At 41.8% G+C, this 144,179-nt stretch overlaps 2 protein-coding genes and 1 pseudogene across 4 annotated transcripts in view; 2 read left to right on the forward strand and 1 right to left on the reverse strand.

Moving 5' to 3' along the window:
* The first annotated feature begins 703 nt into the window (after nt 1–703).
* Nucleotides 704–121,081, forward strand: MARK1 (microtubule affinity regulating kinase 1). 3 transcript variants are annotated; one of them, XM_058701861.1, is made up of 18 exons: nt 704–932; nt 50,290–50,490; nt 51,674–51,727; nt 69,940–69,988; nt 71,002–71,067; nt 74,790–74,860; nt 79,878–79,934; nt 84,027–84,263; nt 84,350–84,469; nt 94,447–94,546; nt 95,577–95,689; nt 98,217–98,370; nt 98,668–98,861; nt 106,023–106,123; nt 107,414–107,578; nt 108,716–108,967; nt 115,433–115,477; nt 118,982–121,081. In XM_058701861.1, exons 1-18 carry the CDS (start codon nt 882–884, stop codon nt 119,334–119,336), a joined length of 2,385 nt encoding a protein of 794 aa, XP_058557844.1. In that variant the 5' UTR covers nt 704–881; the 3' UTR covers nt 119,337–121,081. The 3 variants fall into 3 exon arrangements, with proteins under 3 accessions (XP_058557844.1, XP_058557845.1, XP_058557846.1); XM_058701862.1 differs by lacking the exon at nt 115,433–115,477; XM_058701863.1 differs by lacking the exons at nt 69,940–69,988; nt 71,002–71,067; nt 74,790–74,860; ... (10 more) ...; nt 115,433–115,477; nt 118,982–121,081 and adding an exon at nt 69,846–69,900.
* On the reverse strand, nt 9,982–12,629 carry LOC131496438 (large ribosomal subunit protein uL29-like; annotated as a pseudogene).
* A 17,147-nt stretch (nt 121,082–138,228) lies between the features above and the next one.
* The window catches only part of C15H1orf115 (chromosome 15 C1orf115 homolog), an 8,922-nt gene continuing 2,971 nt past the window's right edge, over nt 138,229–144,179 (forward strand). The window contains exon 1 of the mRNA XM_058700361.1: nt 138,229–138,626. Within this exon, the coding sequence (XP_058556344.1) occupies nt 138,339–138,626 (288 nt within the window). The 5' untranslated portion in view covers nt 138,229–138,338. The remainder of the gene's footprint in view (nt 138,627–144,179) is intronic.

The following is a 144,179-nucleotide window of genomic DNA, read 5'->3' on the forward strand; positions in this document are numbered from 1 at the left end:
AGAAACAAAAATAAACAGCGGGGCCCGCGGGCGAGAGCGCGCGCGAGGAGGGGGAGGAGCGGCCCCGCATCCCTAATGAGGGAATGAATGGAGAGGCCCCCTCGGCTGGCGCCCGCCCACCCGGCGGCGGCCGCCAAGTGCCTCTGGGCGCTGCGTGCCGCGCCCGCCGCTCCGCGCGCAGCCGGCTCGGGCCGCTCCTCCGGCTGAGGCGCGGCGGCGGCGGCGGCGAGCGCGCCGAGCAGCCGGGACGGACGCGCCGGGCAGCGGGGCGCCGGGAGCCGGGGCGCCGCCGCCGCTGGGCCCCGGGCGCGTGGCTGCGGCTCGGCCGGGCGGCGCCGCACACCTGAGGCGGGGCGCGGAGCGCGGCGCGGGCGGCGCTGTCAGGGCCGCGGCTCCCGGGCCCGAACCGCGCTCGCCGGGACGAGCCGGGCAGTGATTTGCGGGGCGAGCTCACCTTCAGCCATGGCCCGGGGAGCCTAGCGGGGCCCGGCCGCCGCCGCCGCCGCCGCCGCCGCCCCCCCCCCCCACACACCCCGGCCCCCCTTCCCCGCCTCCCCACCCCTCCCCTCGGCGCCGCATCCCGCCGGCCTCGCCGCCCGGCCCGAGCCGGGCAACCGCCCTCGCCCGGAGCCCGCCCTCGCTCCTGCCCGCGTCCCCCCGCCGGCGCCGCCGCGGGAAGCGGCTCCCCCTCCCCTTCCTCCGCGTCTTCCTCCCCCTCGCCCCGCCGGGGCCGCTTGTTGCACCGCCCCGCGGCCTGCGGGAGCCGCTCGGCCCGGCCCCGCGCCCGCACCCCCCCCTTCCGCTCGCCCCCCCCCCCCACCCCGGGCCCGCACCCCAGCCCGGCCGGCGAGACCCCGGCCCGACCCCGCCGCCCGCACAAAATGTCGGCCCGGACGCCATTGCCGACGGTGAACGAGCGGGACACGGAGAACGTGAGTAACCCGAGCCTCTCCCCTCCCCTCACACACCCCCCTCCCCCCCGGGAGCGGCTGGGGCGAGACCCCGGGCCGACCCCCGCCTCGCCCTCCGCCGGGCCGCCCCCGGGTCCCCCGAGCGGCCGCCGCCGCCGCACGGTCTCCACCTGGAGCCGGCGTGCCCCCTCGCCCGCCGCTCTGCCCCCTTTTCATTCCAACCCCATTTCGCTGCTTTTCCCTGCAGGGCGAGGGCGGGGGCTGTACGGGGAGCCCCGTCCTGGGTGGTCCTCCCGGAGAGGACGGGCTGATGGAGGGCAGGGAGGCACGGGCGAGGGCAGAGTGGGCATCCCAGATTGCTGTATTTGTCCCTCGGCATGCTGTATCCCCACCCGAATGTTCGCTCCGCCGCCGCGGGCGAGCCGGCTGACTGCCTCTCCCCCCCCCCGCCCCGCTCTTCTGGCCCTTTCGGTCCCCTGCACCCCCACCCCCCTGCATTGCCCCATGACTTTGCTTTTTGTAACACTGTGTCCCATTTTGGGTCGTGGGCTCCGCAGGCGGAAGGTCGGAAGGGAAGGGGCAGAGCGGTAGTAGAGATCGATGTGTGTGTTTGTGTGGATGAGTTCCTGCTGCTGAGATACTCTTCGGGAGAGATGAGTACAAGAATTTCCCGGACAGCCTCTGTGGCCCTGGGGTTACAGCAAAAACGTTTAAAAGCCGTAGGAAGCCAGCAGCTTTTCATTCCCTTCCTCAAGTCTGGGGCGATAATTCAGGGCAGGTTTTACTTTAAATATCTCTCTTCCTTCTTGGAGTGTCACACGGTGCATTTCTTTGAAGGAAGGATTTGCTGTGTCTTTGATCAAATTGCCCTCAGGAGTTTTTATCTGGATGCAGATGTCCCTGGTGTTTCAACTCTTGAAAACCAAAAGGACCAGATCAGTTAGTTGTATTCCCACCTTCTGAAAAGTACAATTGTGTGTGGGTGTCTGTGTGAGTTTCTTTGTGGAAAAGGGTTTGTTTCCCCCCCCCACCCCACCCCCTCGTTTTTGTTTTGTTTTGTTTTGTTTTGTTTTTAATCCGCATGACTTGTAAATAGGGCCTTGGCTGATTTTCTGACTGGTTTTTAAGGAGCTAGCAGGTACCAAGTTTGGTGGGCCGTCCAGATCTGTCTGGTTGTCTAGTTTAAGTTAGACTCCAGCTCTCAGTGGACCAGTGCCGTCGTATTGTTGGTAAAATAAAAAAATGAAGTGCTTTGGCGTTCTTAGACAAAAGGTTTGCAGGAGAAGACACAAGCTCCCCTCTGAAGTGTTGGCGGCTGGTATAAACAGATTATTTAATCTTGGGAGCTCAGGGGAACACAGAAACTTAATATAATTATATGAAGGGAGAAGAAATTCTAGTAAGAGACTATTGTTAGAAGACCTGGGAAGGTATTTCAGAGTGTGCTTTTGTCCTCCCTAGCTTGTCATGCATTTAAAACGGTCAACACGGTGTAAGGCTGCTGCCAGCATAAATTATAACTTCATTTTGCATCATAAGTGTTGTAAAAAATAAATAATTGATGCACAGTTTTGATTGGGAGATTGAAGGAGGTCGGGGGTGGGGGATGAAAAATTTGGTTAAACTTGATCTTCAAGTCAAGTTTTGGTACAGAATTTTTCTAATAGGAACTCTAAAAAGATGCTTGTCATTCAGCGTGTCATTTCAGTGTGAATGGAAAGTAGGATAGATGATGGATGACCTTTGTGTTTATTAGTAAAACACTGTGTGCTCACCTAGGAAGGGTGGAAAAATACATTGTTTGTATTTTCTTTTGGATTTCCAATAGTAAAGCTCTTTCCATAAGTGTGCGTGAATAAGGTACTTTTTAAGGACATGGGATAGCATTGTAAGAATATGCATCAAGGAATAGCACAAAATGCAGCATCACAAGTAAGACCCCTGCCCCCCCCCCCCCAAAAAAAAGACCCTAGTGGATTTTTAAGCAAAGCAGTAATTGTGTGATAAATTTTGTTGTACCTTCTGAAAATAATCATGCTGTATAAACACATTCGCTCCAGTTCTGAACATGTTATTTCAAAGTCACGTTTATGGTCTTGTCTTCTGTCCTTGTGTTGTAAATGACTGTATCTCCCTGTACCTTACTTTATCTAATTCTGATTTTCTCCTAATTGCCTAATATCTCCCAATTTGTGGAAAGTATTTATTGTTACACTCTGGCTGTTAATTTATCAGTTAATGTACGCCCAGCTTTGTTTTTGAGCTGGAAGGCATACAGAAGTATTACTTAAGATAAGGCCTCTCCCCTCAAGCAGCTTACCCGAAATATAATCCCGAACAAATCATGTACAGTAGAAAATTGTGTAAATAGGGCTAAATTGGTTTGTGCGTGCCATAGGTGTTTATCAAAGGGACTGCCAGAGATGGCTATTAAGTCATTGCTGTTATCTCTCTGTATTCTCTGGCCTGTAGTAAGTGTCCTAATCCGTTTTTACTCACCTCTCATCAATGAAATAAAGAACAAACCTGCTTGTGAGCTAATATGCTAATGCCAATAAGACAATCAAGATGGACGTTGGCAGTCCTTTACAGTTAAAGTGACATATTTAAAAAGATGGTTGTGAAAATTTATTTTCATATGACTGTAAAGGTTTCTAAGTTCTTTGAAATATTAAGGACATAACTAAAAATATTCTTTCACTGCTGGAAATGTTTTAAACAGGGCAGTTTTAAAAACCATCTTGAGGGGAGGGACAGAAAAAAAAAACCATCTTTGTGTGTTATTGTCATTTTCAGCTAATATAAAATTTTGTTTAGTCATGTGAACATATTTGGATTTTGTATTCTTGGGGATATGTAATACCTATCCCATGTGTGTCACTAATAAATGTTGAGGATAAATTAAGGTTTTCAAAAGAGGTGTGTTACACCACTAATCTCCTGTTACTACCACTGTATCTAGTAGAGTCAGCAAGAATTGCTTTTCTTTGAGAACATTCTGTGTGTACTTTTTCAGGAGTTCTTTTCTCATAGGTGAAGGGATTTGTGTGTGCATCGGTGGTAGGCCTGAAGTGGCTAAATACCACAAAATAACCAATGGTGAACTTTCCATGCCATCAACACTTCATAGCCAAGTAGAAAAGGCACGTTACAGATAATAGAATTAATTTATGCAAAATGTGTTTGATTTTAGGTTGGAAAGAATCCAGAAAAAGAATGGGTATTTGAAGTTTTTTTTTTCTTCTCTTAGATTATGCTTGGTTAGTTCCAGCATGACCGTAGGCAATCTATTACCATTACTTGTAGGTGCTTTTAAATGAAGCAAGATAAATTGTTTTTCCGTGTTTCAGAAAAACTCTGATCGTGCTGATTTTTATGAATGCAAAAGGCCCAGACTAGCTTTCTGTGGTGAATTTTAATCAGTATGAAGATAATTGATTTGACCCCTTCTTGGAATGTTTTGGTTAAACTTAACTTTGAATCTTCTAATAATAAAACTTTTGAAGGTGATTCTTTGGATAGACGTGAAACTCACTGTGATGAGTGTAGCAGGTGCTTAGCGTGTACGAGGCGCCATCAGTACTTTGTGCTGTGGGAATCACTGTTAGTAATGTGAAAAGGCAAGAGAGAACATGCCATTGCCACTACCTTTGGGTACCCTGTGCATACCTCACATGTCACAGTACCTATCCTACGACACTCTCATTGTTGGCTTATTTTGTCCCTTTTACTCTGTATCCCCAGCACCCAGCCGAGCATCTAGTAGTAATCTGTAAGACATCAGTGCTGAAACATTCCCCTTTTGAATTTTTTCATTTATCATCAGATTAAGGTAGTGACACTGGGAAGTTATGGTAAATATTGCATAGTACAGACAGAGGCAGAAGCCTTCAGAAAGTCAACTGACCACCCAAGGTTATGATCTCTGACATCTTCCACTGTTGCTGTACTCATGCTGTTGCTTCTTAGAGGTGTTTTTTTTTTTTTTTTTTTTTGGTTTGTTTTGTCTTTGTCTTAGAACTTTTAAAAGAATATATGAAATGATATAAAATGCGTTATTAGAGGAAGAACGGGCTATGCCCTGCTCATCTTTATTTTGAAACTTTGCTATTTTCTCTGTCTCAGGTGCCCTGCTCTTTCCGCCTCATCCCAAACTCACAAATCCCTTAAGGTATGGCTCACGTTTCTAAGAAAAATTCTGATACGGTTGCAGCAAGCAGTGCCCTCTGCTGTAGCTGAATATCGGTCTGTGCACAGTCCACACTCCTGGTCTGACAGTCCGTTGTGAGAAAACATCTCTACCTTCTATTCCTTTCTGTCCAAAGTGCTGTTTTTAACTCTCCTTTTTTTAAGCCCAGATTGTTTAAAATCAGCTACATAGTTTTTAAGTTATTATTTTTTCACCATTTCTTCCTCCTTCTCAGACTTCCCTTTGGATGTCATTTTCCCTTTTCCCAACGAACACCTTTGAAGTTCTTTTGGTGAAGGATTGTTAGCCATAAACTTTGTTTTTTAAATGTGAAATGTATTTTGCCCTTATTATTCAATGATAGTTTTGCTCAGCCTCTAATTCTAAGATGACAGTTATTTTCATTCATTGCTCAGAAGATAGTATTTCATGGTCTGCTGATTTCATTCTGTTCAGAAGTCATCTGCCGGTAGCTAGGTGATCTGTTCCATCCGCCTCTGTAAGAGTCTCTGCTTTTCTTTAGGTGTTGGACTTTACTACGGTGTATTTAGGTGTGGATTTCCTTTTTTCCTTCTTGCTTCCTATGTCTGTGATTTCCTGTTTGTCATTAGTTCTAGATACTTATCAACTTTTATCTTTTTGAAAATAGCCTTGTTTCTGCTCCCTGTGGCAGTTCCTTTGGGGAGTCTGATTACATAACGTGAGGCCATAACTCCTCCGTGTGCCTTAACTTCTTACTCATTTTTCCCACATGTTCACTGCCTGTCTGTACTATAAGCTGCATGATTTGTTTGGATTTATCATCTGTGGATTTGTATCTTTCATCACTTCTGAACTGAATCAAGCATGCTCTCTTTAAATATTAACTTATCTCTGTTCTCTCTAGTGTTTCCAGTGCTCTCATTAGATACGTTAAAATTGCTCATTCTATCCTACATATGTCTTAAACTCTCCTTTCCGCCCCCCCCTCATTTCATTGTTTCCCTATACTATCTGCAACAGTTATGTAATATTTAGATTTATCTTTCAGTTGGCTAAATCCCTTTAGCCGTATTTAAATCAGTTAATCTTTCTGTTAAATTGTGTTCAATTGTGGTAGGCACATAACATGAAATCTACTCTCTTAAACTCCTAAGTACAGTATTGTTAACTGTAGGCTCAATGTTGTATAGCAGGTCTTTAGAACTTTTTCATCTTGCATGACTGAAACTTTATACCATCCAGCAGCAACTCCCCCATTTTCCTCTTTTCCCAGCCCCTGGCAACTACAATTCTACTCTCTGCTTTTATAAGTTTGACTAAGTTAAATGGAATCATGCAGTGTCAATCTTTCTATGATAGGCTAATTTCACTTAGTGTAATGTCCTCGAGATTCATCCATAATGTAGCATGACAGAATTCCCTTCCTTTATGGCAGAAATACTCCATTGAATGTATATCACACATTTCTTTCTCCATTCTTCCATTGATGGACATTTGGGATGTTTTCATAACTTGGCAGTTGTGAATAATGCTGCAATGAACGTGGGACTGCAGATATCTCTTTGAGATCCTGATTTCAATTCTTTTGAATAAATATCTGGAAATGGATTGCCAGATTATAGGTTCTATTTTAAAAATTTTTTGAGGGGCGCCTGGGTGGCGCAGTCGGTTAAGCGTCTGACTTCAGCCAGGTCACGATCTCGCGGTCCGTGAGTTCGAGCCCCGCGTCAGGCTCTGGGCTGATGGCTCGGAGCCTGGAGCCTGTTTCTGATTCTGTGTCTCCCTCTCTCTCTGCCCCACCCCCGTTCATGCTCTGTCTCTCTCTGTCCCAAAAATAAATAAAAAATGTTGAAAAAAAAAATTTTAAATAAAAATTTTTTGAGGAACCTCCATATTCTTTTCCATAATGGCCACACCGTTTTACATTCCCACCAACAACGCACAAGGGTTCCAATCTCTCCATATCTTTGTCTGGTTTTTTGATAATGGCCATCCTAACAGATGTGAAGTGATAATCTCGTTGTGGTTTTGATGTGCATTTCTCTGATGATTAGTGATGTTGAGCATCTTTTCAAATACCTGTTGTCCATTTAGATGTCTTCTTTGAAGAAATGTCTTCTTACGTCCTTTGTTCATTTTTTTAAAAGAATCAGGGTTTTTTGCTTTTTGTTTTTTTTCTTCAGTTGAATTGTAGGAGTTCCTTACATATTTTGGATATTAACCCCTTTCAGATATATGGTGTATAAATACTTTCTTCCACTCTATAGTTTGTCTTTTCACTGTGAGGATTGTTTCCTTTGCTGTGGAGAAGCTTTTTACTTTGACGTAGTTCCCCACCTTTTCACTTTTTGCCTTGATTGCCTGTGATATTTGTGTTATATCCAGGGAATCATTGCCAAGATCATTGTAATGAAGCTTTTCCCCTGTGTTTTCTTTAAGGGATTTTACAGTTTCAGGTGTTATATAAGTCTTTAATGCATTTTGAATTAATTTTTGTGTATGATATAAGAGGTCCAATTTCATTCTTTTGCATGGGGAGATCTGGCTTTTCCAGCACCATTTGTTGAAAAGATTGTCTTTCATTCCTTGTGTATTCGTGGTACTCTTATCAATAAAAGATCATTTAACCATATATACATAGATTTATTCTGTGCTTTCAGTTCTCTTCCATTGGTCTGTATGCCTGTCTTTATACCAGTGTCATACTGTTTTGATTATTAGAACAATGTAATATGCTTTGAAGTCCTAACTGTGAGGCCTTCATCTTTGTTCTTCTTTCTCAAGATTGCTTTGGCTATTCAGGGTCCTTGTGGTTCCTTATGAATGTTAGGATTTTTTTCTTTTTTCGTAAAAAAAATGGCAGTGGGGTTTTGATAGAATTTTGTTGATCTGTAGATCTCTTTGGGTAGTGTGGATATTTTATCAGTGTTACATCTTCCAAATCATAAACACAGATGTCTTTCCATTTATTTGTGTCTCCTTTAATTTCTTTTAGTGATGTTTTGTAGTTTTCAGGGTAGACATTTTTTTGCTTCATTAGTTAAATTTATTACTAAATATTTCATTCTTTTTAATGCTATTGTAAATGAGGTTGTTTTCTTAATTTTCTTTTCACATCACTTGTTGTTAGTGATTTTTATTTGTTGATTTTGTAGCCTGCAATTTTATTGAATTCGTTTTTAGTTCTTTTTTATTATTTTAGAGGGAGAGAGAGAAAGAGAGGGAAAGAGAGCAGGGGTGAGGGGCAGAGGGAGGGAGGGGGAGAGAGAGAGAGAGGGAGAATTCCAAGCAGGCTCCATGCTCAGTGCAGAACCCGAACCCGACACAGGGCTCTGTCCCATGACCCTGGGCTGGGACCATGACCTGAGCCAAAATCAAGAGTCAGCTTCTCAACCAACTAAGCCACCCAGATGCCCTGAATTTGTTTGTAATTCTAACAGTTGTTTGTGTTTCTTGGTGGAGGTCATATGGTTTTCTACATATAAAATCATGTCATTTGCAAACAGAGATACTTTTACTTTTTCCTTTCCAGTGTGTATGGCTTTTATTTCTTTTTCTTGCCAAATTGCTTAGGCAAAATCCTAAGATTTTTCAGTACTATGTTGAATATAAGTGGCAAGAGGAGGCATCCTTGTTTTTGATAGCAGAGAATAAGCTTTTGGTTTTCATCATTGAGTATGATGTTAGCTGTGGGCTTTTCATATATGGTATTGATTATGTTGAAGTAATTACCTTCTACTCCTAGTATGTTGAGAGGTTTTGTTTTTTTTTTATGATGAAAGGGCATTGAATTTTGTCAAATGCCGTGTCTGCATCAACAGAGATGGTCATGTGATTTTCATCATTTGTTCTGTTAATGTTAATTACACTGATTACCTGTGTTGAACCATCCTTGAATCTTAGGGATAGATCCCATTTGGTCAGCATGTATGATTCTTTTAATGTGCTGTTAAATTTGGTTTGCTAATATTTCATCTAGTATTTTTCCATATATATTCATCAAGGTTATTGGCCTGTGGTTTTCTTGTAGCATCTTTTTCTGGTTTTGGTATGAGAGTAATGCTGGCCTCATACAATGACTTAGAAAGCGTTTCCCTCTCCTCAATTTTTGGAAAAGTTTTAGAAAGACTGGTGTTGATTCTTCTTTAAATGTTTTATAGGATTTACCAGAAAGCCATCTGGTCCTGGGCTTTTCTTTGCCGAAAGTTTTTGATTACTGATTCATTCTCCTTACTAGTGTAGATCTGTTCAGATTTTCTTTTTCTTCATAGTTCAGTCTTGGTCAATTTTATGTTCTTGGGGATTTCTCCATTTCTTGTAGGTTATCCAACTTGTTGGTATGTAATTAAGGTAGTTTCTGACCATCCTTTCTAATTCTATGGCATAAGTTGTAATGTTTCCTCTGATTTTGTTAAGTTCTTCTCTCTCTCTCTCTCTCTCTCTCTCTCTCTCTTTCTCTCTTTTTTTTAGTCTGACTAGAGATTCTTTCATTTGTTGATTTTTTTTTTCTTCAAAAAACAAATTCTTTGTTGACTTAAAGATTTTTTTCTATTCTGTATTTCATTTATTACCTCTATAATCTTTATTCTGATTTCCCTCTACTAATTTTGGGCTTAGGTTTTTCTTTTTTCTAGTTCCTTGAGGTGGAATTTGAGAGCATTCTTTTTGTTTTTTAATCTTTTTTGTTCTTTAATTTTAAGGTCTTTATTGCTATGAACTTCCCACTTAGTACTACTCTTGCTATATCCTGTAAGTTTTTGTATATTCTATTCTATCTTTTTCTTTTCTTTTCTTTTCTTTTCTTTTCTTTTCTTTTCTTTTCTTTTCTTTTCTTTTCTTTTCTTTCTTTTCCAATTTGTTACTGTCTTACTGATGCCCATGCTCAGGCCTTGACCCATACTAACCCAGTAGGCATAGCTGCTTCTTCCACTGCTGCTTCTTGGTCCTCAGGTTTTCGTCCTTGTTCAGCAGGGCACGCACGGCATGTGTGTTCTTCAGCCACAGATCCAGGGGCTTGTACTTCTTGTCCTCGTAGAATTTCCTGAGGTTCTCTTTCTGAGTCTGGCTAATGGTGGTGAGAACACGGGTGATGGATTTGCAAACAGCTCAGATCTTGGAGAGCTTGGAAGCCACGCCACCTGTCTCGTCCACGACGCACAACTGGGACAGCTCCACCTTCAGGTCTCCCATCTGTTCAAGCAGCTCCTCCTCCTTGCCGCGAAGGTGTGGAGCCTTAATCTTGGCCGTAGCTGCACAATCTGTCCCTGCTGCCGAAGGAAAGAGGATTGTACGTTGTTTTCATTTGTCTCAAGATATTTTATAATTTCTGTCTTGATTTTTTCCCGACCCAATGATTGCTCAAGAATATGTTGCTTAATTTTCACACATTTTCCAGTTTTCTTCTGTTGCTGATTTCTAGTTGTATACCATTAGTTTGGATAAGATACTCAGTATAATCTTAGTATTATTAAATTTGCGAGACATGTTTTGTACCTCACATGTGCCCTATCCTGGGAAATTTCTATTTACATTTGATAAAAATGAGTTCTGCTGCTATTCAGTGAAATGTTCTGAATATGTGTGTTTGGACCTTTTGGTCTGTAGTGTTGTTCAAGTCCTCAGTTTTCTTCTTGATAGCTGTCTGGATGTTCTATCCATGGTTGGAAACGGGTTGATGAAATTTCCAACTGTTACTGTGTTGCTGTCTATTTCTTCCTTCAATTCTGTCAGTATCTGTTTCATATATTTTAAATGTTCTGATGTTGAGTCTATAAACACTTATAATTGTTGTATCTTTTTGGCTCATTGACCACTTTATCATTGTATAATGTTCCTATTTGTCTTTTCTCTGTTTTGTCATTCTTTTGTCTTTCTTAACCTTTCTTGCTGTCTACCTATGTGTTTCGTTGATATTTTTTTTAATGACATGCTTTGAGTGGTTTTTTTTTTTCCATTTTCTTTTGTATCTTCTCTAGGTATTTTCTGTGTGGTTACCATGGGGCTTACATAAAACATTTTACAGTTATGACAATCTGTTTTAAGCTGATGGCAGCTTAACTTCAATCTCATGCAAAAATTCTGCTCTTATTTCTTCCTTCTTCACACTTTATATTGTTGTTGTCACAATTATATCTTTTTGCATTGTATATCTATTAGCATATTTTATAGTTTTAGTTTTATAAATACTTTTGTGTTTTAATTTATATGCCAGGATAAAAGTGATTTACGTACCATATTACAATATTCTGTGTTTGTGTTTATTTTTCCCATTACCTGTGAAGTTTATATTTTCATATGGTTTCCTGTTACTATTTAGTGTCTTTTTGTTCAACTTGAATGACTCCCTTAAGCATTAGGCAGGTCTAGTGGTGATGAACTCTCTCAGCTTTTTTTTTTTTTTTCTCTGAAAGCTTTTATTAATTTTTGAAGGACAGTTTTGCTGGATATAGCATTGTTGGCTGGCAAGTTTTTTTTCCCCCAGCAGTTTGAATATTTTATTGCACTCTTTCCTGGTCTGCCAGTTTTCTTCTGAGAAATCTGTGAATAAGTTTATGAGGGTTCCTTGGTACATGACAAGGAATTTTTATCTTGCTGCTTTCAAAATTCTCTTTGACCTTTGACTATATTTGATTATAATGTGCTTTGGTGAGGACATTTTTGGGTTCATCCTGTTTTGGATTCATCCTGTTTAAATTCTGTTAGGTTTCTTGCATCTGGAAATCTGTATGTCCATTTTCGTCCTCACATTTGGGAACTTTTTGGTCATTTTTTTAAAAATATAAGCTTTCTGTCTCTTTTTCTCTTTTTTTTCCTGAGACTCCCATAATGCATATATTGCTTTATAATTCCCTTAGACTTTCTTCACTCTTTTTTTTCTTTCTTGCTGCTGCTGCTATTATTGTTGCTGTTCTTGTGGCTGGATAATTTCAAGAAAATGTTCAAATTTGCTCATTCTTTCTTCTGCTTGATCTGTGATTGAACCTCCCTAATGAGTTATTGCATTCTTGAATTGAGTTCCAAAATTTGTTTGGTTATCTTCTATATTTTCAGTTTCTTTGTTGAAATTCTCATTTTGCTCATTTATCATTTCATGACCTCATTGAGCATCTTTTTTTTTTTTTTTTTTTTTTTTTTTCATTGAGCATCTTTATGTCTATCATTTTGAATTCTTTGCCAGGTAATGCATATACCCCTGTTTCTTCAGTGTTGGGTTTTTTTTGGAAGATTTATTTCCTTCCCTTGATTGGGCCGTTTCCCCCTTTATTTGTGTTCTTTATAACTCTGTTAGTATCCACACATTAAAAAAAATGGCTACCTCTCCCAGTCTTTCTGGACTGGCTTAATAACGGAAAGATTTTTTTTTTTAAGTTTTACTTATTTATTTGAGAGAGACAGAATATCAAGCAGACTCCACACCGTCAGCACAGAGCCCAGTGCAGGGCTCGAACTCACAAACCTTGAGATGTGACCTGAGCCGAAATCAGGAGTCGGCTGTCTAACTTACTGAGCCACCCAGGCGGCCCCTTACATTGAAAGATCTTCGCCATTCAGTCCAGCTAGAGATTCTCAAGGCTCTCAAACCTTTCCTGTAGATGTGTCTTTTCTGGATGTGTGCTTGTAGATGCCTGATTAGAGGGATTTCCTGGTTGTATTTTTTAGGAGCTGTAAGCTCTTGCTCCCTCTGGTGTCTGTCTGCTGTACTGTGGTTCTTCTGAAACAGCAGCATCCTGAGCAGCCCAGCCCGTGTTGTTCTCACCATACCCCTACCCCCGGCATCTAGCATATGCTGGTTCCCGTCAGCACCCTGTGTTAAGCTGGACACAAACTAGTGGAGTGTTGGATGCATGTTCCACTCTTCTCTTTCCTCATTGTTAAATTTTTAATTTCATGAATTTTATTTTTCGTTCTCAAAGTTCTAAACTTTTCCCTCAAACCAGTCTGGCCTAGTTTATAGTTTTTTGGTCTTTGCTTGTTTTTGTGATTTCATCTCCATTTCCTTAAACATTTAATATGTATTTACTTCCTGTATCTGGAAATTCCACTATAGGAAGTCCCTGGGGCTTTAGCTTTATGGTTTGTGTCTGCTGATTCTCATTCCCTGTGGCTTGTTTTTTTCTGTATTTGCTGGTCTTTGTGGGTGAACTCGTATTTGCCTGATTTTTATCTGTGTGAAACTTGGGGGTCTGAACTGAGGATGACTTCTAGAGAGGATTTGTTTTGCTCCTACTGGGAGCCCTGCTGACCTGGGACATTTTTTTTTTTTAAGGTTTTATTTTTAAGTAATCTCTACTTCCGACATGGGGCTCAAACTTACAACCCCGAGATCAAGAGTCTCACATGCTTTACTGACTGAGCCAGCCAGGAGCCCCTGACCTGGGACATTTCAGTCTCCTAAAGGTGTCCCAAACTCAATGAAGGAGTTTTAAGTTCAGCTCTCCAATGTTGTAGTAGGTCCCAAGCTTAGTATGTGGACCCCAGGGCAGTGCTGGGTTTTGTAATTGCTTTCAGCTGGAGGTTTTAAATGTTTGTTTATTTTTCCCTTGGATGTTTCTCTTCAAGCTCAGCAGTACACTTTTAAAAAAGTGTGTTTTATCTTGGAGAACCTTTCACAGTATCTTGCCTACTGTACTACAGAAAGACTGGAATAAGCTTTTTGAAAATGGGTGTTCAGAAATGTCCATACTTGTTTGATTTTACTACCCTTAATTATATGTCATTTCTAAAATTCTCATATCTACACACTTAAACATGTAGACAACTTTCTAACCTGTTTATAAATCTTCTAGGTCAAAAATCTTAGTAGATTTTGGAAGCCATTTGTTACAGATATTTAAGTGATTAATTTTGAAAAACTGCTGATTGTCCTCAGGAAGGTGCCCTACTAACATGACTTGTATAAAAAATTGTCACATAGTTGGTGAATGAATTGAAATATGAATACAGTCATTGATGAAGTCAAGTGTCAACATAAACAGAACTTATAATCAGGCCTTCAGATCTCAGTATCACAAATTGGTAAGCCAAGATTTAAAAAATCAAGAAATCTATTAATATTGCATAGTGATGTTTTTACTAATCACTGAAAAGTTGGTCCCATTGAAATTTAATCTATTTTCCCAAATTTTCATCTTTTTGGTATTATGTGTTTTAATGTATATAATCTGTTAGTAGAATAGTACATAATGTGGTGTATGTAACTATTCCTATAGTAGCCCATACTTAAAACTTTTAAAGATGTGGTAATTGATCTAAAGTTTGGAGACCATTCTTTGCCATAGAGTTTAGCATTGTTCTAGAATTCTCTATGTGTATGTAAACTTTTTCTTCCTAACTAAATTGAAAATACTTTGAAGTCAAGAACTGTTTATTTTTTATTAAAAAATTTGTTTTTCAGTGTTTATTTATTTTTGAGAGACAGAGCATGAGTAGGGAAGGGGCAGAGAGAGAGGGAGATACAGAATTCAAAGCAGGCTCCAGGCTCTGAGCTGTCAGCACAGAGCCTGACGCGGGGCTCGAACCCACGAACCGTGAGATCATGACCTGGGCCGAAGTCAGACGCCCAACCGACTGAGTCAGCCAGGCGCCCCGAGAACTACTTTTTTTTTTTTTAATGTTTATTTATTTTGAGAGAGACAGGGAGAGAGCGTGAGTGGGGGAGGGGCGGGGGGGGGGAGAGAGAGAGAGAGATAGAGAGAGAGAGAGAGAGAGAGAGAGAGAGAGTGTCCGTCCGTCCCACATAGGCTCCACGCTGTCAGCACAGAGCCCGACACGGGATTCAACCCACAAACTGTAAGATCATGACCTGAGTCGAAATCAACCCACTGAGCTACTCAGGTACCCTAGGGACTACTACCAATATTACTTCTGTGTATCCTATATTACCTACCATAGTATTTGGTATATTTTTGACACTCAGCAATTTAATAAATCAAGGTCTAGTTTATTGATTCATTGTCAACTATAGTGAGTTTATGAGCCAGCTTGGGAGATCATTTCAAATTCACATTCCCTAACCCCTGCTCTGTCCCACTCTGTATTCTGAGTTAGTTTCTCTAGGAAGAGATCACAGACTTCCTCTTTGTAAACTTCTCAGTGATTCTGATGCTGGTGTTCACTGGCCAGGCTTTGAAAAAACCGTGATTTATGTGATGATGATGAAAATGATTGCATTGTAATAAACCTCACCTTTTGGTTAAAATGAAAAAAGGCATTATGGTTGCTGGTTATGTTCTAGAAAGTGGGGTTGGAGAAGTGATAAATCAGTCCTTCCAGTGGGTGGTGACAGCGGTAGAAAACAACAGGGAATTGTCTGTCTCGGAGGTAATCAGGTACACGTGCGTGGTATTTGTAGGTGTAAGATTGATGAAGGAGGTAATGAGGAACTTCATGTTCCTCCCTTTTCCCAGCATTATGTGCTCAACCGTACTGGGGGAGGCGGTAGCATCAAAATAAAGGGGTTCACGGCGTGGTGCCCTTTCTTTTGAGAAAGTATTATTTAATACTGTTTTGACCACTGTGTTGGTTTATTTAGTTCAGGTTGTAAACAAATCAGAAGCTAAGCAATAGTCCAAGGTTTTAATGAGCTACCTGTAAAGGATATAGTAATAAGTTTATTTCAAATGTTTAAAGCATGACTACCTTTTATTTTGGAATCAACAGCGCTACTTTCACAATTTCAAAGGAGGGTTTGCTTTTATTTCCTTTTCTGTTTGTTTCATGTCAACCGGAGACGATAGGGATACAAAGGCGAATGAAACCTGTTCCTGCTCTGAGGGCCTCAGAGCCTGACGGGGAGATAGACACAGAGACAAACAAGTGCAGTAGAAAGTTACAGTCCTTGTCACCTGAGTGATCAGAACGCGGAATAAAGAAGGCTGGGGGGGTGGTGGGGCGGGGAGCCCAAGAATGGTTCGTAGCCTTTGAACTAAGGCTTGAACCATAAGTGCTCCTTTCCCAGGTGGCTCTGTGGGAAGCAGAGGAGGACACTGGGCTAAAGGAGCATTGTGCACAGAGGCCCTGAGTGTGGGGTTGAGAGGAGGGGGCAGCAGCCCAGGGGGGGGGCATTAGTGAGAGGACCAAGCAGGGCCTTGGCTGTCTCCGCAAGAGCTGGTCCTGGAGACAGTGGTAGCCCTTGGATGATTGAAATAAGGGGCCAACACTAGTAGATTTGTATTCTGTATGCCTGAGTGTTTTAGAAATACACTCGTTTTTAAATCTAGTGACCTGGGCACCTGGCTGGCTCAGTTGGTAGAGCGTGTGACTCTTGATCTTGGGATTGTGAGTTCATGCCCCACGTTGGGTGTAGAGATTACATAAAATCTTTTTTAAAAATTTCCTCTTAAAATGAATTTGAGCCCTCCTTTCTCAAGGTTCACTAAACAGCTTTTAATGTAGTATTTATAAGAACTTGATTTGGCATTATCGGGAGAAGGGTTTAGTAAAGGGGAGGTGCCAATGCCAGTGACAAAGACTCTCCTTGAACCAAACTTCAGGTGGCTCCTCGGGGCCTTTTTCTCAGCTAGGTTTTGACCTTGGCCTTCATGTCTGCCCTGTCTTTGCCAGGCCTGCACAATCTCATCTTGGCAAGAATTCTAAGTCAGTTAAGTGAGAATTCCCCCCACGCTTGATGTCTGACCGCCCTGGGTATCTAATCAAGTTCCTCACCCCCCAACGTTGATGTCCTCAAAGTTGTTGGCCTGCTTCAGCAAGGATTCTCTTAGACCAGGTTAGCAGGAATCCCCTGACCCTGAGGTCTCCTCTTAGTAATTTTCCATCCACTCACCTCCTCTCTTGGTGCCACGACTGAATCCCCAGCTGTCTTTACCATAATCAGAACTGATCTTTCTCCCCTATCATCATACCCCTGCTGTAATAATGTTGAATAAAACCTTCCTTACCACTTAACAAGTGTAAGAATAATTATTTCTTTTTAACACCAGTTCAGGAAAGATTCACATTGCCTAATGAAATGCCATACACACTGCACTGTGGTAGAATGTATTGGGAGTAAGGTGAGCGAAGCCCACAGTAACCATAAAAGTACTGGTGGACCAGAAAGGAGAGCCTGCCCTGACTTAGGGCAGAGGGTAGTATGACCTAACGGGACTAGGACAGGGATTTAGCTAAGGCTACGGTTGGTAATTCATCATTCTTTCATGGTGTCCTGTCTCTGATTTTGACAAGTGGTGACCACAGTTGACCCCAGGGAGATGATTATTTAGCCGGGTTATCTTGGGAAAGTCACTTAAGCTCTCTTTCTTCTTTCTGATGCTTACTGGCACACCTCATTTTCATATTTACCTATAAACCTGGCATGCTCTTCTCTGTAGAGATGACTAATGGAAGGGCAGTACCAAGTCACGGCAGTGATCCTTCTGGCCACTCTCAATTCTGTTTTCTGCTTAAATAACAAAAACTGGAGGGAAATAAGTTACGTACCAGTGGCCACTTGTTTAAACTCGGGGAATTAACTTCTCAGTAAATTCTTAAACACAGATGCCCCGAGGACATTCTAAGTAGGAAAGCCTTGAGTTGAGAAGGTTGATAACCAGCCTGGGTGATTGTCTCTGCCTTTCTCTTTTCCCTTCCTCTCCTGGAAGGGAGAGAAATCAAGGGGAGGGAAGAGTGTGTCGGGAAGGAGACTGTGTTCTCTTTTCTGCCAGAAGTGAATTATTCATCATGCTCCTGGTTCTAGCTCGAATGGGCTTTGTGACAGTACTTTCAAAGTGTACTGACTGTGATCTCCTTAAACCTGTCCCACATATAATGCTGCACACTGCTTGGGACCGAGAGCCCCAGCTCTGAGCCAGCCGCAGTGTCTTGCATGATTGGCTTTCAGAAGTGACTGGAATTTCTTGCTGTGTTGCACAGAGAAGAGCAAGAATATGTCAGTAAAATACATTCCCTCTCTTAAAGTACTTTAGCAAGGTGCTGCGCGCGTAGTAGCTGCTCGATGGGCGTTTAGTAAATAGATACAATTCAGATTCACTCATTCTCTGGCAAATTTTGAAGTACTTCACGAGTCTACTGTGTAGACACGGTACTTACCTTTTACATTCTGGTCATTTTTCAATGAATGACGTGTTTTGCAGACAGATTTCCTTTCACCCCTGGTATTCATGTTCATAACTGAAAGTCATCAATTAAATTTTTATTGTACTTTAAAATTTTTATTCAGAAAATGAATGTATTGACATTTAAGTTGATATGAATATTAGCTTATGTTAGGGGATAATTACTGGATCTTGTTAGATTTACTAAATATATCAGAACCTGAAGGCCTTAGAATAAAGCTTTGACTACTAGAGTGTTAAATCAAATCAAATCTAAAGATTTAAAGAACAAACATCCATTGTAATTTCTGGCACAAGTTTGCTGTTAGGTTTTTGTACTCGTGGGAGTGAAAGAACTAGGAAGTTTCTGAAAGAATTTAATACCGTATTTTTAGATATAATTTAAGCAGATGTTTTCTTTTATCCCCAGGGGACTCAGTCGTGTTGGCTCATAATATCTTCTGGCAAGCCGTAGTGAAAGACCTCCCAAAGGAGTCTTTCGGGGGCAGGGGAGTATCTTAGGAAGGAGTGCCTCTAGAAAGAAAACGCGGGCTCAGCCACCCTCTGTCTGCCCCCTGAAGGGGAGTGATTGCCCTTTGTAACACCCCAGTTCAGATGTAAAGCGGTGTAACTTCTTGGCTCAGGGCACATGCTCCGAAGTCAGACTTGGTGGGTTCAGATCCCAGCTCTGCCACTTATTAGCTGTGTGATCTTGGGAAGCCACTTATTTTCTTTACTCCTCTGGCTCTTCATCTGTAAAATGTAATAACAGCAGTGACTGCTTTTGAGGTTGTCGTGAGGTTTAGACGACTGAATACATCTAATGCCCTCAGAACAATGCCTGGCACCTAGCGGAAGGCACCTGTGTTAACTGCTCCTGCCGTTGCGGTGGTGGTGGTGGTGGTGGTGGTACATTTAGATAAAGGAGGTAAATATGCCAGGGTTTTAAGTGTTTACCTCAGAGCTACTGGATTATACATGATTCTCATTTCTTTTAGTGCCTGTATTTTAAGTCATGGGTTTATATTCCTTTTTGTACCCCAAATTATGAATTTATAATGTGAAGTATAACTTTATGGTTTACTAGAATACTTGTATTAAGTTTAATTTAAGAAAGCCAAGTGGGAAGCCAGATTACCTGCAGGTGGCTTGGTGAACAGGGTATTGGCAGGGTACAGAGGATAGTTGTGTAGTGACATCAATGTTCTCAGTGGGTACAGACATACCTGTAGGGTTGTGTAATGCTTAAGAGCACCGACTTGTAGACAGGACTCCCCGGGGGTTGATTTCTTCCCAGCTTAGTCATTGATAAGGTGTATAACGTTAGGCAGGTTTCCTTATGTCTAAAATGAGAATAATACATACTTGGTTGGGTGGATTGTTGGTTTTCAGTTATTAGGTGTATATTACAAACTTTGCAATAGCAGGTGTTCAGTGACAGTACCAAAGAAACAAAGAATTCAAACGAATGTGTTGAGGAAGTTCACATTGCTCATCGAGATACATTTCTTCTCTTTCCCCACGGTAAAGAAATGCGCAACTCAACTCATGTTCTTTGGGGTTCCCTTTTTCCCATGCTCACCATTTTCTTCTTGTCAGTACCTCCATTCTTCAGGCCAAGTACAAATATAGTTGGATTGATTACTGCTTTAAACATGCTAATGGAATCTCTCTCTCGAGACTGCATTGATTCTATTGAACCCAAATATAAAGACAAGTCTTAAATCAGACATTTGGATGTTGAAGATAAGTTTGATGTCCTTGTGTATGCTGGAATATAGTATCTTCTTTTGTCTTTTCTGAATCGTAGTGCTTAGTAGCGCGTAGTATTTTTTGCCTCTAGAAGTTACAGAAAAAGCTTGATAAGCAAGGTTTTGGTGGAGTTATGAAAAGTTCTTCTAATTTTATTTGGGTGCTGCTTTGGAGTCTGATATTACGAGGCTGAAATCCATAGTGCCATCAGTCAGGAAGGAGCGATGAATGTGATGGGAGAGAACGGGACACAGTGGAGTCGATGAGGACAAAAGGGAACTCGTTTCTCTCTCTCACTGCTTTCCAAGCTCTAAGAGGGTGACCGGCAGGCTGAGCTGTTGGCCTTCATCACAGGGCTGCTTGAGCACCTGGACCGGGATTCACAGCAGCCAAAGCAGGTGCTCCAGCAGGAGTTGAAGAGCTTTGAAGCCCGACGGCTGCTCCCTGCTCGCAAGACGTGCCAACAGATCATCTAAACCAGGCATGAGCTGCCGCTGTGACTGGTGCAGCGCTGACCTTCAGAGCGTATAAACGACCACTGTTTTAGTTCTGCCTTCCAGATCTTCGGCAAGTTTCTTGTGTCCAGTATTACCCAGGACCATAGAGGGAAGAGACTTTGGGGCAGTAGAATTCCAGCTTGGCTAAATTTACATTCTAGACACCATCACAGCCCACCCCATGGCACCTCGGCCATCCCTTAGAAGTATGGGGTTTGGCCACACTTCTCTTAGCCATACCTTCTGAATGAAGGTAGTAGCAAAATTACGCTTTTGCCTGATATGACGCAACTATTCTAGGTATATCAAAAACACGCCAACCCTCTCCTCGAAAGAAGATACGAAGTCCCTTTAGCCATCTTTGGGTGATGTTCGTTTCTCTTCTGAATCCCACTCTTGTTCTTGTACCTTGCAACCTCAGTATTGAAATACAGAGTTAGCTAATGTTAACACTTCAGTGTTGGGTGATAGGCAAATGGGGAAAGGGAATAGAAAGAAAGAAAGAATTGGTTAATTTATACACAAATATGTTCATACCAAAATAAGAGAGACTTATTGCAGTCCTTATTTCTGCAACTGGTCACATGGTCACAGATGGTGTTTATAATTACCTTCTTCTACTAATTCCGTGTTGTATTTGTGCTCAACAAATGCCTCAGCTGCTTATAATTCCTTGCCTGGGGAGGTAACCCCAGACTTGATTCCTGAAAAGTCTGGGCCGTCAGAAATCATGCCTCCATTGGGTTATCGTAATTTTCCATTGACTTGTCTCAGGACAAGGGAGAAATAAGAGGTGCCCTAGAGGATCTCGTGCATTTAAACATACTCCTCCTTAAGCCGTTATGCAATAGCAACCCAATTTCCCCTTTAGAGTCAGGATCAGTCACCTCAGCCGGTATAATAACCCTCTTCTTGGTCTACTTATTCACTGCCATGAAGCGGTCTCAACTTGCAACATAATGGACCATTGCTATGATCCCTGGTGGAAGCATTCCTCCCTTAGGTACTAAGATATCTATGCTAGCAGAACATAAAGTTGTAGGGGCTAGAAAGAAAAAAATTTCTGATGGGTCATTAAGAGTGATAGCGAGAGGGGCGCCTGGGTGGCGCAGTCGGTTAAGCGTCCGACTTCAGCCAGGTCACGATCTCGCGGTCCGTGAGTTCGAGCCCCGCGTCAGGCTCTGGGCTGATGGCTCGGAGCCTGGAGCCTGTTTCCGATTCTGTGTCTCCCTCTCTCTCTGCCCCTCCCCCGTTCATGCTCTGTCTCTCTCTGTCCCAAAAATAAATAAAAAATGTTGAAAAAAAATTAAAAAAAAAAAAGAGTGATAGCGAGAGGAGATATTCCAATTTCTATCTCTTGATTCCTAGACCTATGAATCCTGGCTATGGGAGAAATAGCCCTATGTATTAGTCCCTGACTCAGAGTACATGTCGTATCCTGGAAGATATGTTACCCCAGCCCTGCAAGGTGTTGTCACCTAGCTGGCATCATAACAGTCTTTAAAAGGCCTTTTCGCTGGTTCTCAAGCCAGCTGCTTCAGGGTATTGTGCATATAATAAGAACAGTGTATTCTCCCAGCACGAACCCATTGCCATGCTTCGTTTGCCATAACATTAGTTCCTTGCTTAGAAGCAATGTTGTGTGGAATATCATGATGGTGAACTATGTATGCTGTAAGTCTCCCTGTGGTGGTTTTGCCATAAGTATTAGGATTAGGGAAGGCATCTTCGTATCTGCAGCAAGTGTTTATTCCAGTGAGATTAAAACACTGCCCCTTCTGTGCTGAAAGTAGTCTACTTCAATCAACCTGCCACCAGGTAACTGGCTGACCTCACCCCTTCCTCCTGGCAGTTGTCATTTGGGGAGCTTAGTCTTACTCTCTGCAGTTGGCAGATTAGCCTTGGGGAGTGTTAGTCCATGTTGCTACGCAGATGAGTGGCTGGAGAACGGCTGATAACTTTAGCATGAGTCATCTTCGGTGACCATTCACTTGGGACACATCTATGTCCACATGCTGCACTCATTCAGGGAGACCTATCCCCATACTTCTTCCTCGCCATTAATTTTCAAATCTTGTTCCTTCTGAGTCCTTGATCATTCATCCAAGACGCTAGCGCTAGTCTGTCAGTCTCTGTAGATCCAGACTTTTACACTCTCTTTGTAAGTGAAATAAACAACTGGGTGCACTGCTTAAAGTTCCCCCCGCTTTAACCTTGACGGTTTAACTTTGCCACGTCCCTTCAGTGCCACCCAGAGTGCAGCTGCAGGGCAGCAGTGGTCGAGCCCTGAGCCGTCCTAGCATATTGTGCAGAACCAGCTGTAAACTAGGCTTGAAGGCGTTTATTTCTCTTATCAGCTGGTCTCCCCAGGAGTCCACGGATGTGGATTTAGACAAAATAAGCACTGTGGCAAGAGTGTGGATCAAGGGGCAGCTCTGCCACTTGTATGTGCAACTGGTTTGTGCCTTCAGGACTTGCTCAAGTCCTGTCTCACATGTGCCACTCCCACTGGCTGGTGGAACGTTGCTGTGGGAGCCCAGATGTTTTGGGATTGATGAATCAAACGGCACCCCAGTGATAATGGCAGGCTCACATCGAATGGCAGCTTGGTGGTCTGTGGTCAACTGTTCAGTCTCTTGTGCCTCCCGATGGCAAGCCGGAAGGTGTCCCCTCAAAGAGAATAGTTATCTACAGAGGATGGCGTAGCTTTGCTCCCAAATGTTCCAAGTTCACCCTGTGACTTGCGTGTTAGGGCCCAGTGAAGGCTTGGTGCTTGATTTCTCCGTGCCAGAGTCTGCAAGCCCCAGTGAGGCTTCTGGGTTCCAGTAGCAGACTAGCTTGATGACAGCCCGAGACTTATTACAGAGTCCTGTTTTTCTGGCCCCTATTAAAAATTGGCCAGCTTTCAGGTTACCTATACTGGTAATGAAGTATATTTTACTTTCAAAATTCACACGTATGGTGTCTCCTTTTTAAGGGTAGGAGGGACCAGATGCAGCAATTTATTCTTGACTCTGGAAGAGATATCCCAACATATCCCAGACCATTAGATTCCCAGGAATTTCACTGAGGAAGCAGGCCCCTGAATTTCTGTGGGATTTACTGCCTACCCTTGGTCACACGTGTATCTTAGTCAAGGTATCTAGAGTAGTTGTTACTGCCTGCTTACCTGATCTAATCAGCATAAGATCATCAAAATAATAGACCCGTGTGATTTCCTGTGGAAGGGAAGGCGATTAAGGTCCCTGTGGACTGGGTTAGTGGTTCTCAACTGAGGGCAGTTCTGTCTCCCAGAGGACATCTGGCAATGTCTGGAGACATTTTTGGTATCACAGGTCGGGGACAGGCATCTGGTAGTAGAGGCGTGGGATGCTGATAAACATCCCCTGATGCCCAGAACGGTCCCCTACAACAAGGGATTATCTGGCCCCAAATGTCTGTGGTGCTGAGATTGAGAAACCCTGGGCCACATTATGACATAGGCTGGAGGGTTGAAGTGACCCGTGGTAGCATAGTGAAGAAGCCACAGTCTGTTCTAATGTTCTTTACTAGCACGCATAGAGAAAAACCGGGGGTTTCATTGATATGATCCAGCAAGGAAGCCACATCTAGAGTAGCAGTTGTAATTGGAATTACCAACTGCTTTAAGTTTTGATAATTTCCTGTCATTCCCTGAGATTTATCTGTCTTTTGCACAGGCCAAAGATGAGTTGAATGGAGATGTGGGAATTAGCATCACTTCATCTTTATGGTGGCACTAATCCCTGGGCCCCTCCAGGAGGCAGTATTGCTTTTGGTTTACTATTTTGCTAAGATCATGTAGTTCTGGTCTCTTTCTCCTGCCCAGTCCCGGCATTTTAGCCCTTATAGTCACTCATGGGCTAGGGAACCAGAGTGTAGGTTTGGCAAATGCCAAGTGTGTAAATTTCAACTGTGTATTCCAGAACTGGGAAGGTAAGCACAGGAAGCATTTGGGTGCTTACTGATTCCACTGTGAAATGGGCCCAGTCCAAAAGTTCAATGAACATCTGATTTCTTTATGCTCCTGCTCTGATTGGTTTATCATAGTGGAGTTTGGGTCTTGAGGAATTACTGTTAGTTTGGAGACAGTTTGGATTTTTTCCCCACGTCCTTCAATGCGTAGTCACCCTAGTAAATTGCCACAGTTCTCTTTTGAGGAGAGTTGGGAGGAAGATTTACTGAATGCGTTTTGGGGCAAATAGGATTGTGTTTCCTCAAAGACCCAGCCTTCCCTTCATTCAAGGGTCTCTGGGTCTTTGAACTAACTCGCGTCTGGGAATTGTTTGAGGGACTATGGCTGTATTTTGGTTTGAGTCACAGTGAGAGCTACAAAAGCACCTGACCTAGACCCAGATCATAACATTTTTACATTCTAAGTCTTGCACAAATTTCATATGGCCAGCAACTCAGAACCATGTTGAGAAGGGAATTTCGGGAAAACGCTGCATCTTGGCTAAGCCGACAGTACCAAGCCACCACAGTTGTGTTGAGCACAAAGATGTTGTTATTGTTCACGTTGACCATGGGTAATTGGACTTTCCAAATTGATCTGTGTTGCTTATATATACTCATATCAATTCCTGCTTCAGTTTATTACTCATTTGGAACAGCTGAGATCAGGGCCACTAAGTGTGACTGTCTACAAGTCCAGGAGCACCATTCCCATGGATTGGAACGTATCAGGTGTGCTTCGGAGTTGCACAACACAGCGGCCTTGCCAGGGTTAGCATGTGACTCAGTGTGTGACCGACACACGACGAGGGTATCTCTGGCTTCTGCTGGTTTGAGTTCTTTCTGAGCAAAATGTTAACTGGTGAGTTAGAAGGTTGCAGCTTTAGGGCGCCTGAATTGCTCAGTCGATTAAGCGTCCGACTCTTGATCTCAGCTCAGGTCTTGATTTCAAGGTCATGAGTCAGGTCAAGGTCTATGTTGGGCTCCACACTGGGTGTGAAGCCTACTTAAAAAAAAAAAAGTTTGCAGCCTTTGATAACTACTCTCTCAAGGAAGCGATATTGTACAATTTATTTAGATAGCACATGGGAGATTTTTTTTCTCTAAATATTTGGACGGTGTTCAGAACAGTAACTTTGGCAAATAAAATGATTCCGAACATAGTCTTCCCCCATCCTAAAAAATGGCTAAAAATCTCTATATATTTTATTACATGAATATTTAGAACAACTGGGTGTATATATTTAATATTGAACTTCATGGTGTGGTTTTCACTCTCCTTAGTATGTAAGCATGTAATGGTCACATGAAAATCAGACCTCTAAGTTACAGTTAAGTAAAACGTTGGCGAGTAGTTGTTTCAAATTGAGGTAACTTTGACATACAGAGAAATGCACAGATTGTTTGAGTACAGTTAAGTGAGTTTTGATCAAAGTATATATCACCCCCAATTGAGATAAAGAACCTTTACATAATATCCCAGAACTCACTTCTGCCATCTTTGTAGAGAGTTAATAAATGCAAAAAAAAAAAAAAAAAAAAACAACCCTCCAAACAAACAGAGAAAGAACACCCCAAGAAGTGAAAATAATGGGACAAGTTGGATGTAAGTTCATTTAAAATAATTTTTAAGGCAGGAATAAAAATCATAATCACAAAAGCAAATAAATAAGGGAATTAAAGAGCTATACAGAAATTGTAGAAACGTAATACATAGTCATTGAAATTGAAAATTCAGTAGAATATAGCAGCATTTAATTCTCAGTAGAATTCAAGCAGCAGATTGTACCTACACTGAAGATGGACACGATGGACTGGGATGTAGATCTGAGGAAATGACTTCGAATGAATCATAGAGAAATAGACATTGAGAATATTAAAGAGTGATTAAGAAATATGGAGAATAGAGTGAAAAAGTACTGCTTACATTTAATAGACATTCTAGAAAGAGGTTAAGGAGGAAATCTTTGAGAGGCAGTATTTGAAAAGGTGATGGCTAAGAAATATCCAAAATTGAAGAAATGTTTATCTTCAGAGTGATGCACACTGAATACCCAGCAGAATAAATAAAAAGGAAATCCATTGGAATTGCAAACTCAAAATAGAAAATCTGAATGGCAGTCAAAAAGAAAACATGATTTCCAAAGCGACAACAGTTAGGTGAACAGTAGAGTTCTCATCAGCAATAATAAATATATTAAAAATGGGATAATATTTTTACATAATGTGACAGAAATAGCTATCAACTTCAAATTCTCTTCTTAACTAAAGAATCCTTTAAGAGTAAGGACAAAAAACAGGTATTTTCAGACAAATGAAGACTGGCATTTTCTACCGACATAGCCTTACTTCTTAAACTTCTAAAAAAATGTAGCTCAGGAAGAAAGAAATAGAATCTAGAAGAAGGAAGTTGGGTGGAAGAAATTATAACAAGCAAATAAATTTTAGGTTGATAAATGTAAACACTTTAGAACCAACAGAGAGGAATTGCTTATGTTTCAGGTGTTGGGAGAAAAGTGAACGGAAATTCTACATAAGAATTAATGTGGAAAACAACAGGAGAAACATTGGAGCTTAGGTTGCTAGGGAGAAGGATGGAAAATGGATTGGTTTTTAAATTTAAGGTATATTTTGCATTTTAAAATTTTAAAGAAAGATCCTCTCAATAGATGCAGGGAAAGCATTTGACAAAATACAGCATCCTTTCTTGATACAAACCCTCAAAAAGTGGGGATAGAAGGATCATACCTCAAGATCATGAAAGCCATATATGAAAGACCCACCGCTAATGTCATCCTCAATGGGGAAAAACTGAGAGCTTCCCCTCTAAGGTCGGGAATACGACAAGGATGTCCATTCTCACCCCTGTTATTCAACATAGTGTTGGAAGTCCTAGCCTCAGCAGTCAGACAACACAAATAAAAGGCATCCAAATCGGCAAGGAGGAAGTCAAACTTTCACTCTTCGCAGATGGCATGACACTCTATGTGGAAAACCCAAAAGATTCAACCAAAAAACTGCTAGAACTGATCCATGAATTCAGCAAAGTTGCAGGATATAAAATCAATGCACAGAAATTGGTTGCATTTCTATATACCAATAATGAAGCAGCAGAAAGAGAAATCAGGAATTGATCCCATTTACAATTGTACCAAAACCCATAAAATACCTAGGAATAAACCTAGCCAAAGAGGTGAAAAATCTACACACTGAAAACTATAGAAAGCTTATGAAAGAAATTGAAGAAGACCAAAAAAAAAAAAAAAAAAAAAAAAAGGAAAAACTTTCCATGCTCATGGATTGGAAGAACAAATATTGTTAAAGTGTTGATACTACCCAAAGCAATTTACATATTCATTGCAATCCCTATCAAAATAATACCAACATTCTTCACAGAGCTGGAACAAACAATCCTAAAATTTGTATGGAACTAGAAAAGACCCTAAATAGCCAAAGCAATCCTAAAAAAGAAAACCAAAGCTGGAGGCATCACAATTTTCAGATTTCAAAATGTATCACAAAGCTGTATTCATCAGGACAGTATGGTACTGGCACAAAAACACTTAGATCAATGGAGCGGAATAGAGAACCCAGATATGGACTCACAAAATTAGTATGGCCAAATAAAATAAATTTAATTTATGACAAAATTAATAAAATTAATTTTATATTAATTTTATTGTCATAAGTTAATAATTAATAAATTAATTATTTTATGTCATTAATTAATAAAATTAATTTGTCAAAAATCTTTGACAAAGCAGGAAAGAACATCCAGTGGAATAAAGACAGTCTCTTCAGCGCATGGTGTTGGCAAAACTAGACAGCGACACGCAGAAGAATGAACCTGGACCACTTTCTTACACCAGACACAAAAAGAAACTCAAAATGGAGGAAAGACCTAAACGTTGAGAAAGGAAGCCATTAAAGTCCTAGACGAGAAAGTAGGCAAAAACCTCCTTGACCTCGGTTGCAGCAACTTCTTACTCAGCATGTCTTCAGAGACCAGGAAAACAAAAGTAAAAATGAACTATTGGGACCTCATGAAGATAAAAAGCTTCTGCAAGGTGAAGGAAACAATCAGCAAAACTGAAAGGCAACCAACAGAATGGGAGAAGGTATTTGCAAATGACCTATCAGATAAAGGGTTAGTATCCAAAATCTGTAAAGAACTTATCAAACTCAATACTCCAAAACCAGTCCAGTGAAGAAATGAGCAAAAGATATGAATAGACACTTTTCCAGAGAAGACATCCAGATGGCTAATAGACACATGAAAAAAATGCTCAGCATCACTCATCATCAGGAAAATAAAAATCAAAACCATAATGAGATACCAACTCACACCTGTCAGACTAGCCTTAACAACTCAGGCAACAGCAGATGTTGGTGAGGATGCGGAGAAAGAAAAACCCTTTTGTACTGCAAACTGGTGTAACCACTCTGGAAAACAGTATGGAGGTTCCTCAAAAAATTAAAAATAGAACTGCCCTGTGACATAGCAATTGCACTATGAGGTATTTATCCAAAGGATATAGGAGTGCTTCGAAGGGGCATATGCACCCCAGTGTTTATAGCAGCGCTATTGACAATAGGCAAATTATGGAAAGAGCCCAAATGTCTATTGACTGATGAATGGATAGAGAAGATATGGTGTGTGTATGTATATTTTATATGTGTGTGTGTGTATATATATATATATATGTGTGTGTGTGTGTGTGTGTGTGTGTGTGTGAAGTATTAATATAATATACATACACATATATAATAAGAAGTATTACTCAGCCATCAAGAAGAATGAAATCTTGCCATTGGCAACAATGTGGATGGAACTGGAGTGTGTTATGCTAAGTGAAATTAGAGAAAGATAAATATCCCATGATTTCACTCCTATGGGGAGTTTAAGAAGCAAAACATGAACATAAGGGAAGGGAAACAAAAATAATACAGAAACAGGGAGGAAGACAAGAGACTCTTAAATACAGAGAACAAACTGCGGGTTGCTAGAGGGTTTGGGGTGGGGGGATGGGCAAAATGGGCAAGGGACGTTGAGGAGGGCACTTACTGGGATGAGCACTGGCTGTTATATGTAGGGGATGAATCACTGGATTCTACTCCTGAAATCATTATAGCACTATATGCTAACTAACTTGGAGATCTATATTAAATAAATGGAAGACTTTACACAAATAGAACATATGCCAGCTTGGAGCAGGGAAGAAAATCCAGTAGAAGGAAGAAACGGGGGGGAGGAGGGGGGAGGTAAATAATCACAAAATAAATAAAATTAAACTCTCCTGTGTAAAGAAAGGTTTTCTCAGCTTGTGTAAAAACTAGTAAAACCTCACTACAACTATTTAAAGGTGACTAAAGCTTAATGACAATGAAAGGAAAGGTGATAAAAACCTGGTATATTAATGTTACTGTCAGATCAAAAAAATAAAGAACATTATTAGAGATAAAGAAGGTTAGTAGCCTAGGGGCGCCTGGGTCGCTCTGTCGGTTAAGCGTCCGACTTCGCTCAGGTCATGATCTCACGGTTCCTGGGTTCAGGCCCCGCGTCGGGCTCTGTGCTGACAACTTAGAGCCTGGAGCCTGCTTCAGATTCTGTGTCTCCCTCTCTCTCTGCCCCTACTCCTGCTCGTGCTCTCTCTCTCAAAAATAAATAAACATTAAAAAAAAAAAAAGGTTAGTAGCCTAAATCATCAAAGATATTATTCACAAGGAGCTATATTCAGTAATCTATAAATATATAACAATGCGCCCCCCATATATTAAGCAAAAAAATTTTGATATGTTAAAGAAATTGATAAATAGATGGTCTTTAACAAACATCTGTAATGATAAAATTAGTAAGAATAAACAAAAATTGAACAAACAGAATAGATTTTGTTCATGTGTAAAATTGTGTACTCCAGACAGAATATACTCTTCTCTTTGAACATATATAGAACACTTCAGCTAGAATACAATTAGGATGAAAATGTATTACCCTTATGGCACAAATTAGAAAATAAAGGACTAAGAATTAAGTTGTGACTTTTAGAAAGGAAACTAAATAGGTTCAGGTTATTTTTGAGGCTTAAAGAACAAGTTAAACATAAGGAAAGACATAATGAAAATTAGAGCAGACATTAATGAAATAGAAAAACAAAGGAAGCAGAGAAATCAGTAAAGCTGGCTCTTTGAAAAGATGCAGAACTAGAAAGGGGTGCTCAGGACAGGGCGCTGGTCCATGCCAATGTTCTGCGCTAGAGAGGAGGCGCGAAGGGCACTTAGGAAAACCTGGGGAGTGTTGTGTTGCTTCTCAAGGCCAAGAGAATAAAGAAAAGGGTCAATGGTGTCACAGGCAACTTGTATTTTTTGACCAGAGGTAACCGATAACCTTGACAAGACCGGTCCCAGTGAAATGATGGAGATGAGCCTGGCTGGCGTGGGTGGAAACAAAGATTGAGAAGTGGTGACAGCAACTTACAAACAACTGCAAAGCCTTCTTTGCAGAACTTTTTGTGTGGAGGGAAGCAGAGAAATAGACTCCGAGTTGGTGGGGGTGGGGGAAACTTGTCATCCTGGGAGAATCTTCTCTTAAAACAACAAGGGGATGTTTATATGCTACTCAAGTCCATTTGTGAGGGAGGAATTAGTGAGGCAGGGCAGCAAGAGCAAGTGCAGGAGCAAAGCCCTTGAAAAGGCGAGACTGAATAGGGGCCAGACCAGGGGAGGGGGTTTGGGTCTTTGGTGACAGCAGGGACATTTCACGAAGGCTGTGGGTAGACTGTCGTCGTGATGTGAACACTGAGCACCTCTGCATTTGTTTCTGTATTAGTAAACTATCATTAAGCAAAACATCAGTTGGCAAGTGGGGCTATGAGAGGAAGGAGGAGAAAGGATGACATGAAGGTTGACAGAAGGGGAAGGTGAGCGTCCTCACGGTAGAGAGGATTGTCAGAGGACTGAGTCCTCGTTTGGGGTTTGAGGCCATAAACGTAAGTGAAGTCAAGGAGCCCACTTGTATGTGCGTGTAGCAGTGTTGAGTTGTTGAGGTGCGGGTGCGGGTGCGGGTGCGGAGCACGGCGGGCTCTCACGGCGTGAAGGTTTTCCAAGCACAGGCAAGAGGTTGTGGAAAGCAGGGCAGTTAAGGATGTTTGCAGGGCGGTGTGCTTGTAGTGAAGGATCCTGGCACACCACGTGGGAAGGAGATAAGGGAGGACGTGGTGGGAGTGAGTGGTAGTGAGCACGGGGGAGGACTAGTGGATCAGAGGTTTTAAGGTTGAAGAAAGCTCTGAATATTCCAGTGCGGGGTATTGGGGACAAGAGTTAACTGCATCAAATAAATGCGCTAAATGCTCTGAGCTTCTCTGCGACAAGACTTAATCGGAGAGGATACGTGACAAGTGAAGTCACAAAGAACAAAGTCAGGAGCACTGTTTGATAATAGTATTTATTTCAGTTCGTGACAAGCTTTAAGCATTTTCTGGAAAGGTCCATACCATTCTTAAACACATGGTCAGAAGAAGTTTCTTAATATTGTCTGAGTTACAATTAAGATCTGCTGGATAGTGTAGACAATGGTTACAGACAAGTGGTTAATGAAAATTGGGCTTGGGTGAATGAAGGGACAGTGTGTTAATGAATAAAAGATCAAGTTTTCTGCATTTGGAGTTTGGCCAGGCAGCTGTTCATTGTATTCTGTTTACTTCTAGATATTCTAGATTTCAGAATTTTACTGATAAAATTTGTAAAAACAACCCCCCCACCTCCACACGAAACTAAAAATGGAATGGGGTTGCCATCCTTTTGTAAATGGAATGGGGTTGCCAACTTTTTTGTCAAGTAAGTGGGGAAAACTTACCATGAGCTATTAATATAATTACTTAAAAGAAAGGACCGCACAACACCAAACAAATACAAGGACTTGGCCTTTAAAAAAAGGATGGTTCTTGGGGTGCCTGGGTGACTCAGTTGGTTGGGCATCCTTCATTCAGCTCAGGTCATGATCTCGTGGTTCCTGGGTTCGAGCCCTGAGTTGGGCTCTGTGATGACAGCTTAGAGCCTGGAGCCTGCTTTGGATTCTGTGTCTCCCTCTCTCTGTCTCTGTTCTGCCCCCGATTGTACTGTGTCTCCCTCTCAAAGGTAAATAAAGATTTAAAAAAAAAAATTAAAAGGATGATCCTTTTAAGAGGGACCATTTGGCAATTTTATACTAACATACATTTATACATACACCCAAATATATTTTCCTTAGTTTGCTTAGGACCTGTGTAAATCTCCACCCATGAGGGTACATTTCAGAACCACCTAACTTGGGGTGGGGGACGCCTGAATGGCTTAGTCTGTTAAGTGTCTGATTCATGATTTCGGCTCAGGTTATGATCTCACAGGTGGTGAGTTCGAGCCCCGCGAGAGGCTCTGTACTGACAGCATGGAGCTTGCTTGGGATTCCCTGTCTCTCTCTCTCTCTCTCTCTGCCCCTCCCCTGCTCACGTGTTCTTTTTCTCAAGAATAAATAAATTAATTTTAAAGAAAGAAACACCTGACTTGAGAGAACCTAGGCAGGTGCCTTTTGGTGATAATGTTACCAGCACAAACAGTAGCTAAGGTAGAATCTGAGCCATAATGAGTGAAGGACTTTGAAGAGCCTCACAGAATCATGTGAGGTTTTCCACTAAATGGTCAGGATCCTCTACAAACTCCCGCCCCCCGCCCCAACCCAGTACATTCTGTACATATCCGTATCCCTCCTTACACTGCATTTAAGTAGGTAGCCTGATCAGAGGCAGGCGCTAGGCTTAAGGTACAAACCTCTTGGCTAATTGGGATAGTCTTTCATTGCTATATCTGCAGAATGTGGTTCATAGAGTGGTGCTCAATAAATGTCTGAGATGAGCCTAAATGAAATGAAATAATCTTTATGAATGGCAGCTCCCAACAGTGGAAGGAAAAAATCTTTTGAAGGTAAAGTAATGCAATTTTTGACTTTGGTGAATAGTAAATCTGCAAAGACAATGAGAAAAATTACTTAAGGAGATAACACAAAAGCCTGAATTATTTACCTGAATTAATTACCTGGATAATAACGGGTAACATTTATTGAATGCTTACAGAGTACCTCACTGTATCGTGTATTATTAATCCATTTACTCAACAAATATTTATGGAGTTCCTCCTTGAGTTTTCTGGGCACTGCTTCTAGCTAGGCATGAGGGGTGCAGAGAAAAGTAAGTCAGACACATTTCTGCTGTTACAGGGGAAGTTGTATGAAAACAAGTACTTTCTAAAAAAATAACAATGTTAGATAGCAGTAAGCAATATGAAGAAAGTAAAGGAGAGTTAGAGGGTGGAGAGAAGCCCTCAGGAAGCTGTTTTAGGAACAGTGCTCAGAGAACACCCCTCATGCAGTTGGGTAACAGTTGAACTAGCTCTTTGAAGGAGGTACTATCATCACATCTTTTTCCACTGGTGGTAACCCAGGAATACGCAGGTTCAACAACCTGCTCAAGGTCACACAGCTAATAAATTGCAGGGCCAGGATTTCATTAAGCCAGGCAGCCTAGCCCCAGACCCATTTCTCTTAATCACCATGCCAGAGGCTGTAGAAATGAATAATCAAGTCATGCTTTCAATAGAAATGTTTTGTTTGAACCCAGCCATTTTTTGCTTTCGAAAACTGATAATCCAGCATGCCTGGCTGGCTCCAGTGGAGCATGGGGCTGGTGGTCTCAGGGCTTTGAGTTCAAGACCCATGTGGGGTATAGAGGTTACTTAAAAAGAAATATCTGTAAAAAAAGGAAAAAGAACACTGTTAATCTTACTTAGGTAGACTGAATGCTTTCCATTGTGTGGTTTTCCTTTTGGCCATTTCGTTGTCAATTATCACTTCTATTAGAGCACATCACTAGCAAAGAGAAGGGTCACCAAGTAAAATGGATTACATGCTTCTTTATTAAAAACATTAGCTTGGTGAGGGACAGAGCAGAAACCGTTGCGTAAATGGCTTTTAAATAGCCTTGCAATTTAATTTCTCCCTGTTTTCTCTGATTTTCACTTAATATGGATGTTTTAGAGTTTGTTTCATGATTTTTTTTGTTTTGTTTTTTATTTTGGGTTTTTTTTTCTTTCGTCCAGAAGTTCCATTAGTGGCTCAGAGTGAACCTATATTTAACTAAAGGTTGTGTGTAGTCGCAACAGTATCAGAGACCAGATCAGAGAGCCCAGACACAGACCTATGTATTTTGCGTTCCACACATAAGGGAGCCTGTTGTAGGCCAGGTATCTTATACAAAGTGTTTTGCTTGAGGTGAGACAAATCAGCACTCTCTCTGCCCTCTGGGGATGTACAATTAATTATTTACTTATAGTGGTAATTACTGGAAAGGTGAAAGTCCAGATGTATATGCAAATTGTTTCCCATATATATTCTCCAAATAGGTCCCATATGGTACAAGGTGGGTAAAAGAAGATTTACTGAATTACAGCTCTGGTGGCCTGAGAATAACTGTTTGATGTTGGGAAACAGCTCGCGCTGATGGGAAGACAGAGCCGCGTGTCGTATACCCAGCTTACCGATTGCTATATCATAGCCAAACTGTACTGGTTGTTCCCACTAACCTTGAATGTATAGGGCCGTTTCTTACAATTACATTTATTCCTTCAGCAGTTAATACTTAGCAGTTAACAGATGATCAATTGATATTTGTTAAATTAAACTTAATAATGTGATGATGTTGAAGTGTAGTGGTTTCATTTGATTCCTGAGAAAATACTATTTTTTTCATCTTTAAGGCAGTTTATGCAAATACCGAAGGGGAAACTCTCAAAACAGTTTCCTCTTTATTCTCATTCTCTTCCTTACAAGATTGTGGGGTTTCTTTTTCTCTCATTCTGGTTTTTCTTTTTCTTTTTCTTTTCTTTTTTTTTTAATTTTTTTGTTTTTGTTTTTGTTTGGTTTTGAGGGAGGAAAATTCTATTACAATTTAGGTCAGTACAAAGCTATCTATTTTATGCAAAAGGATGTAAAATCCCAAGTGTGTACCATTCTGCTTTTATATTTCAGTAAGGTATTGTTTGAAACAGCCCTTGCATTAAGAATGGGATAGTAGATGTGAAAAATGGGTATAATTTGGGGGGGGGGGTGCAGAATTACTACATTTTAATCACATCACTCAGATATTTTTCCATTTCTTTCTCCCTGAGCATTTAAGCCATAGTGTGATCACAGATGATCAGTTTTCTTAGCAGTAACCATCGCTTGGAGCCTGTGGATCAGCCAGTAAGTGATTTCAGGTTGATGCCACTACAGCGAGTTCATTCTGGAAGCCCCCAGCACCCTGGTGGTAATATCTGGAGAATATTCCTTTAATACGTGCTATGGTGAACTGGCCCCAGTCTCAACTTGTTGGCCTTGTCCTCAGTGTTTTGCAGAAATAGAAGCAGATACTGAAAGAGGAGAGTGTGCTTGTATTTGCGCTGTTTTGTGAGGGTTGGCTCCTCGGTGAGCCCTTGGTCTTGGGTCTGCTGCGGAGGGGTATTTAGAGCAACAAAGCATAACTGGGAGTGACGGGAGGCAACGGCTTCCCAGTCGAAGTTCTAGCCATGGACTCTGCCATGCCGCACTGGCCAGTGAAAGAGACCGATGTGATTTGTCCTTGTCCCTATCCTAAGGTCTTTCGTCAGGTCTTTGATCTCTTCCTCTCGGCACCTTGCTTTTAGCTATTGGCAAGGCTGACCAACAGCGGGCCTCTGGCATCAGCAGAGTCTGCCTTGTAAGTGATGAGCCGGTAAGGACACACGTTCTCTGTACGCACTCAGCTCCATGAGGGACCCTCTCTCCCTTCACCCTCCAGTGTCTAAGCAGAGATACAGTGTTGGAGTCTTGTACATGCAGTTTGCCTTTGAATAGAGAGTTTTATCTAGACTTTCTACTTGCTTAAGAATAGTGTGGGTGGATTCTCCTTGATTTACCTCTTCATTTAGTGGAAATAGAACTCGAACTGACAGCCAGGTATAAGTGCTCATAGGTTCACAGTCTCTTTTTAGTTCTTCAGCAGCCTGAGGGACGTGGTGAGTGGTAAGGAAAGGGAGACTATGGTGAGGTTGGGGCAGAAGGGAACAGGTGACCTCAGGTAAGGTGTATTTTTTTTTTAAGGTATATTTTCTTGGAATGATTTTATGAGTATTAAGGGTTTTGGCATTACATCTGACCCACAGGGGAATGCTTCTTGGATTTTGGTCTTTTTTAGAATGAGCAGATTTACCATCCTTTTTACTAGTTAGGAAGTTGAGTTGGAGAAAGGTGAACTTACCACGCGATTCTTTTTTCAGGCACCAGATAGTAGCTTTCTTGCCATTTCTCCTGCGGTCTGCCTATGTATCTGGTCATCAACCCTCCTATTTAGGGCTCATTAATAAGATCCCTCTGAAACTGTTCAGTTGCCATTTTTTATTTAATTTGGAGTTGGAAGAGTGAGGGTTGTGGCTGCATGATTATTATGCTGTAACTTGTTTCTTTTCAACTTTATTGTGTGGGTTCTACAGAAGTAATTACGCAAGTGTGCTGTCATTCTGCTATTTACCCTCAAAGCAGCACTTCAAATTTTAATTTTTTAATGAAATTCCCTCTTCTTTAATTTTTTTTTAACGTTTTTCATTTATTTTTGAGAGAGAGAGAGAGAGAGTGCACAAGCGGGGCAGGGGCAGAGAGAGACGAAGATAAGAATCTGAAGCAGACTCCAGGCTCTGAGCCGTCAGCACAGAGCCCAACGTGGGGCTCAAACCCACGAACCATGAAATCATGACCTGAGCTGAAGTTGGACACTTAACCAACTGAGACACCCAGGAGCCCATAAATTTTAATTTTTAGCAGTCCATCACCTTAACCACCTGGCCACCACGTCCCTAAATTTTAATTTTTAAAAACACATCTCCATCTATGTGTATAGTAATAAACATCTGAGTTTGAATCCCAGTAATGCAACTAATTATTAGATTGAATTTTGGGAAGTTATTCAACCTAACACAATGTATAGCCCAGAGTGGGCATTCAGTAAATGCTGGTTCCCCCTTCCCTTTGCCTATTCTCTTAGATAAAAAATTTTAAATTGCTTGTTTCATTACATTGAATGGTTAATATATATGCGTATAGAACAGGACTCCAAACATTAAAAAGTTACGTTAGGAAGAAACAATGTTCTACTTCTGTTTCCACATTTTCACCTTCCTAGAGAGAACTGCTTTTGCTGTGTTTCTTGTGTAATCTTTGGGGCATATTCTATGCTTATGCTTATGGAAACCTGTGATGCTTCTACACGTGCACACACACATTTACAAAGAGCATACCGTACGTACATAACCAGTCCCCTACAGATGGACATTTGTGCTTGCTTTATCTTTTGCTGTTACAGAAGGTAATAAATATCTTTGCATGCATTTCTTTTTTTAAAGCTCATTTGTGATTCTGTAGAATAAATTATTGCAAGTAAGTTTTCTAGTGCAATGGTTATGGAATTTCTTTAATAATAAATACTGCGAAATTCCTTTATGTAGAATTTGTATCAGTTCTCACTCTGAGCTATATAATATACAAGTGTATGTATTTGTACTACAGTTTACTTACGAGTGCTGTCAAATTCTAATCTTTATTAATCTGGTAAATGAAAAATAGTATTTCATTTATGTTTAATTTATGTTTAACTTTTGATTGACTATGCTTTCATATGTTTAAAAATCCTGTATATGTCCTTTTCTGTGAACTATTTATAGCTGTCCTTTGCTTATTTTCATTTTTCTCATGAGTGTTTTTTTTGCTGATTTAACAAAAATTTTACTATTAAAAAATGAAGCATTTGCCTGTCGCATGTTACAAATATTTTTTATCAATTTATTATTTAACTCTTTGATGTAAGGAGAGTTTTTAAAAGAATTCGGTGCATTTTTTTCTTTAATTTTATGACATCAAATTTAACAAAAAAATTGAGGTGAGCACCCGGGTGACTCAGTCAGCTGAGCAGAGTCTGATTCTTGGTTTTAGCTCAGGTCATGAGCCCAGAGTTGAGGCGGGATCGAGCCCTGTGTCAGGCTCCTTGCTGAACATGGACCCTCTTGAGCTGCTTGAGATTCTCTCTCTTTGCTTCTGCCCCTCTGCTTTCTCTCCCTCTGCTTATGCTCGCTCTCTCTCTCTCTAACTTAATCATTCCTGGGGGCGCCTGGGTGGCTCAGTCGGTTAAGCGTCCGACTTCAGCTCAGGTCACGATCTCGCGGTCCGTGAGTTCGAGCCCCGCGTCGGGCTCTGGGTTGATGGCTCAGAGCCTGGAGCCTGCTTCTGAGTCTGTGTCTCCCTCTCTCTCTGGCCCTCCCCCGTTCATGCTCTGTCTCTCTCTGTCTCAAAAATAAATAAACGTTAAAAAAAATAAAAATAAAAAATAAATAAAAAAATAAAAATAAATTAATCACTCCTGGAGATCCAACTTAATTTGTTTCTGGTTGTTACAATACCATTTGTTGAATTCTCTGTTGATTTCCTTATTGACATGAGATACTAACATTGACATTAACATATCAATGATTCTCCTTTGTACTTGTGTATATTCCTTAGAGAAACTTTTGTAAAAATTCTGTCACCTGAAAATTCTGTACAATTTCCTCTTTTATTGTTTTGTCATTCATGGGTCACAGTCCAATTGTAATGATTTTCTGGTTACCAGTAAATCATGATTCTAAACAATTCAGCCTTCTTGAACAAATCTGGAAATAAAGTGGGGAAATGTTCCTTTGTACCTATTCTATATCCAGCTGTTTTACATATAAACCTAAAGAAGCTGCAACAACTCAGAAGGTGTATCCTCTGCCCACCTACCTGAAAAAAATTGAAACTAGAAAAAAGCAAGCAAGTCTGAGAAAGGGAAACATAGGGGTGTAAGAAACTACCGTTGAATAATGTAACCAGTGAAAATCATAGATAATTAAAGGTTCATTCTAGTAATGTGGCTATGAGGTTTAATGCAGTTCTTTAAAGCATTTCAAAAATAGAACAGGCACATGTAAAAATAAATCCTAAAAACAAAAAGAAGAATTCTTGGTGATTTTTAATGAAACGTTCTATACTAGTTGCGCCTGCCATCTGTCCTTCTGGTTCCGCGAATCCAGCCGCCCGTACCTCTGACTGCAAGTACCTGGCTGTTGAGTGGCTGTCTTAGCGAGTCTTGCCTTAATTATTTCCTCATCTCGTTGAGTCCTCCAGTGTATTGGCCTCTACTTCTCTCCCTGTCCATCAGCTCTGTCTCCTCCTCCTTCACTACTCAGGTTAGACTTTAGGATCCATCATTTCAGTAACTCACAAATAGCTGAACTCCTACTTGTTCGTCAAACCCAGACCAGGATGAACTCTTACATCTGCTTCCTCGGTAACCTGTCTATGGGCATCTGAGTATCGATGAAGAAAATGACACAGTGGGACAGGTGAGAGCCAAACCAATTTGTGGTCACCAGACTGTCAGGACTGCGCAGCAGCCCTACTAGGCTTCTTTGGTTCGCGCGTTTTTTTCCTCTTTCTACAGAGATTATTTCAGATCTTTGCCGCTCTCTGCAAACCTGTGCGGCCTCTCTTCACTCTTAGCAGATGAGAGTGACACAAGTCACACAGTGAGAGACGTTGCACTGGAACTCCCTCAGCTTCCTACTCTCCAGTGTTCGCACATTTCCACATCTAGGCCTGATTTCTCTTCCTTTCTGCTCATTACAGGGAAGAAGTGTCTTTCTTCCTGAGTAAGGGCCACATGTGCTCTGGGTCTTTCCGCTTTCTGGGAACTCTTGTCTTTCCCCTCTCTTGCCTCATCAGCTTCCCTCTCTGCTGGATGCTGCCCTTGGGATTTAAGCATGTTCAAGTGTCTCCCGTCTTAAAACAAGCAGATGAACAAGAACCTCCCTCACCGTGCCCCTCTTTCTTCCCCAGCTGCCACACTGTTGCCTTGTCTTCAAAGTCAAACTTGTCAGGGCCCTTACCTGCCCATTTGCCACTTTGCCCCTGGCCCACTGCACCTTGACTTTTACTCCTAACATTTTTTTTTTTTTAATTTTTTTTTTCAACGTTTTTTATTTTTATTTTTGGGACAGAGAGAGACAGAGCATGAACGGGGAGGAGCAGAGAGAGAGGGAGACACAGAATCGGAAACAGGCTCCAGGCTCCGAGCCATCAGCCCAGAGCCTGACGCGGGGCTCGAACTCACAGACTGTGAGATCGTGACCTGGCTGAAGTCGGACGCTTAACCGACTGCGCCACCCAGGCGCCCCACTCCTAACATTTTTTAAATAACTACCAGTAGACTAGACACGGGAGGTGGGGCTTCCGAATCATTAGAAAATAAAGGAAAAAAGAAAATGCAATGAATATAGGAAAAATAAAACACTAAAAATACAAAATAAAATTTTTAAAGCTCCAAATATGTCAGTAATTACAGTGAACTTGAAAGGTTAAACTGTACGGTGTGATCTGTTTTCCTTAACAGTCTAGAAAAGGTAAAAGTATAATATCAGAAGGCAGATTGCTGAGAGGAGGGCATTGTCAGTGCAGGGCACAGGGAACTTTTGGCTGTTATGCAAACATGTAAACATGATCACATGTTTTACATGTTAATTGTTGTGTTTCATGGCTTTATGTTTGCCACAATGCGTATATTTACATTTAGTGATTTTAATTGGGTGTTATCCCACCATGAAGCTGACAAAAAAAATTTAATAGAAACAGAATAACATACTACTTGGCTCCTAGTAGTTTGTATTTACAAGTCCTAATCATGTAAACACAATACTTCGTTAACTGAAAATGTGATTATATTGCATTAGGAGGATGACCAGAGGGGAAGGGCAGCTAAAAGATCTTAGTCCTAATTGACCGTTAATGGGAACTTGAGAGAATGTCTAAGACTGATGAACCAAGAATTAGCAATGAAAGCAGTTTGTTTAGAAACACCTAAGCAAAAATTGGAAGAAAATGCCAAAGGAGAAGCCTCTAGGAGGCAGACTTGGTCTGGAAGGGGCTGTAGGGGGGACTGATAATTTGTTGGCAGCATGTTAGAGTTCCTTTACTTTTTTGACCTTGTGCCTATATCATTTGAATAAAAATTAATTTTAAAACGTGGGACAGTGCATAATTAAAAAAAAAAAAAAAAAAAAAGAGGGCGCCTGGGTGGCTCAGTCAGTTAAGTGTCTGACTTCGACTCAGGTTATGATCTCTCGGTTCACAGGTTCAAGCCCCGCATCGGGCTCTGCGCTGACCACACAGAGCCTGGAGCTTGCTTCAGATTCTGTGTCTCCCTCTTTCTCTGCCCCTCCCCCCATTCATGTTCTGTCTCTCTCAAAAATAAATAAAACATTAAAAAAAATTTTTAGGGGCACCTGGGTAGCTCAGTCGGTTAAGCATCCAACTTTGGCTCAGGTCATGATCTTGCAGTTGGTGAGTTTCAGCCCCACTTCGGGCTCTGTGCTGACAGCTTGGAACCTGGAGCCTCTTCAGATTGTGTGTGTGTGTGTGTGTGTGTGTGTGTGTGTGTCTCCCTCTCTCTCTGCCCCTCCCCCGCTTGCACTGTGTCTCTCTCTCTCTCTCAAAAATAAATATTTTTTTAAAAATTAAAAAAAAATTTTTTTAATGTGGGCCAGTGCACTGCTAGAAATAACTATAGAAAGACCAGAAATGGACGTTGAACCCAGCTTAGCTGAAAGGGAGTGTGGAAGCTCTGATAGGAGGGACGGCTTTTCCCGGGGGGCTGGTGTCCTAGCTGAAGGCAGAAGGGTGAGTTGGGGCACACCAAAGGTCCTGGCAGAACGTCACTGGTCATCAAGGATGTTTCCTTGCAGCCTCTTTCACTCCAGCAGTATTTGCAAAAGAGGCTTACTGATTTATTGCATTTTCTAGCTTTGTATTCATGCCAGTGGTGGAAAGACAACACAGATCTCTCCTCTGTGTATTTTTCTCCTTAAAAAGCATTGCTGTTCTGTCTAGCACCACTATCACATCGAGTGTTTGGTGGGATATTCTTACTTGTTTCTGTTTTTTTAGGGGTTATCATTCAGTGCTACTCCGTGTTTTTCAAATTTGGCGATAAATTGTGATGTTTCTGAGTTACCTTTTCCTTCCTTAATATCTCTCGTTGACTGTGATGAGAATTCATGTTGTTGCATGATACTGGCAAAGATTGTCTTTAGGTTCCTTAGACCTATATTAATAAACTGTGTTGGCCACTGTTTTCCACTGGTATCCTGCTTTTAAGGTTTTAAAATCACTCCCATTTCTGACTCCTAAAAACAATCAGATAAAAGATCACTTAGAACATAAAAGTTCGAAATACTGTGCAGTTCCTTGTTAAGGGCAGGCAGGGTCACCGTACTGTGCACTCATGTGGCACATGTCAGGGGGCTATTAGGAAGTTTTGGAGGCAATTTATTTTATAATGACCATCTTAACAAATTTGTTGGCATCTCATTGAAATAAGCTTTGATATATGAGATAAAATTGATTTTTTTCTATTTGTAATTTAAGTGGGATACCTATAATCAAAAATAACACTTAGTGGGTCCATTCATGCAGCAGCCACTGTTTGAATGACTAAGAATGATAGGTGCTCGACCACTTAGAAGCTCACAGTTTATTTAGTAGGAGGTAGTTTTAAAAAAAAAAAAAGGCAACCACACTGTAAGGTATTAAGGGCTGTGTAAAGAAGCATACCGGGGCGCCTGGGTGGCTCAGTCAGTTAAGCGGCCAACTTTGGCTCAGGTCATGATCTTGTGGTTTGTGAGTTCGAGCCCCACATCGGGCTCTGTGCTGACGGCTGAGAGCCTGGAGCCTGCTTCGGATTCTGTGTTTCTGTCTCTCTCTTTGCCTCCTCTGCTCACACTGTCTCTCTCACTCTCAAAAAGAAAAAAAGAAAAAAAGAAATGTCCCAAGTGCTGTAGGGAACATAGGCAGAGAAGCTACAGGCCTTCCATTTTCAATAAGTATTCTTTTTCTGCTATTTACAAGTTTTTATCACTCATAAAGCTACTGTTTTTTACTGAAGCCATTCACTGTTTTGCCATTTAAAAATGAAAATTCACCTTGAAACACTGACTTGGGGAAGGAAGGAGACATTATTGTATGATAACATAGTATAATTAAGGAAGTATACCATTGGGAGAATTTTTATTGTCTGGCTCCTCACGAAATAAGCGTTAGTCATTATTAGTGATATGTTCAGTCATGTTTTCTTTAAAAAAATTTTTTTTAATTTTAGAGAGAGTGCGGGGGAGGGGCATAGAGAGAAGGAGAGAAAATCTTGAGGAGGCTGCACACCGAGCACAAGGCCCCCCATGGGGCTCGATCTCCCGACTGATCACGACCTGAGCCGAAGTCAAGAGTCGGATGCTTAACCTACTGAGCCACACAGGCACCCCTGTGGTCATGTTTTCTTACAAGAAAGATGTGACTGTTTTTTAACTTGTCCTTTGATAAAAATCCAAAGTGGTCATCCTAAAGAGAACTAAAATCATACCTGTGTACAGTTTTTCAGTAAAGTAACTTGGTACATAGAGCGACAAGGATGTTGAGAAGGGTTCTTGACCTCGAGTATGTGCACTGTGTGCTTCGGGAACTTTTGACTTAAGTTGGCAGCGTTGTTCAGATCGCCTTTACCCGTTGTGTTTTGTGTGTCTGTGTGTGTGTGTGTGTGTGTGCGCGCGCGCGCGTGTGTGGTTTTTCCTTTGAGAGAGTGGTGTTAAAGTCACGTCATGGTCGTGGATTTGTGTATTCTTTTCTTCTGTCATTTTTGCTTATTGAAAAAGTCAGTTATTAGGCACATAGATATTTACATTTAGGATTATTACATCTTCCTGATGACTTGGCCCTTTTAATCACTATATAGTAGGTCTTTTTACTTTGTTGGTTCAGTTCTCCTTGTACTGAAGTCTAATTTGTCGGATATTATTATAGCATCTCTAGCTCTGTTTTGCTTAGTGTTTGCATTGTATATTTTTCCCCATAATTTTACTTTCAGTCTATCTGTGTATTCAGACTTAAAGTGCATCTCTTGGAGACCGCGTACATTTGGGCCTTTTTAAAAAATTAATTTGATAATCTCTTTGAATTGTCAGTTTATGTTAAATATAATTATTGATCTGTTTGGTAAGTGTAATATGCTCTGTTTTGTTTTTGTCCCATCTGTCTGTTGTTATTGTGTTGTTCCTCTCTTCTTCCTTTCTTGCCTCCTTTTGAGTTAATCGGTATTTTTTAGTATTCCATTTGAATTCCTCTGTTAACTTCTTACCTAGGTCTCTGCATTTTTTCAGTGCATTTTTTTCCAGTGGTTGCTCTAGAGATTACAGAATACGTTTACATATTATTACAGTCTACCTAGGACTACTATTGTACCAGATCAGATAAAATGTAAGGATTTTGTAAGAGTATTTTAATTCCCCTGACCTTTGGACTTTTATTTTCACATATACTCACATCTGCTTACACTATAAACTCCATCATATGGTGTCATAATTTTTTTGCTTTAAACACTCATATGTCTTTTAAAGAAATTAAGAAATTAAAAAAATCTGTACCCTTTTTCTACTCACCCACATATTTATTCCTTTCCAGAGCTCTCTATTCCTTTGTGTAGTAGCTTCAGTTTCCATCCTGGCCACTTCTCTTCAGCCAGAAAACCTTTCTTTAGCACTTATAGTATATGTCTTTTGGCAGCAAGTTCTCTCATCTCTTGTTCATCTAAAAATGTCTCTGTCTTCTAGTTTGAAGAATGTTTTCATTGGATGAAGAATTTGGGGGTTCCATTTGGTTTTTTTGCAGCACATCAAAAATCTTTCACTGTCACCTGACCTCCGTTGTTTCTGATGAAAAGTGGGCTGCCATTTGTATTGTCATTCCTTTGGATGTATTGTGTTGTTTCCCCCACCCCCACCGGGGCTGCTTTTAAGGTTCCCCTTCCAGGGCACCTGGGTGGCTCAGGTCATGATCTCATGGTTTGTGAGTTCAAGCCCTACATCAGGCTCTGTGCTGATGGCACAGAGCCTGCTTGGGATTCGCTCCTCTCTCTGCCCCTCACCTGCTTGTGTGCACTCTCTCTGTCTCTCTCTCTCAAAATAAATAAATAAACTTAAAAAAAAAAAAGTTTCCCCTTCCCTCCTAAACATGATTTTTAGCAGCTTGACTGATAAACAGATACATAAAGGTTAAACAGTTTGCCCAAGAATGCATAGCTAGTGAGTAGAAAAATTCATTTCAGTTGATGTTGAAGGCAGGGAAAACTCTGTTATTATTCAAGAATTGGAGTATGGATCCATGGGATGCAGACTTGAAGAGCCAATGAAACTATGGCATTTAAGGACTGTAAATATGCTGCACACTCAGGGCAAGCCTTGGGGTCCCTTTGCCCCTGCTGCAGTAAGAATGAGGGAATTCACGGTCTACTGGGTTGAGTGGACAACTTGAAGAAAGAAAAATGCCAAGACCTAAACTTGTATTTTCAGCTTAAGATGGGGACTAAAACTTGTAGCTATTCTATAATTAAGCTAACACAATTTCTTGTATCTACTAGCCTTAGGGCTAAGATAGTTCTTAAACTCACTGTTTGATCCAGCATGAGCTGAATTCATTTTCTTGCCAGGTTTTCTGTTTGAGAGTTAAGTGTTGATCAGGAAGGAATGAGATCAGTTATTCCAAACTCTCCTTCAAAGAGTTTCTTGGGGAGAGAAGAGAGTATGCTCGTAAGTGGTGCTGTGGCAATCTAAGAAAGAAAAAAGGCGGTTGGGGGGGGGTGGGGTGGTATTTGTTTGAATGGGTGTTTTATAATCAGATTCTATAATATAAAATATTTTCCCTATATTCTATTTTATTTGTAATATAAGACTCATATAAATGTGTTCTGAATAAGTTGGATGGCTCATAAAATGATCATGTTTAATGTTGAAAGTTAAGAGATCTTATTTTTAAAAAGGATTTTGGAGAGTATGCTACCTTTTCCAACTCAGGGGGTGGGATGAGAAGGAATACTATTTCTAGATGAGCCCTCTGTCTTCTCCTCTGCTTTCCAGGTACAGACACAGCCATACCTGTGCTTGTCCACCAGTCTTCTACTCTGTTGGTAGAATCTGCCAGAAATAATTTAATCCAGCATCCAAAAATACATGTTACCCTAGGGGTCACTTGTCATCCAATGGGCCAAATCCAGCCTTTTGCTGTGTTTTTGTATGGCCCTAAAGTAAGAAAGGTTCTTATATTTTTTTCCGATTCTGTGTCTCCCTCTCTCTCTGCCCCTCCCCCGTTCATGCTCTGTCTCTCTCTGTCCCAAAAATAAATAAAAAACATTAAAAAAAAAAAAATTAAAAAAAAAAAAAAAGGGGCGCCTGGGTGGCGCAGTCGGTTAAGCGTCCGACTTCAGCCAGGTCACGATCTCGCGGTCCGTGAGTTCGAGCCCCGCGTCGGGCTCTGGGCTGATGGCTCGGAGCCTGGAGCCTGTTTCCGATTCTGTGTCTCCCTCTCTCTCTGCCCCTCCCCCGTTCATGCTCTGTCTCTCTCTGTCCCAAAAATAAATAAAAAACATTAAAAAAAAAAAAATTTAAAGAAAGGTTCTTATATTTTTAAGAAGCTTGAGGGTGCAGGGAATGAATATGCAACAGAGATAGCATACAGCCTACAAAGCCTAAGATATTTATTATCCAGCTTTTTATAGAAAAAATTTGCTGACCCCTCTTTTTCACTGTCCTTGCTGGAGATACAAAAAAGTAAGGATTCTGCCCACATATAGCTTATTTTATCAAGAATTTCTCATTAGGGAATTGATTATATAACATCCCCTTCTTTTTTTGTTTGTTTTTGAATTTGAACATGTCTGATAAGCATCTCTAAATTATTCATTGTGCTCTCATGTTTACCTCTGAATTTAAAAATAGTGCTAGCTATGTGTATCAGCCGACATTGCTGTGTAACAAACCATCCCAACACTCAGAAGCTTAAACTAACAAGCATATATAATTTCTTAGGAGCCAGTGGATCATCTGGGGAACCAGTTGATTTAATCTGGGCACAGCTGGGAATGGTTCTGCTCTGTGTATTTCTCATCTTCTGGTGTCAGCCCAGGCAAGTCCTTCTGAAGGTGATAGCAGAAGTTTGAGACCAAGCTGAAGCACAACAAAGGCTCTTGATGACTAGTTTGGGACTAGCTATACTGTTACTTCCAACTCATTCTTTTGGCCAAAGCAAATCACGTGAGTGAGCCTCCAAAGAGTGGGGAGCTTTCCCCTGCCTTCACTGGGAGGACATTGGAGAGTTACATGGCAAAGGGCATGGAAATTTGAGGCCAGTAATGCAGTGTGTCATAATATGGGTTAGCGCCAGGATGTGCCTTGCAACTAGCATTGGGAGGTGGGTATCGTACCCAACAGAGATAGGGACAGGAAGGAATCATTCCTCAGAAGTCCTTCTCTGTGGGGCATCAGGAGTACAGGGGCCCTAAATTCCTTCAGTTTAGCTTTTATTTACTGAGTGTCTTCTTTGTGCCTAACACTGTACTAAGTGATGGGACTTAGGGAGCTTCAGGTCTCACAGTGAAAACAGACCATGGACACATACTTAGAAGATGGTGTGACAGTTCCAGTAGTAGAAGTTTTTACTGGGTATAGAAATAGCAACAGAAGAGAGAGGGAGTCAACTCTGCTTGGTGGAAAGACATAGGAAGCGTTATTGAGGAAGAGATAAAATTAACTCTTGAAGGATGGACAGGCCCACAGTGCCTGCAGAACAAGTTCAGGTAGAGAAGTACTATTTATGGGAAACAGTACAGCAAGCTGTTAACGCTTAGAAACTGATTGTAATTAATATCTGTCTGTGCTCGGATAATACAGCGTTCTCTAAGAGCCAGTGAATAACTTTGGACTTACCCCTTTTTTACATTATTTATTGCGGTAGTTTTCACACTTCAGCGTGCATCAGAGTCACCTGGAGGACTTGTGAGAACACAGATTGCTGGGCCCGCCCCTAGACCTTCTTACTCGGTAGGCCTGGAACAGGGCCAGAGAATTTGCGTTTCTGACGAGTTTCCAGATGAGGCTGATGGTGCTGGTCCAGGGACAACCCTTTGAGGACTATCGATTTATTGAGTCTCTCCGCTGTGTCTGGCAGTTTGCACTGTGGTGAGTATGTACGAATGAAAAGAAAACACCCCTGCCCTCGGAGGGCCCGCGGTAGGGTGGCAGAGACGGAGAAGTAAGTGTATAATGATCGTACGGCGGGCTGGACGATGAGCTCCCTGAAAGCGCGGTGTGCGGTGGGAATGTACCGAGGGGGCACTAGTTCCCAGGGAGGCCAGAGGCTGCAGGTGTGTGTGAGGCACCGCGAAACCCACCCAATTCTGAGCCAAGTTTAAAAAGACTTGAAAGTAGAAGGCTCGTAGTTTCACGGAGCCCCTTTGTTTGGTTTTCTCCTTTAAAAAAAAATCCTAAAGTAATAACGAATAGAAAAATGACCCCGAGTCATGCTTTGCACGAGATTGGTAGACGGAGTCATCTTTAATGTTGCCCTTAAGAAATTTTCCGATCGAAATGTTTTAGACAAGCTTTTATTTAATACTTGTTTATTTAAGAAATCTTTCCCTCCAAGGCGGGGCTCAAACTCATGACCCTGAGATCAAGAGTCTGATGCTATTCCTACTGAGCCAGCCAGGTGCCCCTAGACAAACTTTTAGTTGTATGCGGAAGATGGCAAAGGCTGAGTTAGTTACTTTGTAAATGAAAGATGCCCCCTTTCTTTTTTTTTTTTTTTTTTTTTTTTTTTTTTTTTTAATTTTTTTTTTTCAACGTTTATTTATTTTTGGGACAGAGAGAGACAGAGCATGAATGGGGGAGGGACAGAGAGAGAGGGAGACACAGAATCGGAAACAGGCTCCAGGCTCCGAGCCATCAGCCCAGAGCCTGACGCGGGGCTCGAACTCACGGACCGTGAGATCGTGACCTGGCTGAAGTCGGACGCTTAACCGACTGCGCCACCCAGGCGCCCCAAGATGCCCCCTTTCTTTTGTTAATTTGTGCTACTCATCTTCAGCTATTTTAAAGAAGTTTATTGGAGAAAGATATTAACGTTTATTATGTGTGAGTCTGTATTTTCACAACTGCTAGAAATGTGTGTGTTTTAGGATGCAGACAAAACTGAACAAGACCAGAACAATCAGAAGTGATGGCACACAGTTCACTAGGCAGGTGGACCTGGGGCTCCACGTGCTGAGCTCGCATTGGACCAGCTGTTCGGTGCGGTTGTAGGCTAGTGTGACACCGTGGGACAAACTGACGTCCTTCCCTGAAGAGTAGCGCTGAGGAGGAATTCAGGGGACGTTAGGTCATGGACACAGGCATCGCTGTCTCTCTTGGTTGGGCACAGTGGGCTGAGAGAGAAGGTTGGGCAGGAATTGACCAGAAGGACACCTGAAGCAGGCAGCTGGTTGGTCAGCTGACCAAACTATATGCCAGCAAATGAAAGAGTGAACATGGCAAGTAGCCAGGCCAATTCGGAGAAGCCGAAATGTACTCATGGAGTCGTTTGTCTCGGCATTAAAGACATTCTGCCCTCGTAATGACACAGCCCAGACTGTGTTCTCATCTCATCCTAAAGGGATAGTACCCTTAGAGGAGTATTGGTCTATATGGCTTCTATCTATCTCTTTATATTTTTTTGATCAAAAACATATACCTAAAGTTATGCAGAACATTTCATTTTAAATAGTTCTGTTCCCTCTGGCAAACCGAGCTGAAGTCAAGTAGAAATTATAAATAGAATTCTTGCACCTTAAAATTGTGTAGTGTGATGTATTTTTGTTGAAGTTGAATTACTCGTGAAAATTATTTGTAGTCTTTTTAACTGCCCTTTTAAAAATATAACTTCATTAACAATGAAATCTTGTTAACCTCTTTCTTAGCATACATCTGTGGATGGATATACTGAACCACATATCCAGCCCACCAAATCAAGTAGCCGACAGAACATCCCTCGGTGTAGAAACTCCATTACGTCCGCGGACGAACAGCCTCACATTGGAAATTATCGTTTACAAAAAACAATAGGGAAGGGAAATTTTGCCAAAGTGAAATTGGCAAGACATGTTCTAACGGGTAGAGAGGTAAGTTTTCACGATGCTTTCTAATATTTACTTGGACCTCTCCAGAGTCTTTAAAGCTTTCCTATAGTTGATGCTGGGAATGAATGACAGTTGAAATATGGTAAAACACTGGGATGCATGTGAATGGAACATCCGTGGACACAGCCATAGTTGGCCTTTGAACGTTTAGAAAGACTCCTCCCTTCACGTAGCATCTTTTGTAAATCAGGTGTAACTACAGAGGAGCTTTTCTCAGACTTCTGTCTGCATTATACGGTTTCTGTAAACATTTCTGACTACCATTGTTCCCTGGCCCCAGGAAGAGGGCCAGGGAAGTTCACATTAATTATTGCCTCATGTAAATTGGGTATAAATGTATATAAAGTCACCCACTAATTTTTACCTATTTAGAGCCCACATTGCACAACTGTTATTATATTGATGTTTTTCCTCAGGTAGTAAGAGAATTGGGTTTCTAAAATCCCATGTCTTTTAAATTATGTGTATGTATATAGAGAAAAAATTTATGTATTTAGTAATTATTATTGTTACTAATATTTATTTAATACTTTACATAGTAAAGACTAAAAAGCAGTATTACTTCATGTTTCCCTGCTCTAGTGAGGACATTGTGAAGATCTCAGTCATAATTTGTTTTTAATAAGTTTTTCCTTCTCTCTGTCCATAGTATCACTTCTGGTTGATCTTAGTCCACTTCTGGTTGATTTTAGTCCTCTGCCAGGAGCTTTTCAGACCCAGGCTCCATCAGGCAGAGACTTTGAGGACATTCAAATCCATTTGCTTACTTTGCTTCTATAAGTGAGCTTGAGCATTCAATTTGTCTTATATTATTCACGTGATACCTAACCTACTGAATTTACCAGCCCCTCCCCTCTGATAGTTACAAGTTATTAAAATCATAAGTAAATGATTACCGATGATTTTTACTTTAAAAGGGGAGGCTTGGAAAAAAATAAGAAAGGTGTAATTTTATTGACTCGGAATCAGATGTGTTAAAGACTTAAGTCAGTGGGATACACAGTAAGGCTGCAGATTATCACAACTTCACCATCTAGTTATGTGAACTCCAATCATAACTATATTACATGTGGTTGCGAATGAAACAAAAGATTTTTTTCTTTGTAATTTTTTATCCATCAAAATATGTATTCTCAAACACAGTTTAATGATTCTCTTCTTTTAGGTTGCTGTGAAAATAATAGACAAAACTCAGCTAAATCCTACCAGTCTACAAAAGGTATTTAATTATTTTAATAGTAAGTAATTAGAATGTGAGTTTATTAACATGTGATCTTCTGTAAAGTCAGTTATCCTAAATTTCCTGTTAGGTAAGATACTATGTTCATCAGTATGTGAAGAAAAGACGTGATGTAAAGCATTGTATTTAATAACACTTCAATTATGTTTATCAAGTGTTTGCTTGAGAAGTATCTACGACTCAAATGCGTGTACCATATGAGAGGAATTTACGTCTTCTAATTCAGTAGAGTAAAACTTTGTAACAAATGTGTTGAAATACTCAGGATTCTGCTTTGTTAAAAGTGTATTTATAGTTACATTGTCCATAGGTGGGTTTCCTTTTATTGCTTCACTTGCTTTACTTTCTTCTTCTGCAAGAACTAGTCTCTCAGCTAACTTTGAGTGAAAAGTAGGAACATTTCTTTAAACAGTGCCAAAAAAAAAAAAAAAAAAAAAAAAAAAAGGAGGGAGAGGAAAAAAGGTAGTTAGGGTGGAAATTGCCCTGGTAATCCTAGAAAAGCTGTTTCAGGTTGCTTCATTACTCATGTGGGAAAAGTTTCACATACTCATTTTAGTACTTTAAGAATGAAGCAAATACTTTAACACTTACACCATATATGTTGTTTTATGTAGTGAGATAGTAAAATACATTGTAATTTTTATTAGAACGTAATGGGATCACGGTCACATATGTAAATGTGACAAATAACTTTTGAGTTCCTCAAACAGAATCTTTAATATGAGAACTTTTTAGTATGGTGTGTTTAAACTATTCCTGCTGTGATTCTAACATCTAAATAAAAATTCAGGTCTGTGATAGCAAGACTTTCCGCTTGGCTCCATGCCAGATAAGTCAGGGTATTTTTATATACGTACTTCTACTCGGAGATCTGTGTTTGTACTACTTACTGAGATTCCTTTTAAGTTTAACAGTTAATGTGACTTTCCATAGCTTTGCTATTTCTGATCAGGGAGAACAGAAAGGTTTGCTGCATTCTTTTTCCTCTGTGACTGAGATGGTGTACCTTATGCCTGTCTTCGGAGAGAAACTTCTGGCACCAGTCTTTTAGCTAATCGTGATGCAGTTGTATGAGATAATGCATCTAGGCAGATGCATTATCCAAAGGTTGTCTTTTTCCCCGGGGTGGGGCTTCAGTGGGGCAAATTTTGCCACCCTTCTTTCTGCTGGGAATCTTTTAAAAGTGCGCCGTGGCCCCGCCCGTCACGCATCTGGCTTTCCCACCTCTCCTGGATTAATCTGTGAGTGACTCTGGTAAACTGAGTGATTTTAAATGACCTTTAGAGACACTTGAGGCCTGTTTTGCTAGCTGGATGCACAGTAATATGACCGCCACTCTGTTCTTCCCAAAGGGGCCCGGAGAAGTGTGTAGAACCGCAGTCATGCTTGTTGAAACATGCAGACGTGAAGCCGAATGTTGCTTTATTTATGTGAATAACTAAAAAAATGTACTTGGTGACAAGTAATTTCTGTTGTTATTCTGCTCATCTTGCTGATGAAGTGTTTGCTTTTCCAAACAGGCATATAAAGAATGATGGCAATTTTGTTTTCTTTAATCTATGAAAATAGAATCCAAGGAAAGATGAGCATTCACTTAATGTAGCCTTTACACGTGTATATGTCATTGTTTTTGAAATAATTTTCATTTATGTTCATAGATTTGCTCTCGGTTAAGAGTTTTGGAAAAAAACAAAAAAACAATCCAACAGATCAAGGCTTGGTTAGTTCCCATGCATTGTAGAATATTCAGCATTTGGCCAGTCATATCCCCCGGTCAGTTATATCTAAAAAAGAAATAATGGAACGAGAAGTAATCCATTTGTTTTCCTTAGCATTGACAGTCAGGACCTATAGATAAAAAATAGCAAAATATATTCTCCGTGTAATAGGTGTGCTTATTAAAAGGCAGATAATGGTAACACATGTATTTGGAATAAGGGTTCATTTTAATCTCATCTCCAGAAGGGTTTGGTTAAATCTTGTTCTGGACTTGATCTGAATTTAAGCTGATTCCCATCCTTTATATTCTCTGCTGTGTGTAACATATTTTTAGGAAATAATACTTTCCATTGCCAACATCAGTGATAGACAAAGTAACCCAAATTCGATACCCCAACTGTTCAAAATTTCTAACATACAAAGTTCTCAGAAACAGTTTGGTCTTTGGAATTGTTAAGCATCTTTGGCATCAACGTTGTTCACATAAGATGCTCGTGTGATTTGTATCACATATCTTGAATTAGTGGGATCCAATTTAATGAGCTGTCATAGTTTAAAAATTATTTGAGTTTGATGCTATATTTACCTCTTCCACTTTGGACCATGAGTCTCACCTTATATTTTAATCGGTGTCTTTGGGGGTAGGGTTTATGAACTGTACTGGTGATTCCTGGGGATCTTTTAAGCAGCCTAATAATGTTGGAGGAGCAGCAAAATAGTGAAACAGTTCTGTTCATAGTTCACGTACTTGAAATGTAAGATTGTCATTTTCTCAGAAATTCCACTAGGTTTTTAAACTTGGACACACTAGTTTATACATGGATGACAAAGTTTGTCTTAGCTTTCTAGTTCATAGCCACCAGGGTACAGTTTATCTGCCTTCTATGTGTTGTTTATTAATTTACATTTTCTATTGTTTTACTGTGTTGCATTATATTCCCAATTCACAAAAATGGCTCAGTGGTTCAGAATTGATTAGCTGAGTAGTAAAGCCTGTAATGAGAATAGAAATAAGACTGTCATAACTCAGCATTATGTCCTTAATAAAGAGGGCTGTTGCATTGCAGTGACATAAACCGTGTATCTCTGCGTGAGGACATTGGTTTTGTACAAGCAGGGAAATTACAGACAATCTCCAGTAACTGATATCTGAAAATTAGACTTATTAAATGAATAATCTGCTTACTCCTAGTGTCTGGTGTGTTACCTGTTGTATAAAATGTTATCAAATGGTGACCTAAGCCATTTAAACTTTGGTGAGTTTTCAGATAAAGCCACCAACCTCTCTGGTAAGCTAGTTACGTTTTCCAGAGCATCTGCAAAATAATTTGTATCACTGTCACTACAGGCAGAGAGGAGGACAGAACCACAGAAACAATATTCAGAATTAAGTTTCTTTTAGCAAATTATCAAGAAACCAAACTTGTAAAAGCAGTCATAAAATTATTGCTGAATAGTTTTATCAAGGAGAAAGCAGAAACTCTTTGGCAATATTCCTTAACAAACACCTCTGTTGGACATATGTTGAAATGCCAGTTACTGTCACATACGTATGCTTTATAGCATATTTCGCTTTATTGTTCTTTTCACACATGCGGATCATTTGAAGGAAGAGTCTGAACCAATCCTTTTGTGGGTCAGTGAAAATCTAAGTGATAAGAGAAGAGTTAGCAGGATTAACTGGGTTGTGGACTGCAAAAATTGGCTTAGAATTAATAATGGTGACACACCGGGAGGGCCTTTTTTTGGCGAGTGTGTGTGGGGGAGGGGTGTGTGGTAATTCTGCAAGGAATGATACTGCCGTGTGAATAAATAAGATTATACCTAATGCCCAGTAACTCATTATTTCATCCTCCATGAAATCAGTGCTGAGCAACATACCTCTGATCTTGATTGGGCTTTGAAGGAAAGGCTGAAAGCAGGTTATCGTGAAATCGTGGCTCTTTTCGTGTAGAGTGTGAAGAATTGGTGGGAAGCATATTCACACTGAAATATGATAGATTTTGAGGGAAAAGGCATTCAAACAAGTTTCCTTTAAAAGGTGATACCAATAATGTTAATATCTAGCTAAAATGTTGAAGATAAGGTAACCAAATTTTCTGAAAAAACCAAACTGTTTCCAGTGGGCCACTGACCAAATATTTGACTTTTCTAAATCTTGTTGGCCCTCTTTAGCGACTAGCCAGAGGGCTCAGTAATGTATTATTGGGCATATTTAACGCACAAATGCTACATCCAAATATGAAGGACACCTTCTGGAGCAAGCGTATCCAAAGAGTGGATCGAGAATCCATTGCTATTAGCCTTCTCGCCGGGACTTACAGTCTTCCAGCTTTTGAGTGGATACGATTAGCAGCCTAGACTGGAGTCCGTCTGAGAGCTGTACATAATCTTCAGGGAGAAATATCTTTGTAAGCTAATCAGTCTGAATGTCGCTGACACATCATCTGATGCTGGTTCCTTTGTACAATCAGTCTGTGATCGTGACTTAGGATGTTTTTAATTCAATAGAAAAAAACCCTAGAAATGGAGACTGTCTTATGATTCAAACTACGTGTCAGTCACATGTGTTCATTACTAATTCTTAACTTAGCAAGAATTTCTTGAAAGAAAATTGTATTTCTCCATATATTGTCTTCTTCTTCTTTTTTTTTTTTCCTTTGGCTGCTCCTTTTGTGTGTCCTTTATGTAGAGTCATTGTCTTTTTGGTTGGCCTCAGTGTTTCAACCCCACCAAGTTCGGTCCTCTTTTCTTTCTGTATTCCCTTCCTGGGCTGTCTCAACTACAGGCAGGGTCACAAATATATGCCTTCAACTCAGACCTCCCCTAAATTTGCTCGTAACCTTTCAAAGACAGCCCAAACCTATTATGTCCAAAACTGAACTCATGATCTCTGCCCCACCTCCTCAGTACCTCGCCACCTGGTTTTCTTCCGAGCATCCTCTCTCAGCGAATGACAACTGCCCCTGAGTTGTGCAAGCCAAAAGCCCCAGAGCTGTCCTCCACTCCTCACTCTACCTATTTTCACCATCTAATCCGTCCATGAGTTGTGCTAATTTTATGTCTTACATCTTTTGAGAAGGTCTGCTTTTATCTTTTTCTATCACTACCACTCTAGACAAAGCTGCCATTGTCTCTCCCAAGGACTACCCCAGTAGCCTTCCCGCTGTTCTTCCTGCATCCGCTTGCATCCCTCCACACACACACACACACACACACACAAACACACGCGCACACACACGCCCGCACACACACACACAGTTTAAAAAGTCATCAGAGATACAGAATACCTCTCTGACTATGCCATCCTTTATTTAAACTTTTTGATGGCATTCCGTTCTTGGAGGTCTGGAAATCAAATTCGTTAACAGTGTGTACCTGGCCCTACCTTCCTCTTCCACCTCATGACCCACCAGCTCCCCCCAGCATCTCCCTACCCCGCCTCCTACGCCTCTGGCTTCAGCACTTTCTTACATCTGCTCCTAGTTAGTCTTCCTTCCAGTCACCAACCTCTGCACCTCTTCACCTCACCCTCCACATAAGGCTTCTCCCCTTCATTAATGAAACCTTTATTCATTCATTCCTCACATTTCAGCCTTGGAGTTGTTTCTTCAGGACGACCTTTGCTGCCGCCTCAACAATGTTAAATCTCTCCACCTTCTTTAAAATTAAGTACCTATAACCAAGGATTATTCATAAAAATTGCTGTAGTTCTTATTTGTTTTAGTTTGGGTAGTAGTTCTGTTTGTTTTTTGGGTTTGATGTTTGTATTCTACCTCTGACTCTTAACACCTCTATTTTGATTGCTGGGGCTTTATTGGCTGTAAAGCTTCTTTCTGTCTCTTTCTACATTCTCAGGAAACTACATAAGATTTGCTGAAGAGTAGACGTGGAAGGGTTTTCTCTTGGAACTGGAGGAGGCTAGGAATCTAAATCACCCATGAGTTGTAGACTAAACCATCTGATTGTTTTATTTATTTATTCATTCATTCATTCATTTACTTATTTATTTATTTATTTATTTATTTATTTATTTATTTATTTATTTAAAGTGTATTTATTTTAGGGAGAGAGAACGAGCAGGGAAGGGGCAGAGAGAGAGTGAGAGAGAGAGAATCCCCAAGCAGGTTTCATGCTGTCAGCACAGAGCCCAGCGCGGGGCTTGATCCCACAAACTGTGAGATCATGACCCGAGATGAAATCAAACACTTAACCGACTGAACCACCCAGGCTCCCTTAAACCATCTGGTTGTTTTAAAAGTCATAGTGTCATTTTGTTATTTGAAGAGTCATACTCTTATTTTTTTCTAATTTGGGCAGTTTGTTGAAATAGTAAACTGGTCTATTTTTGATTCTTGGATAGGAACTTCAAAATGTCCTTCCCATTTTAAAAATAGTTACTTTTTTATGACATTTGTTAGACTAAACTATTTCATTTCTAGTATTTTTTAAGAAATAAGATAGTGCAGCTACAACTAAAGCCTTATGTTTTATTTCTGGGTTCTATTCCTATATTTTCTTTCCTACCTGGAAATAACTACTGTTCTGAACTTGATCTTTCTTATTCCCATTCAAATTTAAAATGGTTTTTCCCATGTGTGTTTCCATACGTAAAAGACTACATATTATTTTTTAAACTTCTTGATTTTGTACAGCTTGCTTCTTCCACATACCATTACCTCACAGTTTTAGTCATGTTAGTGTATATAGTCTAGTTCATTTAATTTCACTACTGCTGTTGGCATGCGTGAATATGCTGCGGTTTGCCCATTGTCTTGTTAATAGATATACTACAGTTGGTGTATTTTTTGTTAGTTGACATGTAGATTGTTGCTGGTGTTTTTGTGTTTCGCTTTTTCTTTTTAAGTTAGTTAGCTTTTTGTTTTTGCTGCAGAAGCAGTGAGGCAACGATCATTATTGTGTACGTCTATTTGTGAAGGTGTGTAAAAGGATGTATCTGTCCAAGCAGAATTGCTAGGTTGAAGGTCATGCATATCCTCAGCTTTACCAGCTAATGTCAAATTGCTCTTCAGAGTGATTGCGCCAGTTTATACTTCTGCTAACACTGTATGATACTTACTATTGGTCTTCATTTTTGTCAGCACTTTATATTATCAGATTTCTTCATTTTTTTCCGACGTTATGAATGCATTATGGTATCTCATTTTAATTTCCGTCATTTGTAATTTAAACTGTTTTCAAATTTGATCCGTTTTATGTTTAATATCTTTCCTCTGAAATTATTTGATCTGTTATCTCAGTACATTTACTTAACATCAACTTGAGCTCAGAGACGTATAAGACCTTGGGAAGGACTCAAGCAATATAAAATTAGAACCAGTTTATAAGAAATAAGAATCTTACAATCTGGTAATCTATCTAGATGAAACTTGGAAAGTGGCCCAGCCTGTCATTTAAAGAGCATTTTCTTCTCTTAACTTTGCAACAAACAATTGACTTACAAGTTGTCAAGGTTGGAAAGCAATACTGAACAATTGTCCTATTTTTTTTAGTGAGATGTCATCTAACATATATTCATTTGATTGTATTCAGATCTTTTTTGAACTGCCATTTCATGGGAAGAACTTAAGAAATTAGCCTGTTGTTAAACTGCTACTAGCAATAACTATATAAAATACGTGGTGTACCAGTAACGTGTCTGGAGACTTAAAAAGGAGTAAAAAGATGATCCTGGAAATTTAAAAGCTGAAAGCTTAATCTATAGGGTTCTGTTAATACAGGCATTTCATCTACAAAACCCCTCAATGGCGGGAGCCTCTGAGCGAGACTAAACGAGAACCCGGCAGTCTCTTGGACCTGAATATCACTTGCACTTGTCACCACACCTCACTTTAATAGACCAGTAAACTGTTGGGACGCCTGGGTGGCTCAGTCAGTTAAGCGTCCAACTTTGGCTCAGGTCTTGATCTCATGGTTAGTAGATTCGAGCTCCGCATGGGGTTCTGTGCTGACAGCTCGGAGCCTGGAGCCTGCTTCAGATTCTGTGTGTGTGTGTGTGTGTGTGTGTGTGTGTCTGTCTGTCTCTCTCTGTCCCTCTCCTGCTCATGCTCTGTCCCTCAAAAATAAAGAAACTTAAAAAAAAGGTTTAAAAAAATAGACCACTAAACTGCTATCAAAGATAGAGATAGGATTTTTACAAAGGTTACAGTGAAGGCAAAGAAGGGCTTCCTGCCCCTCGCCAAACCGCAATCAGGCCAAAATGCTGGAAAGGCCAAGAAGGCTGTGTCGACAGGTGTAAGAACATCTGAATGTCGCCGTCCTCCTATGAGCCCAGTCCCCCAAGACTGATGACAGCCTGGAAGATCTCGCCCAGTGGGAACAAGCTTGACCACTGTGCCTTTGTCAAGTTCCCTGGGACCACAGGGTTGTTCTCCATGTGCCTCGAGACCAAAGGAGCAGTGCAGGAATCCTGTGACAAGGGCACACGGTGAGCGGGTCTGGTGGAAGGAAGATGATGTGCATTTGACTGACCCCTGACTATGATACTTCGGGTGTAAATAGAACGAGGATTGTCTAAGCCATATCCACGTGGCTACTTCTAAATATAACCGATTTTTCCCACCACCAAAAAAAAAAAAAAAAAAGAGGCAGGAAGGAAGAGAACAGTTGAGAGGAGAAAAAGAAAATGCTCATAATTGAGGCAAATACTGATTAACACTGATGGAGTTTGATCCTGACCTTAAGCCCTAACAAAAAGGACTGAATTGAAAAGTAAATATCTCTCTTGTTTACTAACTTCAGTTACCTGGAACAACACCAGGGACCAAGAAGGAAACAAAGGCCTCTGAACAGCGAGAATAGCTGTCACAAAGTCCAAACACTGAGGTCCCTCCCTGCCTTTTAGTTAGAGAAAACCCATCGCAAGCCTTCACTCAGCACTCATTTCTCTAATTCGGCGCACAGAATTTGAACAAACCCTAGCCTCAATTTCCAGCCCACAGCAAAGTTGAAATAGTAAGTTTGGAGGGTATTAGCGAATTCGGAGCTTTCCTGCTAAGTTTGAGAATGCTAGGAACATCGTGATGTCACAGTTTGAAAGCGAGCAAGGGAAATGAACTACAAATTAGAATCAGAAACTCAACTAGTGCTGTGGGACTATTTAATATGTTTGCAAACCTTTGTGTTCCTGACTTGTACCTGGGCGTATGATACATGTGATAATTGACTTTTTTTTAACGATAATTGTCTATCTCAAGGTAAACTTATCATGGTCTAAATTTTCAGCTCTCCTTCTCCCCTCAGCCCTGTCCACCTTTCTTAGAATAGTCCGGAATAGCAGGCACTGGTAAGATTGGCACCCTCACTGATAAAGGTCTTCTCTGAGCTAAAAGATCACAGACATGTGGCTCACTGTCTCTCCCTGCTCCCTTTGACTCGGGCAGCTGAGGTGGTTAATTAGTCCCGTCTCTTTCCTGTGTGCAGCCAGCTGGAATATTGCAGTTTAGGGAAGGGCACGAGGGGAGTCGCGAAGAGGAAGAGACATCTTAGACCTTTACTCAAGCCATGTGCTACTGTGCAGTTGGTCCCAGCTCTCTGGATTTGGAGTGTTAATGACCCATATCTAGCTGACAACTGAAGTGTTTCTTTGGGAGGAAGGGTGATTGGTAGGTCAGGCCACTGGCGTTTGATCATCCTGAGTCGGGATGCCCCTTAACACACACTGATCGCTCTTCCAACAGCAGCCACTCTTGGTCTTTCCACTGTTGCCTGTCATTTTTAGCCTTCACACACCCGACCCACACAGACATTCGTGCTCTTGCTTATTACGGTTTTTTCCTCGCTTCTTGTCAACAATTACTGAAGGAGAGGAAACTAAGGATAGAACAGTACATTGAAGACATCTTTGAGATACAGGAATCCAATGACTAGGTCTTAATTTTTTAACTGGAATAAGAAATTACCTTATGAGAACTTTGGCCCTTCCTGTAACTGTTTCTCCTGCTTCATCTCCAGATGGCGGTGGCGTGGTACTTCTGTTCAGGTATGCCCTAATGTTCACAAGATCATTGTAATCCTCTCCCCAGCTCATCTCACTTCTTGGTAGAACACAAGGGCTAAATTCTAGGTTCTTGTCAGGGACCGCGTTCGTGAATTCAGTGCCAGTCCAAAACCCAGCTTAGGGAACGAACAAACCAACAAGCAAACCCCAGTATCTGTGGAGAAGTGCTTGAAGCATGTACAGCTAAGCCATTCCTTTAGAATGGCAGACGTGGAGCATGTTGTCAGACGTGGAGCTGCCGGGAGGCATCGGCATGTTTTCATTAGTTCTAGGGTATGTCTCAACCAGTTTGCTTCCAAGAGTAAACCACCACATTTGCCGGTAATTTCATAAAAATTAATGAGAAATAACCTCAAGATTATCCTTGTGACGACATTGTCTACACACCTGGAATCCTATGTGCTTCCTTGAGGCAGAAGAGAAGGAAGAGGAGCTGGAATCAGAGCTCGTATGGCATGACACGCTACACTCCCTGGGCCACTTTCTGGAGAAAATAAGGTGGAAACCCTCTTTTGCCTGCCGTAAGGAGCGGTTAATTGAAAAAGTATGGTAAAGGGAGGAATTATGAAAACTTATATAGATATTTAACATTTAAATTGAACACATCAGTGTATACCGTTGAACAATTTAAGGCCATTTAAGGCCAAGGTTTCTCCCCCACCCCACCCCCCCTTCTTAGTTTGGGCCTGTTGATTGGCATTTAGCTTTGTTCATCTTGCACAAATCTCACCCCTAAACTCACACTTGCTGCTATTTCCAGGTTTATTTTATTTTTTTAATTAATTATTTTTTTTATTTTAATTAATTAATAAAATAATTTTTTTAATTAATTTATTTTTTAATTAATGATAATTTAAAGATACCCAGGAATGATCTGAGAGCAGCCCCAAGATTTTATTTTAATCTTTGATATTTATTCTGCCCACACTTAAGTGGGCAGCAATTTCTCTAGCAGCTTTTATCTAGAATTTACAGATTTTTTTTGTGTTTTTTTGTGTGTGTTGTTTTGTTTTGGTTTTTGTTAAACAACAAACTTGAATTCATTGGTTTGTGTAACATTTAATTGTATTGGACAAACTTTAAGGCAACTGCCTGTGATCCCCACTTCTGGTGTTCACACCTTTGTATAATCCCTTCCCCTTGAATGTGGGCGGGACCATTGACTTGTTTCTAACCAACAGAATATGGAAAAGGTGATGGGATTTCACTCCCATGATTACATTATGTTATATAAAACTGCCTTTCTAGCCAAAATGCCCTAAAGATTATCCATGCTGGCTTGAATATAGTAAACAGCCATGTTGGAGAAGCCTAACTTGGCAAGGACATGTAAGCAGTCTCTAAGAGGTAAGGGTGGCCTCTGCTCGAGAGCAAGTAAGAAACCAGCATCCTCAGTCCTAAAGCTGCAGCCTGGGTTAGCTTGGAAATGGATTCCTCCCCAGTCAGACCCCTAGATGAGACTGCAGCACCTCGATGGGAGCCAGAGGACCCAATGAAGCCCTACTGATGCACAGAAACCGTGAGATGATAAATGTGTGTCGTTACAAGTTGCTAGAGTGTGGTAATTTCTTATTCAGCGATAGAAAGCGAATATACGGACTTCAAGCTGTATTACAAAGCTGTAATCATCAACACAGTATGGTGCTGGCATAAGAACAGACACTCAGATCGATGGAACAGAATAGAGAACCCAGAAATGGACCCACAAACGTAGGGCCAACTAATCTTTGATAAAGCAGGAAAAGAATATCCAATGGAATAAAGACAGTCTCTTCAGCAAGTGGTGCTGGGAAAACTGGACAGCGATATGCAGAAAAATGAACCTGGACCACTTTCTTACACCATACACAAAAATAAACCCCAAATGGAGGAAAGACCTCAATGTAAGACAGGAAGCCATCAAAATCCTGGAGGAGAAAGCAGGCAAAAACCTCTTTGACCTTGGCCGCAGCAACTTCTTACTCAACACGTCTCCAGAGGCAAGGGAAACAAAAGCAGAAATGAACTATTTGGACCTCATCAAAATAAAGAGCTGCACAGCAAAGGAAACAATCAGGAAAACTAAAAGGCAACTGATGGAATGGGAGAAGATAGTTGCAAATGACCTATCAGATAAAGGGTTAGTATCCAAAATCTATAAATAACTTCTCAAACTCAACACCCAAAAAACAAATAATCCAGCAAAGAAATGGGCAAAAGACATGAATAGACACTTCTCCAAAGAAGACATCCAGGTGGCTAACCGACACATGAAAAAATGCTCAACATCACTCATCATCAGGGAAATACAAGTCAAAACCACAGTGAGATACCACCTCACGCCTGTCAGAATCGCTAACATTGACAACTCAGGCAATAACAGATGTTGGCGAGGATGTTGAGAGAGAGGATCTTTTTTGCACTGCTGGTGGGAATGCAAACTGGTGCAGCCACTCTGAAAAACGGTATGGAGGTTCCTCAAAAAAACTAAAAATAGAACTACCCTACAACCTAGCAATTGCGCTATGGGGTATTTATCCAAGGGATACTGGTATGCTGTTTCACAGGGGCACATGCACTCCAATGTTTATAGCAGCACTACCAACAATAGCCAAAGTATGGAAAGAGCCCAAATGTCCATCAGCAGATGAATGGATAAAGAAGATGTGATAGGGGCACCTGGGTGGCTCAGTTGGTTAAGCGTCCGACTTCAGCTCAGGTCATGATCTCGCAGTTCGTGGGTTCGAGCCCCGCATCAGGCTCTGTGCTGACAGCTCAGAGCCTGGAAGCTGTTTCATATTCTGTGTCTCCCTCTCTGTCTCTGACCCATCCCTGTTCATGCTCTGTCTCTCTCTGTCTCAAAAATCAATAAACGTTAAAAAAAATTGAAAAAAAAAAGAAGATGTGAAATAGATATACAATGGAGTATTACTTGGCAATCAAAAAGAATGAAATCTTGCCATTTGCAACTACGTGGATAGAACTAGAGGGTGTTAACGCTAAGCGAAATTAGAGAAGACAAATCTCATATGACTTCACTCATATGAGTACTTTAAGACACAGAACAGATGAACATAAGGGAAGGGAAGCAAAAATAATATAAAAACAGAGAGGGGGACAAAAATATAAGAGACTTAAATATGCAGAACAAACAGAGGGTTCCTGGGGAGGTTGTGGGAGGGGGGTGGGCTAAATGGGTAAGGGGCATTAAGCAATCTACTCCTGAAATCGTCTTTGCTCTATATGCTAACCAACTTGGATATACATTTAAAAAATAAATAGAAATTAAGAACAAAAGAAGAAAACAGATATACTAGTTAAATTATCTATTTACAGTAACACGTATACCCGACAAATATGTTTGGGACCTAGATCACCTCTGGCAAGCATTCTGTTCAACTTAAGGAGTGCAAGGATGCGGGGCGCACCGTGGACTGAATGTTGAGGGTGCTCGGATGGTGCACGTTAGATTTGCAGAGGGGATGTGGGGGCCAGTTACAGGCTTCTGTACTGCAGTGCTGGTGAGTTGTGCTTTTATAGTCAGATACAACAAGTTAACAGGTGAAGTCTTAATAAGAAAGCAAGACTAAGTAAAGAAAACAGGCAGTTTATTTATATGTAAGCGTAGAGAACAAGATTGGTATTGGGCACTTTCCTGTTGCAAAGACACGATAGTGATAATACTGAAGAATGCAAATGAAACTTACAGTATTGCTGCTCATATTGATAGCCAGTCCAGCTACTTTAAAACCTGTATCGTATAGCAAAACCAAAACAGGGACTATTTGTGTTTATTCTTTATAATATGCTCACATGTAAATTTTATCTACTAGTGTGTGAATTTTATCTGCTAATGTGCTGTAGCAAGAGAAAAAAAAAGTTTGAAACCAAAAGTACACGTTTTCTGAAAATCTAACCCACGGAGTCCTGCACGTGCCGTCAGCCCAGTGAGTCCCTGGGCAAAGGTGACGTGATGATGGGCCCCTTACTTCCTCTTTGGGAGGTACTTCCTCTTTTACTTCTTTGGGACTCTCAGGGAGGTAAGGGTCTTGTTCAGAGGAGGGGGGCATTAGGTAAGTAGACAGGGGAGGCCTAGATGGTGTCAGCAGCTAAGGTAAGAACGCTGTGGGGGCACCTGGGTGGCTCAGTCGGTTAAGCGTCCGACTTCGGCTCAGGTCATGATCTCACGGTTCATGGGTTCGAGCCCTGCATTGGGCTCTGTGCTGACAGCCTGGAGCCTGCTTTGGATTCTGTGTCTCCTTCTCTCTCTGCCCCTCCCCCACTTGTGCTCTGTCTCTCTCTGTCTCCCCCCCCCCCGAAAAAAAAAAAAAAGAACCCTGTGTGTGTTCTGAGGGGACTCCTCACCCAGAACACAGGAGATCCCTCGGGACTCTACCTCTGCCATCAGTCCTCACAAGTCTGGGCAGGGGTGGCATCTCCTCAGTCCTATGTCTGGTACCCCCTGGACATGGTTCCCTCTGCTGACCTGAGCACCCCACTCAGACCAACCACTCAGACCACCAGTCTCCCTGAGAGCCTCAAGGAGGAAGTGAGGGTATGTGATTTCTGGTCCCCTCTGCCCAGGGCCTCCAGGACTGCTCATGAGAATGACCCAGTTCTCTGATGGTGCAAAGTAGAAACAAAAAGGTGTTTGATGAACAATCCATGTTCACTACTATCCACAGGCATCTGGTATTGTTGGAAATGCAGGCGCGAAAATTGGCTTGAAAAGACTCAGGAAAACAAACAACCAATTAAAAAGTGGTCGAATGATCTGAACAGACATCTCATCAAAGAAAACATATAGATGGCAAATAAGCATATGGAAAGATGATCAACACCGTCTGTTATTAGGAATTGGAAATTTGAACAACAGTGAGATGCCACCACACACCTATTAGAATGTGAAAATACAAAACACTAACAACGCCAAATACTGCTAAGGATGTAGAGTAATGAGAACTCCCATTGCTGGTGGGAATATAAAATGGCATGGCCACTTTGGAAGACAGTCTGGTGGTTTCTTACAGAACTAAACATACCTAACCGTAAAATCCACCAGTCATCCCGCTTGCCATTTACCCAAATGAGTTACAAACTTACATCCACACAAAAACCTGCACACGGTTTACAGCAGCTTTATTCGTAATTGTCAAAACTTGGACGCAATCAAGATGTAGGTTAACGGATAAATACACTGGTACATCCATACAATGAAATATCATTCGGTGCTAAAAATAAATGCTCTGTCAAGTCATGGAAGGACACGGAGGAACATTGAATGTGTATTAACTAAGTGAAAGAAGTCAATCTGAAAAGGTCACATATTCCATGATTCCAGCCGTATGATCGTCTCAAGAGGTAAAACTATGGAAAAAGTAAAAAAAGATTAGTGGTTGTCAGGGATTTATGGGAGGGAAGGGTGAGTAGGTGGAGCATGGGGGATATCTAGGGCAGTGAAACTAGTCTGTGTGATACTGTAGTGTTGGATACGTGTCATTATACATTTGTTGAACCCCCTGGAATGTACAACACCGAGAGTGAACCCTAATGTAAACGATGGACTTCCCGTGAACGTGTCAAGAATTTTCGTTATAGCACTGACTGCAGTAGGGAAAATACATCAGTAAGTTAAGCATCCTCAATAGAACAGTGTATAAACTGTAGTTTCCTCATGTACTGTAATGGAACATGGCAATTAAAGTAAATGGACCAGATCAATACATACCAGGGGTAGAACAAAGAAACATAATGTTGAAGAAAAAATAAGTTTAGAGAGATATATTCAATATGACTCCACTTATATAAAGTTTAAAACAAAAAAGTTAATATTGCTATTTATATATGCACTATCGAAAATTAATAAAAGCTTATAGCTTGTTATATACCAGCATTAGGGTAGTGGTTTTACCTAGGATGGGGAGGAAGAAAAAGAGAGAGAGGGATACCCTAGCTATGACTAGAATGATTAATGTCTTCATATTTTATTAAATAATTAAAATTCATAATTTTTCTTAAAAATAAAATCTCATGAAAATATTGCAGAACATTAACATAAGTTGTTTAATCTTAGTGAATACGGAGGTAAGTGCTATATTTGTTTCTGTACTTTTTAACAAATTTGAAATATTTCATAATTCAAAAAGTGAAGGAAGAGCATTCATTCCAGGCAGAGGGGGGAAGAGCGTGTGCAAAGGCCCTGAGTAGTGAGGGATCTTAGCAAGTTCAGCTGAGAAAGATGGCTGGTTGCCTTAAGTGAAGTCCATCTAGGAGACGTCCATGTCGATGGTACATAGTGTCATGAGATAAGCATGGCAAGGTAGGCAAGATACTGATTTTCAAGGCCTGGTAGCCCATGTTGAAGATCTTGTTCTAATGGCATTGGAAAATCAGCAGTGGTGATCAGCAGTGTAGTGCTGCATGGTTAATGGGTTGGAGGATGGGAGGACAGAAAAGAGAATGCAGAATGGACGTATAGAGACCTATGGGATCCAGTGTGACAGTGTTGCCTGTATGGATAGATAGAAGTTGACAGATGTGAGATGAATTTTGGAGGTCGGGTCAGTAGGTCTTGGTGATAGATCTGATGTGCAGACTTCGGGGAGGCATGTAGTTAAGGATGACTCCCAAGTTTCTGTAGATGTGGAGGAGAGCTAGGATGAGATTTTAGTGGTAGATAAGCCTTATGTAGGTTTATCATTGGTGTGAAATTTTTTGAGGCATATCAACACATTATATTCTGTTTTTAACTTGTGTTAAAGTACACCAAAGATTTACCATTTTAACCATTTTTAAACACAGTTCAGTGGTGTCAAATACATTCATATTATTGTGCACACATCACCACCAGCCATCTCCAGAACTTTTTTCATCTTCCAAACTGAGAACTCTATACCCATTAGACAGTGAAACTCTTTGCCTCAGTCACTCCAGGCCTTGGCTGACTTCTGTGTCTATTAGTTTGACCTTATTCTACATACCTAATATACACGGGAAATCATATGGTATTTCTCCTCCTGCAACTGGTTTATTGCATTTAGCCTAATGTCCTCAAGGTTTGTCCATCTTAGTGTATGTCAGAGTGTCTTTCCTTTTTAAGACTGAATGTTATCCCGGGTGCCTGGGTGGCTCAGTTGAGTGAGCGTCTGACTCTTGGTTTCGGCTCAGGTCGTGATCTCACAGTTTATGGGATCAAGCCCTGCATCAGGCTCTGTGCTGATAGCACAGAGCCTGCTTGGGATTCTCCCTCTCCTTCTCTCTTTCTGCCCCTCCCTCACTCTGCCCCTCCCTCACTCGTGCATGCTCTCTCTCAAAATTAAAAAAATTGTTTTATTAATTTAAAAAAAAAGACATTATTATTCTATTGTATGTATATACGACATTTTGTTCATTTATTCATCAGTTGAAACTCGGGCTGCTTCTTCCTTTTAGCTGTTGTGAACGTAGGTGTACAACAAATGCTTGTTTGAGTCCCTGCTTTTAGGTGTATACACTTTAACCACATCCTTGCCAAGACTTGTTATTTTGTTTTGTTTAATAGTAGCCATCCTGAGTCTGAAGGGTTACCTCATATTGTGGTTTTGATTTGCATTTCCCTAATGATTAATGATGTTGAGCTTCTTTTCACATTCTTTCTGGCCATTTGTATGTCTTCCTTGGAGAAATGTCCCCTCTGAAAGCATTAACCTTAGATCATATGTCATAATATAGACTTTTTTCGAATATTATCAGTTATTGGCCCTTCTGTTTTCCTGAACTAGATGCTTGATTCTGAACTTAACATGTACTCAAAAGACGGCATAGAGCAAAAAAATGCCAGATCACACTTTTGAAAAATGGGCCCTATATTGAAAAATAAAAGGCATGAATTTTTAACATCCGTGTTTCAAGTGACTTATTTTCAGTATGTTTTGGCTTTATATAATGTGGTAAATAAATTTTTATTGTCCTTTACTATTATACAAGTCTCCTTAAAAATGCTACTGAAAATAGTCTTGTTTCCTTTTCAAATTTTACTTAGTGTAGGTTTATATCATTTAATCTTTCATAAAGTGCCTGATCAACCAGTAGAGGTGACCAAAGTATCAGAACCACCACCCCCTTCCCCTCCCCACAACCCCAGCCTCCAAGGAAGCTTGGTTTTGGATAAAAATCATGTGAGAGATCATTTAGTTTCATTTCCACAGTATTTTTCTTTTATTGCCAGTAATGAAGAGTAGTCAAATAAAAGTGCAAGTTTTATTGTATGTGGTGTATTCACACACATGTACACATGCAAACAGAACCATCTGAGTTCATCTCATTATAATTGTCCTGGAAATCGAGTCTCAGCAAAGGTAGAGGTCAATCTGAGAAACAAATCTCTTGTTTCTTTCTTAGCTCATTACCAGGATCTTCTAGTGTCTTGTACGAAGATGAATTTCTTCAAGCGAATGGTTTTAACAGAAATATGTCTACCTGTTTTCTTTAACAGTTGTTTCGAGAAGTACGAATAATGAAGATATTAAATCATCCTAACATAGGTATGAAATTTATGTATACAATTAATGATGAAGTATATTCCTTAATTTGAGACTATTTGAAAAGGTAGAATTTTATAGAAATTGAAGGCTGCAAATGGCTATTTTCTACTGCGTTGCTGTCTTAAGCTCTCCATTAAAATAATATATTTGACTTGGAGTTAATGCATATGAATATTTTTTGTATCTCCTTTCTAAATTGCCCTAAATAGAGATTGCTTGCCATTGCAGTGTTTATAAGAAATGAATTCCAGATAATTTGATAATATGCATTTAGGTTTGATCATAGGGCAAAATAACTAATTTGAATTTTAAAGAAAATAGGGTTGATTTCAATTTTAGTGAATTTATTCCTATAAGTTCTGGTTTTCCCCTACATTTACAAATAAATAGATTGATTACATACATGTAACATATCAAGTCAATGGATGATAAGAAGGAAAAAGTAATTCTTCTTTTAACCTGCCCATTTTCTAAACACTTGTTTCTTTCACATTTAAAAATATTATATTTACTAGAGATATTAATGTGATTCTTTGTGGTATATCATTTCAACTATGTAAGTCTGATAATTTGGTGTTTTTTTTAACCAAAAACTTTTATAATACCAAATAATTATAGAATATTTATGTTTCTGTACCAAAGATTGGTCGTTTTATGATAGTACAACATATGTGTTGTTATAATACAGTCTCTTTTAAGCTTTAGTTAAAATTTTATCCTGATTTTAAGCTTCTCCTTTTTATTATATTCTTCTCATTAGAAAAAGTAATGGTTTTTAATCCCAGAAACTTAACTCTTTTGACCCAACAGATTTGGTTCCAAATCACTTTGTGGTAAGTGGTTTTCTTCCACAGTAGCAATTACCTTTGAGAGAATTTTTCAGTTTAAAATTGTCATTAATAATTTTTAGTAAATACTCAGATTTTCCACCGGCTTAGGATTACCTTAAGTTTTCTTAAAGCATATCCCATATATGCTAACAATTACAGTTATATCTCTAATTTTTTTTTCAGTAAAATTGTTTGAAGTTATTGAAACGGAGAAGACCCTCTATTTAGTCATGGAGTATGCGAGTGGGGGTAAGGATGGGGGGGGTGGAAAAGTTATCTTTGATGAGACATACAGAACTATCAACACCCAAAGGTTTATTATAACACTTATGTGTTCACTGTTACTAATGAATCGGCAGTTTTATTTAAAATGCTTTTAAGTGGTATATCTTAAGGAAAATTCAGTGTTTGCTCTCAAGACCTATTGATCCTACATTTAAAAGTTGGATTTTTGGCTTACCTAAAATTGCCTAAAGACATTTTTCAAAACCCTAAATTTACATTGTTGTGAATGTTTTGATTCTCTTCTCTACATATTATAGTATGTCATAATATTGTGATTAGAAGCACTTGGCTATAAGGAAATTTCACATTCACAGTGTATCTGATAAAGTTTATAGTAAGAGTGTGTTCTGGGCCAGAGGTTGGTCACATATGACAGAGTCTCAATATACATGGATTTTCAAGATAATCCATAAAATGTCTCGATTTAAACAAGTATCGATTTATACACGTTATAAGTTAGAGGACTGAGTTGACAGAGAAATACAGATGCATGTGTCGAATGTAATGGATACTTTGACTACGTAGTGTCGAAAATGGGAAGGATTCAAACACTGGTATATAACAAAGGCAGCTTCATCTTCCACACTTGCCCTCAAAGGAGACAGATGTTGGCTCAAAGGTACTGTTGTGACTTTGAGGCACAGAACTTTCTTAGAAACACATTTAAAAATTTCTGAAGCTAAATCATTGAACCAGTAAAACAGAATGCTTGCAGGTGTTAAGCAATTGAAAAAGAGGAGAGCAGCTGAAATTATGTAAACCACTGTGGCTAATTAACTTTTTTGCTAATCAGTAGAAAAACTTAGGGTTGAATTTAGTGTTGATCCTTTTAGCTAATGTGTAGATTTGTATGTAAGAATAAAGAGGATTTATTCTAGTCTATTATACCTAAACTATGTATTTTTGTACTGTTTCTTAGATTTCTAAAAATGTTTACTATAAATGTTACATCTATTTTAATAGCTTTTTCAGTTTTTAATGCAAACTGAAAGTTTCAGTAGGTTTGGTTTTTTGCAAAGCCTTTTCTCATCCTGAAAGTATTTTAATGTAGGTTTTTTGACTTAACGTGAAAACCTATGTCATTAAGGCTTATTATTATAGGATTTTTAAAAATATTAATACAGCCATGCAAATTTGTATGAGATGTAGGTCTGTAATAAAATTAGTGAATGTATGGATACCACATAATGGATTATTTCTCTTTCTATCCTTTAGTTAGATTTTATAGAACAATTTGTCAGCGTGGGAACCCTGGGTGTTATTTTTAGTTCACTCAGACTCTTTTTTTTCCCCCGTTTGGTGATCTAAAGTGTAGAGAAAGGGGCTAGATAAGCTTTGATATGAGAAATTACAGACTGCTAAAAATCGGTGGACACTTCTGTTTTTATGAAGGGGCACCACCGCCAGGCTGTGTTAATATTAATATGTATGCTGTTTAACGATAAACGGGAAGTGCAGTCAGCTCTGTATTGGCGCTGATGAAGGGGAGCAGTGGCTGGAGGAACAGAGAGCGCGTGGGATCCTCACCGCTCTCCTTCAGTAGCACAGTGAGGAAGGGCCGTGGGGTACAGTGTGCAGAGGTGTTTACCGGAGTTCAGCCCATACCAGGTGCTCTCTCATTCAGTTCTGATTTCTAGTGGTAGGTTTTCGCCGAGTCTTGCCCGTTAGTGATCCTCTAACAAAACCGTCATGGTTCTGTGGTGCTAAACCTGGAATCATTTTCTTGCCTTTTTAATCTATAACTGGCAAGGTAACTTTTATAATCAACACTTAATATTTTTCCTCTGAAATTTCTAGATATTTTAGGATTGAATCTGTCATGAGAAAAAGAGTTGAGTCAGACAGCTGCTTCTTTGTCAGGGGTATTTAGATCAGTTTTGATTCTGGTTCACTAATGGAGCAGATTTTCTGTGATTAGGTAGGCAGGGAACTCCTTTATGATTCTGAACCACATTTAATCCCAAAGAACCTATTAAAAGTATGTGTTCGGCTGCTCTGGAATGGTGTGTTTTATTTCTTCTTTTGTTCACGCAAACATTATTAGATGTTTGTTATGTACCACGTGTTATTCTAGCTGCTGGGAACACATGGGTGAGCAAACACAAAGTCCCTGCCCTCAAGAAGATTACATTCTTTGGGGGAAGCAAATCATAAACAAGCAATATATAATTAGTGAAGGACTAAGTCTTGTAAACATCTGGGCTATGGATGTCCTAGGCAGAACTTAAGAGCAGTCCATATTTTTGAATTCTCGCATATGTCTTTCCCAGCCCAAACTCACATATCTGGAATTAATTACTGTGATGGGTCAACTAGAGCATCCACTCACGTCTATTTTCATCATCCCATTCAGTCATTTAAGTATGCCTGGTATCATATGTTGTCTGACACTGTAGGTGTATTAGTTTCATCTGACATACATCATTACGTATTTGGTTTTTAATGTTTTATTGATATCCTAGGATTGATCTTGCATACACACACACACACACACACACACACATACATACAATTTACTGTATACTGAGATACAAATGTATAATTTATTGAGTGCTTACTGTATGCCAGTCACTGTGCTAAGCACATGCATTATTTCATTTAATCCTTATAACAGCCATGTGAGATAGGCAGTAAATAGAAGCAGGATCTTAAAGTTGAGAAATCTTCCTCATGTCTCCCAGTAGCTACTTAGGGCTAAACAGTGATTCATAACAAAATTGGTCTGATTCTAAATCCTGAGTTTTTAACCACTCTGCTGTATTTACAAGAATGCCTTAAGCCATCTTAGGAGTTTTAAATAGACATGTATATCTATCTGGTGTAAATTATAAGGACATTAAAAGTAAATTTCTCCCTTATACTGAAATATTTTATTTTTAATATTGTAACTAGTAATTTAGGTTTTTTTTTTTTACAAGTATTAACTAGAGAAAAATGAAAAAAAACTTATATACATGTAAAGTAATGGGTCTAATAGGAAATTTCCACAGTTTCTCATTTGAATTATTTCAACAAGTATGTATTATCTACCCACTTTGTGTTCTGTCCTGGGGATAGGGCAGATATGATTGTTGAAGTTGGTTCAGAGTAATAGGAGACACACACCGGATGATTTAATTCTGCATAAGTAGTTAAGAACCAAAATAGATGAAATGAGTATAGTGAGACTAGCATAATCAGAGTATAGGAAGGAAAAGCACGAAATCAGTGGGAATGGAAGCAGTCAGAAGGAATTTGACCCAGACTCCATGACAAGTAGAATTTAAAAGAGAGAGATCCAACGTAACATGACTTTTGTTACTTTGTTTGACACGTAGCCCCCAAATACAACGCCAGGTATAATTTTTGATTGCTCATGCTGTGGCTTCCCTTTATTTGAATGCACAATAAAGAGTTGACTGTATTTTTATGTAATACTTGAAATCAGAAAGCAAGTTTTCTCAGTTATGTTTTCATGACTTATTTTTTAAAAGAGTTTTGCTAAATCATAAGCTGCTTACAGACACTCAATTCTGTGTGTAATTTTTCCCTCTTTTTTCTATTCATGTAGTAGTTTGTGATTTACATAAAACTGTCAGAAAATTGTGGGTCAAAAGCTGCTCTAAAAACAAGGCAAGAACTTGACATTGCTTGTACTGTTAATTGGAGATTTGTGTATATTTTATTGCTTTACCTTTCTGATTCAGGTGAAGTATTTGATTACTTAGTTGCCCATGGAAGAATGAAAGAAAAAGAAGCCCGTGCAAAATTTAGGCAGGTATGGAAAGTAGTTTTCAACTTTGTTGTTAAAACTTTGTTTTAGTGTTGTACAACGCACAGTATCACAAACTGGACTTCAGAGTACATGGTATTTTAAAGAGGAAAAGTCCTGCTATCTTATACTTTTTAAAGAATGGGAAACTGAAAAAGAAGTTTGTTCTTCCTGAATTCAAATTTAAAATAGTTGCATATGGTTATTTTTAGATGGTGATAAATAGTGAAATGTCTTATAGGTAAGACAATTCATTGATAGTTCTGGAAATATAGACTAAACTAAGAAAAGAAATATTTAATCCTTTATCCAATAATTATCAAGTATTATTAGCTTCATGTATGAAGTATATATGCATTGTGCTTAAAGACATTATTCTCTTTTCTTTTGTCATTAAAGATGTCTTGGTATTAGAACTCATGTTTTTGTAGATTTACAAACTGTGGTCAATTTTATTTAGTTAAGTAGGCAAGAAGCCTTACAAATGTGGAAGAAGAATATGGTAAGATGTTTATATTTCCAGTTCAAATTGAATATGACTTTTTATAGAAAATATAAGAGAAAGTAATTTAAGTTCATCTAGGGTATTTACTTCTAATTTTTAGGAATGAAGTGATTAAAATTAACATACTTTATAAATGATGATGGAAATGACAATTAATGAATTATAAATTGTTCATAAAATTTATGGAAGTAAAATTTCATCAGGCAACTTGCTGTGTCCCAAACTTTACCTTAGTGAATTTAAAATAGTTCAGTTAAAACTAGCTCAGTACTTCTGCACGGATACCCATTCTCCAGTTAAAAGTTTGGGATCCACTGAATACCTATACAGAGGCCTCCTCTAAGAGATGTTACATGTATGTTAACATATAAACAATTTGAAGAAGTTAAAAGTTCTGGAGGAGAGAGAGAGAGAAAAAAAAAACTGTTTCACCTGTTTTTGACATAGTATTCTCCAAATTGATCATGAAGTGAGTTTGTGTTATAAAACTCTGTTGTTGCTATCCCACAGAGTCATTACTTTTTGGAGCATAATATGTGAAATGCTTTATATCAAAGATAGGTATGGCCCTTTTATTCAGGATGGATTCCTACAAACATTCATCCTAAAATGTCTGAAATCTAAAGACAACTGATAATGAGGACGCAACATGAAAGAATTGGACATACCATTCAGGGCTCTCTTGTCCTGGGCCAGAGGCTCACCTTAAGTAAAGCTCTAGTCATCACTTTAAAAGCCATTGTTCTCTCAGTATCAGTCATGAAGTTATAGTTAGTGGCCAATCAGCAAGAAAATGACAGTTGACATTAAATGTTTCCGCTGGGATCTTGCTGTATATTTTATAGACTGCTGCTACTCACTCTTGTTCCTTTTAGTCAGCTGGCTGTATTTATTTACTGAAATCATACTGTGTGGACAAAACTGTGTCGGGTAGTCTGTGAAATTAGAGAAGGTGACAGTGCCTGCTATTATAAAGAACTTGCCCATCTTTACTGATGGGTTGGAACAGGGTAGAAGGCTGGAACGTAGATAGTGTCATAAAATCCACATAATTACTCATTGGCTCATTTTAAAAATAGAGTCTGAATTATTTTTTGAAATCAGTTTCATATTCTTCATGTTGCTATTTAAAATGTAATGCAATAGGAAATATTTCCTTTATAATTATTTATTATACATATTAAATGTATTTACTATTTATATGTCTTCCTTCAGAATTAAAAAGGTAACTCATGTTTTTTAAAATGAGGGATACACTTACACACAGTTTTGTAGTCATTTTGACAAAAGGTTATATGTTATATTTGTTTTTCAGTTTCCTTTCGAGGTGCGTATTTTTCTTTATAAATTTAGTTAAGACAAAGAATAAATGTACATTTATTTTTATTTGCTCTGTATCATGAAATTACTTTAAAATTTTTAACAGTTTAGGAATGTACTATATTAGCAAGTATTTACATATCTATGTCCTTGACTCTGCTGTTAGAATCATCCAGAGACAATTTAAGAGAACTTTAGCAGTCATTGACCATACAGTGCTCCTCTATTCCTAAAGTTTTGAGGGCCTACAAGAAAATCATAGTATTGATTCCACTCTTCCAATAACAGTAAACTTAAAACTTGGGAGTTCCTGACTCACTTACAAGTTAATTGCAAAGCAACGCAACATTTGCACCTCATAGCAAAACACTGACATGTCTGGTTTTTAGCGTCAGTTCAGGCCTGATTGTAAATCGTGTTTTCAAGATCCAAAAAAGAACAATCACAAGGAAGTCCCTACATCCTACTTAAGGGGGTACAGAATGTTTTGGGATGGAAGGATCTGGCCATAGAATAATGCAGTAAAATTTAGGCTTGTGAATGGGGGATTCTTGCAGTGAGTCAGACAGAAGGCAGAACGTCTCTTTCATGGCAGAAATTGTACCTGCTAGGTAAGTTTCATAATACTATAAGCCACCATATTTAACTGATAGAAGTCAGAGGTCATAGAGTTTGGGGAGAATGAAATGCTTAATACAGAGCATTCTCTTTAATTATCTTTCCATTCTTAAGACTTTAAGGCTCAGGAGATTTTTATTGCAGAAATGCCTTTAGAACCGCTTTCATAGAGATCATTCTGTCTAATGTGAAATGCATGTTTGATAGCCGAATCATTACCTATAACATGCCTTCTTCACTGTTACTAAGACAGAGTGTCTTGAAAACCAGTATTATCAGCAAATTTCTGTCATCCATGATACAAAAATAGCCTTATAATATATTCATTAAGATGTATTAATACTGGGTGCCTGGGAGGCGCCTAGGTGGCTCAGTCGGTTAAAGTCTCCGACTTCAGCTCAGGTCATGGTCTCATGGTTTGTGAGTTCGAGCCCTGCATCAGTCTCTCTGCTATCAGCACAGAACCTGCTTTGGATCCTCTGTCTCCCCCTCTCTCTCTGCATCTCTCTTTCTCTCAAAAATAAATATTTTCTAAAAGGTGTATCGATATTTACATATAAGTGTATCTCTTGCCTAATAAATGTGTTTTAATGAAAATTGGATATTAGAAATTTAAAGCATATTTAAGAAAATTAATACTGGGGCACCTGGGTGGCTCAGTCGGTTGGGCGTCCGACTTCGGCTCAGGTCATGATCTCACGGTCCGTGGGTTCGAGCCCCGCGTCGGGCTCTGTGCTGACAGCTCAGAGCCTGGAGCCCATTTCAGATTCTGTGTCTCCCTCTCTCTCTCTGCCCCTCCCCTGTTCATACTCTGTCTCTCTCTGTCTCAAAAATAAATAAATGTTAAAAAAAAAAAGAAAGAAAATTAATACTTACAACTATTCATTGCAAGATTCTGCTGTATTTTAGGGATTTACACTTCAAATTGATCATACTCGTTCACAGTTGCTCTGCCTAAAAACATTTAGTGGTTCTGTGGTACCTGTGTAGTTTGGAATTTGGAGGTTTTTACCAACCTGTCAACATTTACTGCCACTATTACCATTTTCCCACCTACTTTTCAAATACATTGTGTTGTCTCAACATCAGTACATTTCACCACCTTGCCCCTGCCTCCCCATCACCAAATCTCATCCTGAAATACTTAGTACTGTCATTCAAGGATGGCTTAGATCAAATATCACCTACTCCGGGCAGCATTTCTAACTGAAATTGTTCTTTATGTAATTTGATTCCCCTCACTTCTTTGTACCTCTGCTTCTATGACTCTGCCTTGTATTATGGTTGCTCATAGACATGTAAGATATGTACATATTTTCTCCTAATCATACTTTCAGCTCCTTAAGGGCAGGGTCCATGTCGTGTTCATTCTGTGTTCCCCTAGCAGCCAGCACATTTTCTTGCACGTAGCAGGTACTCAGTAAACTGTTGAATCAAAAAGAACTTAATCGAATTACATATTGCTCATTGTGTGTTGATTTTGTTTTGAATTCATGTTTCTGTCTGAACCATTTTAATATACATTAGAATAGTTTTATAGTACTGAACTATCAATCTCACTTCTACTTTGAACGTTTTTTAACCCATATTTCTATTAGCGTGGTCATACTTCACATCATCTTTAGACTTTTAAAAATCTCATTTCTATCTCCACTTGTAAATGCCTTACCAGTATTCAGCATTCATAGCGTGTTTCCATTTAACTGAATCCACAGAAGTGAATGTTCTGTGAATTAAAATGGCCGTCCTGTACATCAGAGGGGATTACATGTACAAAACAGTTCTTAACTTGATTACTATCTGATTCTTTGAATGTCTTTATTTTATGGAGTAAAATAACTATAATAGAATTGTTTATAACCTATTTCTCATTTGTATCTTTGGCTCTTACCATTGGGTTCCTCCTTGTTCAGTCTTTGTTCCCAAAGAACCCTGTGTAATGGTTAAAAATGATGATTGCATACAATATCTAGTTACAGGGGTAGAATAATCTGCCTGACCGACCTACTAACAGCTTTAAGATCAAATTTCATTTTTCCCTCTTTTTTTTTGATACTTGGGTTTCGTTTTAAGGCCGAACAATTTTCCCATTTCTTTATATTTCTTTATGTATGAATAAGTACAGGACAATGCCAGATACCCCTTTGATTGGCCTCGCTTGAAAAAACATGCCTTGAACACATTTGATAATGATTCCTAAAATAGACTGATTCATGTGTGCCAAAGCTGTTATCCCAACATTAGAATAAGCCATTTGATCAGAACTACAAATTGCACACATTTGATCATGTCAGCAGAGAAATATAACAGCCCACAGAAATCTTCACGGACTCTGACAAAGAAATATTTTAGTGTCTTTTAGTGAGAGAATGCTGTGTGTCTACACTGGAAAAAAGTGACCTTTTCCATTTTAAGTGTAACATACATAGTTTTCAGAGCTGAGAGAACAGGGAAATGGTGAAATATTACTTTGAAATCTAAGTTGGTAATTTATCTTAGTTGGAGGTGATCATTGGAGGAAAATTGCGGTGTTTTTACCATAAAATAATTACACATCTTTTATCCAAATATTTATTTTAGATTGTATCTGCTGTACAGTATTGCCATCAAAAGTGCATTGTTCACCGTGATCTTAAGGTAAGCCACTGATTCTATGACAAAAAGTCTAAATCGTTAACAGCTGCTTTGTAGTATGAGCGCCATCTTTTTGGTTGCTTAATTGTGCCGGGCTCTGTCTGAGGAAAGTGGTTTCTATTTGCCTCCTAGCAACTTCATGAAGGCAGTATTTCCACTGAGAAAATGAAGAAAATACGAAGGAGAAGTTATCTGGCATTAAAGGCTAGAGGATTTGATTCACCATTAGTGAGCTGGTTGTAATAGATCAGTGTGGAGCTTTGTCCCCATCTAAAAATGCCTGAGATCCCATTCCGCCAGAAGGAAGGTAGCGAGCACAGGACCAGGTTTATGTGACGTGCTGCCAGTGTCCACTCTCCACAGTAAAGCTCGAGGAACGGGAAGTCTTTAAGTGTTTTTGTGAACGTCCAACGCATGTGATGACTGTAAACTAGCATATACTTCAGAACAAAAAGTTGTGACAGTCATGAAAGGTTTGTGTCCTTGAATGTGGGAGCACAGATATCTCTTCAAGGTACCCTTTCATTTCCTTTGGATACATACCCAGGAGAAGGACTGCTTTCAGTGTTCTGAGGAATCTCTGTCCTCTTTTCCATAATGGCTCCACCAGTTTATGTTCCCACCAACGGTGTGCAGGGGTCCCTTGGCTCCACATTTTTGCCAACACACCTTATCTTTTATACTTTTGATGATAGCCACCCTAACGGGTGGAAAGTGTTATCTCATTGTGGTTGTGATTCACAATTCCCTGGAGGTTAGTGACGTCCCGTACCTTTTCATATACCTGTTGCCCATTTGTGTATCGTCTTTGGGAAAATGTCTGTTGAGGGACTTTTGTTCATTTTTTCATTGTGGTGTTTGGTTTTTTGCTACAGAGTTGTATGCGTTCCTTATATATTTTAGATATTAATCCTTTATTAGATGTAGGGTTTGCAAATATTTTCTCCCAGTCCATAGGATACCTTTTGTTGATCCTTTCCTTTGCTATGCAGAAGCTTTTCCGTTTGAATGAAGTCTTGTTTAGTTCTGCTTTGGCTGCCTGAGCTTTCAGTGTTCTATTCAAAAAGTTAACGATATTGTATTGAATACTGGGAAATTTGCTAAGAGAGTAGATTTCGGATGCTGTCATCACACATACAAAAATGGTAACTAAATGAGGAGGCGCTATGTTAATTAGCTTGGCTGTTGTAATCATTTCACTGTGTATATATATCAAATCATCGTGTTGCACGCCTTAAGTACATATACCGTTTTTATTTAAAAATATAAAATAATTTCAGGAGCGCCTGGTAGCTCAGTCAGTTAAGCGTCCCACTCCTGATTTCGGCTCAGGTCCTGATCTCACAGTTTCATGGGTTCGATCCCCATATCAGGCTCTGCACTGGCAGCGTGGAGCCTGCTTGGGATTCTCTCTGTCTCCCTCTCTCTCTCTCTGCCCCTTCCCCACTCGTTCTGTCTCTGTCTCTCTCAAATAAATAAAGAGAAATTTAAAAATATAAAATAATTTTTAAAAAGAAAGAAACGGTGTGGCCAAACAGGTGTCCTCTTTTTTTTTTTTTTTTTTTTTTTAATGGAAGTAGAAGGTCCTGGGGCTAAAATATTTGTCTTTTTTCCCCCCTTTTTCTCTCTTCTTCCAAACTGAACTTTCATTGTACCTTACCTAGGAGTCTATTTTTCTTTTTTACATTTTTTTCCCAGGTTGTCTGTCAGCTACTAGCCCTGGTTCATATTATACTTAAAAATACTGTCTTGGGGCGCCTGGGTGGCTCAGTCGGTTGAGTGTCCGACTTCGGCTCAGGTCATGATCTCGCAGTCCGTGGGTTCAAGCCCCACGTAGGGCTCTGTGCTGACTGCTCAGAGCCTGGAGCCTGTTTCAGATTCTGTGTCTCCCTCTCTCTCTGCCCCTCCCCTGGTCATGCTCTGTCTCTCTCTGTCTCAAAAATAAATAAACATTAAAAAAAAAAAATTAAGGGGCGCCTGGGTGGCACAGTCGGTTAAGCGTCCGACTTCAGCCAGGTCACGATCTCGCAGTCCGTGAGTTCGAGCCCCGCGTCAGGCTCTGGGCTGATGGCTCAGAGCCTGGAGCCTGTTTCCGATTCTGTGTCTCCCTCTCTCTCTGCCCCTCCCCCATTCATGCTCTGTCTCTCTCTGTCCCAAAAATAAATAAAAAACGTTGGAAAAAAAAAATTTTTTTAATAAAAAAAAAAAAAAAAATTAAAAAAAAAAATACTGTCTTAAGCAGTTGTCAAGAGTCTAATCCCATATTCTGGCCCCATTTTTCTGAGGTTGCAGATCTTCTACTGCTCCCAAATTTTCCTTCTCCATTTCCTCCCACAGCTATTTTAGGGAGAAATCACTTCCACAGAGAAAGAGAAAGTAGAGGAGTGTTCCCCTGACTGTATGTTTGACGCCCAGCTTATCTCATTTCTTACATGGAAAGAAATCTGAGAAACTAAAATCATGTGCAGCACCCTGAGTTTCCCTGCAGTGTGGGGGATGGGCTCTCCCTCATGCTCCTGGAGCAGATCTCAGACCCCCTCCAGCTCTGCCCTTCCGACGCAGCCTGCGTACTTTCACATCCATCCAGACATCTTCACGGAGACCCAAAAAGCCCCACTTGCTCACGCATGGCCCCAGAAATTTACAGTGACCAGGCTTTTACGTCAGAACATCACATGGTTTTGTCACACCGGTCTGTAAATGTTAGGTTTTAATAGAAATGTCCCAAATGTATGTGCTGTTGCAATATTCATGTCATAAGTGGCGCCACATTATTGTCGTATTTTTGGGTGCTAAACATACCTCCCTTTTTTAGAATAGCTATCCCAAGCTAGCACACCTTTGAAAGGAAAAAGAAGGAAGGTGAGGGAGGGAAATGCTGCAAGGTGGACACAGTGCCTGGCTCTCCGGCGAGGCAGAGAAGTCTGCCTTTCATTTTAGCCAAATTGTACTCCCTTTGGTGACCTCATAAAACACATCTACAATGTAATAAATAATTTCCTTAGTCTATCAGTTATAAAAGAGTTTGAAACGAGACAGGTACAAAAAAAAGGTTTAAATGTTCCTTTTGTAAACACAGGCAATTCAGCTTGTGTTTACAAAAGGCACATTTAAACCTTTTTTTTTTTTTTTTTTTTTTAATGATTCTGTTTTAGGATTTTGGAAAAACAGCATCTGAAAACACGAGGGTGGAAATCACTGCTTTCTACCAAAATATACCTCCAGAAGAGGAGAATCTAGTTTTAGAACAGCAGAAAGAAACTTAAACAAGATCTAGTGGAGGCTGTGTTGTATTGTTTTGTTTTACTAAAAGAACAGAACTTTGTTGAGGAAGCATTCTATCAGAGAAGACGAAAGATTTAATTCAATAGCACAGAACCCCTGACTGGCAGTTATTTTAGGTATACTCTTGAGCTTTGCATTAATCAATGACGGTCTATTAAAAATAGAGCACTTTTGAGTAAACTTGTTGGGTTTTTTTTTTTAATATTTATTTTTTAGAGAGAGACAGAGTGTAAGCAGGGGAGGGGCGGAGGGAGAGGGAGACACAGAATCCGAAGCAAGCTCCAGGCTCCGAGCTGTCAGCACAGAGCCCGACGCGGGGCTCGAACTCACAAACTGTGAGATCATGACCTGAGCCGAAGGCAGACACTGAACCAACTGAGTCACCCAGGCACCCCTAACCTTGTTGGTTTAAGCCCAAGAAGGGTTAGTGTTATGTCAACTTACATTTCTTGAAATAGGTCATATTAAGGTACGGTTCCAGGATGTTTCTTACAGTGAAGAAAAAAAATGGGTTTAAAGTAACTTGGAAGAAAAAGCGTTCTCAGTAACTTTTCTTAAACAGCTGCAGATACTTCTATAGACGAGAGCTTCACTTACATAGTGTTAACATTCAGTCTTACATGGATGCGATTCTGAACAGTTATACATTGAAACACCGTGCTGGGCTTCTAAATCTGATATTATGCATAAAAATGAGAAGGAAGAAATACATGTTTGAGATCTGAAACAGTTATAGTGAATATTTTATTTTGTGTAGGCATTTACATTGTCCTTTTTCTTTTTCTTTTTTTTTTTTAATTTTCCTCGCAGGCTGAAAATCTTCTCCTTGATGCTGATATGAATATTAAAATTGCTGACTTTGGTTTCAGTAATGAATTTACAGTCGGGAACAAATTAGACACATTTTGTGGAAGCCCACCCTACGCTGCCCCCGAGCTTTTCCAAGGAAAGAAGTACGACGGGCCTGAAGTGGATGTGTGGAGCCTCGGCGTCATTCTCTATACATTAGTCAGCGGCTCGTTGCCTTTTGACGGCCAGAATTTGAAGGTATCGGTGGAAGTCGGTACTAATGTTTTATCTCAGGCATGATCATTTCAGGAGCCAGTTAGGAGTACTTTCTTTGCCTTCTTAAGGAACTACGGGAGCGAGTCTTACGAGGAAAGTACCGTATTCCCTTCTATATGTCCACCGACTGTGAAAATCTTCTGAAGAAATTATTGGTGCTGAATCCAATAAAGAGAGGCAGCTTAGAAGTAAGTTATTGTTTGTACTCCGCGTTTAAAGTTTAACAATTAAAATATTCCAAGAGCATTCTAAATAATTTTTCCCCTGTGGCTTTTGTTGTGTTTTTTTTGTTTGTTTGTTTTTGTGTTTTTTTGGTTTTTTGGCTTTTTGTTTCTTAGAAAATGGGCAAATCATGTAAATTCAGGGCTAGGGAAGGTGGCATGATTCTTTCCCTGCTCAGAAGTTGTCATGTTCGGCTTCTTTAAAGACTGTTATTTCTTCTTTGTCCTGCAGTGAAGTATTAAATTAAAACAACATAAAAATAGGAATGAAATGGACTTTTTGTTGGAGAAGGAGGAAAACCTGGCCCATCAGAAATTGCTCCAAAGTGGGAGCCTTGTGTGCAGCAGGAAATACTGCTATTTCAAGGATAAAAGAAAAGATAGTCGAAGTTCTAATCCAGTGAATATTTCATGACCGTATCTGAAATTAGTAGCTGACATTAAAAAATTTTACAGAAGGTCCCTGGGTGGCTCAGTTAGTTGAGCGTCTGACTTCGGCTCGGGTCATGATCTCGCTACTCTGTGGGTTCGAGCCCCAGGTCGGGCTCTGTGCTGACAGCTCAGAGCCTGGAGCCTACTTCGGATTCTGTGTCTCCTTCCCTCTCTGCCCCTTCCCTGTTCGTATTCTCTCTCTCTCTCTCTGGAAAATAAATAAACATTAAAAAAACTTAAATTTTTTTAAAGAAAACACTCAATATCAGTACAGAAAATTTACAGTTTAAGTCGAACGTACTGGAAACAGGGATTTCATTTCTTAACACACTATTGTGTTGCATACATACGTTCCACACGCGAGGTTATTTGTAATAGACGCTATTGTGCGGTTATAAATATACTCAGTACGTTATAGCCACGTAACATCAGAGGTTCACAAAACCAAAATGTCTAACCTTTTTTCCTTCTGACACTGCCGTTAAACCACTTTCTAAGGATTTCGCCCATCTGTTTTGAAGAATGATATTTTAACCTGTGCTAAGACGATTTCACAGATCCCGCATGTATTATCCACTGGTACTTTCTTGTCTTCATTTATTTGCCTTAATAGATGGGGTAGAGAATTCAGGGAGTTAACCTTACTTGAACTGGACTTTTTAGTGTAGCAGTGGGGCTTTCTGGCACAGACTTCACGCTGGGTAGGAGACAGCTTTATGGTGAGTCAGAGCTCTCAGGTTACTTTGGGCTTTGTAACTTTATTTCCACAAATATTTTCCACCAAAAGGTACAGTATGTTTTGATGGAAGTTAAAAGATGGTGACTTCCATTGGGAAATTATTTTATAAATGCTTTATACCGGTGAATCAAATATCAGATATTTTTTACTGACTTACTTGTTTAAACGTGATTACTTCCTTCCTATAATTTTTGTGGGTTTTTGTTTTCCTTTGAGGGTAAAAGAGTATGTTATGAGTGTTTTCGTACAGAGGCCTGCCTTCTTTAATATTATTACTTTTCTAAAATTGTTTTTGGGGGCGCCTGGGTGGCTCCATCGGTTAAGCGTCCGACTTCAGCTCAGGTCATGATCTCACAGTATGTGAGTTCGAGCCCCGCGTCAGGCTCTGGGCTGACAGCTCGGAGCCTGGAGCCTGCTGCCGATTCTGTGTCTGCCCCTCCCCTGCTCATGCTCTGTCTCTGTCTCAAAAATAAATTAAAAAAAAAAAACATTAAGATTATTTTTAACCATTATTCATAGAAAGTTACGTGAAATAGTGAAAAAAGTTAAAATTGTTGACTCTCATATCAGTTCTAAAATTTTATGGCAACAGGGGGCTCAGTCAGAGGAACATGACGACTCTTGATCTTGGGGTCATGAGTTTAAGCCCCACGTTGGGTGTAGAGCTTACTTCACAAAGATAAAGACTATTTTAAAAATAAGTAAAATTTTATGGCAACTTGAATCTTTCTTAATCCTGCTTTATGATCCACTTTTATCATAGGAACCCAGTTTACCTGAATGTCACTTAATAAAATGTTCACAGTTGAGGCATCCGCTTAACTAATGAGAAGAGCAAAAAGAACATACAAAAATGATTATGGATGTTACGAATCCCTTAGACGGTTGATATGATGTACTTAGTCACTTGAAGATGATTACTGTACAGTAGCCACGTGCTTGAGTCATTCGTCCTTCTTAGCGTTAAGATGCAAACGATGAAAGTATTGGAATTCTGGGCTGAATTTTGAAGCCAAATTGCTGCCTTAAAACATCTGCTCATCAGAGTCTCAACACTATGTGTTTGAGTATAGACTGGAACCTTCTGTTCCAGCTTATAAAAACTAAGTTTTCCGGCCACGGAACCATGAGTCTGCATTGGAAATCATAATGTTGCAGATCTCACTGTACAAAGGCTAGTCCGCCTTTGTAGGCTAGTTCCCGGAAATAACTTTCCAAAGAAACCTGACACCGTTTAAAAAAAAGAAAGAAAGAAGAGAAAGGAAAAGAAAAGAAAAGAAAAGAAAAGAAAAGAAAAGATTGCTAATACCAAACCTCGAGAAACTCCCCTTGAAATAGCAATAATGTCAAAAATCATTTGAGTCTTCACTTTCATTTTTCGTACCAACTTTACTAGCCACTGTACAGCAAAAAAATCCTTAAGCTCTAAAAAAAAAAAAACCCCACAGTTTGCAAAACCCTAACCTTGAGTGTAGAAACATAAATTTTTGGACGGTATTAATGCTTCCATGTTGTGTTGCATTCTCTTTTTTTTTTTCTTTTAACTTAAAAAGTTTTGGGGCAGGTACTTCTCTTCTTTATCGTAAACATGAGCTCCTTCCTTGCCAGTAGCAGTGTTGTTCTCTTTGGGTTAGTTGTTTCCATGGTCTTTACTAATAACAACGTGATATGCTTTTTTTCCCTTTGGGATATATGCTTAGATATATTCTCCAGAGTGTAATTAGTACGTCAGAGGGTGTAAACAGTCTGACAGGTCTTCTGTATCATTTGCTACAAGATTGAATGTGACCTAAGGCATTTGAAGGTATGTTCTCCACCTGGATTCAGTATTCGATATAATAATTTCCCACATTTGATGCCTTTATGGTAGTTATATGGCTTGTCATAATTGCCTTAATTTATCTTTATTTCATCTGAGATAATGCTTAGTATTTTTAATGACTAGGTTAACTGTGCTTTTTTACATAGAAGCTCTCTGTGTCTTTGAACCGCTAGTCTAATGGAGTCTGGTTAATCAGCCTTACCGGATTTGTAACAGCTTTGTACATCTTAATATGAAATATTTCCTCTGTTAATTCTTATATGTAAAAACAAATGAAACTTTATGAATTTTTTTCAGTGCTACTTGAATGTCAAGAGTTACCTATTAGAGCAAACACTAGTCTTTCTTCACTATATAATTTGTTAATATTGAAGTTCAATTTAAGAATCTTATTATCTTGTTATCTTACTAAACTTCTAATTTAACTCTGATATCTTCCTCTTCTCAAATATAATTGCTACTTCATTAAAGTATTTCTTAAAGCCTTATATATTAAGTACCTAATTTATCGCCCATGATAATAAAATGCATGAAATTACTGCTTGACCTCTAGTTGTTTCTAGATCTAAATGGCTGCATAATTTTTCCAAGTTGTGTATGAATGCTGTCAGAGCTTGCTCACTGCACTAATAATGGGAGGGATAGTATCACACAGGATTTTTAAAGGATTTGTGTTTTATATTATACACTATGATACTTTTTTCCCTATTTATTGGAATATTGGTGTGTCTAGATATTTTTATTAGAAAGAAACTGATCACGTTTTTCTGCTATCCCCTCTATGTAGGTCCTTAATTTTCCCAGTTCTTAACCAGAATGGACTGTGTTACCTCTCAAAATAATGCAAAAAATTTGAGCCTAAGGCAAAGCTCCTCTTTCTGGTGCTTTCTCTGTCATCTATGTTTCTCCTCAAAAAAAGTATTTATTTTTGCTTTAACACCTTTTCAGCTGCTGCTAAGGTAGTCTTGCAAATCTTGCTTGCATCTGCCCAATACAAGAGGCAATAAAGCAAAAAAATAGTAATAATAACAGCCTTTTTTAAAAAAATGAAAGAGGGGCGCCTGGGTGGCTCAGTCGGTTAAGCGGACGACTTCGGCTCAGGTCATGATCTCGCAGTCTGTTGAGTTCGAGCCCCGCGTTGGGCTCTGTGCTGACAGCTCGGAGCCTGGAGCCCATTTCGGATTCTGTGTCTCCCTCTCTCTCTGCCCCTCCCCTGTTCATGCTCTGTCTCTCTCTGTCTCAAAAATATTAAAAAAAATTTTTTTTAAATAAATAGATGAAAGATTTCTACATACAGATTCAGAAGTATATGGTGAACTTTTACAGGGGTTAAAACCATTTAAGAAAAATTTCCATCTGGCAATCCTGAAGTCCATAAATTTTTAATGTGAACCTAAGGTTTAAGTTGTGTATTTCCACTGTTAATTTCTTTCTTGATAATTCATCTGAATCAGTTATTTTGGTAGAATTTCTAGCAAATAGTCATCTGTGTCCATTGGCAGTGGTGGCTGGAGCGAGCTCTCTCTTGTTCGGTTTGGAATCTTGTTTGACCTCTTGTTTCTCATTTTGAGATATCTCAGGGGGGGCCTGGCTGGCTCAGTTGGTAGAGCATGTGGATGTGACTCTTGATCTTGGAGTCATGAGTTCAAGCCCCACGTTGGGCTTAGAGATTACTTCGAGGGGAGAGAGAGGAGAGAGAGAGATGCCCAGGTGGCCCAGTCAGTTGGGCGTCCAACTCTTGCTTTTGACTCAGGCCCTGATCTCCTGGTTCCTGGGATCGAGCCCCATGCCAGGCTCTGTGCTAGTGGTGCAGAGCCTGCTTAGGATTTTCTCTCTTCCTCTCTCTCCCCCTCCCTCGCTTGAGCTCTCTCTCTCTCTCAAAATAAATGAGCATTTTTTTAAAGAGAGAAACCAAGATCTCAAATGAAATCTGAAGTGGATTCATTTATTCGGCGGGTCTAGCGTGCTGTGCGGCCTTGTACTGTGCCTGTAGCCACACAGCGAGGGCTACGTGACCACTCGCCTGGCCCGCAGCACCTCCGTTTCCGGGGGCCTTTCTGCTTTGGCCTCAGGGCAAACCCTGGTTCCCACAGAAGAAGTGTTTAGGGCATGAGGTTCACACAGCTAAGAACAGCTTCTTGCACATGGGTCTTCCCTCTTCTACATCCATAGTTTGCTGTTCCCTGTGCCTTATTCTTGGAAAAGACCTTCACATTTAGAATTAAGAGTTTATGCCTCTACACGTTCCTTTAAGCAGATTTTCTTTCCCACCTTTATCTTCCATTCCTTTTGCCAAAGGAAAATTTTCTTCAGACGATTTTTATTTTGCTTTGAAATCCAACTACCTTTGTGAGACAGACTGCGCTGGGTGGACCCTTGGCAATCCCCAGTGACGACAGTAAGAAAAAAAGGACGGCAAAACCGCGTTCCTTCTCTCCTCGCTGCCCTGATGTCTCCATATCCCTGGGATTTCCCCCACTTTCCCTGGATGAGCCTTGCCTCAGATCTAACTTTGCGTGAGGACCAGCGGGGTTCCTGCTCCTGCTACGTCTCCTCAGATTGTTCCTCTCACAGCGCCTGGGTGGCTTGGTCGGTTAAGCGTCCGACTTGTTTCAGCTCAAGTCATGATCTCATGGTTCCTGAGTTCAAGCCCCTCATCAGGCTCTGTGCTGACAGCGTGGAACCTGCTTGGGATTCATTCATTCATTCATTCATTCTCTCTCTCTCTCTCTCTCTCTCTCTCTCTCAAAATAAATAAACATTAAAAAAAATGTTTTGTAACATCCATGTTGGTGAAATGTAGCATTTCTCCATCGCCCATCACATCATGTTTAAATCCAGTCATCTGAAGATACTAACTTTATCTCCCATTCTTCTGTATTTTTCCACGTTACCTTGGTTCCGGGTCAGAGAAGGGAGCTTCCTCACTGTTTCCTCCTGAATTCTTCTGCCTTGACTCTTCCACGAACCCAGATTCTCCCGGTGTTTCCAGAGTCAGTTCACATTCACTCTCCTTATGATTCCTACCCTGAAAACCCCAGCCCACACCACAAGTCGCCCCTTTGCCCTTTGTTAATAAGCACAATATGCACTGCTAATAACACAGTTTTGAGTAATTAATTCTGTCGTGTGTTCAGATCCTTTCAGGTTTCAGGAGCAAATCTTATTTCCCCAGGTAAAAGACAAGTTGCCTGCGGGTTGTGGCCCGCACACATTTTTCTCCTTGATGACGACAGACACACAATGGTTATGAAATGAACACCAAGCAAGCACAGTGTAATTGAGAAATACCCGGAAATTTGCAGTATCTTCATTTTGCTTTTCATTGCCCATCTTCCACTAGCAAATCTGTTACTGCTCCTGCGTTTCTCACTTAATTCACGGATACCCTGTTGCTTATTCCACCAGGCGCCTGACTTAGAATCCGCAGAACCCTTTGGCATTCCAGCCTTTCTTTCCCTCGTTCCCAGAACAAATTCTGTCATCCGGTGCTTCGAATGATACGTCTGTAGCTCTTCCTTCTTCAGTGTCCTCAGGCCCAGCGCAGCCCTCGGTTGTCTGTGTCCCGGAAGTTCTAGCGGCTTCCTCAGCCGTCTTCATTGCTAAGCTCCTCTCAACATGTCATTGTACCCGGGGCTTCTGTAGCAGCCTTATTTTAAAATATTGCCCAGGGCCGCCTGGGTGGCTCAGTCGGTTAAGTGTCTGACTTCAGCTCAGGTCATGACCTCATGGTTTGTGAGGTCGAGCCCCGCGTCGGGCTCTCTGCTGTCAGCACAGAGCCCACTTCGGTCCCTGTCTCCTTCTCTCTCTGCCCAGCTCGTGCTTTCTGCTCGTGCTTTCTGTCTCAAAAATAAATAAAAACATCAAAAAGAAAACAAAATATTGCCCAGTTCAAACGCAGCACCAAGCGTGTGTGCTGAGAAAGGTAGTGAAGGCCCAGTCTTGATCCTCAAGGGCTCTAACTTCAGTGAAGCAGATCCCTGTGTGCCTCTCGTAGCTCTCTCCTTCGGAAAAGCTCCCTCTTCTGTCCCATCCAGCCTCCTCTCTGCTGACACCTTTGTCTCACAGCCTTTGTACGTGTGTCTCCCATTTTAGAAAAAGGCACCCTTCAAGCCCACAGTCCCTGCCTGGAATCCCTCGTGTTCCTCCCTTTCTGGCCCGACTTTGTAAAAAGTAGCTCCGCTTACGCTGCACGTGTCCTCGCCTGTGCCTTATTTCTCAGTGGCCCCTCTGCTCCCCTGAAACCTCCCTCAGGGACGCCACTCGTGTTTGCTCCTAAACACAGCAGGTTACTTTTTAATATCACCTACTTAGGACACCATCGTGTCCTCCTCGATAAACTCGCCTTTGGGACGCCTGGGTGGCTCGGTCAGTTGAGTGTCCGGCTCTTGATTTCAGCTCGGGTCACGATCACGCGATTGGTTCATGGCATCGAGCCCCTGGTCAGACTCTGTGATGACAGTGCAGAGTCTGCTTGGGATTCTCTAACCCTCTCCTCTCTCTCTCTGTCCGTCCCCTGCTCATGTGCTCACTCGCTCTCAAAATAAATAAGTGAAACATTTTTAAAAACTAAAAACTCTTGCCTTCCCTTCCGTGTCACACTGTGCAGATTTCCCTCCTCCACTCACTTCTCGGGTCACTTTTCTTTCTAACCCTTAAATGCCAGTGTTCCGTGGGGCTGTGCCGTGGGCCCCCGTCTACTCCTTCCGACTCTGGGATTCCTGGAGAATCCACAGCTTCTGACGTCGTGTGTCAGCTGCTTCCTGAATCTCCGTCCTCAGCCCAGATTTCTCTTGAGCTTCTCTGGAGCTCACGGAACATTACAGAACATGTCTATTTGGATATCTATCCGCCAGCACCTCAAACTCCTCTGCTCCAACGCTCAGCCGCCTCTTTCCCCATCCAGTCTCCTCCTCTTTCTGAATTTGCTCTCCCAGTAGGTGGTGTCCACCTCTACTCCGTCGTCTACACCAGGAACCTGGGCATCATCTTCTCTTCCTCTGAACGGTCCCACATCCTCATTCCCCCTCGTATCTAGTCACAAAACTTTCTTGATTTTTACCAGCCCAGTATTGAAAATCCGTCCTTTCCCCTCGCCACTGCCTCCGTTTAATTCAGACGGGCATCACCTCTCTCCTAGATTCTTGCTAAGCCTCTTAGCTGATTTCTGGGCCTCCAGTCATGAACCCCTCTGGTTCACTCTCCACACACTGGCCAGAGAGACTTCAAAATCACACCCTCCAGACGTGCCCCTTAGGTGAGTGAAAGAAACCCTATTAATATTCTACCCTCGTCTTGCCTCCCCACCCATCTCACCCCGTGCTCTCTGGTCGTTCTGAACTCGCTGTCCTCCAGACACGCACCCCTGCCGTTTGCCCTTGGGCGTCTGCCCGTGTGGCCCGCGTTCTCCCTTCCAGTCCCTTGTCATGTGATGGACTCTTACTCTTCCAGAATCTTTCACTTGCTGCAGATCTGACTGTGACAAGTCTCATCCCAGTCGTTATTATCTTCAGTCTGTTAACATTGTCATCTTAAACTTGAGAACATCACCAAGGATGTAATTTGAGTTTCTGTGAGTTCGGTTACTCTAGATCCCTCATGTAATGGTTATCTGTCCTTTTGTGGTTGGCCTGTTTCACTTAGAAATGTCCTCAAGTTTCATCTGTGCTACAGCATATGGATTTCCTTCTGTTTCAAGGCTAAGTAACATTCCGTTGTGTGTATAGACGACATCTTCTTTACGCATTCATCCATCAGACGCCTGGGTTGCTTCACACCTTGGCTGTTGTGAGGAAAGCTGTGGTGAACACGGGGGTGCAGATACCCCTCAAGATTCCATTCTCAGTTCTTGTGGGCATAAACCCAGAGGTGGGATTACCAGATCATATTTATAGGTCTGGTGGTACCTTTTGAGGAGCCACCACACTGTTCGCCGAAGGAGCAACACCGTCGTGCAGGCACAGTGGCAGCACCCACGGGCTCCTGTTCTCCACGTCCTCGCCAACACTTGTTATTTTCACTTTTTTCTATAGTAGCCATCCTGACAGAAGTGAGGTGATACCTCGTTGTGGTTTTTATTTCCCTGATGTTTAGTGATGTTAGATTAGTGACCTTTTCATAGGCTTATTGGCTCTTGGTGTATATTCTTTTGGAGAAATACCTATCCAAGTCCTTTGCCCATTTTTGAATTGGGCAGTTTTGTTGTTACTGAATTGTCAGATTTCCCGTATGTATTCTGCATATTAACCCCTTCTCCAGTATATGTTTGTGAACATTTTCCCCATTCCGTAGGATGCCCCCAATTAGGTTGCCTTTTAACAAACCGGGACTGCTCGAATTCACACCTCTCCTGGTTTTGACTCTAATTCACACCAGTCCGTGTTTTCACCCCCATCCTTGCTCATCCCTGAGTCTGGCTTCCATTCTGACATTCTGACCACTCTCCCCTTCCACATTCTCTGAGCCGTCTTTACTTACTAACCCTGTCTTCCATTCCCCATGGTGTCTGCTTTCCAAACGCTTTTATAAGTGGTGACTTTAAAATGCAGGTGTGTAAGTATACATTGGGTAGAGAAGACCAGGAAAAATGAATACTGTCTTCACTAATCTTAAATGCAATAGTATGAAGCAAAGGTTGAAATCACTGGGTTCTGAGATTAAAACTTGCAAATGAGATAATATTCCTTTTAGAGGAATATGGGCAGCAGGTTACTTTGAATCCATACAGTCAGTGAGTGTGCGTGACGATAGTTGTCACTGTCACAAGGTATGTAAGTGCGTCCCAAAGCCTCACCCCTCTTCTGGCCTGGTAATCAAACTGCAAACTGACTTTAGATTGAAAACATCGTGATTCTTGCTGAGTGAACCCAAAAATTTCACACTAAAAATAGAGCTAAAATAAGTGGTGGAATGTTCTGATTGGCCAAACATAATGTAAAGTTTATTTCCTAGCAAATAATGAAAGATCGGTGGATGAATGTCGGTCACGAAGAAGAAGAACTAAAGCCATATTCTGAGCCTGAACCAGATTTCAATGACACGAAACGGATAGGTGAGTATTTAAATACTGGGAGACGTGCTGTCCCTACACTGTAAGAGACCCGCACTCTACCAAAATAGTGTTTAAAAACATAAATAGGAAATCATTTTTATTTGGAAAACACTTGCATTGTCATCTTTTCTTTCCCTGAATTTTCACCAAACGTTACAATTTCAAGTTTGTCCTCACGTATTTTAAAATCCATTTCAGTTGACAACAGTGATACAGAAGTTAAAATAATGTAGATAAACCTCATTCTTTTCTTTCAGCAAATCCCTAACAGGAGGAATGGTTTAAGTATCAGCACTGATCAGACCGATAAGTATCCGCAAAACGTAGCGTGTGTTTTAACCAAAAATGTGGAGGCACTTGAGCTGAGGGGATGAACACTTTGGCTCTCCCTTTCTATTTTCCGGCGTCTCGGCGGGGTGCATCCTCCCACACCCAGCCGCGCTCTGCTTCCAACCTGTTCTCTGCAACTCTGTCTCCGTTACCAAAGCCAGCAGAAACTCACAGCTGACTCATCTCAACCGTGCTCCTCTCTGTCTTGAGAGCAGAGGGGCAAGGGAGGCGTGTTCTAGGGTGTTAGGAATCGGCTCAGAACAACTGCGGGATTCAAGCCTCCCAAAGAAGAATCAGCCTGCCTTCAGATCAGAAAGTAGGAGTTGTTAGGAGATGAGAGAAACCGCTCCATGGGTGGTGGACGGTGTGTTAACAGAGAAAAAGGAAGAAGGGGTTTTGTGTGTGTCACAGATGGATAGTGTGTCTCTGGCTGAACAGAGGAGCTCAGGAATGTGTTAGGTGGTGAGAAGCGGGCTAGGCACGTGAATGTGGATCCCATGGTATAGTTTCTGTATGAAAAATTGTGACTGTATAGCATCTGAATATGCAGTATCGGTGTGTTAATGATACAGAAGTTTTTGTAGTTAACGTTACTCTTTAAAATTCCAGAATTTTTCATATCTTGTGTTGGCAAACTTACATTTGTTGGTTTGTTTACTAAAATAAACCCATTTTCAGAAAATTTGCATTTTTTTTCTAGACATCATGGTCACCATGGGTTTTGCGCGAGATGAGATAAATGACGCCTTAATAAATCAGAAATATGATGAAGTTATGGCTACGTATATTCTACTAGGTAGAAAACCACCTGAAGTAAGTTCTTTACCTTTTCAGATTAATGTCAACTGTTTCTTGAGACAAGTGACAGCTAAGATATAATGTTAGCACATCTGTTCTGTATGGTATGGAAAATAATATAAAGGCCCTAACATTCTTATTTTTCGAGTTCAAACTCAAGATGCTAAGTTATGAGCTGATTTCATTTCCAAGTACCAGGGGGGATCTGCTATGCAAGAGCAGACCAAGTACCTTTTTTAGCTCCGAGGGGCACACACAGTCTAGTCTTTGAGAATGAGAGCCCCCCAGGGTTGTGCTCCAGAAACAACAGCCCTGCACAAAGGAACATGGTTATTCTGGGTATGCAGGAAGACGAGACGGAAGGAAGGGATGGCATTTAAAACAAAACATGTATCTGAAGTGATTTGAGTAGGTGGGAACCCAAGAAAATGTTGTTTGGTGGTATTTTGCCTTCTAGAACATCCAGTGGCTCTGATCCTTGCAATGGGGAATTCTCAGGGCCAGGAGAGATCTGTATAATAAGGAGATAGATTCAGGTCAGGAATAACTGTGTACAGATGGTGGTTGAACCATAAAAGCAGACAGTCCTTTGGCACAGCAAAAATAAAGGTATGAATTGAGAGTCAAGAACAGAGCCGAGAACATTGACAGCTTGTTAATGATTAGATAGCTGTGGGAGGCACTTGGTGGAATAGGCTGAAATTCTCTTTAATTAGACGGTAGCTGTTGGCGAAGCAGCACATTCAGCTGACGTTTACGGACTCTGCCGTGTTCTGCTCGCAAGGAGCCCTCGTTCTAGAGGGGAACGCAGTTAGCGGTGCGCTTACAGCGTGCCGCTGCTCTGGTCGGGGGCAGGTGCGGGGCGCTCCGGGACAGACAGGACGACAGACACCCACAGCAGGCCGACACGTCAGAGGTAGAATTAGCAGTACTTGGCAGCCTGTTGGAAATGAGGCCGAGGGACCCTCAGATTTGTAGCACAGGTGACTGGTTTTGTGAGACGTATTTGCCGGGATACGAAAGGAGTGGATTTCAGGGGGAAGATGGAGGTTTGTTCAATTTGAGGTGGGTGAATTTGAGATTCCTCTTGGGTGGAGCTCTTCAGTAGACACTTGGGTGTAAAGGTCTGGGTTGGAGGGAGTGTTAGAAGCAGCAGTAATAGATTTGCGAGCTGTCGTCAGAGGAGCACGGCACTAACGTGCCAGCCGCTGTTCTGAGGACTTCGCACGTGGTAACTCATCTGTCCCTCTCTGGCCCTGCCAGCTGGGCACTGCCATTCCAGTGGGGGGGAGGAGCTCAGTGGAGAGACGAACAGCTGGAGAAGCGGTATCAAAGAAGGCAAATCAAGAGAAGTTTAAGAAGTGGGAAATAGTAAAATGGTTGTTTCTAACGTCTTTGACTTATTTCTACTTATGTGTTGAGATTTCACTCCTGAGATCTTTAATTTTCCTCTTAAGCAAGCACTGGCGTCGTAAGTATAGAGCCCAGCCCGTGCATGAATTAAAATGAAGTTTGAATTGTATCGAATACAAACAAATGAGGCTACTCTAAGTAGTAAGAGCCTGAACTCTGGAGCCAGGTTCACTGGGTTTGAATCCCCACCCCTCCTGCACCCCAGCACAGCCGCTAACTATCAACTTGGGCACTTTCCTTAATTTCTCTGTGCTTCCGATCCCTGCTCCGTGAAATGAGGATAACAGTACCTACTTCTGAGGGTCATTGAGAGGGTTAAATGAGCGAATAACTTGCACAGTTCCTAAAACAGTTTCTGGCACATTACTGTGTGTTCCGTGTCATCTGTTATCACTTTCGTCAGTATAACTCTGCTATTTGTCGTTAGTAACTTTACATATCAATTTAGATTTTCCCTTGGGATGCCAGTGACTCAGTCAGAAGTTTGCGGGCAACAAACCTCTTGTGGTTACAAGGAGAGGGCTAGTGTATCGACGCCCTATTTATTGTGCTTATCTAAATAGATGTAGTCTCTTAATCAGAGTCAATAAGCCAAATTTTGTTCTGTAAGTGTGGTGGGAAAAAAAAAAAGCGGATGTTTGAAGTTAAAATTTTAGATTTCATCCTAAGTTTGAATTCCAACTATGCCTGAGTTTGAATCCCAAAGATTGCCCTTGGTCCGCCTAACCTCAGTTTTTCCATCTGTAAAGTTCAGGTTAGTAAACAATTGAATTTATTGTAATGATTACACAAAGTAACATAGAAAGAGCCTGCCTAACAAGGCACCTACTATATGATAACCATTCAATGAGTGGTAACTGTTCTTTGGTGTTTTGACTAAACTAAGGATCCCAAACCACTTGTACAAGATAACAGAAGGGCTCACGGACTCGTGGAGACCCACTATACCCGGTTCTCTCCCTTCCTGGTTGCCAACTCACAGTTCTGTGTCCAAACTGATTTTTCTTTTCGGTTCTGATTACTCTTGGGATAGAGTAAGTATGGCTTGGGATAGATTAGAAAATCAGGAGTGCATATTTGCATAAGCATTTTTCTTTTAAAATCCTTGCGGTCTGTCTTCTCCTTATAGTTTGAAGGCGGCGAGTCGTTATCTAGCGGAAGCTTGTGTCAGAGGTCACGGCCCAGCAGTGACCTGAACAACAGCAGCCTCCAGTCCCCTGCCCACCTGAAGGTCCAGCGAAGCATCTCAGCAAACCAGAAGCAACGGCGTTTCAGTGATCATGGTGGGGAGAAGTCAAACCAGTGAAAAGACACCAGTCCTGCCCAAACTTGTGTTTATCGAGAACTCCGCACTCATGTGTTTATGTGCTCGTATCATCTGTTATCACAGATTTCTATTATTGCATGATTAATAGAATCCCCCTTTTAGGGACTGACCTAACTTTTATAATCAAACAGTTTAATGTTAGTTCCAAGTGTAAAATATATAAGGAAGGATATTTTTAACTTAGAGGTTTTGTTCACCAGGAGAAACTGTCCGAGGATTTTCGGCTAACGGTGCTTTCTTAATGTGTTTACAGCTGGGCCCTCCATTCCCCCTGCCGTGTCATACACCAAGAGGCCTCAGGCTAACAGCGTGGAGAGTGAACAGAAAGACGAGTGGGACAAGGACTTAGCTCGGAAACTTGGCAGCACTACGGTTGGGTCAAAAAGTGAGGTGACTGCAAGCCCTCTTGTGGGGCCAGAAAGGAAAAAGTCTTCAACTATCCCGAGTGTGAGTGAACATTCTGGCACGTTGCAATTTGTTGTCAGATTGCGTTTGAAAAAAATAATCTTGGAAACCATCCTTTTAAAAAACATGTTTCAGGGCGCCTGGGTGACTCAGTCAGTTAGGCGTCTGACTCTTGATTTCGGCTCAAGTCATGATCTCATGGTCATGGGATTGAGCCCCACATCGGGCTCTGTGTGAACAATGTGGAGCCTGCTTGGGATTCTCTCTCTCTCTTCCTCTCTGTCTGCCCCTCCTCCCTCCCTCCCTCTCTCCCTCCCTCTCTCTCTCTGTCTCTCTCAAATAAAAAATAAAAATAAATTGAAAGATTCAGAAAGACAGAAGCCAGAAGGAAAACCTACTCCTGGACTCACTAAAGTGGAACACATACACCAAAACCAAGTGAAAACTTCTGGAAAGTTTCCAGGATAAGGTAGAAGATGACCTTAACAGGAACAAAATTCAAACTGACATCAGATTTCTCAACAGTAGCATGAATGCAGGAAGACAAGTAGAGTGATATGTTTTAAGAACTAAAAGAGACTCACACTGAACCCAGAGTTTTGTATGTAGCCAAATTGTCATTTCAGTGTGAAAGGCCGATAAGGACGTTCTTAGGCAGCAGATATCTCAGCGGCCTCGTTACATAGTGACCTGTTTGGAAACACTGTGGTGTGAGGAGAACCGTACTCTGATAGGAAGAGAAATGAATCTGCGGTGTCGCTGGAAAATATATGCAGTTGAACGTGATGCAATAACTGGTTCAGGTGTGTATGTGGTGACAGACACACACAGACACACACACAAAATGAAAATCCAGAACTGACATTGTGGACAACACCCAGGAAGTAAGAATGGGGTGGAGATTAAAAGAAAAGGAGCCCACGCCTTTCAGCAAAAGATAAGATCGGAATAAGTTTTAAAAAAAGTCGTGGGAGGGGGCGCATCTGGGTGGCTCAGTCGGTTGGGCGCCCGGCTTTCGATTTCAGCTCCGGTCGTGATCCCAGGATCGAGCCCCGTGTCCGGCTCCACACTGAGCATGGGGCCTAAGATTCTCTCTCTCCTTCTTCCCCTCTCCCCAGCTTGTGCGCGCTCTCTCTCTTGCTCTCTCTCTCGAAAAAAAAGAAAAAAGAGGAACAGTAGCATTGAGCAAACATGAGTTCAGGAACTTAGGGACAAACAACGTAAAAACAGAAATAGAACTTACAGCTTTTAAACCAACAGAGGGGGAAAAAATTGGTTTAGCCTAGGGAAAGTAGGAAAAGAGAAGAAAAGGGAAGAAAGTACTTTAAATAGAAACATGAAGTAGAATACCAGAAAACCCAGCACAACCCTAATTGCAAAGGGGTTAAAACTCCCTAGCACCAACTGTCTCATGTCGTTCGTTGAAACCATATCTTTTTAAAACATGTGATTTGATTGTCGCTGCCTAAACTCTGAAATAGGTGTGCATAACCATTTTCAGAACAGATAAATATAACCACTTTACCTGCCCACTGATCTGTTTGGAGATGCTTTTTAACTCCAATAGAGTTTAAGACGTCATTAAGAAAAGTAGTTTTCCCAGGCAGGCCGTCATTTTCCCTTACCTAAACATCCGCTACAGGACACTTTCTGGAGCATCATCACCCCCACAGCACAGGAACAAAGAATCTGGTCTCTTATTTTCTGCCACCACCCTACAGCGATCTGTCATTCCACTGGGGTGGATCTTACTTTCCCGTCGATATACTCAGCTGCCTCTTTCCTCTCGTTTCCATGTGGTGCTCTTGTCTGAAGTTCCCCCCTCACGTTATGAAAATGCCATTCGTACAGGTCATTTCCAGCCCCACCTCCTGGATCGAGTGTCCTGGGACTGAGCACTCCGGATCTCGTCAGTCTTTCTGATTGTCGTATCGTGTTGTCCAGCTCTCAGCTGGATGCTGTCTTGTATTGTTGGCTGTCACTTCCCCATGTAAACCTTCTCTCCCCTTGTTTATAATCTCCTCCTGTGTGTCGACATGCTGATTCCTCAGAATCGTTGGTGCTGAGGCATGTGTGGCTTTTCAAAGCATGTTTAGTAAAGAGGGCGTAACAACTCTGATGCTGGTTTAAATTCAAGGTACTTATGCCACACTTCTTTATCATCTTGAAGGAAAAAAACAGCACAAGCCAAGATTCTCATAGAGAAACTTTGTTCTGAGCCCCTTGGTTCTAAATTTATCTTCATTTACTGTATTAATTTTGGCAATGCAAGAAACCAAAATAATACATTTTGTTTGATTTTAACAGTTCAGAAATGTCTCAAGAAAAACTAACAGTTTACCCTACCTTCCATTCTCCACTTCCAATGTGACTAGTGTTCTCATTTGGGAGAAATTCCTTTATAGGTTTTCCTTTTTAAAGAACACATAAATGAATATACGTGTACGTAGGGGATTTATTTTTTTATAAAAATGAGATCGTACTATATCCGTTACATTTTAATTTTCTCACTTAAAATATCATCGGGTCCTTGTACATCCGAACACCTGGAGCCACTGCGGTCTCTTGAGGGCCTGCATGTCTCTCCTCGGTACCGACAGACGCGCGTGTCACAGTTTATTCCCCTGTCCGTGCGGTGTTTAGAGTTTTCAGCTTTTCAGAGGATTTGTCCTTGGATACATAACGTTATTACTGTATTTCTCTTAAATACCTTCTCAGAAGTTTGGTTTCTGGGTGACCGGGTTTTTTTAACCTCAGGTGGCTCACCCCACTCTCCAGTGTCCCTGACTGCACAAGCCGCCCCCCTCACTCCCACCCCCCTCATCCAGGGCCCCGGTGCTAATGCTGGGCGCTAATGCACGCTCCTGGCTATGTGCGTACCCTTGGAACATGCACAGTTAAATTTTTAATAGACACTACCAGCGTAATTTCGATGGCTGGAGTAATTAGAGTAATTCTATCTCCACAAGCTCATCAACAACTGGGTATTATCGACCTTTAAGATCGTTGCCTGAGGGCCAAAAAACAAAAAAGTATACCCTTTTTGTCATTAATTTGCATTTTCCAGACTACAGTGACATTGATGGCATGGCCCGCAAAGCATAAAATGTTTGTCATCTGACTCCTCACACAAAGTTTCCCGATCCTAAAATACAAAAGCCAGATACACAGCTCTGATCCCTTTCCTTTGAGGTAATGTCCAGGAGGAAGGAACTGAGCATTTACAATCCAGGTGCTGTCACATTATGAAATATTGGTTGAAAAAATAAACACTTTTACCCTTGATTCTATTAATTTGTCTGTAAAATGGAGCATAATAGGGGCGGGCACCTGGGTGGCTGAGTCAGTTGAATGTCCGACTTCAGCTCAGGTCAGGATCTCCCGATTCATGGGTTCAAGCCCCGCATCAGGCTCTGTGCTGACAGCTAAGAGCCTGGCCCCTGTTTCGGATTCTGTGTCTCCCTCTCTGTCTGCCCCTCCCCTGCTCACACGCACGCACGTACGCGCTCTTTCTCTCTCTGTCTCTGTCTCTCAAAAATAAAAAATGTTTAAAAAAATTTTTTAAACAAAAAATGAAATATAACAGAAAATATTGGGGCGCCTGGGTGGCGCAGTCGGTTAAGCGTCCGACTTCAGCCAGGTCACGATCTCGCGGTCCGTGAGTTCGAGCCCCGCGTCAGGCTCTGGGCTGATGGCTCGGAGCCTGGAGCCTGTTTCCGATTCTGTGTCTCCCTCTCTCTCTGCCCCTCCCCCGTTCATGCTCTGTCTCTCTCTGTCCCAAAAATAAATAAAAAAAAAAAAAAAAGAAAATAATGCACTCAAATGGCATGACATGGCTTTTCACTTTCTTTTTTCTTAAGTTTTTATTTAAATTCCAGTTAGTTAACGTACAGTGCAATATTAACTTCAGGTGAACAATACAGTGATTCCGTATTGCCATACAACACCTGGTGCTGATCACAAGTGCCCTTAATCCCCACCCCCTGTTTTCCCTATCCCCCCTCCCACCTCCCTTCCGATGGCTTTTGCTTTCTGATGGAAAAATAAATCATGAGATGAATAGATAATTTAGTAAGTCATGTAGTTTAGCAGTACTTTTTTAAGTTTTTTTTTTTTTTTTCCTTGAGAGAGAGACACAGAGACTCCCAAGCAGGCTCCACACTGTCAGTGCAGTCTGATGCAGGGCTCGATCTCACGAACTGTGAGACCGTGACCTGAGCCAAAACCAAGAGTTGGACGCTTAACCGACTGAGCCACCCACACACCCCAACAGCACTTTTAATGTTTATGAATTAGAAACCTTTTTAAACCAGTAGTAAAATTTCTTACTTGTCAGTCTGCATTACTTAACATTGGTCTACTATATGACTTAAGGGTGATACTGACAGGCTATAGAGAGCAGTGGGGGCAGGTCTGAGGTAAAGAGTTAAATAGATGTAATGGTTGGTGAAATTTGTTGGTTATCTGTATCATCTCTTTTATTTTTCGTCACCCACAACATCACAGACTCTAAACGATGGGAGTGTTTCTCTTTGTGAAAGACCTTAGGACTCTTTCTGCAGTAATAGGCAGGAAAAACAAACAATATTCTTCCCTTCCAGAAACTCCCATCCAAAAATTTTGCACATAGCAGTTAATGGTAAGCTCTTGGCTAGTCTAGAAACGTGGAAGCCAGATGTTGAGTTTTGAAGATGCAAATATGTTACGCTGTTTTTTGGTTTTTTTTTTTTTAACGTTTTATTTATTTTTGAGCCAGGGAGAGACAGCATGAATGGGGGAGGGGTAGAGAGAGAGGGAGACACAGAATCTGAAACCGGCTCCAGGATCTGAGCAGTCAGCACAGAGCCCGATGCGGGGCTTGAACTCACGGACAGTGAGATCGTGACGTGAGCCGAAGTCGGACGCTTAACCGACTGAGCCACCCAGGCGCCCCAGTTATGCTGTTTTTTAATCAAAAGACAATAAAACTTGAAAATGTGTTTTTCAATGATATTCGTCACATATGCTAAGTAATACAAAATAGAAAATTTTGTGTCTTGTAAAAAATACTATTAATCACCATCTTTAAAAGAACAAGGGAGAGGCGCCTGGGTGGCACAGTCGGTTAAGCGTCCGACTTCAACCAGGTCACGATCCCGCGGTCCGTGAGTTCGAGCCCCGCGTCAGGCTCTGGGCCGATGGCTCGGAGCCTGGAGCCCGTTTCCGATTCTGTGTCTCCCTCTCTCTCTGCCCCTCCCCCGTTCATGCTCTGTCTCTCTCTGTCCCAAAAATAAATAAAAAACGTTGAAAAAAAAAAATTTAAAAGAACAAGGGAAAGGAGAAACTACTTTCAGGGAGACTCAGAAAGGTTAAGATAATGATTATAAAATAAAACGTTTTACATAAAAATTATAGCGTGATTATATAACATGCAGTCTAGTATAAAATAAGCCCAGGGGGTTGTCTACAGGGGTTGGTTTCTTAGGAAATGCAGAAAAATTTGTATATCCCCTTTAGGGAAGTTGCCAAGCTGAGAGTTAAGGGGTCTGCAAGGGTAGTTTCTCTCTAGATCCCAAATCCTAAACAAAAAGAGCCTTACTTGTTCATCAGCCATCAGAGCTTTGTTATGTGAACTGGGAAAGTCATTTCTAAAAGTTAGTTTTACAGATGAACCTGTATCACATGGAGTCAGTGAACCTGTGTTTCTATAACTTGTGCATGATCCTCAGCTGTTTGCCTGGCGGCGGGGGTGGGGGGGTGGGGGGGGGCTGCTACCCCCAGTGTCACTGGCATCCAGGGGCAAAGAGAAGGGAGGTGGCGTGGGAAGATCCCGAATCCAGAAGGCACAGTTTTGAAGGAGAAACTGTTCACCCATCACACTTGGAGAAGCAAAATAGTGTTACTGAAAATGACCAGAGACAATTGGCCAGGAATTTGTGCACAATTAGGTTGCTCCTGTGACAATACAGCCCAAATGATGAAATCATCAAAAGTAAAGGTTTTTTTTTTGAGAAATGTAATGCAAGCTAGTTTCATAATGCATCTCTCCATGGTGAAACCTGACTTCTCTGCCCTCACTTAATGTGGACAGTGTCTTACCTAAAAACATATTCTTCATAATCTTAGTCTGTTTTGCTGCCGTACTTGTATAGCTTTTAATTTTTGTTTTTTATGTAAATGGTGACAAAATTCCTTCCACCCAGGAACCTGCACTTTTGAAGAGTTTGAAATCTGCACTTTAACAGTTTTGTTTACATGAGGCTTTTTTGTTCCTCCAAACTTAGTTGAAGCATATATCTATTAACTTTCTTGCCCTTATGATTAAACACATTTTAAGTTGGTTATGTATTTTAGAGAATAGTGAAAGTTCGATTAGCCAGAAATAGGGTATTTTTTTCTGTTGGAATAAGGATTCAACAGAAGATTATGTATCCCTTTTGGAAGTCATTCCTGTACAGTTTAGTACTAACTAGTAACTATTTGGGATTTGGGCAGGCACGACAGCAGGGGTTATAGATCAGTGCTTGTGTGCATGACAAGGAGATTCTGTCCCTTTTTGCCTATTCCCTCTCATTTCTCCAGAACTTCTCAGACTCGGCTTGCCTCCTGGCTAAGACCTGCAATGAGGGAATGTCCTGAGGCCCTGCACACGCACACTGTTGGTGGCCGCAGCAGGGCATGTCTCTGACCCTGGAGATTTAGTCCCCTTAACATTGATTGGGGTGGGGTGGGGTGGGTCCCCTGAGCAGGTGAAGAATGGCAGCCTGCAGGTTTCCAGGGGGCCGCCATTGTCACCGCCACAGGTTTCCGGTTTGTGGTGATGTTTCTCGTGGAGTCCTCTCTTGCCCCTGGTTCCATAGCGCTGCCTGTACCCCTGCCCCTACCCTTCTCCGGACCACCAGCTTAAAGGGAAGAATAAAAATCCAACTTCCTTGTTGCTCCCAAACACCTGCTCACTGCTGCTCTAGAGGACGAGCTAAAATCATACGAGCTCGTTAGGCTTTGCCTTTCACTCCTACAATCTGAGAGGGAGGGGGTGGGGGGGTGTGGGGGGAGGGAGGGAGGAGTGGGTGAGATCGAGCTTATTAATGTAAGGTTCTGATAAATGAAAATGCTGCCATGGATTTTTTTTCTTCAAAGTCCTTTGCACCTTAAATTCATTTCTTTGACTTTCCACAGCTACAGCCACAATTTTAAGATGGCTTTTTTTTTTCCTTCTTAAAGAGCAATGTCTATCCTGGAGGTAGCATGGCAAGAAGGAACACGTATGTGTGTGAAAGGAGTGCAGATCGATACGTGGCGTTGCAGAACGGAAAAGACAGCAGGTACCTGTCACAGCGCCACACGGTGCTGTCTTTGTCATCCTCGTGCAGGACTGCTCTTGCCCAAAGAGGAGCCGAACGGGTCAAGAGGAAAAGGGAGTCCTAGAGAGGATGGTTGCAAGCAGGCACTCGGACGAAGGCGTCTCCCCTCCTGTACCAGAATGGGAGGATGGGAACCTACTCTGGGGAAAGAGGAGATAAATGCTCTTACCCCGAGCTTTGCTAGATAAAATCTGGTAGTAAGTGTTCCCCTGTAACAAAGCACATCCTACTAGTCATCCTAATCTGATCTTAATTTCAGTCTTGTTCTCTTATCTACGTGCTGCTTCCTTTTTATCTTTGACTTCACTTTCTTTTAACCTTTGTTTCTTACCCATCCCCCTCCCATCAGGCCATTGTTGTATCCAAATAATGAAGGTCTGCTTTTTCTTCCTCTAAAGAAATGTGGCCATCTTAACTGATGATTGAGAACCATAGAATTCTCAACATGTTTTATTTTCAAGAATGATAAATCATATTATTTTTATTATTTAAAAAATGTAGCTTCTTTTCATCGTGAGTTGTAAGGACTATTCGCCAATATAGTACCAAAGTGCAGGGAGCCTGTTCAAATAAAATTCTGTTCTTAGCCCCATTCCTCATCATTTCAGTGGACTGGACAGGGCATGCTTACCACTGGTTTCCTCTCCATTAACGGACATGTAAAGTGTTATTATAAGGCGTGCAAAGTAAATGTATTATCCTCAGATAGAAGATCCTTCAGGCTAGAAAAGGAGTTGAGGATTGATTTCTGACGTATTACTTTTCCTATACCAAGTCCTAATCTGTAGCTCCTTTGACCTACGACAGTTAACCTATTGATTAATAATATGAGCTGAAAGCATTTTGATGATGTTTCTGGAGACTGTATTTTTGCTGTAATTACGAATTCTTACTGGATGAGGGACAATAAACCACAGCAGCATGTTACATCAAACTCTTGAGTGTTGGGAAGTGGAAAAGGTCTCCGATCATAAGAGGAACTTCATACCTTCTCAGATTCGCATTTGTAGACCAAGCGTGTGTGAGCTCTTTTCAGTGGAAGGTGGTGGTAAATTCATTCTGTACCTTTTTGGCAAGAATACGGTTTTGTTATTCACGAATGACACCACTAATGTAATCTTTTAAGTGTCTCAGTCATGAAAGGTACAGTCGATTTAGATTTTTAAAGGTCTATTTCTTAAATTTTAGTAAACTGCAGTTTCTCTTCTTTTTTACATTTCCATGGTCTTCTCCACTGTTTTCTGTCGAAAGCCTTACGGAGATGTCCGCAAGTAGCATATCTTCTGCAGGCTCGGCTGTGGCTTCTGCTGTCCCCTCGGCTCGACCACGCCACCAGAAGTCTATGTCCACTTCCGGCCACCCTGTTAAAGTTACACTGCCAACCATCAAAGACGGCTCTGAAGCTTACCGGCCCGGGTAACGCGCTGGGTGCACCTCATTTCAAAACATAGCACCAGGGGCGCCTGGGTGGCTCAGTCGGTTAAGCATCCGACTCTGGATTTTGGTCATCATAATCTCATGGTTCGTGAGTTCGAGCCCTGCGTCGGGCTCTGCACTGACAGCGTGGAACCTGCTTGGGATTCTCTCTCCCTCTCTCTGTGTCTGTGTGTGTGTGTGTGTATGTCTCAAAAATAAATAAGTAAATATTAAAACAAAAATACATGATAGGCACCATCGCATTAAGAACTTTCTGAGAAGATTCGGTATCTGCAGCAAAGGGAAAAGTTGAATCGTAACATAAACATACCACATTCCTACCTGTTTTCAAAAATGTTGCTTATGACTTAAATCATTTTCTAGAGGAATTTTCTGTAAGGATCTTGTTTTAAATCCATCCCTGAAGTATTGCTGCCTGATTTGTCATTCAGGTAAATTGAATTTTTTATGATCTAACAACAAAAATACTTGAGACTGAGAATGAAGACTTCTGGCTAACCCTGGCTGCTGCCCAGTACCTTTTTGAAGTAAAACCAGACTTTTTGTTTCTCTGTCAGGGAAACAGATGATCTCAAAGAGCCCTTTTAGGAACAAAATGATATGCCTGTTTTTCTAGTATTTGTCTATGCTAGGATTTCTCCAATTCAGGAACATCTTTAGTTCGGTTCGTTATTCGTATTGGTGATGTCCTGTAGCATCGTGCTGTCCCTGAGGCCTAGCTTGTAAATAGGAAATGACTCCATTCAGATGCTTTCTGATAAATAATAAAATCCATGTTCCACGTTGCTGAATGGTTGAAATTAAGAGAATAGTAAAAAAATATACATGCAGCAGCCCCAGTCTGCCATTCCTGATACTGAAGGGTATTTGTATCCTTGTTTCAATAACTTCTCAGTCCTTAATAACTGTATTTTTATAAAAGGCGTTTAGTTGCAAACTGAAATGTTACCCCTCTCCGTGCAGTGATACCCTAAATGCAGCTAACGCGTGGATGTCTAACATGAGCAGAGAAAATGGGGCCTAACGAAAGTAGCCATGGCAAGGTTCGGGTAGTTTTTAGCATGAGAGCTCTGTCTGCCATTATTCTGAATAATAGATCTTCATTTGTCCCCACAGGGCGACCCAGCGAGCGCCTGCTGCTTCCCCATCTGCTCACAGTATTAGTGCCAGCACCCCAGACCGAACCCGCTTCCCCCGGGGGAGCTCCAGCCGCAGTACTTTCCACGGCGAACAGCTCCGGGAGCGACGCAGCGCGGCACACAACGGGCCACCCGCTTCCCCTTCCCACGAGACGGGCGCCTTCGCGCACGCCAGGAGGGGAACGTCAACGGGTATAATAAGCAAAATAACATCCAAATTCGTGCGCAGGTCAGTACCGAGGTGCTGTGGTGTTTTGCTTCCTCTAGGAATTAGAAAGGAGACTTGTTTTTGTTTTGTCTTTTTTTCTTTAATCTTTGCGGTGATTTTCCAGAGTGGTTTCATGGTATTTCACCAGAGCCCCTCTTTTACAGAAGTTTGAAGAAGAAAATCAAAGCAGATGTAAAGTATTTTTTTCTCCTAAGAGACAGAGAAAAAAATGCGCAAGATAAGAATTTTTAAGTTGTATAAAACAGATTGGAAAGAGCAAAAATTTGACATCAAAAAAAAAAAAGTGTGTGTTTTAACAAAAAGATTATCCCCAACTCAAAACCCTGGATTTAAAAAGAGGAAATCAGAGTTTCCATTTATCCTTCAAATAATATGTCTTGGGAATACTTCTAAATCACTCAGTAATAATATCTAGTTCGCTTTTTTTTCCCTTCCCTGTGAAAAGCCTGTGTACTGGAGTCACATAGATGACTTAAATAATTTTACATCCCAAAAGCCTAACGTGAAAATACAGCAGACACACAGTGAATACAAGCATAGCAAACTTCTGATCAGATAGCGGAATCGTGCTCTCTTCTAAAGCGTAAGCATGATCGCACAGCACATACTGATTGTGGAGGTTGCTGAACACAGCGCGGTGGCTGTCCATTTGATCTATTATTAGGTCCTCCTAAAAGCCTGCTAGAATCCTGTATGTACAAAGCCCTGTGCTAGGAGCAAGACGCAAAGGTGAACAAGACCGCGTCTGTGCACAGTCCTGAAAGGGGCAGGCCTGTAAGCAGCTAGCCGTGATGGGAAGCAATACGGCAGTGGCCTGGGGTGGCCTGGGGACGGCACAGGCAGTGACGAGGGGGAAGGGTAAAGCTCTGTACTATATAGACATTTGAGCAGGGAGAGTTGTTACGCTTGCTTTAAAACGGGAGGAGTTATTATGCTTGCTGTGAAAGATATTAATTAAATACTTAATTGTCCAGGTTATTAGTGTTTTAAGATTTCAAAGAGTGTGAGTAGAAAAGAGAAGAACAGCTTTAGTTTCCTGTCTTCTCATGGACCAGTTTGCCCAAGATCACGGCTGAATTTAAAACTTAATTTTTTTTTTTTTTAATTTTTTTTTTCAACGTTTTTTATTTATTTTTGGGACAGAGAGAGACAGAGCGTGAACGAGGGAGGGGCAGAGAGAGAGGGAGACACAGAATCGGAAACAGGCTCCAGGCTCCGAGCCATCAGCCCAGAGCCCGACGCGGGGCTCGAACTCACGGACCGCGAGATCGTGACCTGGCTGAAGTCGGACGCTTAACCGACTGCGCCACCCAGGCGCCCCAAAACTTAATTTTTTTTTTATGTTTATTCATTTTTGAGAGAGAGAGAGAGACACAGAGCATGAGCGGGGGAGGGGCAGAGAGAGAGGGAGACACAGAATCCGAAGCAGGCTCCAGGCTCTGAGCTGTCACTACAGAGCCTGATGCAGGGCTTGAACTCATGAACCGATCATGACCTGAGTCGAAGTCGGACGATCAATTGACTGAGCCACCCAGGCATCCCTGAATTTAAAACTTTAAATACTCAAACACAACATCAATTTCTAACCGTATCAACAATGATGTACCATTTGGGCACAGACCATGCAGCCTGACACCTTGAGAGAGAAAGACCCACAAGCTCAGACTCTGCATGACAGACTATAATGCTGGCTGTCCACCTGCAGGGTCCTAGTTAGATTAGCAGTGGTTTCTGCTGTTGGAATGTGGCTCACTATTTAAAGCCCTTTTTAAAAGCCAGTACTTTCTCCTGATTAAGCCAGGATTCATTTCAAAGTGAAGGAAAATGGTTTTGAGTTGCAAAGCCTGATCACTAATTGTACATGAAGACTTGTGTAAAATATTTCCCTTTACTTTGCAATGAAAATTTTGATTCTAGAGAGAACATAGTAAAAGGGCCCTTGACAGGAGGTCAGGACAGAATGCAAGAAAGTGGCCTGGAGACGGTCTGTTGGGTGGTTGGATGAAGGGTTGCCACAGAGCCATCAGTTTAAGAGATGTGAGGCCCTGCCCGTGCTGGGCACCGTACTGGGTGCTGTTGGTACGGCCGTGAGCGAGACCGACGCGGCCCCCACTCCAGGAGCAGCTCGCGCAGTTCTGCTGCCTTGCACGCAGTTGAAATGTTTTCCCGCTCGCTTTTAGGTTTCCTCCTCCCTCTCAAACTAGCTATTCCTTCTCGAGCTGTTTGCTGGTTCTTTTCAGGTCCCCTTGCCTTTCCCCCTGACCTCTGTCAGATCGCCCCAGCATTCAGGCTTCGGACACGTTCTCTTCTCTGGCTGGCCTCACTGTTGCGGTGATCGCATTCAGGCCCGTGACCCTGCATTCCGTCCCACGTTAACAACTCCCACACTTCTGCCTTTAGCCCAGCTCTCTCCTCTGAACTACAGACTCACATATCCAGTGTCTACCCAGCCTCTGCACGCCGACATGTGATGGTCTCCCAGACTGAGCGTGTCCAAAATCCAGCTCTCTCTCCTCTTCCCAGAAGCATCCTCCCTCATTCTTCGCCACATTGGGTACCGACAGCACCGTCCCTCTGGTTCTCGGACCACAAGCCTTGAGTTATTTCTGAGAGCACACGCCGGGCCTGCTGGCCTGTGGCCGTGGCTCTCTGCCGTCCCAGCATCTCCTGGACGTAGCTTCTCGGTCGCCGAACCCACCGCTCGTCTTCCCCCCTGCGAACAGGTCTCTTCGCTCCCGCCCTTGGCCCCCTCTTCTGTGTTCAGCATTGTCTGTCCCCTTGCTTTTACCCTGCTCAGAATACAATTTGAAGCCCGCAGTGGCCTCCGAGGCCCTACACGGTCTGGCCGTGCATTTCTGCTCTGACCCCTCTTCTGCCCCTTCCCCTCGCTGGTCCCACACCGGCCACACGGGGCACCTGAATGTCCTCGCACATGCCAGGCCCGGGCGGGATCTCGTACCCGCTGTTCCTTCTGCCCCGAGTCCTCGTCCCCCACGCCGTGGCCAGCTTCTTCCACATCACCTTTGGGTCTTTGCTGCAGTGTCCCTTCCTCGGTGAGACCTTCCTCAGTCCCCTCTTTACAATCACAGCCTCCTCCTCCCGACATGCCCTCTCCCAGCTCTGTATTCCTCCACAGCGCTCCACACTACCTGCCCGAACACCCCGCTCGGCGTGGCGTTCACCGTCTCTCTCTTCCAGCTCTGAGATGAGCCCCTTGAGAACCTGGATGTGCTTGTTTGCTTTGTTTTCTGCTAAATCTTCTGCTGAGTATCGAGTGCCTACTATGACACAGAAGATGACATTCGATAAACATTTCCTTATTTGGTCAAATAGTGTGGAAGACAAATTTTTAAAGTGAGCAAATAAAGTTGTCATGAATCCTGGTAAGTGCCGGGCAGGAAGCGGGTCCCAAAATAGAGAATAAGGCTGGGGGCTAAGGGCGTTCAGAGGTAGCCTCAGAGGGGAGCCAGCATGAACATTTCTGAAGTTCCATGATGTTCTTCTCAGCTTCCGAACACGTCACATAGCAGAGGGACCTGGGAGGCTGCCGGGGCGGGGGAGAGGGCAGGAAGGAGGTTGTTTGTCTGCTGACCTCTGTCAGCAGTTTGGTAGCAGATTTTAACATCTTTTGATTTTTGACATGTTTTAATTAATCCTGGGTCTGGTTAGAGAAGAGGAAAAATCCGCGCTTCTCCCGTAAGGTGACCTGTCACCACGTGGACAGCTTTGGCTTTGCGGACGTGTTTGCGTTCGCTGCCGTGCGTACAGGATTCCCTCACGTCCCACCGTGTAGCTTGAGAGCGGGCTGTGCAGACACCGCCCACGATCTGATGCAGGAGACGGGCAAAGCATCGGTCTCGGGACCAGGAGTGAACCTGCCGGCTTCTGCAGCCGCGGGCAGGCTGGAAGGGCACTGGGTCTTCTGTACGTGCAGCATGTTGCACTTTGGGGAGGGTTGGAGCCTCGGACGTAAACTGGAGAGTTTCTCGATGTTCCGGAGCTGTTCCGGCCTTATTCTTTGTTACTCTCACCTCAGCTCCCACATTGTCAGTCCTTCCCACTCGCGTCTTCCTGAGTCCATCCTGGGTTCAATTCCCGCCCTTCTCTCTGTTCCCTTTGCCCTCCTCACTCCGCTGTGCCTAAGGCCGGAAGAAATGGAACCCGCACGCGGGCAGCCCACGTGGCCAGCAGCACAACTGGGAACGCTCAGGGGCAGGGCTGATCCGGGCCCAACCTGGCCCCACGACGCCTCACGTACTTCGGGACCAACTACATCGTGTGCCACCAACTGCTTAAAAAGATGGAAAGACAGGATGTTGCAGGGGAAATAGGAAAGGGATCTGGGTTGCTAAACTTTAAGAAGGGAAGGATAGAGACTAGTTCAGAGTTAATCATTCATGTATTTGAAAACCGTGATGGCAAAGAAGAAGCCAGTGAGTAAGTTCTTCCCGGCCGGTGAGGAGGCTGTAGGCTGAAACGACCACGTGAGAGAGTGGCTTTCTGGTCTTAGGAAAGAACTTGCCAGTTAGGAAGGTGATTTTCCACTAGAGTCCTCCTCAGTCAAGGGAGGATGTAGACGCACTATTTCAAAAGCCTTTTAAATAGCATTTAGAACCATTTGTTTTGCACAGGTTCTATAGAGCTGCTGTGTAAACTGGAGATTAGATCAAACCTTAAGAGTTTTTAACCATAGCTCTCTCTTAATAGGGAATAACCAAATTCGTTGAGTTGAGTATGTCTTGCTATGTGTAAGATATTTGGCTTCTTTTTTTAAGTCTTAAATGTTGGAGAGCCCTGCCACGCCGCATATGGTGTTAGAGCCAGCTGGCTTTCTGTACCCCCAGCTGCCTCCCTCCGTGGCGACTGGACGAGTTGAAACCTTCACCAGGTAGCAGACATGCTTGAAGCCAGGGTTTCTGTTGGCATCCAGGAGGCAGGAGCAGGGTGCGGGAACGACGTGACCCGTCGTTGAGAGTTTCAACAATTGCAGCAGGGGAAGTAGTGTCAGAGGAGGGTGTCGTCCCTAGTGCTTACAGTTCAGCAGCAGTGGAATAGGTGTTTGCTAACAATGACTTACAAGGCAAAATACAAAGAGAACAGAAGCCCCATGAGACGTGTATTCCTTTGTATGAAAGCGGTGGCATCACTGTCTTTCCCAGCTGCTGGGCTGCCCTCCAGTCTATACCAGCACACCAACATGTGACTGAAAATGTACATGTCAGTGCTTTATTTATGTGTGTGTGCTGTAATAAAGATAAATTTTACATAGAGGTCCTTGAAGCATTACACTTCCTGTTGAAAACGCCAGTCATTAAACATAGAAATTTAAGAAACCACAATGCGAATGCAAAAATACGTCTTCTTTGTCCTTTTTGATTCAGAGAGCGAGATGGTTTTTACACAGTATGTTTGTCAAGAAAGGCGATGCATAAGGCATTCGTATTTTTAACCTCCAGTTCGAGTTTTAGAGCTTAGTGTATGGATATGATTTGGTAATTTAGGGAATGAGGAAAGTGGCCCTGATTTTATTCCTATTGCATTCACTTTACATAAATAGTATAAATGTTTCCAGAATGGTTAAAACATTAAGAAAACATGAACTTAAGGGTTTGAGTTGGTTATTTTTTTTTCCCCAGCGATGTGGTATTTCGCTATCCCAAGTCAGCTCCGCACATTTAAACTGGTGTGTAGCTCGATGCTCCTGTGTCGATTCTTAATTGCATTTGACAATGACAGAGTAGTTAAAATTTTGGTAGACTTAAAAACCATTCATGATGTTCAACAAAAGGACAAGTAGTGGAGTTTTCCTGGTTTTATTTCACAGGTGGATGTCCAGGTAAGATCAATGTTTCTGTTTAAGACTGATTTCATGTTTTAGACTCACCTGCTTGGATAGGCTGTTGGTTTGCTGTAACATTTCATCATGTGCATGAATCATGAGTGTCACATCTGAAGTTAAGTTAATTGCTTATGCAAAAATCAGTACTTGTTTTTAGAAACACTTCTGTATGTTGAACTTTAACCACAAGGCTAATTTCTGTATTTTCTAAATTGAGCGACTACTAGAATTACGTTTAATAACCAATACGAAGTTGGATCTTGCTGTTGAAAATTATTAAATGGTTTTAACTGTAGATTGAACGGAACGCAACCAAACGATAAATTCTGACTTTAAAATTGTGACTGGGAATTGGAAGATCCTGCTTAAAGAAAACGAAAACAAAAGCAGTCCTAAACTGTCAAGCTGGCATCTCCTCTCTGACAATACCCAGTAGACGCTCAATAAGATGACCGTTAAGCTGGTGCCGTGAAAGCGTGCAAAGCGGTGTCCGACTGCCTAGTAACCGAGAAGTGTTGCGCTGGAAGTTTGCTTAACGAGTTAACTTTAAAATCATGTTAGATGCAGGTTTTCTTGATCTATTTTTCACTCTTATCATTAAATCTCCACCTTCACTTTGTTTTGAGGGATCCAAGTGAAGGCGAAGCCAGTGGCAGAACAGACACCTCAAGGTGAGGAGCCACTATTATACTTCGCTGCTAGGCCCCCGTGTGTGAAGCCGCGCCCTCGAAATACCCACGGCACCTCATAAAGCTGAATAGAGCCAATAGCCAGATAGTATGTGTGTTTTCAATTGTTCTATCGGGACGGGTCTTCCTGACGTCGCCTGGCGTTTAATGAGGTTTAAGTTAATTCGAGTGTGTGTTCTCTAAACATTACTTTGACGGGTAGGCCTTGTAGAGAAGTAGCCTTCCTGTCCTACAAAATACACCCTAGCAGGAGAGAATTCTTAGAGGGATATGGATCGATTTTTTTTCTCACCAAAAGGATGTAACTAAAATTAGATAATACAGAACACTGGGCTAACCAGATGTGTAGGAAGGTTTAGCGTGAGAAGGACATGTTAGGTTGAGCATTCAGTGGTAGGCCACATTTTAGGACTGTCACCCAGCCTCCCTGGTGGCTTTTGACGTCCAGCGCTGGCTGTGTGATCCTGCTGACACCGGGTTTCAAACGTGAGCCCCATCCGAATTCCGGGGGGTGGGGGGACTTGGGCGGGAGGTACCGATGCTGCTGGTTTGGGGAGCACCTTAGTGACGTGTTTGTACCTGTGTCCATGTTTTCAAACGGGAAGTTGAAGAAAAGAAGGCATGAAGTCATTTTGAGTGTATCCCAGCATTAAAGGATCCCATACGCATCGCAGAACCTCGACAGGCAGTTCCTCAGTATGACAGATGCCCCAGCTTCATTCAGGAGCTATTTTGGGCCCAGCTGAGCACAAGCCCCAATTTAACTTCTACTTCTTAAAATTAATAGAAATATAAAACACAACGAGCTTTGGAAAAACTTTATCAGGCATTCCTACGCAATCTTTTTTTGCCACCTGTGCTCTATTTGCTTAGTCACAATAGTGGGAATGTTTCTTTATTGAGTTAGGTGCCCGAGTCACCCCGGTAGGCAGCCAGAGGGAGGCAGGACAGATATCCTGGACTTTTCTTCTGCCTGTGAAAGAGACATGAAGGACATTTGTTTTCAGCTCGTCCCTCACTCAGTCATCACTTTTGAGCCTCTTGTGTCTCTTCCTGCCTTTCCACTAAATTCCCCTGCCCGGAGACACCTGATAGTGTAGGGAGAGTCACAGGTGGCCGCTGATGGTCTGCATGCATTTTATCCTCGCGATGTGACTACATGTCCCTTTGGTTGTTGGGTTTGGGCGGAGGGGTGGTTTTTTGCTTTTCAACAAACTTCTTGAATCCCTACTATCTACAGGGTCCTAGCTGGCCATTTAATTCTCATAGCGGCCATTTTACATGGAAGGAACAGCATGAGGTCCTGTCACTGCAGAGCTGTGGCCGGGCGCGACCGTGAACGGCGCAGGCTCCGGGCCAGACCCCGTGGGTCTGAGCTGTGTCTTCCCCCTTACCTAGCCATGTGACTTTAGGAGGTCACTCTAACTCTCCTGCCCCCGCTTCCTCATCCCAGCTGCCTTCTAGGGTTGTTAGGCTAAATGAGTAAATAATGCGTGTTAGGCGCTTGGCACAGTTCCTGGCACCTAGTAAGTGCCCGATAAATGTTAGCAATTCTAATTAGAATTAGCATTTTCTGGATCTTTCTACAGTTAATGTCACTAGTGGCGATGCCTGTGAGATACACATAGAGAAACATCTTGTGTGTACCTGTCGTCCCAAGGTCACCAGGTTTCCCTGGTGGAACGGAAGGAAAACTTGGTTGCTGGTCTGTGCGTTTCAGCTCATTAGCTCTGTGACCTTAGAAAAGTAATGTACATTCCCTAGCCATCAGTTCTGTTTTTAAAATGAGTGTTCAGTCACGTGTTCTCTTGGGTCCCTTCCAGCCTAGCATGCTGATTCCATAACCGGACTCGTGCATACGGTCCTCACGAGATCCGCACGCCCAGGGAGGCTTACGATGCAGTGACTTAGACTCAGTGAGCACAAAGAACATGGTAGAGAAGACGCTGAAATAAATACTGTCCATATTTACCTAACAGTCTTTAGAAATTCATTTTCTCTACTTACTCCTCTCCTTATTTTCTCAAGCTTGTATAGTTTGCAGAGCGGTGGGCTCAGGTACCAGGAATGAGGAGGAAAGCACGTATGCAAATGTACACATAAGAATTCACATACACAGATGTGCACATGAATATATATTAGAGGATAATGTTGATATAAAGTATGTATAAATACAAAATATGTATGTAGTAGGTTATAAATCCCTCTCAAAGTATATCCTTTCTTCTTGAAATCACATATAAGTGAGACAGGTTAGCAAGTAAGAATTGCAACATCTGTCTTTAGAAAATGGCTCCACAAATTTAACTATAGGTCTTCTGAATCATAAATAATCTAGTCTAGCTTTCTACGATTATTTGAAATTGGTTCTCTGGTTCTGTGTTATTTATGGGAGGCCTACAGTAAGGACAATTCACTAAGGTTGATTGATTTAACAAATATGTGTCAATCAGCCACTGTGGGCCTGGCACAGTCCCAGAGGCCCGAGCAGTATCAGTGAACAAAACAGGCAGGACTCCTTGCTGTCCTGGAATTTCAGTCTAGTGGTAGAGTCAGTAAGTATGAAGGTAATAAATGAATTAAATAGTATATTAGAATGTGGTAAGTGCTACAGAAGTGGAAATAGAACAAAGTTGGGGGTTGGCCATGCCATGGTAGGAGCTGAGGTGGTCAAGGTAGACTGCCTGGAGAAAGTGAGCAGAGATTTGAAAGCAGTAAGGAAGCCATGCAGCCACTGAGGGAAAAGCATTCCTGGCAGAGGGAGCAGCCTGTGCACAAGCCTTAAGGCAAGAACATACCCCGTATGTTCAGGGACTAGTGTGGAGGCCAGTGTGTCTTGATAAGAGTGAGCAGGGAAGAAGATAATACGGGGCAGGGAGGTGGAGCGTGGGTCATGTGGAGCCTTGTAGACTACTTTTTAAGAATGTCTTTAGCAAAATGTTGAAACCCTCAGAGGGCCTGACGTCTACACTTCTGCGTGTCGTGTGGGACCTGACGTCTTTACCGCATTGCAATACAACATTCTCTATCAGTGTCGTTAGGTATAAATAACCCCTCTGTGGCCATTACTAGCATGTTTGTCCCCAGTCTTTTTCCTACCCAAAAGTAGAAAAAAAGGATATTTACATTTTTAAAAATGTATTTATAAGCAGAATGCTAGTGGTTTCTATCTGTGTAAATGTGCAGAAAATGGAGAATCTGCTTTTGCAACTTAGAGAAATATGGAAGGAACTGACAGAGTATCAAGTTCTTCACTTTCAGCTGTAAAGTTGTTTCCCACAAACAAAGTCAAAGCAGATGGCGTCCCGGGTTCTGGTTTTACGACGTCAGGATGACACAAACGTTCGTATCTACCTGAAGGTAGTCTGTAACTTGGGTGGTTTCGTTAGGCACTGAATCATGACCACTTAGACTTTATGTGTGCTTTGATTTCTTTGCTGAATGGAATTTCTGTTTCCATTCTCTCCCTTTGCCCTCTTCTTCTAGAAGCACGTCAGGGGAACCGAAAGAAAGAGACAAGGAAGAGGGTAAAGATTCTAAGCCACGTTCTCTGCGGTTCACGTGGAGTATGAAGACCACTAGTTCCATGGACCCCAATGACATGATGAGAGAGATCCGGAAAGTGTTAGATGCAAATAACTGTGATTATGAACAAAAAGAGAGGTTTTTGCTTTTCTGTGTCCACGGAGACGCGAGGCAGGACAGCCTCGTGCAGTGGGAGATGGAAGTCTGCAAGTTGCCACGCCTGTCCCTCAACGGGGTCCGCTTCAAGCGGATATCTGGGACATCGATTGCCTTCAAGAACATTGCATCTAAAATAGCAAACGAGCTTAAGCTGTAAAGAAACTCAAATTTACAGGATCAGGGAAGATAACGTTCACATATGAGGTACAGTTTTTGAATGTATTGGTAATGCCCAACGTGATTGGCCTGTGAATCTCCCCATGTAGAATTTGCCCTTAACGCAATAAGGTTATACATAGTCATGAACTGTACAATTAAAGTCAGTATGAAGTATAATATCTGTAGCTAAAAAAGTAGGTTCACATGTACAGGTAAGTATATTGTGTATTTCTGTTCATTTTCTGTTCATAGAGTTGTATAATAAAACAGATGATTGCTTAAAAACTTGTATAGTTGTCTAGATTTCTGCACATAAATGTATGTTCGACGTTTTCAGTTGGAAGTGTTCTTCCCTGTTATTTACATTCTGGTGGGTTTTTTAAATTCTTACCTCCATCATGCAATTTTGAAAATTGTGTCCAGAATTAAAAGTGCACAGAAATAGTCTTTAAAATTGTAGCATGGACTTTTAAAAATTATTTTTAAATCATATTTAAATGTAAACCACGAGCTGATAGATAGATCAGCTTTACTATACACAGAATTATTCCTGCTTATCTTTGCTCTTACCCTTGTTCTCAGACAAGGTTTAGTTGAGAAAATACAAAATGTTTACAGTGTTGGCACTTAGAGTTTTTCAGATAAATTACACGAAAATAATAATAGCTTTGCCTTGAGCTAGCTAAGAAATACTGGGGAAAAAAGTGAAACCTGTATCCAATTCCTTTTAAACTTTAAAGTGTTTTCTGGCCCACTGCTAAATGTAGCAGCAAAATTAAAAAGAATCAGTACTTCATCTGGCTCTTGTAACGTAAACTGTCGCTGAATACCGCAACGTGATGGCAGAAATCTAAGAACATCGGGACTGTCTCATAGCACAAACTCATCTTCACAGTGTTGATCGATGCATCAGTTAAGAAATAATGCCACCTCAGGAAATAACTGGCATTGGGAACATTTGCCTCTTCTCCTTTCCTCTCCATCCACCCCCGACCCAGTAGTATCTGTAAGTACTTAAGAGACTTTTGAGCAAATCATGCTATTTATAACAGTGTGTTATTGATTTACGCTTATGTGGCTGTTCAGTTTGTTCCCACGTAACCTGTTTGTTTTTCATATTTTGCCAGATTTCTTGTATTTATTCCACATCGTTATGCCTAGAACGTGCAGCTTTGTAATTGGGCGTTTGCCTAGTTTTCTTTCATGATCAGTGATACATGCGATGTAAAACCACTAGTAAAGGTACATTTTAATACTTGTTATTTTATACTGAATTAGCCTTGGAGGTTGACTGTGCAATGTTATTTAATGTTGTAATTACTGTAATATCGACATATGGGCCCCATCTGCGCACTCCTGAGAAACAGAAAGTGTATCCAAGCTTCATCGGTTTAGGAGAGAATAAAGGTGTGGTAAATACTGTAATTCTGCAGTAGAGCGCTCCACGTGTGGGAGACGAGACGTGCCGTCCCGTGGTGGCTTCCCGACTGGGGTGGACTTTACGTTCTGTACTGTACTGTGACGTAGCTTTCTTCTGTAACAGTTCTGTTCTAAAATGAAGTGTATTTTTGCCTTAGCAAAGGATGGTGTTTGGAAAAAAACAAAAAACAAAACTGTGTAGCCCCTTTTTAACCTAGTGTTCATTCAGAAAAATTGATGCAAATCTCCATTCACTCTCACTGGTGCACACTGAAGTTTTACTTGAACGGTTCTCCTAATAAAGCACTTGTCTTCTGCTCTTTACCAGAATGTGAATTACCTGTTTTCTAGCACAAACGTGTTCTGCATGGGGAGTGTATTCCTTGTGTCCTAAATTTAGTTGACAGGGGGTAAAGCTATGTAGGTTTTCAAAATGTCATTATGACAAGAAAAATTTACTCTTTTTATAGGAATTCCTATCATCAGAACACTTTTTAAAAAAAAAAAATAGCCATCATGCCTTTTCCAAGGTAGAAACTGATGGGTTGGATTGTTGTTTTGTTTTGTTTTTTACATTTTCTCACTCTGGTTAACTCTGGTGTGTTTGTGGCAAGGAATTTCACTATATTTTTTATGAACTGAAAATGAAATCTTGATATTCACTTTAGATTTTCCCATTTTATGTGACAACAAAATTTTTTTTTTTAAGATTTAGAAGAATTTTACAATATGTTTCCATAAATAATACCAGTTATATTCACTGGCTGTGTGATGTCAGGGCTTCCTTGGTTTCTGTTTAAATATTATTGGATACAACATCCCTAATATTAAGTTAATTATTTTGTAGAGACTGGGGCACAGTACTTAACTTGATAAGTAAATACTCGGCATATAATAAGATGAAATATACTCTAGAGCCTTAACCCAGTAATATTGTTCAAGGAAAGAGTTCACTTAAAATCTGGGGGCACCTGAGTGGCTCAGTCGGTTAAGCATCCGATTCGGCTCAGGTCATGAGCTTGCGGTTTGAGTTCGAGCCCCGCGTCAGGCTCTGTGCTGACAGCCTGGAGCCTGCTTCGGATTCTGTGTCTCCCTCGCTCTCTGCCCCTCCCCTGCTTGTGCGCTCACTCTCTCTCTCTCTCTCTCTCTCTCTCTCTCTCTCTCTCTCTCTCAAAAATAAATATTTAAAAACAATTTTTTTTAATAAAATCTGAACACCCTTGGGGCACCTGGCTGGCGCAGTCGGTGGAGCAAATGACCTTTGATCCTGGTGTTTATAAGTTCAAGCCCCACATTGGGAACAGAGTTTACTTTAAAAAAAATTTAAAAACATGAAAGACCTTTTGTGAAGTGATCTTCACCAACAGTAACATTGCACAACATGGGCAACAAAAATAACAGTGATGAATGAGACACCGATTTACTGTAAATAAATGATTCCATCAGAATGTATCCATTGAGCACAATGACCTCTGCCTTCATTTTTAACTCTGTTGAGGTACCTACTGTGTCTTAAGACATGTAAAGGAATTGTAAAAGATGGTTTCTACTTTGAGATTTGGGTCCATTTTGGAAAGACAAAATGTAAAACACAAAACCAAAAACCACACCCAAATAGGAACAATGAAAGGGCCCAAACAAGCACAGACGATAGATGCTATAGAAATTCAAAGAAAGGTGAGTTTTGCATACCTAGGAGAAAGGATTTTAAGGATGGATAAAATTTCAGGAAGAATGGAGAAGATCCTTTAGGAAGGAACATGTCAGAAAAGGCTTCTCATTAGTAGCGGCTGTAAGACACATGTTAGAGACAAACCACTTAGAGGGGCACCTGGCTGGCTCAGTCCGTAGAGCATCGCACTCTTGATCTCAGGGTCATGAGTTCAAGCCCCACATTAGCGATAGAGTGGACTGGTGGGGTTTAGATTACACAAAGCACTGATCAACAGCCTCAGCTTGGACCTGACCTGTGGTTAGAAGGGAGCAATTAAGAGGCTTTTCAAGCCAAGGAAATATTAGTAAATTGTGTCTGAGCAATTAATTAGCAACTTTGCTGAGGGCCCGTGTACATCAGATTCTAGGTTCTGAGAAAACAGCAGTAAAAATAAAAGAAAATCTAGATCTGATAGAAACTTGTGGGCTGATTGAAGGCTAGAGCCACGAAGATCTTTTCAGAGATTTTTTTTCAGGATCAAAAAGGGTGAATGGGGGTATATTTGAGAGTCCTTTCAAAGGATGTATCAACGAGGTATCACGAGTAGGATGTGGACTATAAAAGGATGAGTGGGTGGCAGGGAGAGCTTCCTGGCTTGTGATTCAAGTTTCAGCTTACATATCAAGACTTCCACTTTCATCTAACATGGATAACAAGTACCATAGTTATCCTTTCACCTCCAACAAGGAAAAAATTAAGACAAAATCTATGAAACAACAGGTGCAAGCGATGTTTTCATTTTGGCGAAATGTTCTCAGGACACTGGCTACCAGTCAGTGAAGGACAGTGATCCCCGAGAGGAAACGAAATGACCCCTGTGGTTGTTGCCCCAGCTACTTCCCTCGAGAGTGTTTCCAGGCTGTGGCACAGGGAAGGGGGAGCCCAAGTAGAACCTAGCGTTCACCCTCGTTAAGGAGCCAGAGCTGAGACACCAGGGAGGTCAAGGTAGCTAGAGTCTGGAAGGGAGCTTTACAAAAACCTCAAAGGTCTGCGGAGATCAAACATGGGAGGAAACGTGAGGCCAGTGGAAGAGCCACCTGGAAGGATTAGCAGAACCGGACCTTGTACAGAAGTCGTGCCCTTTCCGACCAGCCTTAGTGAAAAACCTCATGGTTCATAGGTCAGTGCCTATTCAGAAGTTTCGCCTCAGCTGTGGAAACTAACTGTTTTGGTCCTGTTTAACCAAACTTAAGCACTATTCAGAAGGATAACTATTTGAGTAACTCAACTGTGTCCCAGAACAAAGTTTAAGAATTTTTTTTTAAGTTTATTTCTTTATTTGGAGAGAGCGTGAGCAAGGGAGGGCAGAGAGAGAAGGAAAGAGAGAATCCCAAGCTCTGACAGCACAGAGCCCAGTGCAGCGATCTCACAACCACGAGATCATGACCCGAGCCAAAGTAAGAGTCAGATGTGTACCCGACTGAGCCACCCAGACACCCAACAAAGTTTAAGAATATTAATAGGAGTACAAAATGTGCACTCACCAACATAGTATTGTTCACAGTATCTAGCATCCATTCAAAAGTTTTCCTGTATGCAAATATGCGGGGGGGGGGGGGGGGAATCAGTGGACACCAGAAGTGGCAGAGGTGAGATCATTAGTAGACAGAGACATTGAAACAGAGTAACTATATTTTGCATGTTCAGAAAGCCGGAGAAAAGGTTAAATATGTTAAGTACAGACATGAGTGGTATAAAATAGCACAACTCCGACATCTCAAAATGAAAATTATAATTTCTGAGGAGAAAAATGTACTGGTTGGAACTAGATGTTCACCCACTAGACATTGTAGAAGAAAAGATGGTGAACTTGAAGACGTAGAAACTATCCAAACTTGGGAATGCAAGCTGGCGCAGCCACTCTGGAAAACAGTATGGAGGTTCCTCAAAAAATCAAAAATAGAACTACCCTATGACCCAGCAATTGCACTACTAGGCACTTATCCACAGGATACAGGGGTGCTGTTTCGAAGGGACACATGCACCCCAATGTTTATAGCAGAACTATCAACAATAGCCAAAGTACGGAAGGAGCCCAAAAGTCCATTGATAAATGAACGGATAAAGACGTGGTATATACATATACGATGGAGTATTACTTGGCAATCAAAAAGAATGAAATCTTGCCGTTTGCAACTATGTGGATGGAACTGGAGGGTATTAAGCTAAGTGAAATTACAGAAAGACAAATATCATCTGACTTCACTCATATGTGGACTTTAAGAGACAAAACAGATGAACACAAAGGAAGGGGAACAAAAATAAAAACAGGGAGGGGGACAAAGCATAAGAGACTCATAAGTATGGAGAACAAACAGGGTTACTGGAGGGGTGTAGGAAGGGAGGATGGGCTAAATGGGTAAGGGACATTAAGGAATCTACTCCTGAAATCATTGTGGCACTATATGCTAACTCATTTGGATGTAAATTAAAAAAATAAAATAAAAAAAAAAAAGCAAGTCTCCAAGGCCAGCCCACATTCATGGGAGTGGCATACCTTAAACACACATACACACACACACACACACACACACACACACACACAGAAAGAAAAGAAACTATCCAAACTGAAACAACAAAAAAAAAAAAAAAGGCTGAGAAAAGATGGGCAATGCATCAAATGAGCTGAAGGACAATGTCAAGCAGTCCAATGTTTGTGCACGAGCGCCCGAGGAAGTTGAGGCAAGGGGACGCAGTTGAAGTTACGATAGCTAGAATGTTCCTAAATTTGCTAGAAACCATGAACTAATGGGCCCAAAATGTGTAACAAATTCCAGGGTCAAGAAACATGAAGGAAATGATACCAAGGCATATGAAATTTAATTGCTTTAAAATCAATAAAAAATAAAATCGGTGATGAAACAACTTAAAATCAGCCACAGAGAAAACACATATTACAGAAAGAAGAACAAAGAGATGAACAGACTTCCTGTCAAAAACAATATAAGATGGAAAAAAAAAAAAAAAAAACCAGCACTGGAGGGGCACCTGAGTGGCTCAGTCAGTTAAGCGTCTGACTTCGGCTCTGGCCATGACCTCACCGTTCATGAGTTTGAGCCCTGCATCGGACTCTGCTGACGGCTCAGAGCCTGGAGCCTGCTTTGGATTCTGTGTCTCCCCCTCTCTCTGCCCCTCCCCCACTCGTTTTCTCTCTCTCTCTCTCTCTCTCTCTCTCTCTCTCTCTCAAAAATAGATTTTAAAAAATTTTTGGAAAAAAAGTACTAGAAAAAATAAAACTCAAACTAGAATTCTATACTCAGATATGATATTTTTCAAAAACAAAGGTGAAATAAAGATTTTCAGACATAACAAAAGCTAAAAGAATCTATCACCAACAGACTTGATACTCTAAAAAATGTTAAAGGAAGTCCTTCAGGCAGATGGAAAAGTATGCCAGATGGGAATCTGCATCTACACAAAGGAATAAAGAGAGCCAAATTAACAACTATGTTTAATGCAAAAATAGTAACAATGTTCTTATAGGATTTATAACATGTAGAAATAAAACTTGTGAAAATGTAGCACAAAGATCTGAAGATTTTTGCAAGGTTCTTATATCTTATGCATAGTGGCATAATGCATAGATGTTAATAAGTTAAAAATGTATACTATAAATATTAAAGAAACCACTGAAAAGACACAGTAGACTTATAGTTAATGAAAAACAAAGGAGATAAACTAGAATTAAAAAAAAAGGAACAAATGAACAAAAGAACAGGTGGGGAAATAGAAAACAAACAGCAAATGGAAGGTTTAAACCCGACCATGTCAATAATTACGTTAAATATCAATGGCCAAAAGCCCCAACTAAAAGGCCGCAATTGTCAAATTTTATTAAAATATTAAAAATCTACATGCTACCTGAAAAAAAAAAAAAACCACTTTAAATATAAAGACACATGGGGCAACTGGGTGGCTCAGTCGGTTAAGCGTCCAGGTCATGATCAGCTCAGGTCATGATCTCACAGTTTGTGAGTTCAAGCCCCACATCGGGCTCTGTGCCGACAGCTCAGAGCCTGGAGCCTGCTTCGAATTCTGTGTCTCCCTCTCTCTCTGCCCCTCCCCTGCTCATTGTACAATAACATCAGTACATTAACAATAGATGCCAGCTCAGGTGACAGACTCTGGATGGAGATGTCCTGTAGACAGGAGATAATGAACTGTAACCTGGGTAAGAAGCTGGTCAAGGCTTATCTGGACGTTACCAGCGGAGATCAGTAAATGAAATAAAGCATATGTAATCATAGTACAATGATGTACTGTGCTCGGGGGAGTAGTAAGTAAATCTGTAGATGTTTTCAAATGTGAAAGTCATAAATCCTGTGTCTGTAGGTTTGGGAACATGAAAAATGAATTCTCTTTCTTGTGTAGATAATTTAATATTTTTCTTTCTCTAAATTTATATTCTGAATTGTTTTCCTTTTTTTAGGCTTGTGTATTTTGAGAGACAGAGAGCGCAAACAGGGGAGGGGCAGAGAGAGGGAGACAGAATCCCAAGCAAGCTCTGCACTGTCTGCAGAACTGTGACATCATGACCTGAGCCGAAATCAATAGTCAAGCTTAACCGACTGAGCCACCCAGGGCCCTCTCTAGATAAGTCATATTTTAACTTAGATGGTGCCATGGAAATAGTAAAGCAAGTAAAACAGTAGAAAAACCCACCTGTTTAATGTCTGTGAGAAATCAAATGTTCCTAAAACATTTTGTACACTGTCCAACTTATGTCTTTTTATATATAAACAAAGCCACGCTCATTATGGATTCTCAAAATGCTGATATTGTCAAAATGGGACCTGTGTTATGTTGAGCTGATTATTTTTTGCTTATGCCATCAATAAGTTATTCTCTCAATAAAGAAGATGTGGTGTATATATACAATGGAGTATTACTCGGCAATCAAAAAGAATGAAATCTTGCCATTTGCAACTACGTGGATGGAACTGGAGGGTATTATGCTAAGCGAAACTAGAGAAAGACAAATGTCATATGACTTCACTCACATGAGGACTTTAAGACACAGAACAGATGAACATAAGGGAAGGGAAGCAAAAACAATATAAAAACAGGGAGGGGGACAAAACAGAAGAGACTCTTAAATATGGAGAAAAAACACAGGGTTGCTGGAGGGGTTGTGGGAGGGGGGATGGGCTAAATGGGCAAGGGGCATTAAGGAATCTACTCCTGACATCGTTGTTGCACCCTGTGCTAACTAATTTGGATGTAAATTTAAAAAATAAAATTTTAAATCAATCAATCAATCAATCAATCAATCTCTGTGAGGTATTCTGAAGTTTGGTATCATCGTACCCACTTGGGATAAACTTTTCAGCCCTAGTTGTAATTTGTACAACTATTGTGAGCCATGCCTAGAGTAATTGGTAATCGACCCAGTCCAAGAGTCAAAATACCGATGGATCGAAAGGGCTCTCATGACGCTGAATCTCCTATAGGCTGGCTGCTTCCACAGCACCGGGGACGAGGCCAGGCTGCCCTAAATATTCACAGGCCCGGACACGAGAGCACAAAGAGAATGATTGTTCCAGAGCACACCCTCTTCCCTACCCCCTCCTCCCCCCCAGCTCCATCCTGTATCGGGAGGTGCTTGAAGCACAAGTGTGTGGACAGTTTATGAATCTCCGTGTATTTCAGTTAACCGGTCGTGAGTCTGTTACGTCTATTATCGAGCTCACTCCCCCATGTTTTGATTTTGCCAAATGTTTAGCTTAATTCAGATACACTTTCCATGATACTCATTAATAATGATATTTAAAAGGGAAGGAGGAGGAGGGAAAGGTTATCTACTATAATGTTTTTCTCAGTGAACCCATGCTTATTGTTCATAATTATCTTTTGGTTTCCTTCCTAAGTCACTCTGAAAATTTTCTAGAAATCCGTGTTTACCTGTTCTGTCTCTTGGTGCCTTTTCTGTTTGGCTCAGTTTTGCAAAGGACACTTACAGCAATTCAGAAATTTCACCCTTGGAGCTGTTCCTGTGCCCTTGACTTATTTTTCTATCCAGGAGTCATAACATAATTCAGAAGAGTAATAAGGGTCACCTGGGTGGCTCAATCAGTTAAGCGACCAACTCTTGATTTCGGCTCAGGTCATGGGATCAAGCCCCATGTCAGGCTGTGTGCCGAGTGTGGGGCCTGCTTGAGATTCTCTCTCCTCTCCCCCTGCCCCTCTCCCCCACTTCTGTGCTCTCTCTCTCCACAATAAAATAAAATGGCTCAGTTGGTTAGGCATCCAACTTCAGCTCAGGTCATGATCTCACAGTTTATGGGTTTGAGCCCCATGTCGGGCTCTGTGCTGACAGCTCGGAACCTGGAGCCTGCTTTAGATCCTGTGTCTCCTTCTCTCTCTGACCCTCCCTCGCTTGCACCCTGTCTCTCTCCGTCTCTCAAAAATAAATAAATGTTACAAAATAAACTAAACAAATAAATTTTTTAAAATAATTTTTTAAAATAATCTTATACCTCTCCTGTTTAAAGAAATAACAAAACGTTTTCTTCCTTTTCTTACAAAAGTGACCTGTTCAATGAAAATTTAGAAAATAAAGCTGGTTCTGGTTCAAGATAGTAAGGGAGAAGGATCCTGAACCTGCCTGCTCCCGTCAACACACTGAATCTACATGTACATACCAAACAATTCCCTCTGAAAGAAAACCAGAAACCAGCCAGGCAACTCCTATGCATTGGGCAAAAAACCCCTCACATCATGATGGGGAGGAGATACTGAGGCACAACGATGCTGTAATGCCACCCCCTGCTCTGCAGCCCACAGTCAGGGGGAAACTCTTCCTACAGCTTCTCCCTAAGAGGCAAAGAGTTTGAAAACCACATCTGACAACCCAGATGCTTTTAAGAGCTGAAACCATAAAACTCCTAGAAGAAAACAAACTGTAAGCTCCTTGATATCGCTCTTGGTGATGACACTTTGGATTTGACACCAAAAGCAAAGACAACAAAAGCAAAAATAGACAAGCGGGGCCGCATCAAACTAAAAAGCTTCTGCACAGCACAGGAAATCCGTCAACAAAATGAAACAAAATCCAACAGAATTGGAGAAAACCTTTGGAAATCATCTCTAATAGGGGGCTAATATCCAAAATATATAAAGAACTTATACAACTCAGTGGCAAAAAAAAAAAAAAAAAGAGAGAAAAAAATCCAATTAAAAAAATGGGCAAAAGATCTGAATAGGCATTTTTCCAAAGAAGGCATACGAATGGGCAACAGGTACATGAAAATCGGTGTTTAACATCACTAATCATCAGAGAAATGCAAATCTGCAATGAGATGTCAGCTCACACCTGTTTGGAATGGCTGTTATCAAAGCCAACAAATGCCAAGGAAGTGGAGAAAGAGGAACCCTTGTGCACTGATGGTGGGAATGTAAATGGTGCAGCCACTATGGGAAACAGTACGGAGGTTCCTCAAACAATACAAACCAACACTACCATAGGATCCAGCAATTGAATTTCTGGGTATTTATCCAAAGGAAAAAGAAAAGCACTAAGTCGAAAAGATATCTGCACCCCCATGTTCATTGTGGCTTTAGTCACAATAGCCAAGACATGGAAACAACCAAAGTGTCCATCGGTGGATTAACGGATAAAGAAAATGTGGCATATATACTGTGAAATAAGTCAGAAAACATAAATGCCATATGATCTCACATGTGGAATCTAAAAAAGAAGAAAATTGAAAAACAGAGCTCATAGGTACAGAGAAGACATTGGTGGTTACCAGATGTGGGGGTGGGCAAAATGGGTGAAGAGAGTCCTAGGCACAAACTTCCAGTTATAAAATACATAAGTCAGGGGCGCCTGGGTGGCTCAGTTGGTTGAGCGTCCGATTTCGGCTCAGGTCATGATCTCACGGCTCGTGAGTTCGAGCCCCACGTCGGGCTCTGTGCTGACAGCTCGGAGCCTAGAGCCTGCTTCTGCTTCTGTGTCTCCTAATCTCTCTCTGCCCTAAACCACTCACAGTCTGTCTCTGTCAAAAATAAATAAACATTAAAAAAAAATTTTTTTTTTAAATAAAATAAAATACATAAGTCATAGGGATATGATGTACAGCCTGGTGACTATCATTAACATACTGTCTTATGTATCTGAAAGTTCCTAAGGGAGCAGATCTTAAAGTTCTCATCACGAGAAAAAAAGGGTAACTCTGTGTGGTGATGGATTCTAACTAGACTTATGATGGTGATCATCTCACAATATACATAAATAGCAAATCATGTTGTACATCTGAAAGTAATACTATGTGTCAATTATATCTCCATTTTTTTAAAAAGATACTATGGATAAGCCAAAAGAAAAAAAAATTAAATGCCTCACCATCCATAAAGTACTGCTAATAATTTGCTGTATATCCTCCAGACTCTTTCTATGGGAAGTTCTACATATAATTACAGTGAGCTTGAGGATTGGGGCGAGATCAAGGCAAAGGCATGACCGCCAGATGGCGATAGCACACAGTCAGCTTTACTTGGACTGTGTTTTGACCTGCAGCGTGGGAAGGGAAGTCCCTTGCAGCAGGAGACTTTCCAGTGACAGCATCCTGGGGCCTCCACCCAGAAGGAGAAAAGGACAAGAAAGTCCCAGAGGAGAGAGGAATTGGTGGGGGGAGGGGTTCCTGCCTAGGTGATACCTCTCAGCAGCACGATGGGGGAATCTCTGAGTCAGAGAGTTTGGAAGGGCAGAGGCAGCTTGGGGTCTTCAATAGCATAGCATTAGTTACATGTGAAACCTAAAAAAAAAAAAAAAGGCAAACTCAAAGAAACAGAGACTATACATATATTAAATCATCATGTTGTGCGCTCTAAATATGTTATAATTGGGTTTGTGAATTATATCTTAATATAGCTGGCCAGGTGGAAAAAAGATGAAAAATAGGATTACCATGTGGTCCTGCGATTCCATTCCTAGGTGTACACTCAGAAGAAAGACAGCAGATGCTTGCACACCCATGATCATAGCCGCCAACTTTCTTCAGAATAGCCCAAAGGCGGACGTGTTCGTCGGCAGGTGAATGGATAAACAAAATTTGGTATGTCCATACATTGGAATGGTAGCCTTAAAGAGGAAGAAACATGGATGACGCTTGAAGGACATTATGTGAACTGAAACAAGCCAGTCACAAAAAGAAAAAGAATGGAATCACTGGATGATTCCATTTAATGATGTAGCTAGTCAACTGTGTAGAGACAGAAGAACGTAGAATGGGTGGCTGCCAGGGACTGGGGGAGAGGGAAATTGAGAGTCAGACGTTTAAATCGGTACAGAGTTTCAGTTTTGTAAGATGAAAAGAGTTGTGGAGATAGGTCGCACACAATGTGAATAGACCTATTCGTAAATCACTGTTGTTTTCTCCCATCAGAATGTATAATTCAATGCCTGCGCCTTCATTTAGTGGACCTCTTTCGATGCTCTTCTTTCAAGACAGGTGACCCCAAATTTGTATACTTTTTGGTAACATCTTAATCTCCCTTTGTTCTCCCTTGAGAGTGGAATGGTTTGGGGGAAAAATATACCTGATACATACTAGAAAACAAGATGCTGGTAATTCTCCCCTGATGGCGTCTCTGCTTTGCTGACATCAAAATGGCGTCCCTTCTCTCTCTAAAAGAAACAGTCCTCTTTGGCACTTTTCCTGCAGCTTTCTCACGGTCCTCCTCACCAGCAAGGGAAAAATGCATTCTTACTATTATTATTATTGGAGAATTAAATGGCCTCAAGATAGGCAGACAGCCTATTTTCCTGAGCCATTTCCTTTACAAACAGTCCCTTTAGGCTGGAAGGGGTGACCTAACCCCAGCACTTTTTGTCTTCAGCTGTTAAGTACAAAATGGGATCTAAAATTTGAGCAGTGACGTTTTCTTTAACCTGCTTCATTTAAAAGTATGATCCTGGGGGTGCCTGGGTGGCTCAGTCAGTTAAGCGTCCAACTGTTGGTTTCAGCCCAGGTCATGATCTCCCAGTTCGTGAGTTCGAGCCCCACATCGGGCTTCGCACTGGCAGTGAGGAGCCTGCTTGGGATTCTCTCTCTCCTTCTCTCTCGGCCCCTCCTGTGCTCCTGCTCGCTCTCTCTCTCAAAATAAATAAACTATTAAAAAAAATTAAAAACAAATAAATGAAAGTATGATCCCATTTGTTAAAGGGATTTTCCTTACCTGTGGAAAGACATGAATCCATGAAATGAAGCCATGTAGAATTTGTAGGCTACGTCGGGCACTTTGTAAGCCCCTAATAAATGTGAGCTATCTAAAACAGGGCAAAGGTTTAAAAATAAATAAATAAATAAATAAATAAAAGTTTGCTATTATTGTTTTTCTTATTTGTTGCCAACATTTCTCACTGGCTGCCTTTTGTCTTTTTGTTTGTTTGTTTGTTTAAGGTTTTTTATTTATTTATTCATTTCAAGAGAGAGAGAGAGACAGCGCGAGCAGGGGAGGGGCAGAGAGAGAAAGGGGGAGAGCAAGAGAGCATCCCAAGCAGTTTCCGAACTGTCAACGCAGAGCCAGACATGGGACTCAATCCCCTGAACCGCAAGATCATGACCTGAGCCAAAACCAAGAGTCGGATGCCTAACTGACTGAGCCACCCAGGTGCCCCTGTCTTTTATTTTTCTTAATGGTGGCTTCTGAATTATTGGTCTTTCCTATATCAGTTCTTTCATTACTCATAACCACCCTTCGATCCCGAGACTTAATAAGTATTTATTCTCTTGCAGCTAAAAAAAAAAAAAAAAAGGAGAAATGAATCCAGACTGAAGGACTGGTTTGGATACTTAAATTCGTGTCCACTTTGCGTTCTCAAAATATCAGGGACAGATGTGTCCTGACAAATCATTTCTTTTACGCCCCCATTCTCTGACGAGGAAGTTGGCTTCAGAGGTGTCATAAGTGATTCGGTTCAAAGTCTGACCCCGCAAGTTTTCACACTTGGGCTTCTGGAATCCCAGCTTGCTGTGCCACTAATGTTGCCAACATTTTCATCAACAGCAACCCCTTCTGCATGTTTCCTTGTGGACCTAATTTTAGAAAAGTGTGGTCCGTCAAGCTGCATTTAGGTCATGACACATTTATCAATCAAAGGCTCTGCTCCGTGTATGAGCTGATCCCGCTTGCCGTGCTGAATGGATAGAATCCCAGCCCAAAGCCCCCAAATGCCACGCCATTTCTTTTAAAATGTTGACAACTTGAAACTGTTGTTAGTTCCAGTTATTACCAGAGGGAACCACTAGAGGTCAGAGAAAACCGTGTCCGGGATGCGGTGCTTCTGTCCTACTACCCACCACAGGGGGGAACCCCAGAGACCTGTCTCTACAGCGGACACCTCATTGCCCCCTGAAGAGTGCTTGGTCCCATGGCCGACATTATCTAGACTTAACCAAGAGCAAGTTTATCTCTTCTGCCTACTCACGGAATCTGAGGTAACGTACTTCACTGCTTCAGTGGGATTTTGCACTTTTTAAAATTCTTCAGTTATTTAAATCTTTCCATCTGGCGACAAAGGCACCTTAATTTCATGCCATCGGATCCCTCATATCCAAATAAGTTTTGGAACTTTATGGAATACTGCAGGTTTTTTTTTTATATTGTATGCATCTACCAGGGCCAAAAACCATAAAGATATTAAAATGGCCTCCAAAAATAACATAATCTTTTATAACCCACTTTTTATACCATATGATTTTTTTAATGTTTATTTTTTTATTTAAAGTTTTTGCTAATGTTTATTTTTTATTTTTATTTTTGAAAGAGAGAGAGGGAGAGAGTGCAAGGGAGACCAAGAATCCAAAGCGGGCTCTGCTCTGACAGCAGTGAGCCCGACGTAGGGGTCAAACTCACGAACCATGAGATCATGACCTGAGCCGAAGTTGGACACTTAACCGACTGAGCCACCCAGGAGCCCCTACTTTTTTTCTCCTAGAAAATGTGATGAACTGATGGCTTTTCACTGACTTGATTTGTTTCGATTATTTGTAGTAATTAGTTATGTTTTGGTGATTGGAAGGTCACAAGTTAGCCAAAGCAATCCTTAAGCTGCCCATGTAGCCTTTGGACAAAAGTGGACAAATTCTTTTAAGTGTCTTTGCTTTCTGGTAACAAGACATCCCGTACCCATCTTATACTTGCCCTGTCCCAGACGTGCAATCAGCTAGTTTCCTAAGCCCCAGTTCCCTTCAGTGGAAATTGATATTAGAGACCAAACTGAAAAGTCTTAATCCTATATTCAAACTATAATTAGGCCTCATTATTTTTATCATAGATGACTCATGTAATTGTCAGTCTGAAACTCTTGATTCATAACAAAGCTAACAGAATGACTGATTTATTTTACTTGCCAATAAAAGAAATAGATCCACAATAGTGATGCCAGAATTAATGCTTATGATACCACTGCTAAATGAAATGTAAATTTGTATTTGTACTTGCCTGTGTCCTTACGGCACAGTGAAATTACTTGGCTTTATTACTCTGAAATAATCCCTCAGTCTGTGGGTTATGGAAGTTCTGTCCAAATGTTTCAGTTCGTTTTCAGTTTGAAGGGGTCAGAGTTTGACAGTTCTGAGCTCTTTATAAATTTTTTCTAAAATGTTTTAATGTTTGTTTTTGTGAGAGAGAGAGAGAGACATAGCATGAGTGGGGGAGGGAGGGAGAGAGAGAGAGAGAGAGAGAGAGAGAGGAAAACACGGAATCTGAAGCAGGATCCAGGGTCCCAGCTGTCAGCACGAAGCCCGATGAGGGGCTCAAACTCACAAACTGTGAGATCATGACCTGAGCAGAAATTGGCCGCTTAACCAACTGAGCCACCCAGGCACCCTAACAATTCCGAGCTCTTTATATTTTAGCTTCTGCTTTCCACTTGGAGCTGTCTTCAGCCACTGACAAAAGAGTTAGTTTTATTGGTTCACATCATGAAGATAAATAGTAATACCTCAACAGTTGAATCTTCATAGTACAAAATGAGAATTTCATTTAAATCACTGTCTGGATCACCTACAATGACTCATTGCACAGTTATATGTGCAAGATTTATGTATGTGCAATCTGAACAAGGCTGGACAGACCTAGTCAGACTTCCTCTATTCAATCTCTCTTAATATATTTAGAAGCCACAGCTTCCTGACTCCAATCAGACTTCTATTGTACTAAATCCTATCCTAACATGAGAGCTTTTCGGTTATCTGCCTCCTCCCCTGACCCCCGGCCCAGCCAGCTTTTCTTCTGTCAGTCATATATGATACCAATCCCTTCCAATCAATATATCGTGTGTTCTAAGTATTGTCACATCAAACCACAGGTCTAAAAAATGCTTCATTTAGTGTTACAATATATATAGCCAAGATAGTTTTCTATATTGCTGTTTTCTAAATACAGTACCATTTATTAAGACATCTTAATCTACCTCCAAGAAAAATACACACACACACACACACACACGTAGTGGAATATACATATGTATTAGAATGGCATACTATTGGGAGAATATATACCAATTCAGGTTTTTCAGGTTTTGTCAGAAATATTCTTTTAACTCATAAGGTCATAATTCTGACCTTATTTTTCTACACATACGTTTTTCTTCTTTTCCTTTTAATTTTAATTCCAGTTAACAGACAGTACACATACACTTTTCTATTGTCAATAGTATGAAGTGTGAATGGCTCAGTCGTGTTCCAAATCTTCAGTGGCTTTTGGATAAAAACAACCAAATAAGACACAATTCCATTATAGTGTTGAAGAGTTATTTCAGATGTTACGTATGTCACTTTAAAGCTTTAGCCACAGGTGACTTCTGACTCTGGTTCTGATGGAGAACGATGCAGTAGGCTCTCCGTCTAGATCGTACAGATGTAAATCTGTGCACACACCAATAAAAATCGTATCCTATAGTGGTACCAAGGAGTGGCGGGTGCAGGCGGGCCTTGGCCAGTGGCATTCCGGACAGGGGCAAGCCTGTCCTAGGTGGGTAGCCACCGAAGCCTCCATTCCTGGACCAGCCACTGAGCTGAATGCGGGCGGGCAGCGTGGGCTTCCCGGACCATTGTGCATAGTCGTGCATTCCAGAGCCGTGCGAGAGCTCCAGCCAAAGGTGCTCCCGCACGCTGGTGCTGGGCTGCCAGCCCAGGTACTGACAAGATCAAAGCCTCTGGCTCCTTGACAGTGACCAGAGTCCGGGACCAACCAAAGCTGAACTCCATCTCATTGCAGCCACGGTCCAGCCCGGCCCCCTGCTCCGCAAACTCCTGGTGGGCTCCCCATGGCCAGCCCCTCACAGCGCCAGACCGGAAAACACTTGGTCTCTCCAGAAAAGAGAAAACAGAATTTCAGGAAACTCTTCAGTATTCAAGAAAAACAATTTATGGAAGACCTTTGTTTTATGATTGTACCGAATTTTAGCTGTAATACCCTTTAACTGCAATCCTGTGTTTCCACTGAATTTGCCTGAAGTGTTTGCTCTTTACCTTTGGTGCAGAAATAAAATATGTCATATGGCTTAAATTCCCAATTGTGCATGCAGTGGGATCTGGACAATAACCACAGATACATTTTTTTTAAAGAAAATACTTTAAAATATGAATGCAGACGTTTAATTTCCCCTCTCTATTATGCCATCTATTTTGATCACCTTTTGAATGGAAAGAGATTTAATATAGAAGACCTCAAATTAAAAGTAATATTTAAAAAATATTTTTATATTTATATCGTAAATATTTTATGTATTTACAGCAACATATCCAAATCATTCTTAAATGTATCGTGCATTTTAATAATACTAAAATATTAATGAAATTGGGGCACCTAGGTGGCTCAGACCATTAAGCATCCAACTTCGGTTCAGGTCATGATCTCAGGGTTGGTGAGTTCGAGACCCACATCTTCTCTGTGCTGACAGGTTGGAGCCTGGAGCCTGCTTCAGATTCTGTGTCTCCCTCTCTCTCTGCCCCTCCCCTGCTTACACTCTATCCTTCTCTCTCTCAAAACGAAACCTTAAAAAATGTGTTGTAATTTTTTAAATCATAAACTATTAATGAAATTAACAACCCATATTACTCTCTACTTAACGTGTAGCTTGCAAGAATTAAAAGATATCTACCCGCATAAGACAGTATGGCGTCCCTAGAAGGTTAAGAGTCACCAGGAATGCAGAGATGCATACCTGCCCGTGATATTGCTGAAAACCTCATTTTAATGATTGCGTCACGTGACGCCATAGGCTTGCACCAGAATTTAGCCTGCCCAACCCCGTTGGTGTGCTTCACTTCGTCACCGTGAGTCAGACTGAGATTAACCACCGTGGACTCACTGAGCTTTGCGTTTCTGACTATATCCTTACGACAGGTGCCTAGACAGGTGTGGCCGTTTGTTCAGGACTCTTGGGGAGAATTTTCTGGTCGCCTTCCCAAAAGCTGGTCACCAGCGTGCATCCCATGAACACCGTACCGTCGTATCACCACCGTCTCACCACGCCCTCAGCGGCACTGGGTGTAGTCTGTACTTTTATTATTATCACCTCTGCCACTTTGAACGTGGCAAGTGAAGCCTCGTTATTTGGGTTTTCACTTATTTCGTTGCGGCTGCGGCTGACCATGTTTTGTACGTTCACCGCGCGCCCAGCTTTCGGGGTCTCCCCCCTCCCCGCCCCCGACCCCGCTTTGGCCGCCAGGTAGGCGGGTCGGGCCGAGCGCGCAATTCCGGGCCCCGCGGCCAGGGGGCGCTGCCACCCAAGTCCCCCACCCCTACCTCCCCGCCCCGTCCGGGCTGGGGCGGGCGGCGGGGGCGCAGGCGCGGGCGGGGCGCGAAGGTCGGCGTCTTCAAGCCCTGACCTTCGCCGGAGGGCCCCGCGGCAGCATGACGGTGGGAGCCAGGCTCCGAAGCAAGGCGGCGCGAGGCCTCCCGCGCCGCGGGCCCCGGGGGCGAGCGCGGACGGAGGGGGACGAGGAGGCGGCCGCCCTCCTGGAGCAGCCGGAGCGCGGGGACGAGGCGGCGAGCTGCGCGAGCGCGGGGCGCCCGGGCGCCCGGGGCGCGCGCAAGGTGCACCTGGCCGTCCTCCCCGAGCGCTACGAGCCGCTGGAGGAGCCGGCGCCGGGAGAGAAGCCCAAGAGGAGGTACCGGCAGAAGCTGAAGAAGTACGGCAAGGTAGGGCCCGCGGGGTCGGGGTGCGGGCGGCCCGGGCCCCGGCTTCCCGAGCGATCGATCGCCGCGAGGGTGGGGGTCGGGTCCCCACCGTCCGGCTGCGCTCAGCCTCTCCGGGCTGCCCCTGCGTCCCCTCGCCAATAGTCGCTACCAGAGCACCAGAAAGTGTTCCTCCTGTCGTCCGGGAGGTGAGGGAAAAGGAAGTCGCAAGTAATGACAGAGGCCAAACCAGGGCTTTCGGGGAGCACTGATGCATCCGCTCCTCTGGGGCTGGCGGGTTGGTAACATTTCCAGCGGGCCCCGACATTCCCGGTGGCTCTGATCCCCGTGAGGCTTAACCTCCCTTGTCCAGTTGGTGGGACAGAATTCCCTATTTTACAGATGGGGAATACTGAGGCATTAGCGTGGTTAGGGGACTTGTAGAAGGCGACCCAGCTGCAAAGTAGGGAGTTGGGGGCCAGTTCATCTGTTCTCTGCCAACAGTCCTCGCCAGGGTGTCCCTCCAGCTGAGAGCTGTTTGGGTTATGACCCCCAAACATTCCCACGGTTATTTCCGGGGCCTGGGAGCTCAACAGGTACGTACATAGGCACTTGTTGGATCTCCTTTTCTCTTCTCCCGGCCGGCTGTGGGTGTATTCTGGGGCCTGCAGACATGCCTTTTGCCTTGGGTGGGGGCAGGGGAGGAGGAAGGGGTGAGACAGAGAGGGGGAGAGCGAGAGAATAGGAATATGGGATAAAATGACAGCGTCCTCAGAGATCAGAGCCTGAGGTGCCCAAGTGCCTCTGCCTGGAATCACTTGCAGCTGCTGCTGAGTCCGGTCCCTGGGGCGGGACAGGGCCACACAGAAGGCTGTCGCAGAACTCATGGTGTCCTGGCCGAAGGCGCCACCTGCTTTTTACTGCCTCATTCATTATCTGTGTCATCCAGTGGCCTCTTATCATATCTAAAACCATCCAGTCTCCACTCCTAGGAACTTCGGTTTATTATCCCCTGTAAAAAGCAGTCAGCAGCTTTGGGGACAGGGCACGAGCAGGCAGTGGTACGTGTTATTCCTAAAAACTGTCAAGTCGGGACTTTCCAGCTCGGAGTCGCGCTAGGACTCCTCGCGCTCTTCCTGGTCTCAGTGGAGCACAAGGAAGCAAGCCATCATTTGCCTCAGCTGGTGAAGTGGTAATGTGCACAGCTCGGGTCACAGGGTGGCCCTTGGAGGTGGTTTCTGGGAGCTCGCCACGTGCAGGGATTGTGCTAACCACTGGAGATGCAAAAATAGATACAGAGCAGTCCTGCCCCAGTGAAGTCCACACCTCCCGGGGAGATCCTGGCATAGTTGGGGCACCGCCATGGAGCGGCATGGTACAGAGTCCTCAGGAGGTTGGAAAGCTCAGGACGTTTTCTTTTTTTTTTTTTTTTTTAAGTGTTTATTTATTTTTGAGAGAGACAGAGCACTAGTGGGGGAGGGGCAGAGAGAGAGAGAGAGAGGGAGACACAGAATTCGAAGTAAACGCCAGGCTCCGAGCCTGACGCGGGGCTCGCTCGACCTCGAGAACGGTGAGCTCATGACCCGGGGGGAAGTTTTATTTAAAAAAAAAAAAAAAAAAAAAAAGTTGAGAGGTTGCATTGGGGGTGCTTGGGTGGCTCAGTCAGTTGAGTAGTTGGTTTCAGCTCAAGTCATGATCTCCTAGTTTGTGCATTCAAGCTCCACATCAAGTTCTGTGTGGACAGCGTGGTCATCAGGCAGCTAGGAGAGGGTCAGAAAGAGGAAGTGTCGGTCGTGGAATAACCTTCAGCTCAAGAGGGAGAAAAATGTCCTCATGCTCTAGGTAGCAAGCAGGTAAGGACAGGGGCATTGGAGCCAGACTGCCAGGCTCAAGCCCCTGCCCCCACCACCTGTTGGTGGCTATGCCCACCTCTTTGCCTCAGTTTCCTCATCTGTAACATGGGCTAAGACTAGGGTCGTGGCAAGGAGTAAATGAGTTTGTCCACGCAAAGATCTCCGAGCACACCTGGCGTGTGGAAGGGCTCTTGTGACTGTTGGCTGTTATTTCAGGGGGTGAAGGAGAGACCCCGTGTGACTGTTTCTTTCCTGATTATGTTTATGCTCCTTTTTACATTTATTTATTTTTGAGGGAGAGAGAGAGAGAGAGATCATGAGCAGTGGGAGAGGCAGAGAGAGAGGGAGAGAGAGAATCCCAAGCAGGCTTCACAGCCTCAGCCAGGAGCCTGATGCGGGGCTCAAACTTACAAACTGCGAGATCATGACCTGAGCCAAAACCAAGAGTCGGCTGCTTGACCGACTGAGCCACCCAAATGCTCCAGCTTTTATTGCTTTTTTTTTTTTTTTTAATTTTTTTTTTTCAACATTTTTTATTTTTGGGACAGAGAGAGACAGAGCATGAACGGGGGAGGGGCAGAGAGAGAGGGAGACACAGAATCGGAAACAGGCTCCAGGCTCCGAGCCATCAGCCCAGAGCCTGACGCGGGGCTCGAACTCACGGACCGCGAGATCGTGACCTGGCTGAAGTCGGACGCTTAACCGACTGCGCCACCCAGGCGCCCCGCTTTTATTGCTTTTTAATGTTCCTTTATTTTTGAGAGAGAGACAGAAGGAGACCGAGGATCCTAAGCGGGCTCTGCACTGACAGCAGAGAGCCCGACGCGGGGCTCAAACTCAAGAACCGTGAGATCAAGACCTGAGCCGAAGCCTGACGTTTAACCGCCTGAGCCACCCTGGCGCCCCTCTGATTAGGTTTTAATGAGCTGTAACTCAGAAAAAACCTCAAGTCTGTAGCTGATTGCCCACCTCAGCTTTGTGCCTGCGTCCTGACCACATTTCAAAACTGAAGGCTTGGTCTTTATATTCAGGGAGAAATGATCTTTGTGGGCAGCTAGGTTTTGTTTGTTTGTTTGTTTGTTTGTTTGTTTTTTAACTAGAAGTGCGCAGGGAATCCCTGTCTTCCCTGGGGGTTAGTTGAATACCAGAGAACCCCCCAAAGCCTGGCATCCTATGACAGCTCTAACAGATTACCACCAGCGCCGTGGCTTAGGTCATAGCACAAATTGTGCGGGTCTGGAGGCCAGGAGCCCGAAATCAGTCTCACTGCGCTGAAGTCTGCAGGCTGGGCCCCGTGGGGCCTGCAGGGAAGAACCAGGCTCTTCGCTCCTTCTAGCTTCCAAAGCTTCCACATCCTCCATCAGAGCCAGCACTGCATCATCCGCAAATCTCTCCCTCTCCCTCTGCCTCTGTCATTACATTGCTTTCCGTCTGACCCCTCCTGTGTCCCTCTTGTAAGGACTGTTGTCTTTCTTCGGATCCTTTTAAATATATGGGGTTTCTTAAAAGGATTGGGCCCACTTGGATAATCCAGGACCACCTCCCCATCTCAAGACCCTTAATTTAATCACATCTGCCGGGGGCGCCTGGGTGGCTCAGTTGGTTATGCAACTGACGACAGTCAGGTCATGATCTTGCGGTTTATGGGTTCAAGCCCCGCATTGGGTTCTGTGCTGACAGCTTAGAGCCTGGAGCCTGGTTCAGATTCTGTGTTTCCCTCTCTCTGCTCATGCGCATTCTCTCCCTCTCTCTCTCTCTCTCTCTCTCTCTCTCTCTCTCTCAAAAATAAATAAACATTAAAAAATTTTTTTTAATCATATCCGCAAAGTCCCTTTTGCCACATAAGGGCCACATAGGCACAGATTCTTGGAATTGGGCGTTATTCAGCCTGCCACGCTGCCCTGTGCTCCCCCATGTCTCAACGCTCCTCTGCAGAGATTATTTGGGTTGAAAACTTGACTCAGGTCAAAGAGTTCAAAACGTCCCTCACATGACTGGTGTTAAATCAACTGGTCGTTAATAGGTATTTTACATTTCTCTGTATCACTTTCCTCCAATCTGCTCTGACAGTGTTCCAGCTAATGAGCTATTTTAGTAGCTTTTTTCTAAAAAATTTTTAATGTTTATTTTTGAGACAGAAGGAAACAGAGTGCGAGCAGGAGAGGGGCAGAGGGAGAGGGAGACACAGAATCCGAAGCAGGCTCCAGGCTCTGAGCTGTTAGCACAGAGCCCGACACGGGGCTTGAATTCATGAACCATGAGATCATGACCTGAGCCGAAGTCGAACGCTCAACTGACTGAGCCACCCAGGTGCCCCTTGGTGACTTTTTTCTAAATTAGAAAAATGATGTGCCGGCAATTTTTGCAAGTAGCAGGCTGAGGAAAATGGATGCGCAGATACCAAAAATGTCAAGTGTAATGCAGGCCATCCGTGATTCTGGTGGCATTGCTTACACAGGACTGTTAACTTGCTCCCAGAGAACAGTTGCCTTTGTTATTGTTATCTCAAGGAGGCAAGTAAAATTCTCCCACCGAATCTTACTACTCAATAACAGAGATGGCTCTCTTAGCAACATCACGTCACCCCCCCCCCCCCGCCCCACGCATGCACCCTGATGTCTCAGTAAGAAGTCCGCAAGGCAGTATGCCACGAATCCGTGTCTAGAGAAGCCATGGATGTTACCCGAATATCTCCCAGGGCTCCTCATTTAGCCTGAGAGTTTCCGAAAGAAAGACCCAGGCCCTTTCCGGGTGCTGGGGATACAGTAATGAGCACAAGAAAGTCCCTTCATCGGGGAGAGAAGGGAGAGTCAGCCTATCAGATCCGCAGAGTAGGTTTGCTGGGCGGTGTTGGAAGTGAGGTTTGGGATTGAGATCAGGGATTTTAAGTGAAACCAGGAGTTTTAGGTGCTTACTGGAGTTGGAAAAGTCAGGGGGCCAGAAGACAAGGCGTGTGGTGGGGTCTAGGTCACCTCCATGGATGTTGACATCATCCAGAATGATGAGGGAAGCTGGGAGAGGTACGGGGATGGGGGCGGGCGGGTAACAGCACATCAGGATTAGTGTGTGTTAGCCGGCTCCATTTTTCCTGTTGCGATTCCATTCGAATCCCTTGATGGCCTCTGTCTAGCACCATGCTTTGCAGAAAAAGAGTGGGTAGCAAGAAAGCCTGGTGTCATCCTACCCTCAAGGAGTTGTTGGGTTTTTTGTAATGTTTATTTACTATTTTTGAGAGAGAGCGAGAGTGAGCACGTGCCCATAAGTGCAAGTGGGGGAGGGGCAGAGAGAGAGAGGGAGACACAGAATCGGAAGCCGGCTCCAGGCTCCGAGCTGTCAGCACAGAGCCCGACCCGGGGCTCAAACCCACGGACCGTGAGATCATGACCTGAGCCAAAATCCAGATGCTTAATGGGCTGACGCACCTCAAGGAGTTTATAATTGCACTGAGGGATGCAGCAATCAGAGAACAGCAGGAGTCTTTAGACACAAAGGTGTGGGTTGTGCCCTGGAGGGAGGGAGGACCGAGTGGGCTTTCAGATTAGGCGGGTGAAGGAAGAGTTGACCCAGCCTTCAGATGATGCGGTAACTTGGCTGGAACAGAGAAGAAGAGTGGACTTTGGTTTAAAAAACAAAACAAAGGGCACCTGGGTGGCTCGGTCAGTGGGGCATCCACCTCCCGATTTTGGCCACAGGTCATGGTCTCACACTTTGGGAGATCGAGCCC

Source organism: Neofelis nebulosa, chromosome 15 (genome assembly GCF_028018385.1).
Source record: "Neofelis nebulosa isolate mNeoNeb1 chromosome 15, mNeoNeb1.pri, whole genome shotgun sequence".
Taxonomy (NCBI): domain Eukaryota; kingdom Metazoa; phylum Chordata; class Mammalia; order Carnivora; family Felidae; genus Neofelis; species Neofelis nebulosa.

Excerpts from the sequence above, each read along its gene's own strand:
- MARK1 (XM_058701861.1), top strand. The coding sequence starts at position 882 with ATGTCGGCCCGGACGCCATTGCCGACGGTGAACGAGCGGGACACGGAG. Across the intron at positions 74,861-79,877 it reads CCCGTGCAAAATTTAGGCAG|ATTGTATCTGCTGTACAGTA; the intron begins GTATGGAAAGTA and ends TATTTATTTTAG. Across the intron at positions 95,690-98,216 it reads TAGGTAGAAAACCACCTGAA|TTTGAAGGCGGCGAGTCGTT; the intron begins GTAAGTTCTTTA and ends TTCTCCTTATAG.